Source organism: Pongo abelii, chromosome 18 (genome assembly GCF_028885655.2).
Source record: "Pongo abelii isolate AG06213 chromosome 18, NHGRI_mPonAbe1-v2.0_pri, whole genome shotgun sequence".
Taxonomy (NCBI): domain Eukaryota; kingdom Metazoa; phylum Chordata; class Mammalia; order Primates; family Hominidae; genus Pongo; species Pongo abelii.
The window spans coordinates 51,239,812-51,383,990 of record NC_072003.2 but is presented as its reverse complement, the minus strand read 5'-3'; the positions used below and the strand labels follow the sequence as shown (position 1 = coordinate 51,383,990).

The window sequence follows — 144,179 nt, the reverse complement described above, 5'->3', positions numbered from 1 at the left end:
TGTGGAAGTCGGTGTGGCGATTCCTCAGGGATCTGGAACTAGAAATACCATTTGACCCAGCCATCCCATTACTGGGTATATACCCAAAGGAATATAAATCATGCTGCTATAAAGACACATGCACAGGTAAGTTTACTGCGGCACTGCTCACAATAGCAAAGACTTGGAACCAACCCAAGTGTCCAACAATGATAGACTGGATTAAGAAAATGTGGCACATATACACCATGGAATACTATGCAGCCATAAAAAATGATGAGTTCATGTCCTTTGTAGGGACATGGATGAAGTTGGAAACCATCATTCTCAGCAAACTATCACAAGGACAAAAAACCAAACACTGCATGTTCTCACTCATAGGTGGGAATTGAACAATGAGAACACATGGACACAGGAAGGGGACATCACACACTGGGGCCTGTTGTGGGGTGGGGGTAGAGGGGAGGGGGGAGGGATAGCATTAGTAGATATATCTAATGTAAATGACAAGTTAATGAGTGCAGCACACCAACATGGCACATGTATTCATATGTAACAAACCTGCACGTTGTGCATATGTACCCTAGAACTTAAAATATAATGAAAAAATATATATATAAAATAAAAATAATAAAAAAAAGAAAGTGAATCAAAGACCTAAATGTAAAAACTAAAACTTTAAAACACTCAAAAACTATAGGGCTAAATCTTCTCAGCTTAAATTAGGCAATGGTTTCTTAGTTAGGACACCGATAGCACAAGCAGCAAAAGAAAAAACAGATAAATGGACTTCAATCAAAACTGTGATTTAAAGGACACTGTCAAGAAAGAAAAAACACAACCCACAAAATGGGAAGAAATACTTAAAATCTTATATGTGATACAGGATATGTACAGGACATGTTAGGTATATGAATTATATTTTAATAAAGCTGTTACCAAAAATAAATAAATAAATAAATGTAAAGAAAAAAATTATCTGGGTAGCTTTACCTCCTTATTGCTGGTTTCTGATACTGGTTTGAGGAGTTGCCAGTCTTCTTGAGTTTATTCTGATTATTTTCTTCCCTCCTAAAATATTATCTATTTCACATAAGTTTAAAAAATTGACATAAAGTGGATTATGTTTATTTATTTATTTTAAGATCTTGTTACTAAATCCATCTTCCAATAAAAGTAGCCAGGGCTTCATGAAGAAATGGCTGATTACCCAGTTGAGGTCAGCAAAGTATAACAAAACTTAAAGCATCTTGTGGTACCAGAAAGTTAAAAAGTGCTGAAACGCTGATAGAAGCATGTTTAAAATACACAGAAACTCATCCAGGAGTTCCCAATAGCCATATCTGGAGTAATTAAGGCAACTAAATAATGATAGTATTTTATGATAATTCACTGAATAAAACAAATATCCATAAGTCTATATAGGTATGAGCAAATGATGGATTGATTGATTAAATAAATAAGTGGAGAAGAAGGGACAGGTTTTCCTTAAGGAATACTTCAATTATTAAACTAATGCCTTTCAATTAATAAACTAATAGATAAAAATGAATGATGCAACAGAAAATCGCCATTTGAAAAATACCACAGCAATAATTCTTGCAGAGAGAAGTAATAGATGTTAAAATTATTGGGAGAAATTATGATAATCAGAATATTTGCGTCATCTCAGTGTATTTCCTCCTCAAGATATTCATTAATTATAAAGGAAGATAATTTTATAGCAGGGAAACCATCTGAACCAAATGATGATAGTTAACATCATCAGTAATGAGGCATATTGAATTTATGACATCACTTCTGCAGTATTGTTGCCAAAAATGCATAACTTGAATTTGATCATGAGGAAGCATTAGGTAAACTCTAATTAAGAAATATTCTACAAAGTAATTTGCCAGTACTCTTCTAAAGTATCAGTCATAAAAGACAAAGGACTGTGGAACTATTTCAGAATGGAAGAAACTAAGGAGACATGGCAACTAAATGCAATATGTGAACTTGGATTAGATCCTGAGCATGATAAAGGCCATTTGTAGAGCAACTGGTAAAATTCAGGTTAAGTCTATAGATTAGTTAATGATATTACACGAAGGTTTTGTTTTTGATCTTTGCACTATGTTAACATTTGACAAGATGTTAACAGTTAAGGAAATTTGGATGAGGGTTATACCAGAATCCTGCAAAAATTTTTAATTTTTTTTAATTTTGAAGTTCTTATAAAATGAAAAGTTAAAACATGTTTTAAAATTTAAAAAATCTATTGTAACTGTTGTTTGATAGTTTTTTATTTCTAATATTACTGTAAGTAGCCTTTCTCTTTCATTTACTCAATCTTATTATTATTTCTTTCTTTATTTACTTACTTAGAAACTGGGTCTCTCTCTGTTGTCCAGGCTGGAATGCAGTGGCTTGATACAGCTCACTGCTGCCGAGAATTCCTGGACTCACAGGATGCTCCTGCCTCAGTCTCCCAAGTAGCTGGGATTACAGGCACATGCCCAGATAATTTTTAAATTTTGTAGAGGTAGGGTCTTGCCATTTTGCCCAGGCTGGTCTCGACCTCCTGGGCTCAAGTGATCCTCCCACAGTATTAGGATTACAGGCACGAGCCACTGTGCCTGGCCGAGTTTTTTGTTTGTTTGTTTTTTGTTTTTTGTTTTTAATTTAAGCATTCTCCCCAACAGGTTCACCTTTTATTCTTATTATTGTTTCTATTACTTTTTACTGTTATTCTTTCATTAATTACAGTTCTTATTACTTATTAACTTTATTATTAACTTATTTATTTATTTTTATTGTTTTATTATTTTTAATCTATTTCCTTTGGATTTACTTTTAGTTTCTTTTGCAGCTTTGCTTAGTAAATTAATTACCGTTTAATTTTCTAGGGTTGCCATAATAAAGAACCACAAACTGGGTTGCTTAAAAAACAGAAATGCATTCGCTCCTGGTTCTGGGGGCTAGAAGTCCAAAATCAAGGAATTGGCAGGGCCACACTTCCTCTGAAACTTTTAGAGAAGGATCCTTCCTTGCTTCTTCCAGCTTCTAGTAGACCTAGGTGTTCCCTGGCTTTTGGCAGTATAACTATAATTTCTAGTTTTATTTTCACATGGCCTTCTTCTTATGCTTCTGTCTGTGTCTCTTATTTTCTTATAAGGACAGCAGTCATATTGGATTTAGGGCCCACCCTATTCCAGTACGACCTCGTCTTAACTTGATTACATCAGCAAAGGCTCTAATTCCAAATGAGGTCACATTCACAGGTACCAGGAATTAGGACTTGAACATATCTTCTTGGGATATGAGATTCAACTACTTGCTTTTGTTTTTCTTATTTTTTAATACATGCATTTAAAGGCTATACTTTTGTTTCTAAGTATTTAGCTGCACACCATAATTTTAAAATAAACTTTTACAAATATGTAATATAAATAAAGACAAAAGTATACAAGTATAATGCTCTATGCATTTTCAGTAATTGAACATACCTGTGTAGCAAGTACCCTGATTGCAACTCCCCTTTCAACACCCTTCCAGTCACTAGCCACCCAAGAATACTATATTGACTTCTAAAATTATTAATTTGTTTGGCCCATTTTTTTAACTTTAGATAAATGGGATCATAGATCATGTATCTTTTTCTATCTGGCTTCTCTTGTTAAACATTTTGTGAGACTCATTCGTATTGTTGCATGAGGTTGTAAATTATTCATTCTTATTGCAATCTAGGATTCTATTGTTAATCCATTCTCCTGTTGACAGGTGTTTGGTTAGTTTCCAGTTTTGGTATAATAGTTGCCATGAATATTCTTGTACATGTCTTTTAATGATCATATGTGTGCATTTCTGTTGCATATGACTTGGGAGAATTACTTGGTCACAGAGTATGCAAATGTTCATCTTCAGTCAATACTGTCATAGAGTTTTCCAAAATCGTTGCATCATTTAACTTTCCCACTGGCAGTTTATAAAAGTTCAAGTCAATTCTTGCCAACAGTTAGTACTTTCTTTTTTCTTTTAGGCATTCTGGATGTGTGGTGGTATCTATTTGTGGTTTTAATTTGCACTTCTCTGATGACTAATGAGGTAGAACTCATGCTTTCATAAGTTTATTGAATATTTAGATATTTATTCTATTTTGTGAAATGCCTAGTCAAATGTTTTGCTTCCTTTTCTATTGTTTTGTTTGTCTTTTTCTTTTGGATTTGTAGGAGCTAGTTATATGTTCTTTTTATTGCTGGAAATATGTATTATACATCCCATAAGTATTTTTTATATATAATGTTTATGTCTTTTTTTAAATATTCTATAATTACAGTGCAATTTCTTTAATCAATGGCTTACTTAGGGTGTGCATTTTAGTTGCATGTAGGTATGTTTAATATATATTTGTGTGGTTTAACATATATTTAATATGTATATATGTATTATATATCAATAACTTTAAATATATGCAAATACATATTTATCTGCATATAAAAACATACAAGTATATATTTATATGCATATAAAGTATATGTACATTTATGTTTATTTAAAGATAGGGAAAGAAATAAAGTTAGGTATCTAAGTATTGTATTATAAATTTAAGGGTAATCACCAAAAGGCCTGCTATGCAAACTCTATGTCATAGCATCCAAACCAGCAGAGGAAACCAAAATGAATAAGCATAATTATGTACATATATATTTATATATATAAATAAATAAATATATTTTTAAAAGTTAAATGTTCCAAGTGTACTTAAAAATGCATATTCTTATTTGTTGGGTAAAATTTCTTTCTATCTCCAGACGAATAGAAAGATAGATATGTCTATGAATTTATAAATCAAAGTGGCCTTCTACAGAGAGTCACTTCAAGTATGAACTAAGTCACTAATAATAAAGCTTATTGACTGTGTTATTCGTATCTTTGATATTTTTGTTTTTGTTTTGTTTTTGGCTATTTTGTAGATTAGTTTCTAAAGGAAGTTTGTTAATATCTCACACCCTATAACATTAAGCCATGTTTTGTTTTATATTTTTAAGATGCATATATTAGATGCATATGATTTTCACATCTTCTTGGTGGTTATTTCTCTTTCACTATGCAATGCCCCATTTTATTATTATTAGAATCTCTTGCTTTAAATGCTGTTTTATTTTGATAATAATATCACATACCAGTTTTAATGCTGTATATAACTGTTTTTCTTTTATCAGCTCTTCATTCTCAACTTTTCTGTATCATTTTCCTTTACTTCTGTCTCTCTAAGCAGAAAACAGTTGGATTTGGTTTGTTCAATTTGATATTTCCTTGAATCAATATACTGATTTTTTCCCTATTTCTGCTGTCTTTGGTTTTCAGTTTCTTACGGTCTTTCTTAGACTTTTCTTTTTTTATTTCTCATGACTCCTGTAGATTGACAGAATTCTGTTTATTCATTTTGGTTTTCTCTGCTGGTTTGGATGCTATGATTTACTGTTTGCATGTCAGGCCTTTTGGTGATTACCCTTAAATTTATAATACAATACTTAGATGCCTAACTTTCTTTCTTTCCTTCTGTCTTTCTCTTTCTGTCTTATCTTAGCTTCTGTTTAATCAAATAATTCAATGATGTAGTTTCAAAACTTAATAGGTTTATGAGGTTCATAATGAAAAGTAACACTCTCCTGACCTGGTCTTTTTAAAATTTTAAATTAATTGTTTTGGACACTCTGTAGGCCCTTTTAATAATCCATAGTTATTATCACTCTAAAAGAAGCAACAGTGCCCTTTCAATGTGTGCAAAGAGGAATTTAAAACATGGTAGGTGTGACCCTCAAGAAATTTTACTCTCATTAGCCAAATATTTGGTGCCCTAGGTCAGTTAAGGCGAAGTAACAACACTCAGAAACCTAGGATCGAAGTAAACTTAGTAGTACAGTCTGAAGAAAATGTTCCAAAGCTCAGGATGTAGTAAGGAAATACACAAGAGGAAAGGGAGGTTCTGAGTTTGACAACCAGGTAGAGGCCCTATCTTGGTGTCTGAATGTCTTTCTAAGTGAGTTACCCTTAGTGAGGCATTGTGCTATATGTCATAGCTCTGCCTAAAGTACGAGTGCCTTGATAGCTAGCTCTCTTAGTCCTTGAAACAAAAAGTGATGATGAAGACAAAATGGGTTGGGAAAATTTGTGAAAACTGAATGAGAAGCAGAAAAGTCAGACACAGTCACCTCATTTAAGAAATGAAATAGCTTTCTTAAATTAGAGAACTTCCTGAGCTGGCTAGTTAATGAATTTCACATAGAGTTAAGGGACATAAACTTAGTTTTATTCTCACTCAAACCTCTGCCACATTACATCTAAACTGATTGCATTTTCTCTAAATGGCTCTAGGTGGTAAACTATGGACAGTCAATAATTTCTGAGTGTTTTCATCTTTACAGTACACATCAAATGAGTTTATGTCTTCATTCTTAATTACTCCAGCAATATATATTACATGATCTCATGTGAAAAGACGGATTTAATTAATATTGCCTCTTAAAGCTTTGTGAGGAAACATTTCCTTGATTTGTCATATAAATTTATAGGTTCCATCATGGATATCACTCATGCAAAAAGTGCCTCGGGAAATGGTGCTAAACAAAGCCACTCAGCAATCTGGTAGCAAACAGGAAGCAAGGCAACAGCCTTATTTTCAATGTAAGGCCCTGGGTGGAACACAGACAATAGATGTAGATCATCTCAAGTGTTATCAGATTGATGAAGGGTCCTCTTAACCAGTGGAATGAAGGAGGGTAGGCAGGGTTGAGACTGGATTCTTCTAGTGCACCGAGGGAGAAAAAAAACTCTTAAGATTTTAGTTATCTATCTTTTAAAGTTTTAAAAGATACCTTTTAAGATTTTTTTTTTCTCATGGTGGAAAACTTGACAATTGGAGAATAGTTTAAAATGCAGAAAAAAACTAACATCCTGAGATAATCACTATTGTGTTATGTAATTTCCCTCTAGTCTTTTTTTTTCTTTTACTTTTAACATGGTTGATAATCATGTATATTGTCTCTCTATATTTGAAGGGGGGTTGTTCCAGGACTTCTGCAGATATAAAAAGCCAGGGATGCTCAAATCCCTTATAAAACATGGCATAGTACCATTGGCTCTCTGTATCCAAGGGTTCCACATCTGTTGGTTGAAACCACAAATAAGATCAAAAACCATAAAAACCCTAGAAGAAAACCTAGGCAATACCATTCAGGACATAGGCATGGGCAAGGACTTCATGTCTAAAACACCAAAAGCAATGGCAACAAAAGCCAAAACTGACAAATGGGATCTAATTAAACTAAAGAGCTTCTGCACAGCAAAAGAAACCACCATCAGAGTGAACAGGCAACCTGAAGAGTGGGAGAAAATTTTTGCAACCTACTCATCTGACAAAGGGCTAATACCAGAATCTACAATGTACTCCAACAAATTCACAAGAAAAAACAAACAACCCCATCAAAAAGTGGGTGAAGGATATGAACAGACACTCCTCAAAAGAAGACATTTACGCAGCCAAAAGACACATGAAAAAATGCTCATCATCACTGGCCATCAGAGAAATGCAAATCAAAACCACAATGAGATACCATCTCACACCAGTTAGAATGGCGATCATTAAAAAGTCAGGAAACAACAGGTGCTGGAGAGGATGTGGAGAAATAGGAACACTTTTACACTGTTGGTGGGAACGGAAACTAGTTCAACCATTGTGGAAGTTGGTGTGGCGATTCCTCAGGGATCTGGAACTAGAAATACCATTTGACCCAGCCATCCCATTACTGGGTATATACCCAAAGGATTATAAATCATGCTGCTATAAAGACACGAGCACACGTATGTTTATTGCGGCACTATTCACAATAGCAAAGACTTGGAACCAAGCCAAATGTCCAACAATGATAGACTGGATTAAGAAAATGTGGCACATATACACCATGGAATACTATGCAGCCATAAAAAAGGATGAGTTCATATCCTTTGTAGGGAGATGGATGAAGCTGGAAGCCATCATTCTCAGCAAACTATCGCAAAGACAAAAAACCAAACACTGTGTCTTCTCATAGGTGGGAATTGAACAGTGAGAACACATGGACACAGGAAGGGGAACATCACACACTGGGGACTGTTGTGGGGTGGGGGGAGGGGAGAGGGATAGCATTAGGAGATATACCTAATGCTAAATGATGAGTTGATGGGTGCAGCACACCAACATGGCACTTGTATACATATGTAACTAACCTGCACGTTGTGCACATGCACCTTAGAACTTAAAGTATAATAATAATAAAAGAAAAAAAACAAGAAAAAAAGGAACCTCAGAGAAGGGGGGCCAACTGTACATAAAATTTGTATAGGATCTTCAATTTCACTTCATAATATCATAACCTTCTCAAATATCACTTTTAATTTAAATGTTATTTAAATAGACCTTAAGTTAATTATTCATTTTCTTCACAACATCCATTTTTGTAGGAAAGAGATAATGATGGTTTTGTAAATGCTCATCAAATAATTATTAGCTGACCAATTTTTTCTGCATCTCCATCTCTAAAATGGGATTATGAAGCATAACCTCCCTTTTTCTTTCTAATGTGGAGCTGATACACATCTAAATATTAAAAAAAAAAAGTCACTGGCATTTTGTCATGGTGTAGGGCTTTTCATAAGGCAGATTTGGGATCCAGAAGGTGAGACTGGAGGTTAATAGTAGATTGAGCTTCATACATGTTAATTACTGACAAACCCAAATTAGATTATCAGATAAAATAACATCAGATTTTAACCAAGGCCAGGAGGTCAGAGGTGCCAGGGCCCTGCCAACTATACCAGCCATCAATGCTGTAATTGATTAAAGCATGGCAAGGTAATATTTTTCTAAGAGTGTCACAGAGTTTCTTCTCGTTAGGTGCTACATTTGCTTGCTGCTGTAAAACATGGTGAAATAATTGAATTACTGGTGATCACAGGGAAATTATCTTCTACCAGGGAGACAATGCCCCAGTATTTCAAAGGGAAAATATTCAAGATGCTTCTTTCATTGTCTGAAAATTCTCCTTCTTATTGTCATCCTTTGTTCACTCTCTAACTCATCTCCGCTTTCCTAACAGGCAGAAAGGAGTCAGATTTCTCTGGGGTGTGAACTGAGAAATATTTGAATGTCTGGGTAGAGCAGAAGCTGGTATATTTCCCTGGAGGTCTTTAGAGATGGAATATCTATATAGATATTTGTATGGAATCTTAGAGTGAGGTGATGAATTTATAGGTTTTCCAACATTATAGTGGGTGCTGTAGAGATAAAGAAGTCTCTAAATCAGAGACTGTTGGTTTTAGGGTCCTATTTCCTGGCTATGTCAGTGATATAACTCTACCAGGCTTCAGTTTCTTCATCTCTAAAATAAGGAAGCTGAATTATGAATTCAAGAGCCCCTTCTTGCTTCAGTTTGCTTTGAGAAGATATTCTATCTCCTCAAGTTGCCTACAGAGCCAGCGAAAGATCTCATACATGACATCCAAGAAATGGGATCACAGAATATGCACAATTGCCTACAGATACAGAGGAATCAGAAATCAAAGAAGTTTGAAAGTTGGTGGACGGTGAAGGGTTGGTGGTCAGTGACTGGTAGGAGTGGCTGAAAATTAATTGATTTGCTTGTTGCCTACTTCCCGCCCCACCTCCAGAATGATATATTCATGAGAGATTGTCTGTCTTGTTCCCAGCTATATCCTCAGTGCCTGGAATTGTTCCTGCAACACAAAGGTGTCATAATTATTTGTGTAGGAAATGCACCTATTGGAGAAATCAATAATAAATAAATAGGTTTGCTCAGTAGTAGAAATTTGCAGTGTGAGATCCAGCTCCATTGTTCATCCACTTGCTATACACCATAAGGCAAGGCATTCTTGGCAAAGTACCCTCACCTTTTTAAATTGCTTTCACGCTCAGGAACTGGGATGGGATTGGGTCTACAGAATGGGCTATTATTAACTAGAACCATTTTCTTTATTGATTGGATGGCCACTGGATTGACTGTCAAAGATGCCATGCAGGCACTAAAAAGACTGGGAAGACTAGATTTGTTTCTACTCTACATTTTGAGGGTGTTCACCTAAATAAGTACTAAATCTTATTACTCACACATCCATCTATGTAACATTAAAAAAAACACTTATTTTAAGTTCAGGGGTGCATATGCAGGTTTGCAGTATAGGTAAACTTGTGTCATGGGGGTTTGTTGTACGCGTAGTTCATCACTCAGGTATTAAGCCTAGTACCCATTAGTTATTTTTGCTGATCCTCTCCCTCCTCCCACCCTCCAATCTCTGATAGAAGCCAGTGTATGTTGTTCCCCTCTATGTGTCCATGTGTTCTCATCATTTAGCTCCCTTTTTATAAGTGAGAACATGTGCTATTTGGTTTCCTGTTCCTGCTGTTAGTTTGCTAAGGATGATAGCCTCCAGCTGCATCCATGTCCCTAAGCAGGACATGATCTCATTCTTTTTATGGCTGCATAGTACTCCTTGGTGTATATATACCACATTTTCTTTATCCAGTCTATTGTTGATGGACATTTAGTTTGATTCCATGTCTTTGCTATTGTGAATAATGGTGCAATGAATATACGTGTGCATGTGTCTTTATAATAGAATGATTCCTTTGGGTATATACCCAGTAATGGGATTGCTGGGTCAATGGTATTTTTATCTTTAGATTTTTAAGGAATCGCCACACTGTCTTCCACAATGGTTGAACTAATTTGCACTCCCACCAACAGTGTATAAGCATTAATTTTTCTCTACAACCTCAGCAGCATTTTTTGGGTTTTTATTAATAGCCATTCTGACTGACGTAAGATGGTATCTTATTGTGGTTTTGATTTGCATTTCTCTAACGGTCAGTGATATTGAGCTTTTTTTCATATGATTGCTGGCTGCATATATGTCTTCTTTAGAAAAATGTCTGTTCATATGCTTTGCCCACTTTCTAATGGGGTTATTTGTTTTTTTCTTATAAATTTGTTTTCTTATAAATTGTTTTCTTATAAATTGTTTTTTTCTTATAAATTTGTTTAAGTTCCTTATAGATGCTGGATATTAAACCATCACAAACTAGATGTATAGTTTGCAAAAATTATCTCCCATTCTGTAGGTTGTCTGTTTACTCTGTTGATAGTTTATTTTGCTGTGCAAAAGCTCTTTAATTAGATATAATTTGTCAATTTTTGCTTTTGTTGCAATTGCTTCTGGCATCTTCATCATGAAATCTTTGCTCATGCTATGTTCTGAATGGTATTGCCTAAGTTGTCTTCCAGGGTTTTTATAGTTGTGGGTTTTACTTTTAAGTCTTTAATCCATCTTGTGTTAATTTTTATATGATGTAAGGGAAGGGGTCCAGTTTCTATTTTCTGGATATGGCTAGCCATTTATCCTAGCACCATTTATTGAATAGTGAATCCTTTCCCCATTTATGCACCTTTTTTTAACTGACTTTATTTTTTAGAACAGTTTTAGATATACAGAAAAATTTAGAAGATAGTACAGACAGTTTCCATATAGCCAAACCCATTTTCCTTATTTTATTTTATTTTACTTTATTTTATTTTATTTTAATTTAATTTAACTTAATCTAATTTTATTTTATTTTATTTTATTTTATTTTATTTTTGAGACGGAGTTTCACTCTGTCACCAGGCTGGAGTGCAGTGGTGCCATCTCAGCTCACTGCAACCTCCGCCTCCGGGGTTCAAGCTAGTCTCCTGCCTTAGCCTCCCAAGTAACTGGGACTATAGGCACGTGCCACCACGCCGAGCTAATTTTTTTTTTTTTTTGTATGTTTAGTAGAGACGGGGTTTCACCATGTTGGCCAGGATGGCCTCCATCTCTTGACCTCGTGATCTGCCCGCCTTGGCCTCCCAAAGTGCTGGGATTACAGGCATGAGCCACCACAACTGGCCCATTTTCCTTATTATTAACATTTTATTAGTATCGTACATTTGTTATAATTAATGAACCAATGTTGACACAGTATTATTAATTAAAATTCATACTTTATTTAGATTTTCTTAGTTTTACCTTATGTCCTTTCTCTATTCCAGCATTTCCTGTAGAATATCATGTGATATTTAGTTGTCTTGTTTCTTTAGGCTGTGATACTTTCTCAGACTTTTTTGATGCTAGATGACCTGGACAATTTTGATGAGTATTGTTTGAGCATTTTGCAGGATGTGCCTCCATTGGAATTTGTCTGATGTTTTTCTCATTAGGGTGGGGTTATGGGTTTTGTGAAGGAAGACCGCATCTTCACCATATAGTAGCAAGGGTACATACTATGAACATGACTTATCATTATTGATGTTGTCCTTAATCAGCAGGCTAAAGTAGTATTGGTCAGATTTCACCACTGTAAAGTTATTCCTTTTTTCCCTTCCTTACTGCACTTTTGGAAGAAAGTTATTAAGCACCACCCACAGTTAACAAGTGGGAAGTTATGCTCTATCTTTTTGAAGGCAGAGTACCTACACAAATTATTTGGAATTCTTCTAAAGAGGAGACTTCTCTCTTCTCCCCCACTTATTTATGTGTTCAATCATTTATTTATATCAGTATAGACACATGGATATTTATTTTATGCTTTTGGTTATAACCCAATACTACTTAATTTTGTTGCCCAAATTACTCCAGCATTGGCTTTTGGTAGCCCTTTCAGTTGTCTGCTGTGATCCTTTGACATGCCCTCATCAATCTGTTTTGTTTTGTTTTTTTTTGGCACTTCCTTAATTTTTGCTACTGTAAGATGCTTCCAGGTTCATTTTGAATGTTTCCTGCTCCAGTCCTAGAAATCAATCACTTTTCCAAAGACATATATCGTTAAAAATCTACTATTTCTTTTTTGAGAATGTTTTGGTTCTTATTTTGAGTTTTAGCTGTGCTTGAAAACTTTTATTGTTAACTTCTTTATGTTTCAGTCCAGAGGTGCAAGTATTAGAAGAAAGTTTTCAGTTTCTATTACTAAATAAAGAGTTTAGAAACAGACTTGCAATTTCTCTTTTGAGGCTCCTATATCATCGGTGTCAAATGTGGTAGCTTGTTAACAAGAAAGCTACTACCCAGAGAGAGCTTAGAAATGCCAATTAGAGTCAGATCATTTATTTATAAATGTATAAATTCATTTCACGTTTTATCATGGGGCAGAGCATGCCTTGCTCCTTTAACTGTAGAGATTACTGAGCTTGGCGGAACGAATGGCATGCTCTCCAGGTGACATTTCTGACTTGCTCATCAACTTCCCTCCTCCCTGAGGACCCCAACCTCTCCTGAATTCACAGAGGGTGGGCTTTATATTGTTTTTAAGAATAATTTCCCATGGAAGGCAGAATACATGAGTTGTTCTTGGTTAAGTAATAGTTGTGGACATGCAGAGAACTTTAACCCTGGGCATGTTATCGAGCTGGTTTATGGAATGTTAAGAATATTTATTTATTTAAGATTTTTATTTTTAATAAAATTTTTATTTATTTATTTATTTTTAAAGAGTGGTAAAATATAACACAAACCCCTTTTTTAATCACTCTAGGTCTAGGGCTTGTGAAGAAAGTCTTTCTCTTGGTCATACATAGATATTGAAAGAGCAAAAATCATTTCCCAACGACCTTCCAGTGTGTCCTGTGTGGCTAGGGAGCAATTTCTTTTGGCCTAAGGGAAAATTATACATTTAAGTCCAGGGAAAAGAGAGCCCACCTCTGGCAGCTGCCTCTTGCTTCTGGAGACATAGATTATTAGTGTCCTTTTTTTGTATCTGGAGCTGCATCTCAATGGCATCACTAGAGGAAACACAAATGTCCCCCCACCCCCCAACCCCAAGGCAGCAAGTGAATTATTCAAGGTGAACTTAATTAACAATAATTCTACCTGTCACAGTATCCTAAACAAGAGTGCAATTTAAACAGTAGGAGCAGCAGTATTTTAGCTACTTCTTAAAAATGTGCAAGGTGAACTAGGAACAGGCAACAGGGAACACGGAAGTGTTATTTTTGGTTTCTGTTAAGATATCGGATTGACTTGTCAGTAACTGTCACAAGCATGTTTTTAGTTTCATAGATATCTTGAAAAATCTTTAAATGTGTGTGCATGTGTCGCTCTCAAGACTGAATCTCCCAGGGAAAAAAGAAAAGAATTTGTTTGCTTGTTTGTTTCGTTAGAGATAAATTATTTGAAATGCCAGAAGGGGCCAGGTGTGGTGGCTCATGTAATCCCAGCACTTTGGGAGGCTGAGACAAGCGGAGGATCACTTGAGTCCAAGAGTTAGAGACCAGCCTGGGCAACACAGTGAGACCCTGCCTTTATGAAAAAGAAAAATTGTTGGGCATGGTGGTGTGGGCCTGTAGTTCTAGCTACTCAGGAGGTTGAGGTGGGAGGATCACTTGAGCTTGGGAGGTTGAGAGTGCGGTGAGTCATGATCGCATCAGTGCTTGGATGACAAAGTCTTAAAAAACAAACAAACAATAAATGGAAAGCCATTGATGTGGGTTGGTTGAGTTTTGGGAGCTCCAAGTTCACCCTAATTACAGTACAGTAGTCCACACTTAATCTGCAGGGAATATTCATGGGAAACCCTCAGTGCATGCCTGAAACTGCCCTTGCTGAATGAACCCTATATATACTACATTTTTCTGATTTGATAACTGAGGCAGCTACTATGTGACTAACAGCTGGGTAGCAAATATATACAGTGTGAATAAGCTGGGCAAATGTATGCCTCACTTCTTGGGCACCACAGAGCTGGATGGTGTGACATTTCATTATACTACTCAAAAGGGTACACAATTTAAATTTATGAATTTTTTTTCTGGGATTTTCCATTTAATATTTTTGGAGTGTTGGTAACTGAAACTGGAAAGCAAACCCATGAATGGGGTGGGGGTAGAGAAACTGTTTTTTCTTATTTTTCCAAATAAGTTCTTCCATCTGTATCAGTCCTTTGACATAAACTCAAAAAATCCTCTCTAGCTACAAAGTGACATTCCATTACTATTAAAATTGCTAGCCACATTTTGATATATTAAACCTCACTTGTTCAATTCCATTCTATCCAAGCTGTGAAATAATTACTAGCTATAACTTTGGTTGAGGTGAGTTCAACATTTCCTTTGAATTTCTTCTTCTTTTCATAGAGTTTCCAAATTAACCATCAATCAAGAGAAATTCCTGTTGACACCCACTTTCTTGACTTTCTACTCTGGAGCCCAAGTTTACAGGTCTTTTTGGGCTTGGGTTTGGTTGGGTGGATCAGAGAAGATGAGAGGTAGAGGTCTCTCAGCATCCCCACTAAGTGACCGCACGGGTTGATACAGAATAGGGACTCTAATTGCAGGGCTATTAAACTGGAAGGCCTTCTTTGAACTTCCCATTTCCAGGTAGAGCTTGAAAGATATCCACATTAAAGTTTACTACGGATGAAATGTACATAATGGTGCAAGGCAAAATGTGTGACAGTCTCTTGGCAGGATTCATCAATCATTGCAGACCTTTTTCAGTGGGGATAAAGGGCTCAGTGTGATTCGAGTAAGGGTTTATATTCCAGGAATCTTGGTTTAGTAGAAATATATCCTCTGAGTTATTTTTTATTAATAGCTCTTTGGGGAGAATAGGTTGTAAGAAAATTCCCCCTTCTTGGACTATGGATTTATTACTAAAAGCCTATATCAAATCTCTTGATCCATTAAGTACTGTGAGTTACTATACATCATAGGTGACTATCTTTGGGGAAGCAATAACATAGTACATAAGACTGACAATACTTTGTAGGTGGAAGCCATTCAGTACACTTTACTTACCTCCTCTCCTCCTCTTCTTTTTTTAACCAAGAATGGTCAGGTACAAATATGTATAATGCAGTTAATTATTTGGCCAACTGATATGTATTAATATATTTGCTAATGTTTTAGTAATTTTCAAAGATTAAAGGACAATGAAATATTCATGCTTTTAAAATATTCAAAATTTTCACTACTCATTTTTATTAGCTAAAAATACTTAATATTGGCTGAGTTCTCAGTGTGTGCTAAACATCATATTAGCTGTTTTAGGTACATTTTTTTTTCATTCATTGTTCTCCACTTTTCTCTGAGGTAGGTGCCAGTATGGGCTTTGGTTTCATTAGTTGACAGCTGAGGCTCAGAGAGGTTAAGTAATTTAGCCCAAGATCACACAGATATTCAGTGATGGGGCCAGATTTGAACCAATGCAAGTTGCCTGTGTTTTCATCTGTTACTCTAAACTGACTGCCAAATAATATAAATTGCTCTGTAGTAATCTAAGCCAGTTTATTATTAATATTCCAGATGTGGGCTGGTTTTGGCTTCAATACACCATAATGGGAAACTCTCTGGGTCTCAAGATAGTCCTTTGTTATAGAAAATCATTTTCCTTTGTTATCTAAAATCTCTCTTCTTGTAGCTTTTATCCACTGCTTTTGGTTTTGTATCTAGATTTAGGTATATGAAAGCATATTAGGAAGTACACAGACCAATGTGGATATTATTTTTTAGAAAAGCATTATTCTATGAAAAGTGAACTTTGTTCTTATGTGGTAGACCTGCATGTATTAGTGGGTACAAATATATTATTTGATAGAAGAAATAAGACCTATTCTTCAGTAGATTAGTAGGGTGACTGTAGTCAACAATAATATATTATACATTTAAAAATACCTACAAGAGAAGAATTCAAATGCTTCTAGCATAAAGAAAAGGCAAATGTTTATGGTGATGGATGTCCCAAGTACACAGATTTGATCTTTACAAATTATGTGAGTGTATTAAATTGTTGCATATACCCGGAACTATGTAATCTATTATGTGCAATAAATTTTCTAAATGGAGAAATCACAATAAGAAAAAAAATAAAGACAACGATCATGATCCTTTATCCCCACCTACCACTTTTCTGGGATGAGCACTATCAGTCCCTACAAGTGTCTTCTGTAAAAAATAATAACAATAATAAATGGAATGCATAATAATTCCAGAGCAATATGCTAAGTACTTACATAAATACAAATTCACTGAGTCCTCATGTAAACCCTCTAATCTTGTTTCCACTTTACAGATGGGGCAACTGAGGCCCAAATCAGTTGGGTGACATGCTCAGGCCACACTGCTTATAGATGGCAGAGTTGAATTGCAAACCCGAATCTGTCTAACTCCAAAGCTTTTGCTCCTATGGGATTTCCTTGGTGGCAAGTCTCATTAGGCCTTTCTGTAGTTGAGCCCCAGAACCCATTGTCAGGGTCAGGCCCAGGTAGCTGTCTCATGCACTCCTTTTCCTCCTAGACTGTTGGTCCCAAGACTGGAAGAAGTCACCTGCCTTCTCGCATAGAAAACTATCCCTACTCACTCTTTCTTTTGTGGTTGCCTCTATCAAACTAGCTGCAGAATGGGGTCCAGTCTCCCTGCTTCTACTTCTTTTCTTTATCATTTTGAGTGTTTCCTACTGGGATACCAATAGAAAATCAAGACGATGTAAAAATATCTCTAAAATAGTAGCCTCTGGCTCTGGCCAGTCTTTCTTGACTTTCATCTGGGAGTATGGTGACCGATTCATCCAGTTTGCCTGGGACTTTTCCTGTTTTAGCACTGAAAATACCTGTGTCCTGGAGTCTCCTCACTCCTGGGCAACCAGGACAGTTAGTCACCTGAACTGGGAAGGTAAATGGACAAATTTTAGATAGGCTTGGGGAATGAGGAGATTATAAATGAGCCTCCTAAAATTGAACACAAATTGTATGTTGACTAGAGACAGGTAGCAGTCAGACTGCTAGTAAATGGCAGAACCAGGTTTCAAACACGTCAGGCTAAGTCCAAGCTAGACATACTGTGTCCTTTCCGTGACGGCTATGGAAAAATCTGTCCTAGGGCAAGGCATCAACAGATTATCAAAAAAAGAAAAAACACATGTCCTAGGAAATGGCAAGTATAATGGACCTAAATACCGTTGAGTTAGTAAAATTTTCCTGTGAAAAGATATTCTCAGAATGTAGCATTTCAGGCATAGTTTGACCAGCATAAACTAAGACTTCTAAACCTGTTATTCTATATATTGTATCTTTATCCATATAGCTTTAGGACATAGTCACAGCTTTTGTGGGGCCTGCCACATTATTCTTGACTCTAGGGTCTGAGATCAGTTAGTGCTCTTTTTTCTTTCATTTGAACTGATATTAATCTGGGTATCTGCCATTTGTATTTTTCCACCCCTCTATTATTTCTGGATGTCTGAAAACACTTTAATAAGTATTTCGATTTTCCGAGTGTTTGTATTCTAGACTGTCTTGTGGCTATCATTGTATCTATGCATGTAGGCCATGTCAAATAAAGTGACACCTCAAAATAATAGTGTTATGAGTAGTTGCATGTTCACTGAAATTAGAGATAATTTACATGGTTTGCAAGCTTCTTGTTTATTGGAATATGGCAAGTGCAAAAAAAATTTAATATGAATACCTTAGAAGTTCTGTTTTGCTATCAAAAACCATTGACTTCCTTCTTGGTACAATAATAGCAGTTAAACCATCCAGAAATACAACTATTTTAATGGGGAAAAGAATAAGGAAATAATATGAGCTTGGGTATGTGATGAGGCAGTCTCATGTGCGAGTGTTATTGAAAAAGGTTTCTCACTGGTAGTTTTTCATGCAAATGAGAACAAGCTAATCACTTTACATACATTACCTCATTTGGTCTTCATAGCAAACCTATAATAATCATTAACACTTATTATGTGTTTGCCATGAGTCAGGCACTATTTTAAGTACCTTATCTGTATTATCTCACTGAATTATCACTATATCTCTAGGAGGAGTATCAGGAATACTTTCTAAGCCTGGCTAAGGTAGCTTAAACTGACAAAAGTACTTATTGATTTATAGGAAATCCTGAGGCAGATTGTATTAGTCCACTGCTATGAAGAAATACTCAAGACTGGGTAATTTTTAAAGGAAAGTGGTTAATTGACTCACAGTTCCACATGGCTGGGGAGGCCTCAGGAAACTTACAATTATGGTGGAAGGTGAAGGAGAAAGAAGTACCTTCTTCACAAGGTGGCAGGAAAGAGAGAGCACAGGGGAAACTGCTACTTATAAAACCATCAGATCTCATGAGAACTCACTCACTGTCATGAGAACAGCATGGGGGAGAACACCTCATGATCTAGTCACCTCCTGCCAGGTCCTTCCCTTGACACATAGGGATTACAGATGGAGATGACATTTGGGTGGGGACATAGAGTCAAACCATGCCGCAGGTTTTACTGGAGCTCAATGATATCCTAAAGGATTCAGCCTCCTTTGATGCTTTCTTTCTGCCACCTTCATGGGATCATCAATGCATTGAAGGATGGCTTCAACAGGCTCTCCCCAGCATCACGTTTTCATACAACAGCACCCAAGCAAGAAATAAAAGGAGATGTAGCAAAGGGCCTTTTCTGTATACTCTTCTCTCATTTTCAGGAAGAAAAACCCTTTTTACACTTGATCTTATCCAAAAGGACTAGAAGCAGTAGTTGGAAAACCGTTTCTAGACGTTTCCAGCAAACTTCCTTTCTCAACTAATAAGTTAGAACTAGGTCATACCGTCATCCTCACCTTTCAGAGAAGTTAGGAAACTGAATACCTGAAAGAGGAAAGTTGGGTTGCCTTGATTGGCTTAACAGAGTGGTTCTTAGACTATTTTGTCTAAGGAGCTGTTTTCACCCTTAAAAATTTTTGAGAACTCCAGAGAGCTTTGTTTCTTTGTGTGAACTTTATTGATACTGAAATTAAAACATAAATTTTTTAAACATTCATTAATTTATTAAAATAATATAATGCCTGTTAGCATTAAAATATTTTTGCTGAAAAATAACTATTTTTCAAAAAAAATTAGCAAAAAGAGTGGTATTGCTTTATGTTCTGTACATCTCTTTAATGTCTGGCTTAATAGAAGACACCTGGATTCGCATATCTGCTTCTGTATTTAATTTGTTGTGATATTTTGATTTGGTTGAAGTATATGAAGAAAATTCAGCCTCAGGATATCTTAATAGCTTTTTCAGGTAATTTTAGATATTCTTCTTTGATACTATACCCAAACTCACCAAGTGGTAGTTTGTTAAAGGTTAACTGCAATGTGGAATTTGAAACCATAGCTATAAATGGTTTAGTACTTTGTTTCATTAGATTCCACTGGTCTCTTTTCCATTTGAAGGGGTCTTTTATCCACATATGATTTTGTAACATCATGTGTTAGTAATTTGGAAGCAATTGGTTTTTTGAGTTATGCATGTCTTCTAACTATTTTTATATTTTATTATGTGATATAAAAATCGTGTTCATCAATATCCCCACAGATGTCATCACAAAAGTCTTTACATGTCGAGAAGTTGTTAAGCTGTCAATGATGGGTACAAATTCTCTAAAATTTTAGTTTTCATTTGAAAGCCTATATCTTATTGTTGACAACAAATACTATCAGTTGTTTTCCTGTATGTCAAATACCTAAGTCGGAATTACCATGATTTGTCAGTTGCTCTTTTAAGTAAAAATGATGTTCCGTGATAAAAGTGACTCGTTCAGCTCATAATTCAAACAATTGCACAAGTTGCCTTTTCTTAAAACAACCATAGATTTTTTTTTCATGCCTAGAAGTGCTTCATGTGTACTTCTCATTTCATCACACATAAGACATTTAAAAGATGTGTGTTTAAGTGTCTGGATCTAATAGAAATAATTTATTGATACTTTTTCTTGCTTTTTTACCAAAGCAGCCTTTTTTTTTTTTTTTTTTTTTTTTGCAATAGTGATGAACATCACAACATGGCTATTGATGCAGTTTGGTGGCCCTGCCTTGATTTATTCTTAAGGCCCAAGCAGTTTCGCCCATCATTGTTTTTGCATCACAGTGAAAAGAATAAATAATGCATTAGCATTCTTAAGAAAATAGTTTATTTCTTGCAGACTTCCTGAAAGGATCTCAGGGACCCCCAAGGGTCCGTGGATCACACTTCGAAAACTGTTGTCTTAGACCATTAATAATTAATATCCTAAAGTTGGACAAACAGCTGCCCAAACCAAATCACGTTCTATTAGCAAGGAAAGGAGAATAATATATGTTTTATAGACATCTATTGCATGCAAGACAGTCTGAGTTCTGAGACAGCAGGCATGGGACTCAGCTCAAGGATTGCCTGGCTCTTTAGCAGTGACTTTTAATTACTCCCTGGTTTTGCCTCCAAAAATGATTGCTCCTTCTTAGTTCATAAACCTAGTCTCTGATCCTTCACTCCACACCCTTGTTCTGGAATTCGTGTCTTCACAATCTTTACAGGATACTGTCTTACCTTCTATCCATCCACTTAACTCATTCATTCTCCAGTTATTTGCCACCCCTTGCTGTTCAGTGTTTCCCACTCACAGAGTAAGACTGCTTCTCCATCCTTGTTTGCCGAAACCCTACCCAAATCAAATGCCACCATCTTCATGATGCCTTCCCAGTTCCTCTGTTAGTCTATCCATCCTTTGGGACCTCATATTATTAGAACATCAATTGAATCTTGCTTGTGTTACATATAGTTATGCCCAAACCTGTTTTTTTCTGCCAAATTTTAATTTCATTCAGGGTACGGCCCACAGCTTTCTTCACCTTTATGTGTTGTGCTGTTCCTAGCACAGGTCCTGGCCCCTCCTAGATGCTCACGACTGTTTGTTGGGTGAAGTTTAATCTACAAAGTTCTGATATACGGAAGATGGAAGACACAGCTGAATGCCTGAAATGGCCTATCATTTCATAGGCTAGACAAAAGAGAGGAAAATTAGGATTGGTTTTGATATATATTCATAACTAATTTGACATACATTTGTCTTCTGGGAGTTGCTGCATAATCAAATGTAAGCAGAGAACCATAAATGCAGCCTCTTTGATTTTATTTTTATTTTCTGTTTTCTTTAGTGTGGTATGTTTCTTTCCTTCGTACCAATGTGCATGATGAAATGAGAGATCATTTTTGGATATAATTCTTGCCTGACTCAGTCTTTGAGGTGGTTGATATGAAAATTTGGCACAGGTGTGCAATTCTTCTGCTAATTTAAACTACTTTATCAAACTCAATGCCTGATGCAAATGAAAAACCCTGAATTCAATTTTTTTTAAGTTACTAAAATGAAAGTGCATTAAAAATGAAGCTCTATCTAGATTATTTCTCCTAAAGTCTTGATGATGAACCTTTGCAAGTAACTTGAAAACCTCTAGCGACATAACTGCAAATTGGAGGTGGCAGAGTTTGCACCATCATGACTCTAAAGAGCATTTATCAATACAACTGCAAGGAGGGCTCCTTGCTCTGGGCTGTTATACAGAGACTCTGTGGAAGGAAGGAACAACTGAGATCGAGGGAGTGCTAAACTTGTTTTTAGTTGAGTTTACTGGGGTATAATTTACATATGGTAGAAGCCATCCCTTTCAAGGTCCATTTCTATTAGCTTTGAAGAACGCTTACAGCTTCGTACCACCAAAATTAAGAAATAAAATGGTCTCATCACCCCCAAATGCCTTCTCTTATTTCTTTATAATTAACCCCTCTCCAAACCCCAGCCCTGGGTACCCATTGATATGTTTTCTGTCCCTGCAATTTTGCCTTTTCCTGAGTGTCGTACAGATGAGAACATAAAGTGTATAGCTTTGTGTGTCTGGCTTCTTTCACTTGGTATAGTGCATTTGAATTTTATCTATGTGAAAACAGGAATTACGAGTTTATTCCTTTTTATTGCTACGTGGCAATTCCATTGTAGGGATATACCACAGTTTGTTTCCATTAATCAGTTGAAGGACATTTATTTTCAGTTTGGGGTTACTGTGAATAATGCCACTATAAACATTTGTGTACAGGTCTGTGTGTGAATGTTGAGTTTTCATTTCACTTAGGTGAATACCCAGGAATGAGATTATTGGGTCATATGGTGATATGGTTTGGCTGTGTCCCCACCCAAATCTCATCTTGAATTGTAGCTCCCAGAATTCCCACATGTTGTGGGAGAAAACCCGTGAGTGATAATTGAATCTTGGGGGCGGTTTCCCCCATACTGTTCTTGTGGTAGTGAATAAGTCTCATGAGATCTGATGGTTTTTTAAGAGGAAACTCCTTTCACCTGGCTCTCATTCCCTCTCTTGCCTGCTGTGATGTAAGATGTGCCTTTCGCCTTCCACCATGATTGTGAGGCCTCCCCAGCCATGTGAAACTGTGAGTCCAGTAAACCTCTTTCTCTTTATACATTACCCAGTCTTGGGTATGTCTTTATTAGCAGCATGAAAATGAACTAATACATATGGTATGTTTAGGTTATGATATTTTAAAATATGTATGGAAAATTACTTATTCTTATAAAAATGTTATTTCTTACAAAAAATTATGTCTATTTATGGTTTTTGAGGTGAACAGAGTCATGGATGACCTAAAACAATAGATGATAGTATTATTGTTGTTCAATTTGAGTAGATTTTATGTGGTAGTTTTGCAACAGACTTATCTTCCTAATTATATTTTGCCCCAAGCTGATGTTTAAATTAGTTGGAATTTTCTGGAAACCACCCATGTAGCAGCCAAGCAGAAGGCCACAGGCCAGGGAGAGGGCAACTAACTGAGGATATCAGTGTGGCTACAAATAATTTGCAAAGTGGTCAGCAAACAGGCAGAAAGCCCATTGATGCCTACTGTGCTCTTATAGCTAGAATGGGAATTGCCCTATTTTACTTGCACAAAACATTGATTTTTTTCTTCTCAGAGTGCAATATGAGTCAGAGCTGTCCCCATTCCTTAAAGTGAAAATATGAAATTCAATGATTTCCAAAATTCCTATTCAAACTTCTACCTCATACTTCTCACACTTTGCTGGTTGCTAGGGGAGAGTTAGGCATCTGAAAAATGATGTTTGTCCAGAGACTAACATCAGATAATATGTCATTGTGAGCTAAAGGCAGTGGGCAACAGCATGATTGTTTTAGGAACATGAGAATGAAAAGCTCATATAGGATAGGACAGTCAGGAAAAGTGCCATAGAAAGGATGGGAAATTGAAGGTGAGTGACATCAAAGTGGTCCCCACCAGTGTTGGGACCTCCTTGCCTCTGTTGTGTTCCACAGCACCTAACATGATCCCTGACCTTAGCATATGTTTACCAAAACATGATGAACCAGAAGAGTCAATGCTGTAATTTTCAGTCCAAAAGCTGGCAGGCTTGAGACACAAGAAGAGCTGATATTTCAGTCTGGGTCAAGTTGACACGTAAAATTAACCATCACACCGGCCATTTATATTCTCCTAAGTATGACTCCTAGAAAAACTTTTGCACATGTGCACATGTGCAAGAATGTTCAGAGCAGTATAATCCATAGTATTAAAAATCCAGAAATGAAACATATGTTCATCATCAGTAGAAAGGATGAATAAATTGTGCTGCAGTTGTTCAATGAAAATGAAATTAACTAAACCGTATACATACATTTCAGCATGGTGAATATCTAAAATATCATGTTTAGTGTAAAAAAAAAGCAAGACAGAAGAATACATGCTATTTTTATGAAGTTCATTTATAGGAGGTTCAAAGTGAGACATAATTAAACTATATATTTTTAGGATGAAAAACATATATGGAAAAACTTTAAGAAGAGCAATGGATAAATCCAAAATTCAGGATATCAGTTGCCTTTGGGAGAGAGAAAGGAGATATGATTAAAAGGAGCATATAAGAAGCCTCTAAGGCACTGGCAACATTTTATTTCTTCAGCAGGGTAGTTGGTACATGATGGTTCTTTTATTACCTGTCTTTAAACTATACATATGTATACTCGCATTTTATAATAAAAATTTAACAATTTTCTGAAATAGGTAATAAAACTTCTGAGTTGCCTATTGCCTTATTGTCTAACATACTGAGCTAGAGTCTCTTATTTCACAGACCTTCCAAGTCTTGGCTGGAAACTTCTAGCACTAGAAATGGTATCTAGCCCCAGCTTCATGGAGCCAGTAGCATTTCTTATAAGCCTGCCCTTTCTCGAGTCCTTTATATGTTGAATTGAAAACTGTCTCTTGGCAACTTTGCCCACTGGTAGTAGTGCTACCCAATAGGTCATGTGTCATTTCTAACCTCTCTTTCAGTTGAACCTATCCTTGAGTATTTGAAAATATCTATGTGTGTCTTTACCTTGCACTCAAGCATTCCTTACCAAGTCTCCTTGGTAAGCAGCCACAGTTCCTCGACCTCGAGACCACATAAGGAATGGCTCATGTCTTCTTTATCCTGGTCCTCTCTTCCAAGGCCTCTAGGTATTTTTCCAAACGTTTATAGTCAAGCTGGGGGAAGTGATCTAAAGACAAGAAACAAATTTAAATGCCAAAGTCTGACACAAACAAGACATGCTGGAGGGATCTGGAAGGAGATGAATCAGTTTTGCTTAAAAGAATGAATAACTATTCTATTATTTGGTTATTTGTGTCAACACAAATAAGTTTAAAATTTTAATTTGAGTTTTTATCTGCTGAGTAATAAGGCTGCAAACCAAAGAGAGGTAAACATTTATAATAAAATTTAGCTTTGATATTGCAAAATAAGGCCTGCTGTTAGAATTCATGAAAATGGTTAACATTATCTAAACATTAATATTAGTAACATGATAGACAAGAGATTGCTTATGCAAACTTTTAAAGATAGTAGGTCTCTCTCTTTCTCCTTTCCTTCCTTTCTCCACTTCCTGAAGTACTGGTATCTGCTCAGTATTTATTCATTGTTTATGAAATGACATTTTTGGAACTCTGATATGTTTCAATTAGACCCCATTGGAAAGGATGCCTAGGCCCTTTCCTCACTTACTAGCTATCATTCTGCTCCTCAATTTCCTCATCTGTAACACTGTAATGATTCTGTACCTACTCCATAAGGTGGTAGTTAGGATGGGATATAATGATGATTCCATGACAGCAAATGAGCTTTGCTATTATCTCCCTCCTATCCTCAAGGGCTTCATGGCCCAGGATTCCACAATGCTACAGTTCCAGGTATCTTCTTGATCATTCTTTGGGGTCTTCCGCTTTTTTTCAAGTACTTCCTTCTTTGTAAACTAAGCTCAGATGCTTAAGGTGGTTACAGTCTTTTTCCAACCTGAAAGTTGAAATGGATAGCTCAGGAACCCCATTTAGCTTGGCTAGCAAAGAAATAATCATAATTATTTTGAAAGTTGGGATTTCACATAAAATCCAGAATTCTAGTATCTCTTTAAAAACATTTCCTTAGGGCGTCAATTGGCTGGAGCTGAGCAATGGCTGCCCATTTTCTCTGGGGTGTGCAGTCTTCCCTTCTCCACCATCTTCAGGCTAATCATTTCACTGACAACTGCACACTCAGCCCAGGTGTCAAATGAATCTGAAATCCTTCCCCTTCCTAATTGAAAAGACCTTTATTGAAAACATGAGCTTGGGTTTTGCTATCACAGATTTTCACTTTGGATTTTTGCAGAAGCTTTTGAATCTCTTCTCACTTGTTAGAGAAACTTTTTTTTTCCTGCAGCAGGTTTCTCTTTGTACTCTCCAAGAACAGCTTGCTGGCTTGCAAAAAAGAAGAAGCCGATATCTTTGGGGAGCCGTCAGAAAGAGCAGATGCAGCCCCAGCATGGCGCTCCTGATCCCTGCAAGTGGCACCGTAACATTTTATTTGTGAAGGGGAGGACAGAGAACGTCTCTTCTCCCCACATCTCTATTTGCATTTTATTAGGCACCCAGTAGGATGGTTTGTAAATCGCCATCTTCACTCACAGATCTCTCTATCAGCCCCCAACTTACCAGAGGGCAAAATACAAGGATGCTAAAAACAGGATGGTGTTAAAAGGAATCAGAAAATGAGGCTCACAGCTGTGACTTTTTCTTCTGCTTCAAAAAGTGCCTTTTGTTTATAAGACTTCTGGGGAAATAAATGGCTTCTGTCGAGATACACAGATGTAGTACAAGGCTCAGTTGAGGAAGGCTGTTTCAGGGGAGTGAGGCAGAGAGATTAGGGTTCTACATTTACCACCTCCATTTGCTGGCCACTTGTTCTGGCATGACTTCATGCTTAACCTCAGTCTCCTTATATCCTTTTTCACAGAGTTGGCTTGGATGCAATAGAGCAAAGCATGGAACTTCCCTGGCCATCTCCATATCCCCATCCCCTCTCCTTCATCTTTGCAACTTCCCTTGTCCAGGGTTCCTATATTTAATTTTGAATCAGTGAGCAGTAGGAAGACTGTACCTTCCAAAGAGCTTTGATTTACTTGTTAAGCTCAGTTGATACTATTATTTTAATCATTCTAGAGGAAACTTGCTCTTAAAATAAGGAAAAGAGAAATGTAGTTTTCCCCCAGAATTTTATTAACTGAAAGAGGGGAAACTAATGTATGGAATCATGATTATCTTCAATCTGGGATATGTCCTGGGGAACCTTTTGAAATATGAAAGAAAAAACAAGTTGTGTTTGGTTGAGTTTGTCTTAAATATAAAGTGGGTGTGCTATGTATGGTATATGTGACACCTTGCTTGGTGTCAAAACAGTCCAGTACCTGGCCATTCTGTAGTTAGTTCAGGCTGCCTTCAATACAATTTGGATTTCAAAAGGAGAGCTGTCAGCTCAGCACTAAGGAGATAGAGAGGTAGAATTGAAGTTTGAAGTCAAAGTTAAATAATTTATTGTCTTTTTCTTAAATATAAAACTTCATTACAAAGCCAAACCATCTTTGTCTTAATTTCCCAGGTACACTGGAGCTAAATTTGCTCTAGCTCTTTCTCTTTCTTTTCAGGATATTGAGAAGAAGTGAGAATGGTGAATTTCTTATCCTCTGTCCCATGCTGGGTGCTGAAATTAGATCTTCCAGATCCCTGGAAGGTTGAACTCAGTGATCTCTGAGAGTGTCTCCTAGGCCTATGGCTCAGTGAAGCTCCACAGGCTTCACTATGTGGCTAGTGAGCTTCGTATCTCTTGTCTCTGTGGGTTTCTTATGATGCCTGTTACCATGGAGAAAGACCACCTCCACTGCAGTTACTTACTTCCTCTATTGGAGTTCCTTAACACCAAATAAAGAGCTTCATTTCAGCACTTAATACAGTTCAGTGTAATTACTTATACATCTGTTGATGTATCTCTTGCCTGTGACTTTCCTGAAGAGAAAGATCAGGTCTCACCAATCTTTTTATTCCTGATACTTAGCATCATGGCAAGTACATATTAGGGGGCAAGTCCAATACAGTGTTAAATGGAATAGAATAAATAAATGTGGTGCCCAATGCAGGCAAAGGTATGGAATACAGTGAGGTGTGGTGGCTCATGCCTGTAATCCCAGCACCTCTGGAGAGTGAGGCAGGCAGATCACATGAGCTCAGGAGTTCGAGACCGGCCTGGGGAACATGGTGAAACCCTGTCTTTACCAAAAAATACAAAAATTAGCTGGGTGTGGTGGTGCACACCTGTAGTCCTAGCTACTTGGGAGCCTGAGGTGGGAGGATAGCTTGAGCTTGGGAGGTCAAGGCTGCAGTGAGCCATGATCATTCCACTGCACTTCAGCTTGGGTGACAGAGGAAGACTCTGTCCCCTGTCTCCCTAAAAAAAAAGAAGGTATAGAATATCTTCTTATTCACACTTTCATATCTCCACCATAGGAAAAATTTGGGCTAAATAGAGAAAGGCTATTGGGAGGAAAAATACCCAATCTTATATCAACTGTTTGGCCCAGTTTTGCCATTGGGGAGGGGATAGTGAGAGAGGAAGTTTAATGAAACAGGGTCCAATGCATAAGGGAACTTGCAAACAACAGCAGCAAATATGATGACAACACATTAGATTTTGTTGGTTTGTTTTGGTTGAACCATGGCACTGGGAAAAACTGCCATCCTCCCTCATTTACCCCATTATTTTCCAAGGTAAATGTTATGGGGCCAGGGGGCTTTACCTTTGCCATCAATATCACCCCTCAGATGCCTAGATTTCACCCTGTTTACCTTTGACACTATAAGGAGGGCTGTCCTCATGGAGTTGTGTACATGGGGAAAGAGACTCAACGAAATCTTAGATCTGGGAAGTCCCTCAGGCAGAAACAACTGGCGACTGGCAAGGGTAAGTCCTCCCCAGAAGCTGGGGTGAGCAAGACAGGAAGAGCTTCGGAGGCAGAAGTTCTGGACTGAGCAGCGATGACTGGGCTGACACTGGGGATCATCTGAGCTGCACACTTAACTCCCACAGTGGATGTTCCTGGCAGGGTCCGCTGCTGAAATGTTCCATGTTTCTATGGCCCTATATGTTGACCTTCTTCCTCTAGACCCTGCTGATCTCTCTCCTCTCATCTTTTCCCTTTCTGTCTAAGCTCTGTCTTTCACCCAAGGAAATCTTTGACTATTGAAGGTGGAAAAAAAAAATCCTTGCTATCCTTCATAATGTTTCTTCCAGATATTTTTAAATGCCTTTTAGTACATTCTAAAATTTTCTAAGGATTATGCCTTTGGAAAACAAAACAAGGAATACTGCCTTTCTTGCCTCTGTTCTCTTCCTAGTGTCACTTCCCTTTCCTAGCACAATGTATGGAAGTGTCTTAGCTGCCTTAATGAGAGTGGGGATAGATGATGGGGAGAGGAACATGAAAAACCAGCGAAACAAATAGAGTTACGCTTTCAAAAATACTGTCTTGCCAAATTTCCTATGCTGTGGATCATAGAGTTTATCCTACAGACAACGAGAAGCTGTAGAATTTTGAGCAATGTGGCAACATGATCAAAGTTGACCTTGATGACTGATATGTCTGTTTGGAAGGCTTTGTTTGTCAACTCATATTTTTTTGTGAGTCTACTTATTCTCAATATTTTACTAGGATTTATGGTGGTTACAGAAAGTAAAATATAAGACCTATGTCTTCAAAGTGCCTCAAAAACGTAGGGGAATAAAATATTGTATCCATAAATAACAGAAACTCAGTTAAGTATGTGTATAAACTAGTCCTCTGGATGGTACAGCATGGACCATAAGTATGATAAGGGTGTATGGAGGAAAAGAGCCAGAAGCATGGGGAAAGGCTTTGTGAAGAGGTGGTATATGAGTTGAGCCTCAAAGGATGGATGAATAGAAATTTGACTGTCAAGAGGAGTGGAGGGAAAGTACAAAGTGGAGGAGAATGCTGTTATGACAGGCTTATGCCATTTTCCCTCCACAACGTTTCCCCTTATGCCTTCCCAACAGACCCCAGCGTTTGTTTGCAGACCCACATGGCTTTGGGAAACTTGATTCCACCCCTAGTTCTGGAAGTAGATCCTTTGGTCTAGGCTAAGTCGTTCCATCCCCCGGGTCTTGGTGATTAATTTGGGCTAGGGCTTTTACTTAAATGGTAGGATAAAAGTCTTTCTCTGATCAGTTTCATGTGCAGATGTGGGGCCAAGAAACTGCTGCATGACAGAAGCCATCTTTATACTGGTGCCAATGCACAGAGTAGGATATAGTCAAGAGATTTAGAGAAAATAGTTTCAGAGATCACTGGATCAAGCCATATTGGAAATTGTCACTTATATGATACAACTAAGGCCTTTCTGAGTTGGGTTTTCTGTTCCCAGCATTAAAACATAATAACAAAGAGAGCTGTTCGAAGTATGTTGGCCTGTGATTGGAGGTAATGAGTAGATTCTTTGGAATGGAGGTTTGAAATTGTGGAAAGAAGGAATGATAAGAAGCTGAGATTGGTTAGTCAGGGTGAGACTAAATTCTGAAGGGTTTTGAATGCTAGACTGTTGCAGGTATATGTGGATAGGCATCGATGCCATTGCTTGATGATAGGAAAAAGTTACTAAACCTTTTATAAAGATGTAAGAATGAGACTGGCCACTAATACTCAGAATCGGAAACCATGTAATGAGCCTGGGGAAGACTCTTGTCTTAGTTCCCAGTTTCTCTTTTCCCCAGAAGAAGGACCCATAGGGGCCAATTAATACCTCCCCAAGCCTTTACTTTGCCAGATATCATCTTTACACTAGGCTTCTGGAACTGCTCCCATAAAGTTTAAAAGTTGGTGTGTATAAGTTTATGTGTTTCCTTGTAAAATGCATTTGTTATATTGCTTCTGCTTGAAATAAAATGTGTTTCCCAAGTTATAAATATGAAGTTTAGAAAACAGCATATTTCTTGGTAGGAATTTTTTCCTTGTGACACATTTTGAAGTTTGTTTTCCATTTTTCTTTATCTCTGTTCCTTCAGAGCGGTATTTGTTTTTGCCATTATGCAAGATTTGCAGCCAAACACTCTATCATATTTGTATATTCTTTCTTAATCAGATAAGAAAATCACTCTAAGCTTTATCTAGAAATTTCCATAGTAAAAATAGTTTTAAATAAATTCAAATAACACTATAAAGGTGACTAAACCTCAGTAGGTGTGAACACAATTGTCCACAGAAAACACACACTACAAGCAAGTAATGGATGGCACAATTTCACATAAAATTCCAAGCTCAAAGACTATGTAAGATTTACATTTTTTCAGGCTACATTACTTAATAAGCACTTTGTGATTTATTTCACAACAGTCAATTTTTTTTTTCTGCCTCACGTTGCTGATGTTTATGGGGAACTGTGTGGTTTCCAAGCACCTGCCACCACAGACTGCTTAATACTACACCTCCATTGGGCAGCACTGTAGCCACGTAAAGGTGCCAGTGATCTCTGGGGAATTTGGGCTGATGATCTGAGCATTCAATTTAGCTGTCCAGTTGCAGTTTAGTTTCCAGGGGCAAAATCAAGGATCAAAGTTGAGTTTTCTGAGTCTTTTTGTTTTCTTCTCAATAGAATTCCTTAACGCACTACTTGTGTAAGAAAACACCAGTGATTTTTCTTTTAAAAATGGAGAAGAGTGAGAGACTAGTTAAACTCAATAAACAAGATTGTTACCTAAAAAGTCTGATCAGGATATGCATGTGGAAAGCTATTGCACAATCCACGAATCATTTAGTCACTGATAATAACACATATTGAGGGCTTAGTTTGTTCCAGGAACTGAGCTGTCAGTGCTGTTTCTAGCAGAGCCTGAGAATCCTAAATTGGCTAGCAATCAAATTCTCAGACCAGAGTATGTGGATCTTCTCAAAGGGAGAAACACTGGAGCAGAAATCAACAGAGATGTTATCAGATAAAATAATTCCATGAGGGATAGCTGTAGTCTACTACAGTATTTTCCAGCTGGTATATCATGCAATACAAGTGTGTTTAAAAAAAAAATAAACTTTAATGGTAGATGAGAGCCTCTTTCCTGTCCTTCCATATTCTGTTAACTTAACCCAATAAGCTTGTTTTACATTGGTAAGTTTTTATTTAACTAATACAGCATTCTTCAAAGTATGTGTCATAGAATGCTACTCCTACAAGATAGCCCAATTAAAATATTGTTGTGGGATCAGTTAATTGTGGGACACCCTACAAATTATATGCCCTTCTTGGAGTCGTTATTTTCATACTAAAGACTCTGAGAGGTCCTGCAATACAGAAATTTTACTGTCCCAGATTCTTTTTAACTTGATCATAGAACAATTTTATGTCATCTGCGCCTGTCTTTTCCCTTCTCCCTGTCTAGAAAAGTCAACACTAGTGAGCACTGAAAAAGACAGGCAGCTGGCAGCCTCAGTGGCCCTGATGCAAAGGCAGTTTACACAGGGCACCAGGAGAGCAAGAGTCTATTTTTTGCCAGCCCGTGTCTTCTCTTCAGCATGGATACCAGTCAAAGAATCAAGGCAACGTGGACATAAAGCTACATGATTTATGATCAACAATGACCCAAATAGAGATGGCAGGAAAGGCAATGGGTACAAGAGAATGTCTCTACCATATGAGATTTACAAATTCATAAAACACAAGACAACGTTTCTGGCTTCGTTCCATTCCTCTATTCTACCAACCTTCTTGACCAGTATCTCTTTGAGGTCCATCTATAATGCTAGCTAGCCTGGTGCCACATTAGATTTCCAGCAAGGAGTCACCTTTCTTTGATTACACATACACACACACACACACACACACACAACATATACACACAGACTTTTGATTCCTTATCATCTTTTAACCTGTTACTAACAATAGCAGTCTTGCTATGAAATGTTGTTTTAGTAACAGGATTATCATCTACAAGCATTTATTACATACTTTTGTATAAAAGGCTTGAAAGGCACAGGTAAGGGCAAATGTGGTTCCTGCCCTCATAGAATTAGTTAGGAAAAATTTCTTCCTCTTCAGTTTTTAGAAATAGTTGAGAAGAATTGCTAAATTCTATATAGCACATTGAATATATCATCCCATTTTGCAGTGAAGCTATCCAGTTCTGGTTTTTTCTTTGTTGGGAGACTTTTTATTACGAATTAAATCTGGTTATTCATTATTGGTATGTTAAGGTTTTCTATTTCTTACTGGCTCAGTATTGCTAGGTTGTATGTGTCAAGAAAATCATCAATTTCCTTTAGAATTTCTAATTTGTTTGTGTATAGTTGTTCATAACAATATCTAAGATCCTTTGTAGTTCTTTGGCATCAGGCTCAATGTCTTCTTTCCGGTTTCTGATTTTATTTATTTGAGCCATCTTTTTATTTTCTTAGTCTAGCTAATGATTTGTTAATTATGTTTATCTTTTCAAAAAAACAGTTTTTTGTTTTCTTGCTCTTTTATATTTTATAGTTTTGTTTAGTTCTGCTCTGATCTCTATTTTTTTTTCTTCTGCTAATTTGGGGTTTGGTTTGTTCTTGATTTTCTAGTTTCTCAAGGTGCATTGTTAGGTTTTTTATTTGAAATCTTACTATTTTTCTGACGTAGGCATTTATTGCTATTAACTTCTCTTTTATTACTGCTTTTTTGTATCCCATGGGTTTTGGTGTATTGTGTTTCCATTTTCATTTATTTCAAGTAATTTTTTAAACTTTGCCTTAATTTCTTCATTGACTGAAGTGTTCAGAAGTATGCTATTTAATTTCTACAGCTTTAATTTGTACAGCTTCCAGAGTTTCTCTCATCATTGATTTCTAGTTTTTTTCTATAGTGGTCTGAGAGGAAACTTGACATAATTTTAATTTTTTAATACTTTTAATATTTTTTGAGGTTTGTTTTCTGGCTTAACATATGGTCTATCCTGGAGAATATTCCACATGTTGAGGGGAATAATGTGTATTCTATAGCTTTGGATGAAATGTTCTATAAATGTTATGTTCATTTGGTCTATAGTGCAGTTTAAATCTGATATTTCTTTGTTATTTCTGTTTGGATGATATTTTCAGTGCTGAAAGTGATATGTTAAAGTCTCCTACTATTATTGTCTTGGAATTAATTTTTCTCTTTAGCTCTAACAATATTCGTTTTATATATCCAGGTGCTCCACTGTTGAGTGCACATATATGTATAATTGTTATGTTTTCTTGCTGAACTGAATTCTTTATCATTATATAATGGCCTTCTTTGCCCCTTTTTATGTTTTTGTCTTAAAGTCTATTTTGTCAGATAAAAGTATAGCTATTCCTATACACTTTTTTTTCCTTTGCATGAAATACCTTTTTCTATCTCTTCACTTTTCAGTCTATATATATCTTTACAGGTGAAGTGAGTTTTTTTCTAGGCAGCTTATATTTGGGTATTTTTTTTGTAAAATTGACTAAACCAATCTGTATTTTTCAATTGGAGAATTTAAACTGTTTACATTCAAGGTTGTTTTTGATAGGTGAAGATGTACTCTTATTATCTTGTTGATTTCTGATTGTTTCATATGTCCTTTGTTCTTTTCTTCCTCTCTTACTGTTTATCTTCTTGATTTGGATCTCTATAGTGATTATATTTCATTCCTCTCTCTTTGTTATTTGTGTTTCTACTCTGCCAGTGAGTTTTACATGTTCATATGTTTTTATGACATTAAATATTATCTTTTTACTTCCAGATCTAGGACTGTGTTAAGCAGCTCTTGTACGACTGGTCTAGTGATGACAAATCCTTCAGTTTTTGCTTGTCTGGGAAATATTTTCTTTCTCCTTCACTTTTGAAGGATAGTTTTACTAGGTATGTACTCTTGGCTGCCTTTTTTTTTTTCTTCAGCACTTTGAATATATCATTTCACTCTCTCCTGGCATCTCAAGTTTCTGCTGAGATATCTGCTATTAGTCTGATGGGAATTTTCTTATATATGACCTGATGCTTTTCTCTTGCTGTTTTTAGAATTCTTTTTTTTTTTTTTTTTTGACTTTTGACAGTTTGACTACAATGTGCCTCAGAGAGAACCTTTTTCAGGGAAATGTATTTAGAATAGTTGAGCTTCCTGTATCTAAATGTTTACTTCTCTTCCAAGACATGGGAAGTTTTTAGCTATCATTTTATTAAATAATTTTTCTAGGTCTTTTCCAATATTTTCCCCTTCTGAAATTCTCAACATTTCAACATATGTTTTCTTGATGGTGGCCCATATGTTATGTAGGCTTTCTTCATTCTTTTTCATTCTTTCTTTTTCTTTCCTCTTTTTTATCTGACTAGGTTATTTCAAAAGATCATCTTTAAGCTTAGAAATTCTTTCTTCTGCTTGCTCTAGTCTATTGTTTAAGCTCTTGATTTTATTATTTATTTTATTGACTGAATTCTTTATTGTCAGTATTTCTATTTTATTCTTTTTTATATCTATCTCTTTGTTGAATTTCTCGTTCAGATTATGAATTGTTTTCTTATTTCTTTGTATTGTTTACTGTGTTCTCTTGTATCTCACTGAGTTTCTTTAAGATCATCATTTTGAATTTGTTTTCAGGCATTTAATAGATTTTTCTCTTCTTTGAAGTCTTTTACTGGAGAGTTATTATGTTTCATTGCTTTTCCATATTTCTTTTGGTCTTGCATTAATATCTACATCTTTGGTGTAAAGGTTATTTCTTCCAATTTTATGGAGTAGCTTTTGTTGGGAAAGACATTTTACTATAGATATATCATAGTATCTCTTGGGTAGGGTACTTTGGCTTTAGTTCTGGGTGAGCATTGTAGTGCAGTCTCCATATAATTTCTTTGGCTGTAATCAGTGTTGGTGATGTCTATGAATTCTTCAGTAGCTTAGGCTGTGGTCATTTGTGGAGGCTATGGTGAGGTTCTGCGGAGGACTGGGACCCCAGATGGGCTGGTCCTCTAACCCCTAGGTGGTACATGAGGGCACCAGCTGTGGTGGTAGTCTTCCCTGGGTGGGCTGCTTCTCAGACCCTTTGGTGGCATGCACAGGACTCAGTGGTGGTGGCAACAGCCCTTCAAGAGCCTCCAGAAGGCACACTCAGACTGTGGTAGCCATAGTGGCTGAAGCAAGCTAGGGTTTGGGTCTTGGGCAGCACACCTGAGTGCATGGTGGTCCCACAATTGGAGAGGAGAGGGTCACTGTCAGTGGCAACATCCCTGGCAGACTTCTTTCAGGCTTCAGGGAGTGCCCACTTTGGCTCCATTTATCCTGGGAGCAGCCTCTTTAATGTGCAGAACTGCCTGTTCCCTGGGTGGAGGGTGCTGTGTGGGCTCAAGTGTCAGGGATGTAGCTGCTTCCCTGGGTTCAGCTGGTGTCACCTGGGGAGATGTTGATGAGGCCCCAGTGATTTGGTGATACAGGGATTATTGGGCCCCAGGGCAGGATGTAGTCTGGTGTTGGTTCTTCTCTCAAAATGATGTCATGCTGCAGCAGCATGGGCCCCAGGGAGTGAGGGGAACCCATTGAGAACTTCCTCTAAGGGGCAAAGTAGTTGTGTGGACACCAGGCAGCTTCCTGTACTAGGGGCCTCAGAGTCTCAGGGCCTTTGGAGGTTGAAGGGCTCTCCTGTTGCTAGGAATGCAGGTGTCTATAGTAGGAATATGAACTTTTAGGGATATCTCACCTTTTGTTTGCAAAGGGGAGTCCTTACTGCCTCTGAGCCAAAACTGGCTCACTTCTTCACTTCTCTTTCTATGCTGTTATTTCAACTTTCTGTACATCTAGGTTCTCAGTCACTTCTCTGCTGAATTTCAGTCTTCTCAAGGATGGGATTAATAATGACATAATGTCAAAGCTGAGAACTCCTGGGGAATCATTTTCCTGATTATGCCTTTTCCCCTCTTCCCTCTCTAGGAGGGCCTGGGTGGGTACCTAGACCCACAATGCAAAGGACTTTGGCAACAAATCTCTTAATTTAACAGGTGTACAGAAATGTATTTTCTTTTTTCTAGGTGGTCACAGTCTAGTGGGAGAGAGGACAAAGCAAATGATAAAGGCTATGACAAAGGGAGGTACTGGTTATTCTGAGAACACAAAGGAGGGTATTCAGCTTGGGCTGGAAGTTGGGAAGATCAAAGGAAGGGGTCAGACTTGAATGATAAAAAGAGCTCTATTGACCTTCTTTACAAAGCACAGGGAAATTCTGTGCAAAGGTATAGAGAAATGAGAGTTGCTGCAGTACCAGAGGACCCAAACTTGAGCATGGGATGCGTTGTGGGAGGTCAGCACTGGAAGGCAGGTAGGAGCCGGATGCCAAAGCCCTTTGCGTGACATGTTAAGGGGATGGATATTCATTTGTCAGGGGATCAGAAGATCTATGTTCCACTTTTAGGCTGCCAAGCACTGGTTATGTAATTCTTGTCACCACTTTCTTTGGGCCTTAGTTTTCTCATTTCTAACCAGGTAGGACTAACCCCTTTGAGATGTCGTCAAGTTTTAAGCTGTCTATGATCTTTGTGTAAGAATTTTTAATGAATTGTGATTCTTTTTTGTATTGTTCCTGTTCCTGGTCTGCTTTTGTCAGAGACTGACCAGGTCAGTTCTCACTGTATTCACAAACAGGAGTATTTTTTTACCTCAACATGTTAGGAAAAGTCTACTTCTCTTTTAAGCCTTTGGCCTTTGTCTTAGAGTGAAACAAAGAGCTGTTTCAATGTCAGACTGGAGTAATTATTATTCAAACCTTTTCCCTCTTCCATGCTGTGTGGTCTTTTTCATATTCATATGACTTTTCTGTTTTCATTGGACCAAATACAATGAATTTAATGCACTTTTTATTAAATTTTGTTTCTTACAACTAGAAAGACTTTTTCCTTCTCTCCATGTTGTGAGTTTGAACATGTTACTAAATGTTCAAGCTTCTAAAATACATTTAGTGGCCTTTTTTCTTTCTATTTTGTTATGCCTTAACATGGTATAAATATTTTTGAGAAATCAAAAGATTAACAAACTAGAAAAATATAATGAATACCAGTGCTTTCACCATCCAGAATTAGATGCCATTTTTATTTTAGATTTGCTTCTGATTGAATTTAAACATTTTAATAAAATCATTTCAGATGAATGTAGAATTTTATTTGATTAGTATCAATATAAAAAGCCTGTTCTCCAGACCCCCTACCATGTGCTTTATCTTCTAATGTGAAATACATCCATTTAAGAAATCTATCCAAATTACAGACATCCAATATACATGTACAATAAATAAACACACAAATTAGATTTGTATTTTTTTGATGTTTTAAACTTTTTATAATGCATACCAAGAAATACAATTGAAAATTAAACTTCTATTGGGAAAAATTAGATAAACAAGGATTAAGGAAATGAACAAAGGCCAATGAAGGAAAGGGAAACAGTGGGGAAATGGTCAAGTGGCCATTGTATTTTTCTGTTGGCGAGGATTACTTTTAACTGACTTCTATTCTAAAGTCAATTTTGCCTTGTACCTGTCAACATGGGCTATAGAGACATTTGTCTTTTCTTTATCTTCAATTCGGTGCCCAAATAGTCTATTAGAGGGACACTGCTCAGTGGGTGAGATACAGCTTTGCTTTCCCTATGAAAACAAAGATAAAAGAGTTTCCTTGTTTCCATCCTCTGAGGACTAGGGAAGGATGGATTCAAATGATCTTGTTCATAGTTTGAATCTTAAGACAGCAAGGCAGACTCAGGGACAGTTGATAAATCATTCATGAGTTGGTTTGCAAGAATAATAAAGGTTCCTGATTTCTCCAATTTATTTTCAACACTACGTGTTTGTTGTAAGTACTTTTATAAATATTACCTCTCTTAATCCTCATAGCTTTATGCATTGAGTACTCCTATGTTATCTACTTTACATATGAGGAAACTAGTGAGATTTTAAGCAATTTGTTCAAATTTATTAGTAAAACTTGTTTCCGGATGAAACCCCAGGCATCTTGGCTTTATTACCATGCTTTGCACCTTGGTCTTCCCCATCAAAAGTCCAGAACAATCATACAGACCAAACTGTTCCTATTGTGTAAACTAAGTCATGCCTCCTTATGGTCAGCCTTTCTTGATTGCTGCCCAAAGTTATAGCTGAACCCTCTAGCCTCCCACTGCTTAATTAAATTGATTAACTAATTAACAAGAAATTAACAAATTTCTTGTTTTCCTTAAATTAGCTCAAGCTTGATTCTATTACTTGCAACCAAAAACCCTGACTGGTACATAGCCTTTGCTTCCAGTTTCTTAATGATATAATATTAATCCTTATTCATTTCCAATAAACTGCTTCAAATATAATACTAAGTACTAAACTTGATATTACAGGTTAGATTTTTATTCTTTTTTTCAAGTTATGACTTCTAGATATCCTCTTTCTGAATTAAGGCTTAATTTTAAAAAGGAAGTCAATCTTATTTCCCTCTTATTTTGGCAAACAACTTAATTAGTTGATGTGGATGGGCAAATAATGGTCTGTTAAGATATTTAGGACCTAATCCCTGGAACCCATGAATGTTAATTTATATGGCAAAAGGGACTTCACAAGCATGATTAAGTTATGGATCTTGAGGTGGGAATATCTATTCTGGATTACTTAGGTGGGCCCTAAAAGTAACTAAACTATCTATACAAAAAAGAGGCAGAGGGAGATTTGACTTCAGAAGAAAAGCGAGCAACGCGATGGGAGAAATAGGGATTAGAATCGTATGCTGTGAAAACAGAGGAAATAATCACAGACTAAGGAATATAGGAGGCCACCAGAAGCTGAAAAAGGCAAGGACTTGGATTCTCCCCTCAGAGCCTCCAGGAAGAACCAGCCCTGTTAATAATTTGGTTTTATTCCTGTCAGACACATGATCTCCAGAACTATAATAGAATAAATTCATGTTTTTTAAAGCCACTAGGCTTGTAGTAATTTGTTACAGTGGCATCAGAAAGCTAATTGTTGATGGAACAAGATCATCATTTTGTAGACTTATGCCTGGTATAGAAAACTGAGCATATTTTGACTCTATTATGTTTTTAGCCTAGGAAGGATTGATGACAACTCACACACATGCTTTGTAAGATGTTCAGACAGTTACTGGGAAAATTGTGTCATGATTTCTGTTGTAAAGAAGGCAGAGCACTTTTATTTTATGGTCAATGGATTTTTTTTTTTAAGGTAAACGATAGGAAAGCGCCAATTCACATAAGCTTGATTAATTGTCAAAATTCACACCTCAAATTGTCTTACGGGTTTTTTTTTTTTCATGAAGTGTCATTAACAACATTCCTGCCACCAGTTTTTCTAGTGTTGAGAGTTATTCAATATTGATGGGAGTGGCAGCAGGAAGTAAGTTTGGCTGGAGTGCCAATGTAATGTGACCTACATCTAAAAAAAAATCCTGGGGAAACTGTCTGCCAAAAATAAAGCTCCTTTTTTGTTCTAAGTGCTATTTGTCCTTTAGAGAAGGGAAGAGTCAATTAATCACTGAGGCCGAGTCCTTTGAAAGATTACAAGGCTTGCAGAATATGTTGCTGTGAAAGCGATGCCTCTTGAAGATACTATACACTAGAAGGTTTTATAAATTTAATTTAAAAAGTTATACATATTTTAAATGACATGAGGCTTTTTGCTGGTAGGGAAAAATAATGAGCCCTGTGATTCTTGTCAAAAGTGTGTGTGTCTGTGTGCATGTGCACATGTGTTGGGGATGGGGGAGTGGGTGGAGTGAATGAATACCTGTTAGAATTCCTTTGAATTATGTCTCAATATATTGCTATTGTTAATAAAATTATGGTTGGTGCACCAAGCAGAATACATTTGAAATAAATAGCTTCTAAACTGATATTACAGAGATTTCCAATATCAACTTGTTTCTATTTCACCGTGTGCAGATAATAGGAGGGAGACATGTCTAAAGGTCATTGCTTATGCTGTAGTTATATGTCTTACGATGCCTGACTGATGTTTTTAAAAGAGTGGCTGAATACTTATACCATCCAGGATGGATATTCTCTCAGATGCTGACAAACACACATCTATCTAGATAATGGAACTGATTCTTTCTTTTTTTTTTATGTGTGTTTGTTCACATAAATACAACTCATAGAGCATTCAGCTGTGACTCATGAATAAATCTTGAAGATGCATGAGAAGACACAGCATTCAAATGTGATTTTCGATTAAGGGCAGAAAGAGAGAAAGAGACAGAGAGAGAGATAATATCATCCATGGGGAAGAATGCTATTTCATTAAATTCCTTTGGTCTTACTGGGGAGGTAAGGTTATATATCATGATATAGAAGTGACATGTCTTAGATTCAACCACTGTCCACAGATGCCAAACATATTGTGTTTTTTGTTGTTATGGCTTCTGTTGTTACCATTATAGCATCGTGATCTCTGCCATTTAGCTAAAGGGAAGGCTATTTTGCTAGGTCAATTTTATGAATGACCTACCATCGAGCACCTAAGGTGTGCTTAAGTTTGACTCTGGTGGATTGAAGAAAAATGTCAGTTTCTTTCCACAAGTTACTGGGGAGTTAGAAGAATAGAGTCAAAAAAGTTTAATTCTCAATTAATGTCAGAAAAGTGTGGCACACCTACTTGCCACTTCCTTGTTTGGTGTTCATGGTAGACATTGCTAATTGCTCAGGCTTGTCCTTTCCTCTGACCTTGGATGTGACTTCTCTTCTCAGCATCAGTTGCTAGGAAAACACTAGCAATGAACTGAAGATGGCATTCTCAGTAAAGCTTGCATGCTCTCTTGTCCTCAGGTAAACAGGTAACTCAACCTTACTAGATGAGTGTATTGATTTACTTGCAAAATACCTGCCCTCAAAGGAGTTAGTGAAATAATGCAGATGAAAGTCCTGTGGTGCTGATGGGGCGAGACAACAGTAGCGAGTGTTCCTCTCCAGGTGGCTGGATGAGACTTCTACACATGAGACAACTTGTGAATAATATTGTGATCAGTAACAACTTCTGGTAGCTCAAAAGTTAGCTTTAAAACCAAAACCCCACCAAAAATGTGCAATACCCTCTTTAGTTGTTAAGTTACCCATGAATTAATTCATTAATTTGAGAATTCAACAAAGAACACACCTACTATAAATCAATATCTGTGCTTCTGGAGGAAGATTCAAGCCAGTAGGAGGAAAAATGTTCATGATACATGCTATTTTATATCTTGGAATTGTTTGCATCTTTGGATCAATTAGCATTTAATTTCAATAAATAAAGAAAAAGCTCTCCCTGCCAAGCCAGTTTGTTACAGTTCTAAACTCAACTGTCTCACAAATCTTCCTAGAAAAAAGAAAAAAAGGCAGGAAACACCATCGTGCACGCGTTTGGTGCTCAGATGAAGTATATGTGACTTTTCGACACAGAAAAATCAACATCTTTTTGTTAAGCCATTGTAGCCTTCATGGCAGACAAGAATTGTCATTGAAATATCTCTCTGTAGCATCCCCTTGGCACCTGGTAATTAGGCAGTTCTCCTGATAAATGAATATTTTGGAAATGACACATGCAGAACAATAGTGTATACGAAGCATCATAAGTACTTTCTGGTTTAGATGCTAAGTGCTTATACAATCTTGACTACAGACTCAAAATGGCATTGGAACTTTTTCTGCAAAGGTAAGTATGCTCATATGGTTAGCCCTCATGACATAAGCATGGCAGTCACATTTAAAGTGATCCTGTGAAGCCAGGCACAGTGTTGCATGCCTGTAGCCGCAACTACTTGGGAGAATGAGGCAGGAGGATTGCCGGAGCCCAGGAGTTCCAAGCTGTAATGAACTATAATCATGCCTAAGAATAACCACTGTACTCAATCCTGGGCAACATAGTGAGACTCCATTTCTTCAAAAATATAAAAAGAATTCTGAGAAATCAAAATGTCATGTGATTTTTTTCTGGTGGAGTTGGAGATAAAGAACAGGAGATTAAGAAAGGGAGAGAGAAGAAAAGTACGTTCATTTAAAATGACAAAAGCTAATATTTTTCAATATATACTCCCTATCAAATAGAGATAATAAGACCAGGTAAAAATTGAGGAAGAGATTTAAAATTCATTGAAGAGTAAGAAGTAATTTTTTTTGTTGTTGTTGGAGTCTTGTTGCCCATGCTGGAGGCTGGAGTGCAGTGGAACAAACATAGCTCACTTGCATCCTCAATCCTCCTGCCTCAGCCCCACAAGTAGCTGGGACTACAGGTGTGTGCCACCATGCCCAGGTAATTTATCTTAATGTTTTGTAGAGACAGGGTCTCCCTTTGCTGCCCAGGCTGGTCTCAAACTCTTGGCTTCAAGTGATACTCCCATCTTGGCCTCCCAAATGGTTGGGATTACAGGCAGGAGCCACTGTGCCCAGCCAGAAGTAGGTTCTGATATTCCCTTCAGTTCTAACTTAAAATAACATAGGTAATGTGTTTGTAGTAACAGAAAGTGGAATGGACTTCAAGTTAATAGGAACAATGTTTCTCAAACTTTTTCTCAGTATTCCACTCAACAAAAGTAACGCATGGAGCTAAATGGTGTAAATAGACCCATGAATGAATGAAACAACAAGTCCAGGGGCTCTGCTCACCTCAAGTCAGCCAGGTCTCCTTGAGGGATCAGCTTCTTGGTATGCCTGTCTCCCAGAGTTGGCTTGACTGAGGTGCTGATGAAGTTCATACTGCAGGAGGACTTACTCTCATGGGTTCCCTCTAAGGTCCTGCATGTAATTTTGCATCTATAGTTTTTTATTCATTTTCTTTTAAAAGATTCCCCAGGCCAGGCATGGTGACTGACGCCTATAATCCCAGCACTTTGGGAGGCCGAGGCAGGCAGATCATGAGGTCAGGAGTTTGAGACCAGACTGACCAACATGGTGAAACGCCGTCTCTACTAAAAATACAAAAATTAGTCAGGTGTGGTGGTGCACACCTGTAATCCCAGCTACTCAGGAGGCTGAGGCAGGAGAATTGCTTGAACCCAGGAGGTAGAGGTTGCAGTGAGCCAAGATCATGCCACTGCACTCCAGCCTGGGTATCAGAGTGAAACTCCATCTCAACAAAAAAACAAAAGAAAACAAAACATTCCTCAAATTGCACACGCTTCTGATGCCACATTGCTGGTTTCCACCTCTGCTTAAAACTCACGTGTGGTATACTTGCTGGGAAGTTCTCACATGTGGTGTGTTCATGCTGGGCCCTATACTAGCAACTCATTCAATAGCCATGAGGGGCATCTAGAATATAAGGTGGCTGAGCTTCTCTACACATGAAAGTTTAACCCTTGGCTGTTTAAAATAAACAAATAAATTCCTTAATTCATTAATATGTGTGTGCTGCACTGAGCACTAACAATATCTGCAGCTTTCTGAAACACTAAAATCATACCCTTTGGAGCAAGGGTTTGAGAAATAGCAATAGTCATTAGTTTTCAATCTCTTCTTACAAGTGTTCTTACTACATTCTACCAAGTGTTAGTGCAATAAACTCCTCCTTACAGAGATGATAGCAATTGAATGCAGGCTTCCAATCTATGATGCCTCTGTTAGATCTTCCAAGCCTAGTAGTGTCTTTGATATCATAGGAATCTGGACCTATCACAGGGCTTCATTTCCAGATGCCACTTGATATGACATGATAAAGGACTCTGGTCTCCTCTCTTTCTATTCAGTTATTCCAAAAGCAATTTTACTTTACACAAAAAATACATAGTGGTAGAATTTGTCTTTGGGGTTGTTCTACTTTTCTTCTCAATGCCCCCTTACCTCTCTAACATCAACTTTGTCCAATTTGCTTTCAAAGAGTCATGGAATTTCAGAGTTAGAGAGAAACTTAGAATTCTTAGAGTTCAACACTTAGCTGATTCTCCAATGATATATACAGCATCCTCGAAAAGTGAGAGCCATTAGCTACCTAAATAGACCCAGGGATGGAGAGTCTACTGCCTCCATTCATTTGACTTTGCTCTAATTGGAGGACTGTTCTTCCTTATGTTTGGCTGAAACCATTTTCCTTCCTCATGGGTTTAAACATCCTACTTCTCTGTTCACTGGTTTCATGAGTATTCTCTTTGTACTTTGGCAGGATTTCTACCAAAATGCCAACTGATGGTTTAAGCTCTTATTTCTACAAGGCCTATTCTCCATGAACAGTAAACTTTAGAAAAAAAATATATAAAAATATAAATCACTATAAGAACCCCAAAGAATAATTAATACCAATGAAGTTCCAAGCACAAGCTAGAAAAAGCAGCCTGTTCTTTGCCTGTTAATTGCTACCCCATGCCTTTCTGGTCTCACAGTAGCACCATAGACAGCATCAGATGGACAGCCTCAGCATCAATTCAGGATCAATTCCTGAACTAGAATTTACAAACTTTTCTATGAGTGGGACCTGAACAAGACACAACTTCTCTGGAAGTCTCCTATTTTCTCATCTTCAAAATGAAGGGCTTCATCTCAGTTTCAAAATGTTCTCCAGCAGCCAAGTACCATGGTTTGGAGTGCCTCAATTATTACCTGACAGAGCAGTTACTGAGGTTTCCAGGTTCCAGAATTCAAGCCATCATGAACCCAATACATGTAGAACACTGATTTTGTATACTTGAGTAAATTTAACCTTAAAAAACCATTTGCTAGAATACAGTAAGTTGGAAAGTTTTGTTTCTTTAAAATGACATCACTGGGTAGATAGTAATTTTTATTTCTGGGAAGTACTTATTAAGCCATTTCAGTCTCTGTTGATATTGGATTATTACTTATCACAAGAGAGCCATCAGAGAGTTATGTGTGAACAAAATCATATGAATTACAATAGTTTACCTCTAAACAGTCTGTTAATATATTCAGATAGCACTTAGAGATCTTTCTTTGTGCCTCAACTGTGTTAATGCAGTAAAGATTAAAAACTATGCACATGTGGTCAGCACCAATATTTGTAATTAATTTTGATTTACAGTACACTAAAAAATAAATCAGGTTAAAATTGTAGCAGTTTATGTGAATAGTCATTAATGTGTTCCTCTTCTATTGCCTTATTCAGTTTTAGAAGTATATTAAAAGAATTTTGATGTTCTAAAAAGCAGATTAAAGGCATGTGGAGCCCAGACAAAGCCTAGTGAATGTGATTATTTAGCAGCAACGCAGATTGTTCTTATAGCCGTCTCCCTCGGTCCATTGTGATACTCTATATTTCAAGAGATGAAAAGAACTCTGGAAACAATTAATTTCTGTGAATAGAATTCATCCATTAGGACAGAGACAGACCTTGGGAACCATGAATTATGGTGGAAAGGGAGATTGGTGAAGGTACATCTTGGGTTGCATTCTTTCCAAAGTGATAGAAAACAAGGATGATGTGTAACTTCATATGTGAGAGGAGAGAGCTGAACATGAGATAATATTTTCAATGATATATCAATATACAGTACTACTGACACTATGTGACATTATAGAGATAGATTTTACTCCATTTCTAGAATGTAAACATTCTCCCTATCACCAGTAACTGATCATGGCACGTCCATAATTAGTGATTTGTTTTTTGGTGTATGGAGAGGTGCAGGTTGTATATACATCATGATAGTTAGCCAGGTGCTGGATACATTTTAGGTGCAATTAATTGTTGTATGAGTTGAGTGAATAAGCATTAAGTAATTATGTGGTGCTCTGAATCTGATATTTTACATCAAACCAGAATCACAGGTCTTCACTCTATTGCCCTTTTTTCCATTACTTTGTCTTAATTCATGCTTGTTCTTTTACAAACATATTTTGTTTCTGCTTAACCAAGACATAGTCATTCATTGTAGTTCTTTCATTCATTTTGGTTCATTTCAGAGGCTTCCTTCTGTTCTAGGTGTTTTGGTTGGTTCAGGGTTAATACCTCCCTTTTTCCTCAACTCTCTTGAAGCCCTTTGCAGAAATTTGGCATGTGTAATGACGTGGCACATAGCTGACCATAATCAGTATTTTCATTACTGAATTTAGCAATCTGAACCAAAACTGGCTTGTTAAGGATAGCAAACAGGATATAATGGAAATGAAATTTCTGGTTCTTGCGAAGATTCTATAACAAAAATACAATACAGTTAGCATAAATTTTGAAGAAAATCAGTTGGTATAGGACTATCACCAAGGAAGGCTTCTCAAATGCTAAACAAGATTGTCCAAGAGGCCAAAACATGTTCCATAATATGAGGACATGGCTCCATGCTGCTACGTTTTCACTCCAGCAAACTGGGCTCACTGGGCTTCACTATGGAACCCACAGGAATAGTGTGGTGAAATATCACCCTATGGGGCCTACAAATAGGCCAAAGAAAATCTAGGTAGAACTTAAAATGGAAAACAGAAGACAGAGAGTTTGGCTTCATAAGGACTATGAAGATTTCAGTGAGTGTTTGAAAATGTCTCGGATACCATCTTCTTCATGACCCTGTGAGCTGTTTCATGTTGCTTGGCCCTCTCCCTCTCTCCCCCTCTGCATCTCTGTGAGATATTTCTGAGAATGCAAAATGCAAGTGCTTATGAGCTGAACAGAGATTGTAGACAGAGACAAACTGTTCTCCTGTTCCTTGGAGTCACCAATGAAAAGGCAGACCCAGGGAGTGGGGGAATAGAGAGGATATTGTCAATACTATCTTATATGATTTATTAAGTGTGTGCGTATAATGAAAACAAATGGTATAATAACTGCTCCTTGTTGCATGTTTACTGTGTTTCAGAAAGACTTCCAAAAGGTAAAATCCTACATACCTTACTTGAAGAAAAATCTTTATTTTAGGCATGAGAAGACTGAGGCTCTCATAGTTAATGCATGGCAGAGTCAGGATCTATCCTTAGATCAGTACTGGATTTGTCTTACATCTGTTCTTAAATCTGCCTTAAATCTGTCCTTAGATCTGTCCCACTCCAAGGCCTCTTTGCCTCCATCCTACGTTGCCTTACCAAACATGGAGTTCTTGGGGACAAGGGCCTATTTTGTGTCTTGATGTCTGAACACCAAGACATTCTATAGTTGATTAAAACAGTAGCAAAAGGAATGTTCTTCTCTTCAACCCTCTGCCCTTGTATTATAAAGTATTTCAAAAAAGAGACAAGTATATGGAAAAAAAAAAACATGAGAAATGCCAATCTACAAAATCAGTGGTTCTTAACTAAGGTGATTCTGTCCACCTCCGCCTCCAGAGGACATTTTGGCAGTGTCTAGAGATAGTTTCAATGGTCATGACATGGGGAGGTGCTGCTTGGCATCCAGTGGGTAGAGGCTGGGGATGTTGCTAAGTATCCTGCCATGCACAGGGCTTTCCTCCATGACAAAAATTATTTGGTCCAAAATGTCAGTGGTACAAAGGTTGAGAAACTAAATAAAGAGTTTAGCAAACCAGACATTTTTAAAGCCCTTTTATATTCATCCTTGATTTTTCTCTTCTCCTTAAAGCAGGCAACCTTGGGCATGCTTTATGTGTATACTACTAATGTATTTACCATTAACATAAATATCTATAAATAATACAATGGATCATTTTAATATCATCTGTACATATCGTTCCCTGACTCATTTTTTAATTAAAATTAGGTTTTTAAGAGTTATGTTTTAAAAACATTTGTTTTAAAAATATCAATTTTTATAAATTTAAGCCTAGTTTACTCGTTTAAATATCAGAAGAATATTTATTATATGAATACACCACAATTTATTTATCCACTCATTTTTTGATAAACATTTAAATCATATCTGGTTTTTTCTTTACTATAGTGATTCAATAAACATTCTTGTACAAGTGTGTATACACTGGACTTTCTCTAGGGCTTACAGAGAAAAGTCAAATCTCTGGGTTATACCAACATACATTACCAACAGTGAATATGAGTTTTTATAACCTTACATCTTCTCCAGGGAATGATATTGCCAAATGTAATTTTTGTGAGAAATTCCTTCTTTTATATTGCAGAGTCTTCTGGTAGTCCTTAACACTTAATCTTAAAAGATTATCAGATTCCTTTAAAATGTTATGTGGATAGTCATTAATATGTCTCGTTTCTATTGCCTTCTATTCATGTTTAGAAGAAAATTAAATGAATTAAAGTCAGTGCCTTTTTCAACAAACTGTATTACCTCTTAATCCAACTGCCATCTAAGTGTTCATTCCTGAGGTTGAACTTTTAAGCTCATGTCAAAAATTCAGAGGTCACCATAACTCTTCTTCTGCCTTTGGCCACACTTAGACACCACAGCATTACCCTTTTGGTTCCATCCACTTCTCTTTACCTCCACTGCTAAACCCTTGGTTTGAGTCCATAATTTCTCATGGAATTTTAGCAACAACATGCTAACTGATTTTCTTGTCCTCAGTACTACCTGTCTCTCTTCTGTTTTCCACGCATAGTCCAGATTAGTCTTTCTAAAACACAAAAAAGGGCCGGGCGTAGTGGCTCACGCCTGTATTCCCAGCACTTTGAGAGGCTTAGGCAGGTGGATTACTTGAGGCCAGGAGTTTGAGACCAGCAGTTTGAGACAACATAGTGAAATCCAGTCTCTACTAAACATACAAAAATTAGCTGGGTGTGGTGACATGTGCCTGTAATCCCAGCTACTTGAGAGGCTGAGGCATGAGAATCACTTGAACCTGGGAGGTGGAGGTTGCAGTGAGCCGAGATCACGCCATTGCACTCCAGCCTGGGCAACAGAGCACGACCTCATCTCAAAAATAATAAATAAATAAATTAATTAATTAATTTAAAAAACTCAAAAAAGTTATTTTTAAAACCATTTAATGTCTCTTCCCAATGGAGTTCAAACACTTTAACCTAACCTGGCTTGCCTCTTTAGCCTTCTTGCTAACTATTCTTCCCTCCACAGTCCATCTTCCATTGTAATCAAATGGAACTACAGAAGTTCCCCCTAACCCGGAGGGGTTCCCCAGTGGATGCCTGAAACCACCAATAGTCCAGAATCCTATCTAGAGCACTACATTTTCCCTTATACAATAATGGGCAGGTTGAGTATATAAAGTGGATATGCTGAACAAAGGAATGATTCATGTTCTGAATGGGAACAAAATGGGATGGTGTGAGATTTCATCATGCTACCCAGAATGGTGCACAATTTAAAATTTACGAATTGCTTATTTCTGGATTTTTCCGTTTAGCATTTTCGGACCACAGTTGACCCCAGGTAACTGAGATCACTGAGGGTAAACTCATAGATGAGGAGGACAGCTGTACCAGCATTCCCTGCAGCGCCAAGCTTCCCATGCCTCTGCTCTGTGCATGCTAGTCTCTATGCTGCAATTTCCTTGACAAACTCTGCTCATCTACTCCTACTTATCCTCCAGGTCTCCTTCTTCAGGACATCTTCCCTCATGACGCCTGCAAGCGTGAATTCCCCTGTTTGTACTGTCCTGACACTATGTTATACTTCACTAATCACATTTCATTGTTGTTTGTCTCTTTCCATATCTGGTATCCTTACTAGGAATTCAAGGTCTTGAAAACAAGGTTTGTCTTTCACTTGTCTTCACATCTCTAATTTTCAGCACAGAATAGGTGTTCATTAAATGGGTGAGGAATAATTGTAAAAGCTTCCTTAACTATGGAATGTCTCCCAGCCCCTCAAATCATAGGCCTACACTGGGGTGAAACCTGGATCAAGAGACCTGACACCCCCATCTTTGAAATCTCATGTGAGAGCACCAAAGATCTCCTCCTGTTTTATCTGCAGGACTTATGCAAGACCCAACCTGCATGTTGACCTGCTCCAAATTTCCTACATATCTTACACTTACCATATTGTGGAATGTGTTCTTTCTAAAGTATTTTCATTAGGTTTTAAAGCCCACATGCATCTTAAAGAAAATGTAAACCACATGTTTGACATTCATTTACACTTAACTACTTTTTTCCCCATAAAAAAGAAAAATGTAAATTGATGTTCAAATGCCTTTGGGCTTTTTAATAAATGCGGCTTTCAAGTCATTTTTCTTTCCATGGAATTATTACAAAGGAAAATGCCTTTGAACAATAGAAGGTCATGGATCTATCCCAACTCTAAATAAGTGGTATTTTAGTGGGTTTTAAACATGGTTAAAGTTCTTATCCCAGAGCTCTAAACCACAAAGCCCAGTTATATTTGTTCTCTTCATCTGTCAGAGGTAAAAACAGAGGGTATTGACCTTTTATTTATCTTTGAAGCTTTAAAGTATAATTTGTTCAAGGAAAGGGTTCTGTACTTAGAACATCTCGGTTCTAGCCTTGACTTATGCTAGAAACAAGGATTATATCCGTATTAGTCTGTTCATACACTGTTATAAAGAATTACCTGAGACTGGATAATTTATAAAGAAAAGAGGTTTAATTGGCTTATGGTTCCACACGCTGTACAGGAAGCATGCCTGGGGAGGCCTTAGGAAACTTACAATCATGGCAGAATGTGAAGAGGAAGGAAGCATGTTTTCTCATGGCCAGAGCAAGAGGAAGAGAGAGAAGGGGGAGGTGCTACTCACTTTTAAACAACCAGGTCTCATGAGAACTCACTCATTGTCACAAAAATGGCAAGGGGGAATTCCACCCTCATGATCCAATCACCTCCCACCAGGCCCCTCCTCTAATATTGGGGATTACAATTTGGCATGAGATCTGGGTGAGGACACAAATCCAAACCATGTCAACATCCCTACTCTACTTACTTTATAAACTTGGTGGGAGAATAAAGTGGAATGGGGATGACAGTAAATGGATACAATAAAGAGGACTACTCACGGTCTGAAAGTGGGAGAGTGAATTAACACAATGCCTTTAGAGGGAATATCCACAGAAGTTTAAAAATAATGTATGTTCCTTCACCAAACTATATATATAAGAGTGTTTATTGTACTTGAGATTTTAAATGCCAAAAAGATGTAATTTAAATGAACATATGTGAGAACTAGTTAAATAAATTAATGAAATATTAAATGATTGTTAAAAATCATATATATAGATGTATATATGAGAAACAGAATACTTTTTCTTGGTAGGATATATAAGAAATATACAGGTGGTTACCTCTGGTGACAGAGCTTGGGGAAAGTTTTTAATTTTCAACTTATACTAATCTACTCTTGGATTTTCATGCCATGTACATGCATGGGCAATGGGCTAATGGTACGTTTTCCTTTTTTCTTTATATTCTTCTCTACACACACATTCAACACACACACACAGCCCTACACACAAATATTTAAATAATGTTTAAAGAAAGACAGAAGTATATGGTCCAATAGAAGATACTGGAAGAGCTTGTGCCCTTAGCCTAGTAATAAAGGGTTCAAGCTTCAGAGCACACAAATTTGGGTTTGCATCCTGGCCACGCCACCATTCTAGTTCTATCACCTGGGGAAAATTACTTGAATTCTCCAAACTTCAGTTTCCCTATATAAAATTGAGGGCAATAACCTACCTTTTAAGCCTATTATGAGAGATAAATTATGTAATAAATAATGAATAACAATAATGCGTAATAAATAATGCATAAAGCTGCATACAGCTTGCAAAATGGCAGACCCTCATTAAGTTATGTTTATAGTTATTGTTTTTGTTATTATTATCATCATTATTATTACAGTAAGCTAGCTAACACCTTTAAAGCTCTTTCTTCATTAAGAAGACTATTCCAAGGGGATTGAGTCCCTCAGCCTTGTTCGGGGCTAGTTTTAGGGAAAAAAAAATGTGAGAGTGTGCTCCAAGTATGGCTTAGCTGTTATAGCCAAAAGGCTCAGGTGGTTGAGGAATAACCAAGTACACATACTGAAGCAGCAGATTTCATGTGAAACATTCCCCATCTACTTTCTATGGTGCCGAGTGTCAGCCCATGTTGTGTGGAACTCTCAGCTGAGACAGGGCTTCTTAAGCAGCTCACAGCATTTAGCTTTTCAATTTTTTTTTTTTTTTTTTTTGAGGCGTAGTCTCACTCTGTCGCCCAGGCTGGAGTGCAGTGGCGCGATCTTGGCTCACTGCAAGCTCCGCCTCCTGGGTTCAGGCCATTCTCCTGCCTCAGCCTCCCGAGTAGCTGGGACTACGGGAGCCTGCCACCACGCCCGGCTAATTTTTGTATTTTTAGTAGAGACGGGGTTTCACCGTGTTAGCCAAGGTGGTCTCTATCTCCTGACCTCGTGATCCGCCCGCCTTGGCCTCCCAAAGTGCTGGGATTACAGGCGTGATGCACCGCGCTCAGCCCAGCTTTTCCATTTTTATAATAAGCTCCAGTGCCAGGTTCGGACTCCAGAATCCCTACTCTCCAGATGAGCATCCTTCAGTGGACCCATGGTTTAGTGTCTCCCCAGAATAGAGTTTTCTAGAGTTTGAAAAAGTTAAAGTGCACTCCTGACCCAAAACCATTTCTTGACTCTGAAAAGAAATTGTTCCTGGAAGTGCTTCAGGGGAAAGCTTTGGAGGAGCAGCTTTCCATTTTGCCTTGAATTGCAAACTCACATTAAAAAACATTAAGGATAATAAACTGGAAATTCAATTACCAGGCTTGAATCCAGAACACCACACACTCGATTTGGATTTGCATCTTAACTTATAGCTTGTTCTTGCCAATATTACTTACAATTCAGACTTTTGCTCATGGTATAAAAAGCACTTAGTGCACAGATGATTTCTCCTCAAGTGCTTTTTGATGGACCTGCCCAAATGTCGATTTGGGTATGAGTTTAAATTAGGAAGAAATTTAAAATATTTCTCCCTTTTATTTATCTGTTTTTATTTTTGCACTTTGGGAATCCAGAGAACTACATGACAAGAGTTTCAAATTTCTAACCGTGTTGAATGTCTCTTCTTGGATACCAAATCAGGGTTTCTATTGAATCTACATCCTAATTTACTTACATACTCTCATGTGGAGATGTTAGTCACCTGCCCTAATGAAGATGATTCCTAATATGAGGGCTTGATAAAGAATAAGTGGATACGTGATAGCCCTGCCAAAGAAACCAACTTTGAGTATAAATTTTTGTTAAAACAAATGTTAATTGAACCCATGGAGATAGAGGGTAGAATGATGGTTACCAGAGGCTGGGAAGGGGAGCAGGGAGAGGAGGAAAAAGTAGGAATGGCTAGTGGGTGTAGAAACATAGATAGAATCAGTAAGACCTAGTATTTGATAGCACAACAGGGTGACTACAGTCAACAATAATTTATTGTATATTTTAACATAACAGAAAGATTATAACTTGAAAAATTTTAACCCAAACAAATGATAAATGGTTGAGGTGATGGATATGCCATTTACCCTGATATGATCATTACACATTGTATACCTGTATCAAAATATGTCATGTACTCCATAAATATATACATCTACTATGTATCCATAAAAATGAAAAATTTAAAAATCTAAGTTAAAAAAAGACAAAGAAGAGTATGCATTTTTGGCTGGCTTTGATTGTTTTAGTAATTCAGGTATCCAGTTGTAGGTGTCTATGAATCTGGATAAATAACTCTAAAGGTAGATCTCCTTAATCCCTGAAGTACGGTATGTCTTAGCCCTGAAGGGCACAGGCAGTACTTCCTAGGTGTGAACTCAAGCTCTGTCACTTAGCAACAGTGTCAATATAGACAAGTGGCTTAAACTTTTGTGCCTCAGTTCTCTCATCTATGAAATTGGTATGCAGATGAGAGAACCTCTCTTATAGGGTTGTGTAATGATTAATAGATTTAATCATGGGTGTAAAGCTCTTAGAATAGCGTGCTTGGCACTAGTAAGCACTCAGTAAATATTAATTTTTATTGTTATCAGGTAGGACTCGTAAAAGTTTTCAAGAATAATTATATGATTCTGCTTGGGATAGAGAAAACAGTGGTTTCTCTTCGGATGCCTTCCAGGATTTTGGCTGCTCTCTAGAGCAGTGAATCTCAATCTTGGATGCACATTGGTATCACCTGGTGTCAAAGTATAATTTTCAAATGTTGAAAGCTTGAATCTCATACAAATGTACAATGACTACTTGCCAAAAAGTTATTTAATTCATTTAAGGAGGGAGCCAGCAGGATAACTTTCAATTGGTTCAAAGAGAACTAGAAAGACCAAGTAGACATAGGTCCTGAAAGAATGCTGAAGTAAGATTGCTAGGTGAGATACAAAACTGGTTAATGTTCTATGGAGCAAAAAATCCTGTAATCTTGGAATTAGACAGAAATTATTTGCAGCTCTACTAGTGAAAAAAGTATTTGCATTATTATTGTACCAGAATCTATTGCATTGCTACCAGACTTTTCCAATAGTTGTCAAACTTCAGCACGTGTCAGAATCATCCGAGAACTTGTTAGAATTACAGAAACACAAGCTCTATTCTATTTGAATAAGCTTGGGCCTCTGTTTGTTCTGCAAGGCAACATCTGCTTTTACAGAGTTGTGTAATATCCTAAGTAAATATCCTACTAAATAGTAAAATAAATGAAGGTACATTCCCCTAAAGAATTAGATAGTCTTTGGGTAGGCTTGTTAGACAATCTTCCATCATGACAGTGAATGGCTATGTAGTCATCTCTTATCTCCATGTTTTTTTTTCCCAATACTGAGTTGCAATTAAAAACAACAACAACAACAACAAAACAAAACAAAACAAAACAATAAGCTGCTTGTGGCTAGGTACCACCCCTAGCTTCTGACTAATTGACCTTAAGTGTGATTTAGCAATCAAGGTCATAAAATTTCTCCAGGTGATTCTAATATGCTGTCAAGGTGACAGCCTCTGGTCTTTAAGGTTGCCTCATTTCCTGACTGCATTCTCTATTGTACTCAGTGTCAATAACATAATATGTGTTCAATATTATGTATTAAAGATTTAATAAATTAAATGAGTACAGACCAATTTGAAATGGCTTGAGTTGCAGTAGGCACAGATTTATTTAGCCAATCTTCAATAAAAGTGGACGCTTCCACAAGGATGGTTACACCCTCCTCAGTTTCAGGAAGACAGCAGAGACTTCTCCAGTTAACATTCTCTTATGACTGGTACACCATTCACATCACTGTACCCAATTTACAGGTCTCTTGGATGTGGCTAAACTATCTCTTCCTTCCCACCTGTTCTAAACAAAATTTTTTTTTTGTCAAACAAAAATCCTATTTTTTTCCTGGAACAAAATTGAAATCTTAATCATTTGCAAAAGTCTTAAGAGGGAACAATCTTTAAAAGATAAAAATAACACTTTTTTTGCTTCTGTTTTACTCTCAAGACCTCGAAGGCTGTCATCATTACCCAATTTTTTTCCACTCCAGGATTCTTGTGTCTTCCCCTGAAGGTGCAACTTTCTGTATGGTGTTGCTCTAGGGAGTCTGTAAGGTGGGTGGTTTAGGAGATGGACACCTCAGCCACCATTCCTTTACCAAGATCATTCTTAAGGAGCCATCAGTCTTTTCCTTTGGTTGTCTTTACTTCATTCTTCTCCTCTTTGCTTTTGCTTGGTCATTCTGTAAGCAAGAGTGAAAATTATCTTCACTACTGTCACCAGAATTCTTTTGCTGGGAGGAAGCTGTTTGATGTGGAAAAATAGCATCCCTAAGTGCCTGGATTCAAAATGAGACTCTGAGGGCATGGGAGTGCCTAGGACTTCGACAAAGTCAAGATAATGGCTGAACTCCTCGACCTGCAACAAAGAAAGGAATTTGTTTCTCTTCCTGAGAGAAAGGAGAAAAGACAAAGAGGAACAGAGAAGAGACACTGTGATGGTGGAAATCTGGGTGCAGCACAAGGCTGAAGAGCTAGATAAAGCCTCTGGTGGCAGAGAGGCTGGGAGATGTGTGAGAACAGGCTGGCTTTGCTCATTGCTCTTGGCACTGCTGTGGCATGAGTCCCACATCTTTGCAACCCTACTCCCCACCTCTTCAGTAAAGTTTATTTTGCACATACATGTCTAAGGTGAATATATGTGCCTGTGCAAATTATAAAAAGTAGCATAGAATTTTATGACTGGATGAAAGTAACAGAGTCAACATACATGGAAATTATAGCCAAAGCCAGGAGGAAACTGTGCTTGTGGAAACCCTGGAGAAGACTTTGGATGTATTGAGGTACTAGAATGAAGTTCAAGGCAGTTCTACGTAGGGTTACACTGAATTCACCCTTTCCACAGTGATTTAATGGGAGGATAAAGAGTAAACAGATCTCTACTAGATACTGTGCAGGATTCCAAGACCACCCAGAGACACCTTATCAAGGACTGGCAAGCTAGTGGAGGTAAGAGACACATACAAAGAGCTAAATCTTAACACCAGGAAGACTGTATCTTAGAAATGCAAAGAATAAGTTCAAAGTAAGAGATCTCTTCCAATTACAGAGACTGTGAAAGCTACAGGAAAAAAAAAAATGGTTCCTGAGCTAAACATTGAAAAATAAATAGCATTCAGATATGGAGATGGGAGAATAATAATAATAACCACCATCATCATCATCACACCTATATATTAGATGGGGAAAATATACCTATGTAACCACCACCCCCATTAAGATACAAGATATTTATTGCTTTAGTTTCCTTATGTCCCTAACCAAGTGAAACCCCATGACCTTTCACTCCAGAAAAACACTCTGATTTCTGTCACCATGAATCAGATTTGTACATTGTGCTGAGTGTTTACTTGCATTATGTCATTTGATCCTTATAAAAGCCCTTCGATGTAAATAAAATGAATGTCTCCATTGTACAGATGAGAGGCCAGGCTTGGTTTAGTAAGTAATTTGCTCCAAATCGCATAGCTAGAATTTGGCAAAGCTGAAACTTGAACCCAAAGCTAATTTTAAAGACCAGACTCTTATCTAATTCACAGAGAAAATAACATAAGCAAGATGAAGAAAACTATATAATATATATGGACAATAGTAAGTAATTTGGTTACAGTATAAGGCATATGAGGAAAGTAAAGTTTAGCTAAAATGTTCTGGTCTTCTATGGGTCTCTCTTCCATCCAGAAGAAGTACTGTGTGTGCCTGTAATGCTCCCACTTATAATAACTCTGACCCTTAAACCTGCTGGCTTCAATCACCTTGTAGAAGATTTTTACATGTCAAATAGTGTTCTATTTATGAGGCACAGGATAACTCCCAGGTGGCCCTGTTAAATAATAAGTGTTGACTTCATAGTATTTGCTGTTATTTATACATATGCATGTACACATTTGTACAGAAATAAATACACATTGCACACATGGGCATCTGTGCTGAAGTATGCAGCCAAGTGTCAGCACATTATCAGATTTAAATTAGCTGCCTGACTCTATTAATAGCCCTGGTTTTCCAGTTTTTGAAATAAAAGATCCCAGAACAGCTGGGCTAAAATCTGAAACAGAATGGAAGAATACAACCCTGTAAGCAGTAGTAGTCTGTCGATAACTGCTAAATAAAGTTTGTTGCTTCATAGGTTTGTGCAGATGCCTATAAAACAACCCTTGAAATGCTAAGTGCTTTTTAAAAACAGCATAATCTTCAACCAATGAAAGGGGTTGATTATGCTTTATCAATCATTTTGGAAACCTCACTGACATCCCATTAAAATTTGAAAGCAGGGCTAAATCCAGGAGCAGATAGTGTCCATGCAGGCCACATGGTTTCATGAAAGGGCAGCAAGAAGATTTCTACCCACTTATCAAAGTTTCTTTCCTGCCAGTTTATTATTTCTGGAATTCCACCATTAAACATTTGGACTTTTAAAATGCAATGCTGTCTTAGGTCATTTTGTGTTGCTATCAAGGAATACCTGAGGCTGGGTAATTTATAAAGAAAAATGTTTCTGTGTGGCTGTATTAGAAGCAAGGCACCAGCATCTGCTTCTGGTGAGGACTTTGGGAAGCTTCCAATCATGGTAGAGGAGGAAGAGGAGCCGGTGTGTAGCATGGTGAGACAGGGAGCAAGAGAGAGAGGAAAGGGATGCCATGCTCTTATAAACACTCAGCTCTCTCACGAACTAAGGAAGTAAGTATTCCGTCATTACCACAGGGACCACACCAAGTCATTAATGAGGGATCCACCCCCAAGGCCCCAACACCTCCCATTATGTCCCATCTCTAACACTGGGGTTCAAATTTCAATGTGATATTTGGAGGGGACAAATATCCAAACCATAACACAATTCAGTTCAATGTCTCTTCTACAATTTATCTCTTGACTCCCTAAGTACTATGTGCTCCTACCTCACTGCTTCCTGAACGTGTAGTACACGGTACTTTGCTCTGCCACTTAGTTCATGCTGTTGACTAACCTGTATGTCCTTCCTTCCTCTGCCTGGCAAAATGCCACTCTTTGAAGCTCATCTCAAAGCACCCCTCCCATGACATTTACAAGATACTCCTCCACTGTCTCCCTACCTGCCCAGGCAGAATAAATCATGTCTGCCCTGGTCTTCCCATAGAACTGTAATTTTTTTTCTTTTTTCAGATGGAATCTCACTGTGTTGCCAGGCTGGAGTGCAGTGGCACTATCTTGGCTCACTGCAACCTCTGCCTCCTGGGTTCAAGCGATTCCCCTGCCTCAGCCTCCGGAGTAGCTGGGACTACAGGCACATGCCACCATGCCTGGCTCATTTTTTTTTTTTTTTTTTTTTTGTATTTTAGTAGAGATGGGGTTTCACTATGTTGGCCAGGATGGTCTCAATCTCCTGACCTCGTGATCCACCCATCTCGGCCTCCCAAAGTGCTGGGATTGCAGGCGTGAGCCACCCTGCCTGGCCAGAACTGTTCTTGAACTATGGTGACAAGTGTCACATCTTTTCATAGCATACATCTCTTGCTAGAGTGAGAGCTCATATCTACTGTGGCCTTAAAGAGTGACCCTGGGGCTGGGAATATTGGTTTTACCTGGGAGACAGAATATCAGAATTTCAGGCGCTTTCTAGATCTTCTGCATCAGAAACTCATTTTTACTAATATCCCAAGGTGGATTCATACAGATACTAACATTTGAGAGAGCCATCCTGGAGGACAAAGAACATGGCTTAGTGATCCTGTTCTCCATCACAGCACCAAGCAGGCTATGTATTCATTCAACAAATAGATGCAAGGGACCACAAGCTAGACATTGTATTAAGAGCCAATGATTAAAAGATGACCAGGACATGAAGCACGTAAAATTATAGTTACACTTTCAGTTACAGATTAGAATTCCATAGATGAAGTAAGAAAAGGCCAAGTCAATTGAAAGCCTTGAAAAGGCTTTATGAGTCTGAGAAACACAAAACTGGACATTATTCAATGGGTTCCTTTACTGTGGGACATCTCAGAGCACTTGAATGCATTTGTGTCTTGTGACTCTAAAATGTGTGTTCTGTCTCAAACTTATTTAATCATATGCATGGCCAATCTTGTGGGATTGTTTTTCAAAACATACATTGAAAATCACTAGTCTACTCCCACATGTTTGGATTTCATTTTATTTGGCCTGGTGACAGTATTTGTAATGTCTCCCATAGTGAGTGAAGTATTGAACACCTAACATTTTTCTCAACCAAGCTGTAAGCTCTTTAAGAAGGGAGAATATCTTTTACTTATTAGTTTTTCTACTCCAGCTTTCACACTGCTACTCAATCAGAATTTGCTGAAGGTTGTCCTGTGTCTGCCTTGCAATCAAACAAAGCATGAAGCCATGGTAGATTCTTGATTGAGAACAAACTCTACGGGGTTTAACATAGTAAAGAAGACACTCAAATGGGGGTTGTAATCCTGGCTCAGGTCCTAGCTGTGTTGATTTTGAGCTGGTCACTTACCCTCTCTAGGCCCTAACATTTACTTCATGTGCCAAGCATGGCTACTGTGTGACCATGTTCTATGGTGTCAGGATCTGCAAGTTTACGAGTCTTCAATAGACATGAGGCCAGGTGCAGTGGTTCACGCCTGTGCGGATCACCCAAGGTCAGGAGTTCGAGACCAGCCGGGCCAACATGGCGAAACCCCGTCTCTAGTAAAAATACAAACATTAGCTGGGTGTGGTTGTGGGTGCTTGTAATCTCAGCTACTCAGAAGGCTGAGGCAGGGAGAATCACTTGAATCTGGGAGATGGAGGTTGCAGTGAGCTGAGATCGTACCATTGCACTCCAGCCTCGACAACAGAGTGAGACTCAGTCTCAGCCTGGGCAACAGAGTGAGACTCAGTCTCAAAAAAAAAAAAGATATGGATACAGGTAGAGAGGTTAGAATTGAATTTTACGGAAAATTCTGTACTCTGCTTTTCTGAAAATAGTGTTTGAAAATTAGAACCAGTATTTTAGGATGATTGATATGAGAGCCATTCCAGAGGCTATAAGATGCATACAACATCTTCTAGAGAGAGATTTTTCAGTCCTGACATTATTTTATCTGTAAAATGGGAATTATAACATTGGTTTCCCTTTATCATTATTCATTTGGAACTTCAATAAATCTGAGAAGATTTAGCCTTACTAATTTTAAAAGTAGCTACTAAAATATAAAATTAGACTATAACCACAACAACAAAATGTTGAACATGCATTGAATTCTAAAGTATTATTAACACAAGACTAAAAAATAATACCATATGCTTGTTTAGCATTGGTCTTCCAAGCTGCTCAAACCACTTCACCCTGGTTACCTGAAATATTAATATCCTCATTTTATGGATGGAGGAACAGAAGTGCAGATGTGAGCTAGCTCACTGAAATACCACCGATGTCCTATTCAGAGCTGGGCATTGTCCCTGGGTCTCATGCTCCCCAGTCTGGCCTTTTACCCACCAAGAGATATGCAAAAGAATTTTCATTTTGACCTTCAGCCTGGATGATAAAAGCTGTCTTCCCCCCTGAAATATGTGTACATGCACTGTGAGTTGTGTATTTATATGATTTCCTGAAACCTGCAGATAAACAATGATAATTGGAAATGGCTGGTGTGCTTTGGCAGATTTGAAATACTGTAGCACTTAACTAAGTCCGAATGCTTCTCATGATAAGCAACCTTCACTTACCCGAAATCGAGGGCCATGATTAACTGGAAATTGGCTGGTATTAATTATGAAGCATGCCCTATAAATCTCTCTGCTGATGGGACCCTGGGCAGGTCTGAAATCAGACTAGGTCTTCAGGGGGTTGAGTTGGGAACACGCAGGAGAGCCTGGTACTCTCCTTCTCAGTCCATATCTGCCTCCTAGTTCCTAGCAGCCCCGATTGCATGTATTTCAACCTCCATTTCCATCTCAGTGAGGTTATGTCCAATGTGATTGTACCTTACCCTGGCAGGGCCCACCCACCAACCTTGCTCGTTTATCTCCCCTTTGGCCTCCAACATCAGAGTACTTGTAGAGCCTTATAATGTGCTAAACATTAATATTCACTAACTTCCTCCAGGGAGCTACGCTTCGCCGAGTGCATTTTCACCTGAAAGGAGTTGTTTAATATAAACATTTGGTTAATATTCTGTACATTTGAAAGTATTTTATCAGCATTGGTGTAGGACCAAAAGTTGTTTAAATTCAATGGGAACTGATTATGCGCCAAGAACTGGTCCTTTCCGAAAGAGTGTGTTTCCCCCCTAATATAATGTATAAATTATCAAACTCACTTACAAGGTTGATGGGAACACTTTGTGGACAAACCTGCAGGCCTGCATTTCTTCTGACTGAGTATTCATCAGCTCTGATGCTGGTGTTAAATGGGGAAAAATATTATACAACATTGCTTTAAAAACCGTCTAAATATAATTATCAACATCTCTGGAGTGATAATAATTATCATAACAGGAGTTCATCAGAGGAAACACACGGTTTGACGAGGATCCTCTACTCTCGAGTTACTGCCACCTCACAGAAGAAGGATGCAACAACATTTCTTTTCTTCTTTACCTCTCTAAAGAACCCTAGCTCTCTGAACTGTCTTTTGGTCAATTTTTCTTTACATGTGTCTCTGTGACACTCATTACCCCAAAGAATTGTTAGGTACACAAACAAGCAGATCCAATAAGGGTTGGAATAGATAAATGAAAACTACATTCCTATGTGTCTACTGAGATTTATTTGAATTACAGTCCAAATTTTTAGTTAAAGTTTTCACAAGAAGGGTTGCTCCATCCTCCCCCAAAAGAATGTGTTTCTCCTTGACTACAAATCTTTAAAAAATCGCTTCATAGGCCCTGTTTTAACTTACAGAGGACTATATCTGAGTTAGATGCTGATTGGGATACTGGAATAGTGACTTCCATGTAAAAATCCTTTGCAAATATGTTGCATAAAGGACATGGCGATGGCATGTATTCACTATCAGGTCCATAACAGAGGCCCATATGACAATTTGGTGCTAACACGACCCTTGGAATAGGTAGGGCTGCACAGCAACTTCTGCTCTCTTCTCTTTTTGCGATGGAATCAGTTGACTTGAAGCTGAACATATGGTCCCTGTTGGATACTGATTTTTCTTTCAACTTTTTATTTTAAACTGGAAAATATAACTTACTGGAGAGTAAATTGAAATATATATGTGTATATATATATATACACATATATACATACATACATACACACACACACATATATATATATTTCTTCTTCAAGAGCTTACAATCTGGTTGATAAGAACAGTTAGATGTCCAATACTTCATTCATTATGGCAGACAATACAAATACTGTCGCCAGGCCAAACAAAATGAAATCCAGACATAAATTTATATGTACGCATAACAAGTAAAAATCTATCTATGTGGCCACCAACTGCCTACTCTTCTTGATAGCAACTCTCTCCCTACCCTATCAAGTTTACTATGTCCTTAAGTGTAACTGGAGTTTGTTCATTTTCAATGATGATAAATGGATTTTTGGACCAATTGTCAATAATACTGATAGGCATTTGGGAAATTTCTGTTTGGGGCTATTACAAGCTATGGTGCTGGGAGCATCCTCATTGGTGTAAATAGACAGTTGTACACACACCTTAGAGTATAATTGTTAGGTAAGAATTTTTGCATTTCTTTAATTTTATTGGATAATGCCCAACTGTTTTCCAAAGTGTTGGCAGCAACTTTTATTCCTACCAGCAGCATATAAGAGCTCTGAATGCCCTACATCTTTAGTAATACTTGATGTTGCTGAACTTTTAAATTTGAGCCAAACTGGTGGGTGCATAGTGGCATCCTTCTATAGTTTTAATTTGCATTTCTCTGGATATGGATAAGATTAAACACATTTTTGATTTATTAAGATATGGATATGGATATTGAGATATGTTGAGATATGTATGTGGATAAGATTAAACACATTTTGACTGTTGGGAATTCTTTGGTAATGTGTCCCTTCAAGCCATTTGCCCATATGTGGAGTGGGCTGTCTGGTTGATTTGGTGACCTGATAAAAGAATGACAGCCCTGTTATTGTGTATATGTACAAAGTGCTCAGCGTTGCCATCACTTTTAAACAATTTAACTATGGTAAAAACAAAACCATGATTAGTGTAGATTGCCTAGCTTAAGTCTGCTAGTTTGGATATTCTTACGAGTTTCCATAGTAAAGAAAATAGGGATTACTGAAGAGCGCCATTGGGGCCATATCTCAACATCAAAAGTCCTTTGCTTGCAGTTGGAAGGGCTCTGACTCCTTCAAGGATCATTTAGATTGCTGTAGCAAGGATTTAATAATGCATACCATAAAGTTCCAGAAAAAATAAATTTCTCTATCAGTGAATAGCCAACTTACTCACAGGACCTTGGAAGAATACCAAAAAGTAATCTCTTGGATACTAAAAACACTCATTAGTGCTCTGACAGTGGGAATATTGGCATCCTAATTGGCAACATAGCCACATACATGATAGTCACAATGAGTCAGACCATGAAACACTCAGCCCGGAATTATTTATGGAGAGAGAGAATTGGGCAAGAATATGCCCAACTCACCCTCTGAGATGCTGCTTCAAATGGTCCAGACACTTTCAAAATCTGGAATTCTTCCAGGATTTATCCCCTACAGGTAAACACTTATTGATTCTATTGGTGATCCTACAATTCACACATTCCCTCTGTGTGTCTCAAGTTCCAGCTCTCTAAGGTCATTGGCAACTCCAGTTGCCTCATCCTCCCCAAAGAAGGTGTCTCTTCTTGACTACAAATCTTTTAAAAAATCGCTTCATAGGCCATGTTTTAACTTATAGAAGACTGTATCTGAGTTAGATGCTGATTGGGATACTGGAGTAGTGGCTTCCATGTAAAAATCCTTTGCAAATATGTTGCATAAAGGACATGGCTATGGCATGTATTCACTGTCAGGCCCGGAACAGAGGCTCATATGACAACTTGGTCCTAATAGGACCCTTGGAATAGGTGAGGCTGCACAGCTCCTTTTTCTCTCTTTTCTTTTTGTGATGGAATCAGTTGGCTTGAAGCTGAACATATGGCAACTGCTGTCATATCACAGAAACCATTCCCTCTGCCATGGCAACCAAAGAATCAATGCACACTAAGATCTTGGGCTTACTCAATAAACACACAATGTCACAATGCGTAGACATTTTGTTTGTTTGTTTTTAGAAGCATTTAGAATAGCTATAGATAATTAATATGTTTCTTTAAACACATTTCTCAAGTCTTTCTGTTAAGAGAGATACTTGGAATTTATGTATCTTGTTCTACTTCATTTCTGAAGCAATTTCTTAATGGAAACACATTTCATTTCCAAATTCAGGGATATTATTCATCCCTGAGTTCACTGGATTCAATTCTGTTTTCTCCCAAAGATCTTTGAAATTAATTCACCAATATGTTGTTGCTAAATTCGATACCCAAGGAATAGCACAGGGATCAGAAGAACTGTCCTGATGCATCTAATAGCTATAAACTAAATAATTTGGCTCAGGACTGATGAGAATATCAGAGGCATGCATTCTGCTTAGTATTTTAAGGGTATGTGTTTAGTTTTGCACCCGTGCCCATCTTGGTGCATTCTTTCCTTGCTCGGTTCCGAAGGATAATTGCAACCTATTGTCTATACCAAAGTAGTTCCATTACATAAAGGGTTGGAGGGGGAAGAAATATAAGGGAGGGAATTTCTGTGAGAAAGCATTGCCAGGGGCTGTTTCTTCAGGGTTTACATAGCCTCATTCCAAGAAAAAACAAACCAAGGTGTTGAAAGGAGCAATAACTGGGACTAGGAGGCATAAAAGTTTGGTTTCCACTTCTGTCTTACTTTCATTGTCTCCAGCCCCTCAGACACAGCTGGGTAGTAGAGACTGTGGTACAAAGGGCCTTTCTGGATGAAATCCATGTTTCTTTAACCCTCAGCAGTGTGCTGTTTTCTCTGTGTCATGTTCACCCATTAGCATTTTAATCTAGCTTCATATGGCACTATTCTGCAGATGGATTTGCTTTCTTGCCTTTGTTTGTTGTATGAGTGACAAACATGAGGGCATTTTCATGATTGGGAAAATGCCATGAAGTTGTGAAAATCAGGTGACTTCTTCTTGCCAAGCCCCAAGGAATGGGAAAGCAGAAATGGCTCCAAGGAGGACTGCAAATGTTCTCAATATTAAAATGCTCAGGAGACTTTATCTGATCAAATGAGAAGGTCTAGTGGAGGCCTGAAGACTCAGACATGACCCTGAATTTCTCTATCTGCTAAATGGGATGTGGCTCATCCGACTCTTCAGGAAGTCCTTCAATCAATCCTTTCTTTAATATGGGCACCTCCTTCTTTCTGTGGCTTCTAAGCAGCACTGGGAAATAAGATACACGTTTACATATTGCTTTGGTGGCATAGTGATGAGTCGATAGACTGTTCACTCTTATAAAACTATTTTCAAACATTGAAGTGTTTCTGTTTTATGACTTCATCACTCTTTGAGGTCTGTACATTTTTACATTTACCTGGTATTTCCCAAGAAATCATGTATGGGTTGGGTCTATAAGTAAACAACCTCCCAATAGGCGACTTTAAGTAGAAAAAATGACAGTTTGGGGGATGAGAAGCAAAGAAAGAGTTGATGAAAAGAGTCAAACTCTGTCAAATATTTTTAGAGATTTATTCTGAGCCAAATATGAGCCAAATATGCCCATGGCCCATGACACAGCCCTCAGGAGGTCCTGAGAACATGTGCCCAAGGTGGTCGTTGTAAAGCTTGGTTTTATTTTATATATTTTAGGGAGGCATGAGACATCAAATACATTTAAGAAATACATTGGTTTTGTTCAGAAAGGTGGGAAAAAAAGTGGAGGCTTCTGGGCTATAGGTAAATTTAAACATTTTCTGGTTGACAATTGGTTGAGTTTATCTGAAGATCTGGAATCAAAGGAAATGTTCAGGTTAAGATAAAGGACTGTGGAAACCAAGTTTTATTGTGCAGAGGAAGCTCTCAGATAGCAGACTTCAGAGAGGGCAGGTTGTAAAATGTTTCTTATCAGACCTAAAAGGATGCCTGGCTCTTAGTTGATTGTCTCCTGGATCTGGAAAGGAAGGGGAAAAAAAAACAAAGGGGAAAGGGGATTCTCTAGAGAATGTGGATTTTTCCCACAAGAGACTTGCAGGACAATTTCAAGGTATGGCAAGGAAATATATTTTGGGATAAAACATTTTGATTTTCTTCCTTGTTATGCTGGAGTCAGATTGGAAAGTAAATTACAATATACAGGGTTAAATAAAACCCATCTGATGAGAGTTCATGGTTTGTAGGCCATGACTCCCGAGACCCCTTAGATAGGAATTTGGGCAAGATAAAAAAAAATCAGAGCTTAGTCCTCAAAACAATCTTATAAAGGCCGTCTCTTTTCTATACAGTGTATATTTCTAAGCACTTTGTATTTTGTTTTAATATTTGCTGACATGTCTTCGGGTAATGTGTACAGTCTAAGTCATGAATAGCCAGTACTTGTTCAACATACTTCCATTCGCCTTCCAGAGTTCAAGAAAGACATAGCTAATCAAACACAACACTCTTTCCTGCTGAACCACAACACAGTCTCAGAATATTTCTCAAGGTGACACTGCATGCAGACTCTATCAGTTGATCAGAGTTGCAATGCAAGATAAGATAACCTGCCCTCCTAGGTCTGGGCTCAGCCAGTGATGTGGTTCCTCTTCTTAGGATGAGTGGCCAGATATAGAAGACAACCTTAGTCTGAAAGGTATAAATATTCAACTTTTCCTGCAGCTCCCTCCTCCTTCAGCCTCTAGTGAAGCATTCCAGTTACAGCAGGGACAACTTTGGCAGGCAAACACAGTTTCGTCTGTCTCATTCCAGGCCACAGCCTCCCTTATGTCCTTACGCCTTCTCTCTGCATTCCTCAAGGATTTGAGTTGCTTTCTCCTGGTGCATCCTCTAATCCCTAATAAAGTTCTGGGTCCACAGGCATGGTAAGCAGAATTTTGAGATGGCTCTCACAATTCTTGCCCCCCTAGTGTTTGCGCTGTTTACTCTCATGATTAGGTTGCATACTATGATAAAGGTGAAGGGATTCTGTCGACATAATTAAGGTCCCAGAGAAGTTGATTCTGAGTTAATCACAAGAAAGATTATCATGGGTGGGTCTGATCTAATCAAATGAGTTCTTCAAAGGCCGGGACATTTATAAAGAAAGAAATAGAAATTCTGCTTGTCTTGAAGGATTAAACAGTCACATGCTAAACTACCTGTGTGAAGGGCCAAGTGACAAGAGCCTGAGAGCAACCTCTAGCTGCTGAGAGAAGTCCCTGGCCAACAACTAGCAAGAAAATGGAAACCTCACTCATACAGTCACAAGAAAATAAATTCTTCCAACAATCTGGAGGAGCTTGGTGGTGGACATTTATCTGGTTGGTCTCCAGATGATTATGTAAATGACCAACATCTTGTTTTCAGCCTCGTGTGTACCCAGCTAAAACATGTCAGGCTCCTGACCCACAAAACCTGTGAGATAATGAATTTATGGTGTTAAACCACTAAGTTTGTAGTCATTCATTATGTAGTAATAGAAAATGGAGGCACTAGATACAGAATTATCTACTTGACCCTTTCTATTGCCTCTCAAAACCAGCAAATGGTTTCTTTTGAGTGTCTTACTGTTTTTTCCCATAGGAAAATTAGCATAGTATAAGAACATCAACCAAACAGTGATAATATTGGGGGAATTAAAGAAATTTCACAAGCTCTTATGTCACAACAGTTATTTCTAGTCCATGTGAAGACTAGAGATGGGATCATCCCTCCCACTCTTCTTCATTCCCCTGAGACGGATATTGCTAGTCCAAAGATGGAATGGGTGAAATCCCTGCCTTAGAAAATACCCAGTGGTGATGTAAGGTGAGACTTGTCTTAGAGGAAATCTTAACAGCCTCCAAGCCCTCCTTGGTGAATTCTCTTATTTGCAAGTGTTAAAGTGATTTACCCGGCCTTTTATTCCACTCTCTGCTACGTTCTATGTATACCTTATCTCCCTCATGAAGGGGCACTGCTTTCTTCAAGGCATTTAGTAAGAAATGAACATTATTAATCATTTACAGTTTGAAAAGCTCCAGACAAGAGTCTGTTTTATCACTGTGTCATTCATTGCTTGGGGTAGCCAAGTTTACCATAAATAACTATCACAGAATTTCTTACAATGGATCAAATGGATCCTCTCCCTTTTTTTTGGAAAAGCCTTTTTGAGTTATTTTTATTTGGGACTTTCATTAACTTATACTCTAAATCGGGGAATGACAATATAATAATTTTACCTACTTCATAAGGTTTTTGTGACGATTCAGTGAGTAAATACATGAGAAGTTCTTAGCACTATAAAGCACATAACAGATGCTTAATAAATCTTAGCCATTATCATGGTGATTACATTAAATATCTAGTAGGCTTCCAGCAGTGTTCAAGACCTTCAAGAGGGCAAGCAAACATTCTTTTGTACCAGCTACATATGTCACAATAGAGACCTTTAGGTTCAACATCACACTGCCCCTGGTCATTCAGCAGTGGGTGGGGCTTGGAGCCAGACTATAAATTGGGGCACCTGAGCTTGCAGCATCCAGACAACCAAACTCCATCAATCAAGAGGAACTTAATCCAGGGAGGTAGGGTAGGGGGTTGAGATCAGGAGCAATAGTTTAGAAAAGTCTCTATTTTGGGCTTTTACTAGACTATTGGGGAAACAAGGGAATAGAGTAGATGGTTATAAAATTTCAGAATCAAGAAAGTTTAATCTGAGAGTCCCGGTTGATGATGAATACCATGGGATATTGGTATTGGGTACTTAAAAGAATGCCAAATTGGAAAGAATCATGGGCTTTGTCAGAGTTTCTTCTCTTTCTAGGCATGTAGAAGAGCCTATTTACATCATTAACTTGTCAGCTTTGTGTACATACATGTGCAGACACGCATGCATAATATACCATAAGGCAACATAGCTGATAGTGGACCTTAAGGTATGTTTCTGTGTCCTTTCTATCAGTTCACAAATTACAAGTAGGCAAGAAGCACTGCCTTAGACCTTGGATTTTCAGTTTTCTGCTGTTTGGTCTGTATGTTTTATATTTTTAGCCCTTTGAAAAAAATGTCATCCTTTTCCCAGGGTTCTTCTGCTCACTGGGTCAGAAGCATCCAATTTCCTGTCATCGGTTGCGGTTCAGCCATGTTAATACTAAAAGTATAAGAATGTCATAATCCCAGAGTGATATAAAGACCTTTCCAAGGAAGATGAGATACCTAGAGGCTGTGAAGGAGAAGTCTGAAGGATTTGACCACGTTCAAATGAAAAGCTTTGGTTCAGCAAAACACCAGAAACAAATTCAAAAGATAAAATACACTCCGGAGAAGCCCATTCTCTCAACACATCTGACAGTTCACAAAGAGCAACTGCAGTCCAACTTAAAAAATAAAGAAAATGGTAGGAAAATGGGCAACGTGCACTGAGGCAATATATAAGAAGAAGGAATGCGCAATTAACCAACAAAAGCCTGCTCTTTCCTAACGCGTTGAAGATAAAAGCTTAGTGAAGATTAAAATTTATTGAAGATAAAAATGGACGCTTCTGGCCATACATAAAAGCATTGTTGGTAAGAGAATGGGGTAATTGACATGCTCCTGGGAAATAATGCGCATTCAGACAACCTCTAATGAGTGAATCCACTGGGGGTACCACTAGGAATAGAAAACGACCTCCAATGCTCAAGTTTGTGGTCCAGAATTTGAGCAGCGATCTAACAAAGTAGAGGCTCCCCCTGCGTCATGGGCCCCACCTCTTAAGCAAAGAAGAATGCCTCATTTTGGTAACTCACCCAAATAACAGAATTTTTTTTTGATAATCTTATTGCATTTATTTGGTTAAGTCTGAGGCAGAATTTTTTTCTCCTTTGTATCTTTGTTTTGTTTTGTTTTAATCCTTAAAGTTTATTACCAAACTACACCTTGGTGTTTCTTCAGGATGTGAACAGGGCTTTCTATTCCCAATTAAGTGTTTCTTTCCTTTAATTCAGGAATCTTCTAATCATGTATTTTAATTTCTTTTTCTGTCATCCCTCCCCACGCCATAAGCTACCAGTCACTATATATGTTGGAGCTTGCTTTATTGTGCCATAGATTTCTAATGTCATGTCTTCAGTCATTATTTTGTGTCAGAAATTTTTGTTCTTCCAGGGACATCTGGCAATGTCTGGAGACTTGATACTGGCACCTATAGAAATGCTAGTGACTTATTATGGGTAGAGGCTAAAGATGCCGCTAAATATCCTACAATGCCCAGGACAGCCACTGCCACAACAAAGAATTATCCAGTCCACAATGTCCATAGTGCTAAGGAGGAGAAACCCTGTCCTAGGGTCAAGGTTGGATGCTGACAAGACTAATTTCAAGTGATTTCAAATGATTGTGGGGAAAATACCCAGAAGTTGACAGGAGCAATATGTAGATATTTCCTTCTGTAAATTATATTTCCCTAATGCTAATGCTGGAGCATTTGGAAGCATGTGTATAAATATTTGAAGCACAAAACCAGAGAGATGCTCTTATGTATTTAGCTTCTAGTTTTAAATAATAGATACTACAATAAACCTTGATTAAACCTTGATTATCTGATATGCTCTGGGTTTGTGCTTTTTGTGTGGGTTACATTTTCTAGTTAATGAATGTTTAACCACAAAATATTTTTGTTTCAAGCTTTGCTTTGCAAAAATATAGCATTTCTAACTGAGGTGCTTGTAATGTCCCTGGATTATGAAGTAAGTTGAAAACCCTGAAATTCTGTATAAATAAAGGAGGGAAGAGTATTACAGTTAAGAACACAATTTCTTCTAGGTATGAGACTGGACTAAAATGATAACTGAACACAATGTTAGAATTTCTGAAAGTGATTTTAAAGTAAAAGTCAACATCTAGCAATTAATAAACATCTATCTAAAATTTTATTTAGCACTTTAGTCGCATGTACAACACTCTTACCATGATGAAGAAACTCCATGAGACTAATGAACTGATCTGTATTCACTTTATATCTTTTTTTCCATAAATACACATATTTGAGTAGTTCCTGTTATAATTGTTTGCAAATTCATTTGCATGATTTCCTTCAATATTTCACAGAACCTACAAAATTAATTACTTGATCTCTGTAAGAATAAGCACCCTGTCTCCTCCCTTTCTGTATTAAGGCTAATTTAAAGGGAGGAATATAATTTAATACAATCTCATTGTTTACTCACATTACACGTGCATAATGAGATCTCGGTAGGAAAGGATGCTGAATGCTACCTTTGAGACTCAATTAGTAACTTGGGGCAAAAATATGATAGTCTAGCCACGTAGTCATTAAAACTTCCCGGATGATAACCTTTGAATGGTCAAATCTGTAGTTTCTAGAGTTCCTCTCAATTCTTCTAAAATGCTAAAAAGCAGGTTCAGAGGAGGGTGGGCAAAGACTACAGGAGCCAGAAATCTCCATCGTCATCACTGCACTGGTTTGTCTGGGTGGCATAATTTCCAAAACTCACTGATACCCTACGCTTGATACAATGATGTAATAAAGTAAAACAGAACAAGAAAAATTATTCTTGAGCCATTTATTGATATTCCCCCCATATCCTCTCCATAAAGAGTTGAAATAAAACAGCATGACGAACCCTGAAAACTGACACAGAGGTTGTTTGTCTGAAGAAAGGTTTGGATGCCATTTTCTTTTCAGTTTCATTCTTTTCCTCAGTTGTTCTTTACATTAGCCAGAACAATCTTAAGTATAATACACACATTCAGTCAGATTTTTTTTAAGTTTAACAATGACCATCTTCATTCATAAGGGCAGTTAATTTAGAGGTTACTCAACCCATTGTGTCTTTGGATGTTGCAGCACTACTTATTCAAAGTTAGTTGGACCACATCATTTTGCTTACATGTACTCATGTTCCAAAGAGAATTTAAGTTTGCTTACAAAGATACCACATCAAAATGATGTTGTGTTCATTTTTTACCACTGCCTGAAATCTTGAGGGCAATCAAAATAGCAGGTGATGCAAATACTTTATTGGTCATTATTGGACACTTTTTGCAGTTGAGGACACTGTAGTCACCAAGTAACTTGTTCAGTGTCTGCTGTGCACTTGTTCAGTGTCTGCTGTGCCCTCGGCACTGAGTTGGATACTGTAAAAACATTACCTGATGAATTTTATCTCCAGAAACATTTCCCCTATTCAGAGCTCAGCTATTCAGGAAATTTCTCCAACTGAAAATAGTCAAGAGACGTGAATCTTTGATCAAATCTTTGATCATCCCAAATAATAGAAATTGTTCCTCTGGCCCTGACTGGAGACCTGTTTACTCATACTTTGCCCATGTGTTTAACAATCATGACTTTCTGATTTCCCAGTTTGTGGTGCTTTAGGAGCAGTGAGTTGGAAGGTGAGAGAAGGTTCCCATTAGAGGCTGGGCACAAAGGCTCACACTTGTAATCCCAAAACTTTGGAAGGCCTAGGAAGGTGGATCACTCGGGCTTAGGCATTTGAGACCAGCTGGCCAACATGGTGAAACCCCATTTCTACTAAAAATACAAAATTAGCCCGGCATAGTGGCATGCGCCAGTAATCCCATCTATTCAGGAGGCTGAGGCAGGAGAGTCACTTGAATACAGGAGGCAGAGGTTGCAGTGAGCTGAGATCATGTCAGAATGAAGGAAAAAAGATTCCTATTGGAGGCACAGTAATGTCTGAAAGCCTCCACAATAAGAGGAGATTTGAAAAACAGATAAAAGACAATACACTTCAGACTATCAGGGCATTAAGTACAGGGATACCCAGTAATAAGGCACAGTGAAATAATGGATGGCAAAAACATGCATAACATAACATGTTTAAAAAGACAGAGACGTATAAGATATACCATAAATGTGCTTCTTGCCAAAATATTTGCACTTTTAAAAATGCTTCGGCCTAAGAAAGAAAACCATCAGTTATCTGGAAGACTCAACCACTCTGGTGGATTTATTTTTCTGTATAGCAGAGGTTTTAGCATTGTTGATGAAGCACAGCTAACAGTAAACAGCAAGTGGCAGGATGTCATTAAATGCTGGATTGTCTGCCATGTCTTTCCATAGGTTCTAAGGAAAAGTAAGTGACTGAAAGCTCTAATAGTGAAAGAAGGTTTACGAGTCTGTGCTAGGTCTTGAAGCTAAACTAGAATTTGAATAGGTAGTGGGGTTTCACACTGATTAAATAAGAAGTCAATTTTTTTTGTCTCTTTATTCTCATCTTATCTCTGGATAGTAGTCCAAGAAAATGGACCACTTGAGAGTAGAGATTCTGAAAGAGCCCAAAACAAAGTCTTCCATCTTCACTGTTTTTCTCGGCCTTCTTCCACCTCTCTTCCTCCAACCATCTTGAGTCAAGTTATTCTGCTCCAGTGTGATGTGAAGAGCAGAGTAAGGCAGTAGAATCCATGTCCTAAGTTTAAATTCTGGAGCTTACCAACTGGTACCCTTGAACAAGATGTTGAGCCTCTGTTCCTGCAGATGAACCAGCACTCACAAATTATGATCCCACTGATTATAAATCATTAGGACAATGCAGGTGATGAGTATTTTCCAAACCACAAAATCCTATAAGAAACATTTTAAATGTTAGTTTTCCACTGAGTGATGAGATTCTTCAGGATTCTTCTTTTCTCTCTCCACACACCTAGGACCTCAGGGGCCTGATTATGGCAACAAACTGCCCTTTGGGACTTTGAATTACTCAGCAGCAATACCAATGCTGTGATTATTATTGTATGTAGTTTAAATCTCAGCATGAAGAGCAGGCAGGTGAAAACACCTCTTTTTCTTTCCAGCATTTGCTATAGGAAAGTATGTAAAAAAAAATGGCTATTTGGCTGATCAAGTGAAATGTACCAGGAAATTATAAATGTGTAGATGGCAAGAATGAGAGAGGGAATAGTTATCACTCCAAGTCAGTCTGTCTGGAAGTTTGGGGAGATATAGTGATTGATGAATGCCTGTTCAAGCCATCATGGTTTATTAGGTTCAAGTCCACAGGCTGGAAATTCTTATTAATCAAATGAGGTGGGGCAGAGTGGCCACTCATACAAGATGAGCTTATTCTCATCCAAACCAGCCTGGCTATCCTTCTATTTACCAGGAGCAAGGCCTGCTGCGTCTCACTCAGACTTGTACTCTGCTTAGGTTTTCCTCCTAATGAGAAAGAACTCATTGTTGTCATTGATTTGAGAGTGAATCCTACTTTGTGTCCCTGGGGAAATCTGCAAATGCCCAGGGCTCATCTTGTCCTCTCTCGTCACCATCCAGCCTCATTCCCTTGAACCCCTCCTTCCATTGGAGCCAGAATGATCTATTTAAAATGCAAATCTAACCACTACTTCTGTTATTCTCTAAGTCTTCCAGAATAAATTCCAAATTTCCTAGCATGGACTACAAAACCCTCTATGACTGGTTCCCTGCTCTGCAATATAGCCTTCTGCTAGTCTCCAACTAGAAATTTATGGTCTACCAATGCCAGAGTACTTACTATTCATGAGGCCCTCCCCTTCTTACCAAGACACTGTTTACACCTCCATGCCTTTGTGCTGTTCTCTTTATTAGAACTTCCTTCTATACTCTCTTTTCCTTGCTATTCTTCCTCATTCTTCAAGATGTAACTCATACATTTTTTTTTTTTTTTACAATAAACCTTTTCTTGTAATTCCAGAGTGGTATCTGAGGGAGGTCATGCTTTGCACTCACATCAATCTTTGTGCGTAGCTCTCTGCTTATAGAACATTGAAATGATCTGATTATGTGTTCTTTTTCCATTAGAAATGTGTGCTTTACAAAGACAAGGACTGTATTTTATCTCCAAGCACTTAGCACTAGACTTGGCAGCCTACTCAGTAAGTGTGTGTCAAACTGAACCATTGTGTTTCTGGAACCTTCTGACCATGTGATCCATTCATTGGTTCATGAGTGGAGGTCTACTTTGATTACCAGACAAAGGGGAGAACTGGAGTACTTACCAAGCCAATAGAGATTAGCTGGTGGTTGTCTACATATTCAACTGAATAAAAATCTCTATATTTCAAAAGTTATTTTAACATCTCCTGTGTTGCTTGCATCATAATAGGCATTATGAGCATCCACTAATGACCAGGCAGACCTCCTGCCCTCAAAAGATTTGTTTTCTAGAGAAACAAAGCTAAATCTAGGTGCTGCAAGAAAAGTCACAGCCTTGGGGTGTCAGTGAAGAGACAGACCAAATGCTCTTGAAGTAGTCAGAAAAGTCTATAGGGTAAGAGACACTCCAAATGCCATTGGAAAATGGCTAACATTTTGAAAAATAGAGATAGGAAGTGGGAGATGATGCTTTCCAGCCAAAGGAATATCACAGGCAAAGAGATAGGAAAGCCCTGAGTATAGTCAGGTAACATGAGCACTCCTGATAGTTCACAATCTGACCCTAATGTGACTCATCTTCCATCCATTACCCCCACTTCCAGGCTCCAGCCACTTTAATTCCTTTCTCTAATCTAATGGTTCACAAAAGAGCCATCAACAGAATGATTGCTGGGCCACCGATTGCTGGGCCCCATCCCCAGATTTCAGATTTAGTAGTTTAAGTGATGCTGTGATCTGGGGCCATGTTTAAGAACTGCTGCAAAACTTCTCTTTTAACACCATCATGGCAAAGACCAGAAGGCATTCTCCCCACTCCCACCCTAGACACCTCAGGAGATGAATTTCAGAGCTCACCCAGAGCCTTGGGCACTTTGCTTCTGGAGGAACAACTGTCCCTGGAAATCACAGCCAACCGTCCATTGGCAAAGCGGCCACCACCATTTCAGTTGCAGAGCAAGGCAGTGCTTTCCCATCATCCTGGCAAATGAAAGACTAACTTAGACCATCTGGTTCTGTAACACCCTCCTACACCACTGCTTAAAAGCAGCCGAACATATTTTCTCTTACATTTTGTCAATAAAATATTGCTCCCCCAGGCTGTCGGCTTGCCACATATGCAGTCCTTAAGCAAAGTGGGAGCAGTTAGTGGTGGCACCAAGAGGACAGCCATGGGCAGAGCCCCTCAGCCTTTTGCTGTTGACTCTCCACAACCCCTCTTCTTGGAGGCAGACCCTTAAACTGATGCCTCAAAATATTTTTTAAAAGTGCAACCAAATATATATGAAGACCTTTCCTGGCTGCTGTGCCTTTTCTGTCCTGTTAATTTTGCTTTGCTTTAAAAGAGTGAAGAATCAATGTCTAGCATTTCCAATGACCAGGTAGAGTGTGTACACATTTATTAAGATTAATTAAAAAGTAACAAATTGTAAAGTAATAACATTAACAACCAGTAGAAAAAGTGTAGACATTTTGACAGTCTTTTTGAATTTCATTAAAAGATGGTAGTGACAAAAACCCCAGAGACTATTTCTACTTTACTAAAGAAATAGGTCACAGATTCAATTACAGTCACTGAAGCATGGACTCAATCTATCATGGCAAATTAAGTACATTTTAGCAACCTACTTTCCTTTAAAAATTTTATAGACACTTTCAGTGGAAGAAGAAAGACTATAGAAAAAAAAAAAGAAATTGCAAAACCAAGTCCCACCCTACTCCCCCCCTAGGCTTTGAGTAAGCATTTGGCTTATTTGCTTTGGGTATAAGACAGAAAATCATTAAGAAATACTCAGCATGCTCACAATTATTACTCTTCACTCTTTCATGGTTTAATGATGCAGATTTGGAATTGGGAGTGGGAAATGGCTCCAAATTAGAATCACTAAGTCTTCAAAGTAGGGCTTTGTTCTCCAGGCGGGCCCCACCCCCCTGCTTTTAAAACAGGACTATTTGTACTCTATAGCTTTTATAAATTTTTTTTTTTTTTTTGGCCTTTGAGTCTCAGCAGACCCATTGAGTTCATTTCTGGAAAGATAAACAAATAAATAAATAAGACTTGTGTGGCCTGTGGACATATGGTTTAGCAAAGTGCTGGTACTGGGAGAAGAAAACACCATTTTGCCCATAACAAAACTGGTTTCATGTTGACAACTGACGTTTGGGAAGGGCCTCTTGCCCAGCAGCAAGCAGGATCTTTGAGACACAACAGCCACAGTAACCGCCAAGTGTGAAGGACTGAGATCCTTATGTGTGCCCTTTGACAAGTAAGAACCTGGGGCTGGCTGGGGCCTTCAAAACCCAGGGCAGGAGTCTTAGGAATCTTCCTGGCCAGGAAGCTTCAGGAGCCCAAGTGTAGGTCTTGCTCCTTAATGACAGGGCCAGCAAAGCCCCTAGTCAGGTCGGTGCTGGTAGTGCTTAATCTGCTGCAGCTTCACCTTTTCTCTTAAACTCCGACCAGTCTTTTCCGAATGCCTCTGTGTAATGGGCACAAAGAAGTAAGCAATCACACGTGCTCCCCAGAGAAGCATTATAGTGCTTCATGCATCTCTAAATTATCTTGCTATTGCCCAATTAAATCAGAACCTCTAGTTGGCCAGGCTGAAGGCTAAATTTACTGATAGAATCTCAGTAGAACTAACTGGCAGAATTAAATTTTTAATTTTAATTGCAAAATTGCAGCTCCCTTAGAGATTAGTTTCACAGCAGCTAGTACTCTTCAAAATATTGCAAATACAGAGGTATTCACAGCCTACTTGCTTGGTATTATCTCTCTTCATAGATAGTTAAATGATAGAGATAGATAGATAGATAGATAGATGACAGATTTAGAGATAAATAGAGATAGCGATAGATAAAAATAGAGATAGAGATAGAACTGAGTCAAGAGCTACCAGGTCTTCTTACAGTACCAGCTCTTTGAAACTACAGAGTTGGTATGTCTACCTGTGTGCTGTTTAACTCCCATCTGTGACACTATTCCTGGAATGGGATAATGAGTTTGGGGATGACTCATGAGACCAGAAAGGCTAAAGACTGGCAGCAAACTGAGGCTGCAGGTTCTCCATATAAAGATGGTGAACTGACATTGGTACTCATGTGCAGTAGCTATACTTGTCCTGAATAGATGAGGGGACAAAAAAAGATGTGTATTTAGGTGGTTGCCTAGCCTCCCACTTAGTTTAAGATGGTGTGCTAGGTACATTTCCTCTATTTGTCCTTCAGCTAAATTGATACAGTAGCAAAGCCTATTGCATCTTCTGAGTTTAAGCCTGTACTCACTGATGTCCCAGTGCAAAAAAAACAAATCAAAACAAAACAAAAAACTAAATATACCTAAACAGATTTATGAATGTATAATATATTCAGTAATGTTTAGCATATAATAATTTAATATGCTAAATACAATTTTATACTGTATTATGAATTACACTCAGTGAAGCGAGATGGTCATACTGTGAAAGGCCCCTGGGAACTGAGACCAAAGGGAGCGTTATTCCCATCTCAAGTTTACCAGCCAAGTGTAGAAAATGCCTGCAGGATTTAAAGCAAGGTGCTGTCCTCAAGCATCCTGGTTTAGCTGTTCCAGAGTGGGCCAAGTTTTGGTAGTTGTTTTTTAAGCTTTGTCAGGTGATTCTAATGTATAGCACGGTTTAGCATCATTGATTTAAATTTTCTTTCTCTTTCTGTATTCGCTGAATTTGTGTAATTTAAAATCACTTTCAGTGTGACTCTCTGATGCTGCTCTCTCCTGCCATTTGGGCAACAGCCAACTTCCAATACCAACCTTGTTTCTGGAGAAGCATTCTTCCCACATGGGAAAGGCAAGGATGGTGCTGAGCCTGGTGAGTCTCTGTTTGGGGCCTTTGACTGTGCCTGAACACACATTTGCTAAAACTGACAAAGCAAGACAGGAGGTGGGGCTGTCCAGAAGGACAAGTGCTTCACTTTGTCACCTTCAAAATGATTTTAAACCCCTGAGATCAATGCTGATAAGACGGATATTTGAGATCAATGCTGGACGGTATGAAGCCAGAAACTGGTGGGAAAACCTCTGGAAATACATGAGATACAGCTCAAAACTCTGGATAAAATCCATCTTTCTCTTGTTTGAGTTTTTAAAAGGTAGAATCAGATGGTGCACTAGGCTTGGTGTCCTTGGGAGACGGCCTAGCATAATGGTTAGGATTACAGACACAGAAGCCAATTTGTCTGTGTTGAATACTCACTCTGCCACTCACTAAGTGACTTGGGGCAGGATACTTAATTCCCATGTGCCTCACCTTCCTCATCTGCAAGATGGGGACACTAATCTTACCTACCTTATAGGCTAATTCTGAGGATTAAATGATTTAATGCATGTAAATTGCTTAGTCTGGTGCTTGGGACAGATTGTGTGCTGAAGAAATACAGCCATTGTTCCATGTATTATCAGTGGCATTATGTAGGGTAGCTAATTGCTGGATGACTCATTCTATGTCTTCAGTTACATTTTCTTTTCCTAGCTTACATAATAGAATAAAAGATATATTTTCAGAGGAAGGATATTGATGTCCACCCCTGGTGGATCATCGGTGAGGCAGTATAGGAAAGAGGGCTTGGAACTGGAAGCGTTATACCTTTCAGCTACCTGTGGGTGACTTCAGGTCAAGTTCTTGGCATCGTTTGAATTCAAGTTTTATTAAGTTCAAACATAGGATTTCTTTATTTTCATTGCGTCCTTTGCTGAGATTTTCACTAGGCCTTATGAAAAACTCTTCATGTTTATGTCACACTTTACAGATAACTTATAAATCATTGCATTCAAGCCTCATGCTAACATGTTGAAAAATATACTCTTATCCCCAATTTACAAATGAAGAAATGGAAGTCAAGACTTTTCCCAAGGCCACAAAACTGGTTAAATGGCAAGTACTTAAGGCTCCCAAGTTCAGCAATGTTTCTAGTAGACTGTAAGTGCATCATTTTAGATAAATGGCATATGGGAACATGCCTAGGAAATTATAGTGTGTAATATAAGTGGTGTGTTTTGTCATTATTTGGGGACTTTCCCTTTGATATTATGTAAAGGGAAAGGTAGCACAGAAATAACAAGCCTTAGGTATTATAGTCAGTCACTTATCATTCATTAGCAGTGAAGTTGGTGCCCAGTGACTGAATCCCTATTCCCAGTGTTGACTTAGGACAGACATCATACTATCTATGTCTTTTATTATTTACCCTTCTTTCCTTTGCTGATTTTCACTTCAAGGTGATACACTGCTGACCTATTAAACAGTGATCTTTGTCCGCATGGAAATTAATTAGCTGATAATTGTCTGGAAGATAGAACAGTGACTAAGAGTTTGGAAAGTAGAAGGAAGTTCTCTAGGAAGCAGACTAACCAGAGGTTTTTTGGTTGGGTTATTTCCTTCCATCTGAGTCTCATTCTGTCTTTCCCTACTCCTGCTCCCTGAGAAGCTCAAATATCTCTTGATGAACTTGGCATAATAACCACACACAGCTGGACGGCAATATGGCTTGAGAAGGAGTGTACTCACAGCCTGTGATGTTAGATGAGCTTCAATTTGTTCAAACTACTTGCTGTGTCATTCTGACTCCAGGCATCAGTGTGAAAAATGGGAAATTTAGTTACCTATATAGATAGTAATAGCAACAGTCATACCTTGAAATTTTGTAATATTTTTGAAGTTACTACGCACACACGTTTCAGGCGATTGTTGCCACAGTTTGGTGAAATAGGCAGGTTTATTCTTCTTATTATAGAGTAAACAAATCTCGGACCTGGGGAAATGTTTGACTGGTAATGTTTTACAGGGGCAGGCTCATGTCTGTACTAACTCTGCCTTTTTATGTGGACACTAATCTTTTGCCTACCCAGGACAACCACTACCAGGACAAACTATTCATTTATTTTGTAAAAATAGGCCCTCTTTTTGGTAGGGAGCTCTTACACTCCCAACTACAAATATTTGTTTGTATTTACAATGCATTTATCAGACCTTATACCCTCGACATGATTGATTGATAAAGGGTTGGACATCCAACCCAATTAGGCCAATCTCTTCCTGGAATTTTTCAAATTGGAAATAGGAGATAGAAGTTTACAGCCATGGAAGCTTAGACAGTCATGTTTTTCACTATGTTGAGAAAGCTGATTTGCATGGAAAGAATGAAGCCAGCAAACAGAGAAGCAGAGTTGGGAAAAAGAGAGAATCTTGGTGGCATTGGAGTCCCTGGTCCCAAGTATTCCTAAGACTGTGTCCACTGGGAGAATTATCCTTCAATAAGGGTTTGTAAGAGTTTTTTCTCTCAAATTCAGCTCTTTTATAAAGTGATGCTAGGCATTGTATTTCAGAACCTTTAGCTCTTTAACAAAGTGTGACAACATTTTCGACTTTTATTAGAGAGTTCTTAATAGTTTATTGTGCAAATGAGGCCAATTAGCCAATCTTGAAAACAGGCATATGGATTCATGTATACCATTTGGGTCATGCAAAAAGTTCAGAGTATACTATGTGGAGTGCATTAGGCGAAGATCTGAGAGAGTTGAGATTGATGAAGTGGGAAAATGGGAGGTTGGTGCAAGCAAGCTATATGTAACTGACATCCACTTATTTTGTTAAGGTCAATGTAGAACCTGTTTTTTGGTAGGTATGTCTTTTTTTTTCCTACAGCATCTTAAAAACTATACATAAAATTCTCAGCAATATAATTCTTACATTTGTGAGCATTTACATTAACAAAGCCTTTTATGCACATTCTTGCCTTTATTTGTCACAAAACCCTGTGAGATAGGGAGGTCCTATCACTCCAAACGCTTGTAGTAATGAGGACAGAAGTGCTTGAAAAATTAGTGGTTGAGGAGACAGAGTGCCCTCGGAGGTTTTATTGGATAGTACTTCTTGAAGATGTTTATATAAAGGACCTAGCAAGTTTTCAACCTAAGTGGATGTTTTTGTTCTTGGTACTTTTTCCCACCTCTTAACACTTGCCTGCTCTAAATGTCTGAATTCTCCAGGGTTACTGAGCAATCCTCTGCTTTTTAGGCATCAGGTGTTGCTCGTGTAATATCTATAAATTTAGTTTTTAAGTTTTCTAAAGCTAATGCTTAAGGCCTTCTTCAGAACATTTTACAATGGTTTATTGCTTTTTAAAAATAATTGTGTATCAACCAAGATTGTCCTAGGACTATTATAAATTTTTATATATTAAAAGAGACAATGTTTTCTAATTTGTTAAACTACAAAAAATATAGGTATATTTTATGATTTCCCCATTTTCTCCTTCTCCTGGCTTTCTTTTTGTATAATGTACAGCTCTCCCACTGTTAGCAAGGAGGGTATGAGTGCAATTGGCTTCAGCATAGGAATTCTGATTGGGTTAAGACAATAAGTCATGCCTATCTTCCCAGCTGAGATTGGTTCAGGGATGGACCTTTAACCCCGTTTGAGCCAATGAGAGGGCGAGTCACAGGTGAAAGAACTTCAGGAAGAGGCACTCTTTTCTCCAGAACAATGTGGTTCAGTGGGACCCTCTGAGACATGAACCTGCTTAGATTATTTTGTTACCACAAGGAAATAACCTAGATGAACTGAAAATATCAGGTGAAACTAGCTGTCCTAAAGGACTAGATCCATGATGACATCTTTTGGAACTAGAACTTCTGGACTTTTCTATTATGGGAGCCAATCCATTATTTTTGAGGTTTAAGCCACTTTGGCTGAGTTTCCTACCTTATACAATGTGTATTTAGCCCTCATAAACGCATGTGCTAGTTCCCTTCTCTAATTTCTCTCTTTTCTCCACTCTCTTCCATGACCTGTCAGAACTGGAACCTGAAGGTCATGTTCATGGCTATCTCCAGGTTTTACCTGCTGTGCCTACTTAAGTAAATAAATATCCCATATTGACACTTGAATAAGTAAATATCCCATGTTGTATATTTGTGAAAGAGTGATGATGAAAGTAATATTTAGCCTACAGGTTGTTGGGAAAATCAAATGAGACAATGATAAAAAAAGTACCACACCAATATTAATTATCTTTCTGAACAGTGCTAATTTAATCTAGAAATTGTTGTCAAGCCCATTTCCCCTAATTTCTTTCCAGAGAAAAATTTATAATGATCTAGTAATAGACCTATAACCAGGAAGAAGCAAGAAGGGTTATGTGCAAATAGGTCACAGGTAGAATAATAAAACTCTAGTGTCATAATTATTTTATGTATGGCCTGATTTAATGCATGGTGGAATATTCCACTGAATGAAATCATCTTGCAGACTGTAAGCAGCAGACTAAGATATTAAGAACTAGAATTTGTACACTGTGATTGATTATATTACAATAATTTAGTTCAAAGTAGACATCATTATATCTCATCCAGAATTTCCTTCTAATGTGAGAAAATGTTTCTGCATGGTAAATTTGCTCAATTTTGCAGCAGCTGTTTCTGAGCCAGAGACCCTTGCAACTCCCTGGGGCTGGAATGCTGGGGGTTCTGGAATCTGAGCAGCACCCCTTTGACTCCAATATAGAGTGGGCATGTGCCCTAGGCTTTCCCCTCCAGCCTAACTGTTGTCTACCCCAGGCCTACTGTTTTCAGGAAATGCTATGCAGTTGCATAAACAAGTTCAAAACCAGCTGCATTTTTTCTGGTTTGACCGAATAGGGCTGTTTAACATGGAAAAGACATTTACTGGTGAGGCCTCCTTTGTAGTTAAATTCATTCCGATTGCCCCATCTTGTGGAAGAAAGAAAAATAGCCAGATTATTCTCCCCTTTAGGTGAATACCCTAGAAGAAAAAAATCAACCCATTTATCTCTCTCTATCTTTGTCTATAAGCTCTTCTCTGTCACATGATACATCCCAAATACACAAGTCTGAAGAAAGGCCTGTATTCCTCACATATTTGCAACCTGGTCCCCTTTCTTTACTGATAGGAGACCAGTATGTGATGGTTGCATTCAGAAGCGCTAGACAGAAATTCATTGCTGCAGGGGAGAACTCAAGCTCTGCCACCAGAATGCAGGCCCAAGTCAGAATCCATTTGTGCGGGTCAGTTTCTCAACCTGCTGAGTTATTCTCAGAATCCTGGAACAACAGTGATCACTCTATTTCCAGGTATTTGAGATACTCCTCTCTTCTCAAGCCAGCCTACCTTGCATTCACTCACTGGTACATGGGTGTCTATTCAGAGGAAGAGTAGATGGAATCAATTCATGTATTTGTTCATTCACCAATTTACTTATTTATCCATTAATTCACCCTTTTAACATTTTTTTTTTACTTAACATTTGTATGTTGAGAATCTTCCATATGCCGTGTACCATGCTATGTACTAGGGAAACAGTAATGGGCAAAACAGCCACATAATCTACCTTTATGGAATTGGCACTTTTATTGGAGCTGGGTACACAGATACTAATTAAAGAATCAGACACATATATAATTGAAAATTGTGATAAGTCTATGGAAGGGCATTAAAGAGTACTATGAGACCATAAAAGAAAGACCTGATGTATGGAGCCTGACCTTTCAGGATAAAGTGACATTTGAGCTGAGATCTGAAGAGTAGACACTAAAGGAGAGACAGGGGCGTGTGGCAAGGCATTACAAGCAGAGCCTGTGAGGTGGGAAGAATGCAGTGGCTGCAGCAGAGAAAAAGGAGAAAGAGTGGCTCCTAAGAAAGCTGTAGAAGCAGTCAGAAACCAGATTATGTTGGGCTTTGAGGACATATTAGGAGTTTGGCCATCTGACCACATGGGTTGCAAATAGAAAGCACTGTTCTTTCATCAAACAAGGCCGATTTAGTCTGATCTTCCTTTGCTCCGGCTCACAGCAGTTGTGACAAAGGAGCCAAACCAGTGCTTTCTGGGTGTCCCTGTCTCCTTCTCGGCCAGCAAAACTGTGTAATTTCTCAAATTACAGTTGCTTTGTAGGGGACCTCTACGATTTACCTAGCACCTAAGGGTGTTTGTTTGTGGGTACAAATGACTGTTGATTCTGTCTCTAAGCGACAAAGAATAGCTTGCCTCTGCAAGCAGTCAGCCTGAAAGTTGCACAACACTGACATCTGCTGCTTGTATGCAGTTTGAGATTGTACCAGGTCAGAAAGAGTAAATGTAGTAAAACTAAAGGTTTGAAAATGTTGGGCAAAAGTATACACACACACACACACACACACATACACACACACACAGAGGTGGGTGCACACAGCTCCTCTACAGCCTTTGGTCTTGTAATTCTGATTTTTCAATAATATACAAGAATAGAAGGCGAATTTCAACATGATGTTTTCTTACTGTCAATATTTGCCAATTGGACAAGGTGTTCACATGATGGAAGATGAAGTTTCTGCTTGGCTTTAGAGGAAAAACAATTGACAAAAACCTAGATCAGTGTTTTCACTTGGCAAATATTAATACAAGGCATAGAAATAAATGAAAAAAGGTATCAACTTTCATCATAAAAGCAGCTTAATAATAGTGATTTTGTGGATGATGTATAATATTTGCATAGTAATTTATCATTTCTAAAGCATTTTAAGATGTCTTTTCACATTTCCTCAGTCATTCAACCATTTATTCACTATATAATGAGTGCCTACTTTATGAGAGTCATTAGTCCAGGCTGCAAGGATTCTCTTGGTCCTGGCAGGGTAATTAAGGAAGAGTACAGCGTAACACTTAACCAAGTATGCACTGGATTCAGACTTTGCTGCTCTAAGTGTCCATGCCCTTGTGTGTTAAATGGCCAGTGATAATAACAATGCCTATTGCATCGAAATGTTGTGAAGATTAAGTGAAGATAATACATGTAGAACATTCACTACAATGCCTAGTACATCACAAGGTACTTGTGGAACCATGAGTTTAGGTATCCTAATTTTTAATGTAGGAAACAAAAGATTTTCAGCTTGACAATGTTTCATGATGACAAAGTAAAAAATGGGTATGCAGTTCATGAGTTTATGACTGGGATGTCATGAGGGTTAATGGAAAGGGGTAGGTTGAAAAGGCTGGAAAGGAGGGCTGGTCCTATTCTCAAGGAAATCTGGTGTCTAAGAAGTTTTGGCTTCATTGTACAGGAGGATTTTAAGGGAACGCTGTTCTCAGAGTAGTGCTTTAGGAATATAGGTTATTGGGGTTAAATGACAGGAAGGAACAGAGACAGAAAGCAGAACCATCAGTTAGGAAGTTCTTACATGGGCCCTGGTCTGAATTAATTAGGCCTTGAGACAGACCAGAGATGATGGTGGGATGCAGAGTAGTAGGTTGATGAGGATATTACAGAGAACGAATCTAGATGAGATGTTGGCTGTTGAGTGTTTATTGGCTGTTTCATGGGATGGCTACATTGTCGTCTTTGAGATCTCATTCCTTGGAAACACAGAAGAAAATAATTTTTTCCCTTTTTTCTGCTTTGCTGTTTATATTGTGTGGAGATCAAATTCTACCCCAGAAAATTCAGTGTGTCCCAGCAACTCATTTATACAGTAAACAATCAGTCTGTGTTCCCTTGGCAGGAAACTGCCAGTGGCCATCAGAACAATCACACATTCTTCCATCTGAGAAAGGCAGCTAGGACAAACTTTGAAAATCTAATATGATTGGTCATATGTCTGGATCCTCTGGGTTTAGACTTCTGAAGTAAAAAATCTCTAAAAGGTGTTTCTAGAAAGTGAAGAGAATTAGATCTTTAAATGTAGTGAAAGTGAAGAGAAAGCAGACTAAGAAATGGAAACTATTAACCAGCACATGTAATAAATATATGCAAAACGGAATAATCTATAGCAAATTCATGTTCTTTTTTATTATGGAAACATTTGTCAATATTTATCATATTACCATTAAGAAAATCTTAAGAAATCCTTTAACATACAAACCTTAGAGCAACTCAAACCCAAGGTTACAAATCATTTACAAAAGTATGTAGCCTCATTGTGGATATTTTGGTTATTAAACAAGAAAGATATAAAAAATTGAAATAAATTAAATATTTAACTTATGAAACTAAAGATAACACCAAAACAATCCAAGTAAAATTATTACATAACTAATGATAATAACAGCTATATTTAATAAATTAGAAAACAAAATGCAATTAATAACCAAAAACTTCTTCAGAGCATTAAAATTACCGCCTCTTCCTTGAAAGTCTTTAAAAGAAGAGACGAGAAGAAAGAGAACTACAACTTTTAAAATAAAACAGAAGCTGGAAATATAAATGTTAAGAGATTAGATGAGCTAGAAGAAATATTTTGTGCAACATTATGCCAATACATTTAAAAATATAGATCAAAATAATAACTTCCTAAGGAGATAAATTGTTAAAATTGGCTCAACAAAGATAAATCAAGGAAGCATCCATACTATTTCAATAACCAGAAAATAAATGTAAATATTTGTCAAAGATCTACTATTTAAAAAGATACCAGGATTATGAATAACTCTGTATGTAAATTTGATAACCTAGAGAAAATGAACCAACTTTGTGAATGACGTAACCAAAACTCACACAAAGACAAATAGACTATCTAAATAGGCCCATATCTATAACCAAATTGAATCAATAATTAATAACCTTCCAAAACAGATAGCACCAGACCTGCATGTATTCACTAGTGAATTCAAACAGTTAAGGAAGAAATGCTACTACGTTTTTACAGTTTCTTCCAGAAAATAGAAGGGATATTTCCTAACTCATTCTATGACACCAACATTAACATAATACCAAAACTAGACAAAAACATTATGAAAAGAGGAAACTAAAGACCAATATCTCTCATAAACATCGATGCAAAAATCTTCAACAAGATATTAGCCAATCATATTTAACAATATAAAGAATTATACATATAGTCAAGTGGGATTTATTCTAGGTATAAAAGTCTAGTTCAACATTCAAAAGTCATTGAATATAATCTATCATATCAATAGGCTAAAGAAGAAAAATTGTATAATCAGTTAAATCAAATAAGTAGTTGCAGAAAAAAAATCATTTAACAAAATCCAACACTCATTCATCATGAAAACTCGCAGTAAACTAGGAATAAAGGGGAACTTCCTCAACTTCATAAAGAGTTGTACAAAAAAAAATAGCTAACATCATAATGGTGAGAAAATAGATGGCATCCTTCTAAGATCAGGAACAAGGTAATAATATCTGCTTTCACCACTCTTATTCAGCATTATATTGGAACCCCTAGCTAATGCAATTAGACAAGAAAAGGAAATAAAATATATAAAGGTTTGGAGAAAGAAATAAAGCCTTCTTTGTTCATAGACATGATTGTCTATGTAGAAAATTTCAAAGAATAAATAAATAAGTAAATAAATAAATAAATAACTCCTGGAGCTATTAAGCAATTATAGAAATGTTGCAGGATACAAGGCTACTATACAAAAGTCAACTGATTTCCTATATACCGGCAAGGAACAGTTGGGATTTGAATTAAAAACACAATGCCATTTACATTAGCACTATAAAAGAAAATGAAACACTTAGGTATAAATCTAATAAAATATATACAAGATCTATATGAAGAAAATGACAAAACTTTGATGAAAAAATTAATGAATATTTAAATAAATGAACATATATTGCATGTACATGAACAGAAAGACTTAACATCATCAAGATGTCAGTTCTTCCCAAATTAATCAATATATTCAGTACAGTACCAACCAAAGTATCAGCAAATCATTTTATGGTTGTCAACAAGCAGATTATTAAAAAAAGACCCAGAATAGCCAAAAAATATTGAGGAAGAACAAAATTTGAGGTCTGACACTACCCAACTTCAAGGCATACTATAAAGCTAGAGTAGTCAAGACACTGTGGTATTGGTGAAAACAGAGACAAATATATTAGTATAACGAAATAGAGTACCCAGAAATAGATCGACACAAAGGTAGTCAACTGATCTTTGACAAAAGAGCAAAGGCAATTCAATGAAAAAATAATAGTCTTTTCAACAAATGATGTTGGAACAACTGAACATCACATGCAAAAAAATGAATCTAGATACAGATCTTACAGTTTTTGCAGAAATTAGTTTCAAATAAATTATAGACCTAAATGTGAACTACAGTACTATAAAACTCCTAGAAGACAACAAAAAATCTAGGTGACCTTGGGTTTGGCACTGATTTCTTAGTGATCCATAAAACAACATTGTGATCCATCAGTTGTGATCCATCAGTTGTGATCCATCAAAAAAATTGGTAAGTTGGACTTACTTCATTAAAATTAAAAATTGCTCTACAAACACTGTCAAGGGAAAGAAAAGACAAACTACAGAATGGGAGGAAATCATTGCAAAAAACATATCTAATAAAGGACTGGTATCCAAAATATAAAGAGTTCTTAAGATTCAACAATAAGAAAACAGCCAAATTTAAAAATGAGCAAAAGACCTGAAGAGATATCTCACCAAAAAAGATATGCAGGTAGCAAATGAGCATACAAACAGTTGCTTACCATTATAGTTTACTATGGACTTGCAAATTAAAACAATAGTGAGATACCACTACTCATATATAAATTAGAATGGCTAGAATCTAAAACACTGACAAATGATAAGGAGGCTGTGGAGCCACAAAAGCTCTCATTCATTCCTTGTGGGAATGCAAAATGCTGCAGCCACTTTAGAAAACAGTTTGGCAGTTTTTTCAAAACTCAACATGTTCTTACAATACAATCAGCAACTGCTGTTTTGGATATTTAGCCAAATGAATAGATAGTTTATGTCCACACAAAAACCTGTACATTAGTGTCTATATAGCTTTATTTGTAACTGTCAAAACACAGAAATGATCAAGATGTCCTTCAATAAATGAATGAATGAATAAACAAATGAAGACAAGTCCATACAAAGCAATATTACTTTGCAATAAAACGAAATAAGCTACCAAGCCACAAAAAAATGTGCAGGAACATTAATGCGTATTGTTAAGTGGAATAAGCCAATCTGAAAAGGCTGTGTACTGTATGATATAACTATGTGACAACCTGGAAAAGGCACAACTATGAGGACAGTCAAAATATCAGCATTTGCCAGGGGCTTGTGCAGAGGGAGGGGAGGGGAGAATGAAGAGGTAGAGCCCTGAATTTTTAGGGCAGTGAAACTATTCTGTATGATACTCTAATGGTGGGTACATATCATTAATACATTTGACAAAACCAGTAGAATGTACAACACCAAGAATGAATCCTAATATGAACTACAAACTTTAGTTAATGATAATATATCAATATTGGCTCATGAGTTGAAACAAACATACCACAGTAATGCAAGATGTTAATAATAGGGAAAATTGTATTGGGGAGTGAAGGGGCCTATGGGAACTCAATGTACTTTCTCCTCAATTTTTTCCTAAACCTAAAATTGCTCTAAAATGAAGTCTAATAATTTTAATATGTATAAATTATATGTTGTTATATATATATATATAATTAATGAATAAAAATTTTAAAATGATACCATGGCTGAATGGTTTTATAGGGCACTCTTTTTGAACGTTTAAGGGTAGCTAACGCCTAAATTATCCAGATAATGCAAGAATATTTTCAAGAAGCCAAATCTTCCAAATTCCTTTGAAAAAAATACCAAAACCAAATAGAAATTACACCCTAAAAGAAACCCATAACCTAACCTTACTTAAAAATGAAAATGCAAACATCTAATACAACTTTAGCAAAGAAAATACAGCCATGTATTAAAAGAAAAAAATTTATATGTTTAACATTTTATTCTAAAATTTTTAGAAAGGGCCAATATTTAGAAATTTATTAAGGGGAATTCCACGTCAAATATTTTCAGAAAATATACGCTTGGCGATTCACCATGCACATTAACATATCAACAATTTTGCAGTCCTATAGTAAAGCAACCTGGTTTTGGTTTAAACCAGTTTCCCCAAACATACTTGACAAGGGAACACACTGTTACTTTTAGGTATTATCCACTAACATCCCATAAAATACATGGCTCAATGCAGACATGCTTCTCTCCTTCAAGTTGCATAAGGGGCTGTAGCAGCCTGACTCATGGTCCCAAGATGCCCATGTGCTAATCCCTGCAACCTATGAGTATGTTATCTTACATGGCAAAGGGGAATTAAGGTTGTTAATCAGTTGACTTCAGATAAGGCAATTATCCTGAATTAACTAGAAGGGCTCAATGTCGTCACAAGGGTTTAAAAACGGAAAAGGGAGGCTGAAGAGAGAATCAGAGAAAGGGATACAGAAATAGAAACAGGTCAGAATGATGTGAGAATAACTTGACCTGCCCTTGCTGGCAATGTAGATGGAAGAAGGGACCATGAACAAAGCAATGTGAGCAGACTCTAGAAGATGAAAAAGACAAGAAAGGGATTTCTTGAGAGCCCTTTAGAGCCTCTTCTAAAGACTCCAGGAAGAAATGCACCCCTGCTGACACCTTGATTTCAACCTGTTGAGATCTATGTTGGACTTCAGAAGTGTAAGATTGGTGTTGCTTTAGCCACTGAGGTTGGGGTATTTGTTACAGCAGCAACAGGAAACTAACACACAGACTGTCTGCTTTAATACTTCCTTTAAAAAACCCCTTGCTTATTTTTGGTCTTCTACAATTACCTGTGAAATAAACATACTGGAGGGAAAGTGAGTTGGAATTAGTACCAAGTCAAAATTTTATAATATTTTTACAGTATAATTGTCATGTTCATTATTGTGGCTGTGGTGTAGTAGGAAGAAAACAATATTTGCAGTTTTAATGTTTGTGTAATCTTGAGAAGACCTTTTTTTCAGGTTCTGTTTGTTCTTTTATGCTATCTCATGGAATTATTGTGAGAACTCAGAGTCACTATTCGACAGTACTTGAAAGCAGGGCTTTAGGGTGACCTGCAGGGTTTGAAACCTGGCTGTGGTCCTTGCTGGCTGTGTCATTTTGGGGAATTTCTCTCCTGCTTACCCTGCCTATCTTTCCCCATCCCATTTCTTATTTCTTTTCCTTTTTCATGCAAATTTTGCCAGGGAATACACTCATATGTTTTAAAACCCAATAATTTATTAAAAAATTTCAAACAGTGACACTTCTTCATCTTAACTTTATCATATATCTGCCTAGTTCCCCCTGCCACCCCCTCCCTGTGACATGCACCCATAGGTACCCACTGTTCTTAGTTTCTTATGTATATTCCAGACTTACGAAATTGAAGACAAAACATAGAAATTCATATTTTACATAAAAGATGGCATTTTATATACATCATATTGCACTTTTCTTTTTTTGCTTAAAAATTTATCCTGAAGACCATTCTCTATGTGCACATAGAAGGCTCCTTTATTGGTTTTATTTTTTCCAGTTGTGAGATATGTCTATATGGATATATTATAATTTATCTAACCTATTTATGAACACAGTACTGTTTCCAGTCTCTTCTATTACAAACAGCATGGAGGTAGATGGTCCTATACATAAGTAATTTTACATATTTGCAAGTATTGGTAGGAAAATATCCCAGAAGTGGGACTGTTGAATTAAAGAGTTTATACATTTGTAATTGGCTGATGTGAGTAAGTTTCTCACCTTCTCTTAGCTGTAATTTCCTCATTTATAATTTAGAGATAATGATAAACATAGTTCATGAAGTGCTGTTGAGGATCTAATGATGTATCATGTAAAGCACTTAGCATTAAACAAATTTTAACTTCTATTAATATCACTATTAGATTACATCATGTTATAAATTGCAAAGTGCTAAGCATAGCACTTTAAAGGTAGAATATTAATGTTATCAAATTCTGTAAGTGCTAACTTGGGGATAGCACATGCAATAATATTTTAATAACTCACCTAATAAGCAAGTAGGAGTTCTTTGCAGTTAGCATATTTATATGTTAGTTTTGCTACTAATTTGTTTAAAATGTTCTTTTCCTTTAAAATATGTTAAACTCTTTCCCAATTATCCAAATTATGACAAATTGAGTAACAGTAAACTGCTCCAATGGCAAGTTACCCTTCTCTATTAAAATAACTTAAGCTGCATTTTAGCTAAAACAGCCCAAGTTGAAAGTTGTCCAAAGGTTTTATAAGAAAGAATGTAACCCAATATGTTATTGGATGATTTTTATAAACATTAGAGGGGTTGGAAGACGTGCACCCTATTCTAAAAAAGATAAATAGACCAACTGGAAAAAAATCTCAACTCAAATAGTTTAACTCTCTCATTATTAAGATTTCCATGAAATAATTGAAAAGTTGTTAGAATTCATATGAGCTGTACACCTTATACATTTCAACATATTTATTATGTAGCAGATGTCTATTATATATTCATTATTGTTATATGTACTCAAAGATTAATATCTGCCCTTTGGTATCCATATGCAGGATAATTTTATGGGCCACAAGTTAGATAAAATCATACAAACAAAATAATAAATGTCTAGCTGTAATTAGCACCTTACAAAACTTTTAATTTAGAGATTTAATTTGAATGTCATAAAAAGAAACTATGGCATTTTGAAATATACTAGGTCAGGATTTAAGAGACCTCTTTGATTTCAGCTCTGATTCCAAAGAAAGGGAATAAACAGTATTGGTAGGATATTAGGGCATCTTTTGGAGCTCAACGGCAAGAATTACAGTTGGTTTTCACGAGGGTCTGTAAACAGTTTAGTTCATAGCTCCATTCTGCAGATTTGATGGATCCTGCTCTCTGCTTCCTTGACCAGCTTTTTTTCAATCTAATGGGTTTTAACTGGATTGTACTTTGATATAATTGCTACTCCAAAAGGGTAGCTTCCTAGCTACCTTGAGCTTCTTCTAAAATTTCCAGGAAAAAGAACTTTTAAAAATTCAGGACAAAAGAGAATTGTACAGTGAAAAGAATATCGGACCAGAGAGGAGTCAGCAATCCAGGATTCCAGCCTACCTCAACCATGATCTTGCTATGTGAGTAGGAAAAAACCATGTAAGTACTCTAAGTCTTCTTTGTTCTGCCCATTTGCAGGAACATTTATTCCCCAAATCTATCTCAAATATGCCTGCCCTCTCTTTTCCAAGTACTGGAATTGCAGCTCATTTCCTCCCTCTAGCCTGAACTCACTGCTGGAACATATAGTCAATACAGGGGAGAATGAAAATTCAAGCATGTATGCATTTTTTAATCCAAATAATAAGCTTTATGATGATACCTTGGATAGAAATGTGTAATATAGCAGAAGGAAGACAGTAGGTGGTGAGTTGGAACATTCACTTTTACACATATTGAAGTCAAGTTTCTTATGTAAAACCTAGTTGACTTGTCTAAGACTCAGCAAGGAGGTCTTGGCTACAGCTATATATTTGGAAATCAACAGAATGCAGGTGGTGGTAAATCCACAGGAGAGAATGAAATACCCAGGGAGAGTATATACTGAGAGGAGAAAATTCAAGCAAATAATTTCATAAGTGTGATATATATCCCATCCCCTTCCCCCCCATAGTGCACCCCACAAAAAAAAAAGCCTCAATCAAACAAATAAAAACAGAGTCTGGCACAGTTGTTTCCATGCAGTTGATTTATTTTGGGAAGTGTTCTCAAAGAACAAGAGTGGGGCATTGTTGGAGTGGAAGGAAAGGAGGAAAAGCTAAGTAAAGGTGATTATCAAGCTGTTCACTATTGTGAACAACTGGAGTGGATCCCTTAGAGATTCACACAGGAGCCATGAGGAATGTACCTCAGAGGGGAGGTTTATCTTCCCATCAGCTTCTGTCCCTCATTGGATAAGGGTGGCCTTGTGGGGTGTCAACTCCCTCATACTTTCAGGTTTTCTAAAGTCAGAATGACTCTGAAAGTTTCCTGCAGGCATCCTATACAATGATAGCAGAGAGCCCTGGACTTCTCTTTTGTTTGTCCATTCATTCATTTCATTGTTTTTCATTGAATATACACTTATTTTAAATGTGTACCAGGCACTAGGAAGTGGTAAAAAGTTAGAGCTCTTTCTTTGATATCCAATAAGGATGGGTCAACACAGGCATGGAGAAATCAAGACAAGGTGGAAGAAGCAGAGAGCTTCACATCTGGTGGCTATTAACTCAACTTTTATAGCCACATATACCCTAAATCTCCTTTCCATTTTACCATCCACTCTTAATTACTTGCAGTTATTCCTGTTGAGGTCTGGGGAGGAGGTTGGAGGGGTGAATTTTAAAAGGGGTTTGGCTATTACCAGCTCTTTTCTTGGAGTGATTAACGAGTCTCTTCCATCTTTGTTGTAGTCTGCCTCTGTGTTCCCTGGACACCTCCATTCCAGTGCAAGAGTCTCATGGTTGAATTCATGTAAGTAAAATAAATATTTGGTGCAACTTGACTGGAGTAATTATTTATTGACCTTTTGCTATGTCTCAGGCTATTGTTACTCTTGTTGTAAGTGCCTTAATTGGAACATTTCATTTACTTTTTTCAATAAACCCATGAAGAAGGTCAATTTGCTGAACCTGCCTGCAGCCTCTGTAAGGACATGCAGGATAAACCTCATGCTCAACCCTTCACCATGAAAAATTTGGCGAAGGTCCAGGTTATCTGTCCCAGTAATTGAACTAGGATAATTAGAGGCAATTGTCATAGAAGGACAGCCTGGGCAGCAGAGCCTCTAGATTCAGGTCAGTGGCTGGTGGCCAGGTCAGGCCATTTTTAAGCAGTAGCTGGTGGGTGAGAGATGGAGGAGACCAAGAAGCAGAAATGGGAGAGGCCACCCTGAGAGATGGAGGGAGATTCTTCTATTACTGAGAATTTTCATGTCTATAAAACCTGCATGCCGCTATGGCTTTTGTGCTCCAAATGGTTCTTTTACATACATTTCATCTTTCGTTTGAGCTAGCTTGAGAGACTTTCTGTTCTTTCCAGCCTTGATTAGAACCCAAGCCTGTATTATTGGAACTCCAGCAGCGTTCATAAATGTTTAATTTATATTGTCAGGAGAGAGATAGCTTTGTCTAATAGGAATGGCTAGTAGTTAGAGATCAGGTGATGTGTTTTAGTTACAGTACTACCATTTACTTACCTTGTGTCCTTGGGCAAAAACACACTTTTGGATCTCTGTTTCCTGATCTATAAAGCGCGGATAATATTGCTTACCATATCTCTTTTATACAAGGAGGATATATAAAAATAATACAAATTAAAGTGACTTAAAAGTTTACAAAGCAATATATAAATGCAAATCATCATTATTATATTTGGCCAAAATAAAAATGTATTCATCATACAGCCTTTCACACTAGTAACATTTCTAAGAGCTGATCTAGCACTTGAGTTTCAGCAAAAGTTCTCAGAAGTGCTCTGACTGGCATGGGACAAAGAAGCCATATGCAGGTTTGAAAATTGTTGCAACCTTATGCCTTGTCTCTCCAACTAGATGTTAAGGTTACACAATAATATGTATGTGTATTTGTTTCTTTCTCAGAATCAAACACAATGTAGATGCTTATAAATATATGTTGGGGGACTATTTGGATAAAAAGAAAGATGGGTAGGTGGTGTTGTAGGAAACTTTACCATCTGTGGAAATTCAAGGTAAATTTAATTTCTCTGGTTATTATTCTTATTCTAAGGAAACAATAGAAGAAATAGTCTGAGTAGGCATACCTGCCATATGCATGCATATGTATTTCATACATGCTTTTTCACTGGAGCAACGCAAATAAAATCAGTGTTACTAATCCTTCCAGCTGGGTGAGAGTTTTTTTTAAAGTCTGAACATTCATGTGTTCACTGGTATGAATATTTTTAGGATACCCCACACAAGCCTGCTCAGTAGAAAAAATTTTCAAGTGCCTTCTTGGATAGAAGGTGTTCCATTTATTAAGATTTCAATATTTAGAAAGTTATAAATTTAGTGTTATATGTCAAACAAACAGAAATCTTAATACAAAAGTGCTCCAAATCTTCATCTGTCCCTTAATGAAAATGAGTAAATTGTGCAGGCATGAGTTTTCTTTTACTAGAGATGTTTGAGCTGTGGCTGAACAATCATCTAGCAGAGCTAGTTAATGCTTGGGGGAGGAGCAGAAGATGGTCTTGTTTCCTATTGAAGGTCATGACCAACTTACATTCTGGAATCAGATTGCATTTACTAGAGATTGCATTTATACCTGTTGGAAATAATGCTGAGCCTGGAAGGAGTCTATTATCTAGAACACGGTCAGCAAACTATGGCTATGGGTCCCATCTGGCCTCTCGCCTGATTTTGCAAATGAAGTTTTATTAGAATGCAGCCATGCCCATTCATTTAGTTATTGTCTAGGGTTCCTTTTGCCCTACAGCAACAGAGTTGATTAATTATGACAGCGACTATTTGATCCACAAAGCCTAAAATATTTACTATCTGACCCTTTATAGAAAAAGTTTGCCAATTTTTATAAGAAGTAGATGGCAAAATTTACTGCATACTTCTCAGAAAGTGCATCTTTACTTACTGGGGTTATAAGGTGTATTTGAACTTCTGTATATACTTATTTTTATTACGTTTATTTTTAATTTTAGCCTATTTTATGCACTAATTTCTTCATCTCTAGGGTAGTGATATTACGCCACTTGATCTTAGCCAAAAAGCACAGAAACAGTGATAGAGTGGTGATATTATTAATACTCACTTCACTAAGTGGTTGTGAAGATTAAAAGTGAATATTTTGCATAGCGTGAACCTGATCACTACACTGTACTGTGCTAGAACAATATAGAGGGAGATGGGGGTGGATGAGGGTCAGGGATGTCAAGGAAGTTTTGTTGTGGAGGATGTGACTAGAATTGTATTTTTGAAGAGAGGGTGAGGACTCAGATGGTAGTGGAGATACTGTTATCGCAGTTACAGGGAGGCCGGCTAAGCTGACCTCTAATCTTCCCAGCAAGGAAGTCCTCACCCGCTTACCTAACACTTCTGCCGTGTTTTAAAAGGCCAGAGAGATTTTTCCCTGCTAATTATTCACTTGACCCAGAGAAGTAAGTGCTTCTCTACTTTCAACCTGTGCTTTCTATCACTAAGGTAAACTAGTAATGATTTGCCAATAAGATGCAATTAAAGTGCCTGCTGAGGTCAATATTCAATCAGTGGTTCCATTCTGAGTGCTGCTTTGATCAGTTGGTCAAAAATTTCCTTTCTTTAGATGCTTTGTAAACTATGATTGATTGAGAGGTTTAGGGGTTTAAGATTGGAATGTGGTTTCATTTTTAATCCAACTTGTGAGCCACACTTCAAACTCTGGCCAAATGTGATAGTCTCCCTTGGGAAGCTCCTGCCCACCCTGAGACCAGAGTGGGTACTTCTTCCTATTTCTCCCGCCGTCTCCTGCCCTTCTTCCAATACAGGGCAGACTCTAAAGAATAGCAAGTAAAGTAGACTATTCTGAAGGTTTTGTGGAAAACTCAGCAAGTCATGTTGATCACTCTCCAGCAAAAACAGCATTTTTGTTTGTTTTTCTATTCTTTTCTAGTTTCTCATCTGCCTGGTCACCTTTTTCTCCTTTCTGTTTTCCCCATACAGGCTTTTAGACTTTTCTCTATAAGTTAGAATGACTCAGATTCTCCCTCACTTTGGAAATCTTACTCTGAATAACAAAGTCCTTGTAGATAACTGAACAAGGCCATTGACTGTTCCTCAGACACACTTTTTGGGACCACCAGACCAGATCACCACACCAGATCTGCTGATTTATAGGAATATAGCAAAATTTGAATGAGAATAAATGTCAGTTTTTTGGTACTTCATCCCAGAAACCTAAAATGATGGTACTTCATTGCATCTTGGTGTTCTACTGCGTCATAATTAAAGTAGAATGCCTGAGGTTTTGTGGGCTCCTTTTTCTCTCTCTCCCTCCCCCGATCTCCCTAACTCATCTGAAAGTCTAATTTTAGTTCAAGGATAGAATTTCATCTTTGTTTTCATATGGATTCACATTTACTTAGGATTTATAATCAGTGGCTTCAAGTAGCTGGTGGTAGCCCTTCTGTGTAGCTAAGATTTTATTACTTTATGTATAAAATTTAAATCTTTAATCCTCTTGGGTTTATTTTGGTAATGTGGCAATGTATCTTAAATTTAAGATATATCCATAGCTTTTGTCGCAGAAATCTCTCTTAAAGGAATCTATCCTAATGAAACAACAGCTGGACTTTAATAAACAAGGATGTTTATCACATTATTTGTCAAGGCAAGTACAAAAAAAACACACACATGGATGTACATTAATGAGGGAGATACTGAATAAAGTCTGGTATAATCCTCTTATGGAAAATTAAATGTTTCCTAAAATGGATAAGCCTCTCTCTGTTGACCCGGAGGACTGTTGATAATGCATTGTCATGTGAGAAAAGCATCAAATGGCAATAACAACTCCAAATCCCTTATAGCAATTTTTTTTTAATGTAAAAAGATGTGGCTGGGAGTGGTGGCTCACGCCTGTAATCCCAGCACTTTGGGATTTACTTGAGGTCAGGAGTTCGAGGTCAGCCTGGCCATCATGGTGAAACCCCGTCTGCACTAAAAACACAAAAATTTTCTGGGTACAGTGGTGGGCGCCTGTAATCCCAGCTACTCAGGAGGCTGAGGCAGGAGAATTGCTTGAAACCAGGGGGCAGAAGTTGCAGTGAGCCGAGATCCTGCCACTGCAGTCCAGCCTGGGAGACAGAGTGAAACTCTGCCTCAATAAAACAAAACAAAACAAAACAAAAAACAAAAAGTTTAAGTAGAAAGACACCAGACTGCTATATTATTTACTCTTGTTGGGGGTAGAAGTATGATTAACATTTTCTTTACATGGTTTTATATTATTTTACTGGTTTTAAGGATTGTGGTAGACACATGTCAATTTTGTAACTTGACAAAAGATTTCATCTGACAAAAAGATTTTTAAAAATAAAACAAGTAGACAAGTAAAACTGTTATTTCTCTATTTGAAAACTGTGGTGTCAGATATTTTGGGAGCTGCACACATGTACAGAGAACAGTCTGTTGTAGTGTTCGGCTCATAGTCAATTTGGGCGAGAGCTGGGACAATTCAGGAAAGCGAGAGGCTGTTAGGTTCAAATTGAAAGAGGAGAATCCTAGAGCTATTAGTCTTGGATTGTGGTGACTTTACCTTTATTTCTCCTGAGATAGATTCTCCCTTGCACCCATTTCCCTGGTGACTCACCTGTCACTTAACCCACTGAGGGTTAAGATGGCTCTAACCCAACAGTTTCAGAGCAAATTTTTAACCTCTCTTCTTTCTGCTGCCTTCTGAATTTGAGTTATTGCTATACTTTTTAGAGATTAATAAAAGGGCTAGACTTGGTGGGTCCATGACACAGGTTTGAGTTGAGTGTTCTGGTACCATCTGTGTGACCTTGGATAAATAACTAGTAATCTTAGATTTGTCAGCTATGGAGTGGACACAGAGATGCCTTTTTATCGGATCCCACCCAGGACAGTAGTAGGAGGTTTATGTAATGCATAGGGGTTGTAAAATTATTTTATAGTTTTTACAAATTTGGAATTTAACTACTAGTCTCAATTCTCTATGATAATTTATCATAGAAATTATTGATTTGTATGATTACCTTCTTTTTGAAAAAAAAATAAAAAGTTACTGCTTTCCTAGATGAGGGTCCCATTGGGAAATAATGTTCGCTTTTTGGTCTTTCTGCCTCTGGTGTTTGTGTAACAGAAGGCAAAGTTCAGGATGGTTGCTGTCAGACAAAACTCTACAGACCTATAGAAGAAAATTTCAGGCCTCTTGCCTATTAGGTGAAGATTAAGTGTTCCCATGGTCTCCTCTATTACAGCAGTCAACAAGCCCATGATAAAAACAAAACCACTAACTCATCAGCTCTGACTTCATTTTTGCTGTATCTGTTGTCCACTGGGTAACAACAAGAAAATAATCCCTCTCTGTAATATTTTCAGTTTTTACTTAGATGTGCAATCGTTTTTTGTTTCTTTGTCCCATCTTTGGTTAAGCATCCTAGCTTACACAATTGCTCCGTCCTTAAAGATAGAAGCATTGCCTTAATAACAGGAATATTCTACATATTAAAATAGCGTCTTTGAAAGCACAAGTTCATTTGTAAAATTAATAATCAATGTTAATCTACTATCTTCAGGTGAATAATCACTTATACACATATTCTCTTATTTAATCCTCAAAACGGAGGCTCAGAGCGAGTACCTAACTTGCCCGAGGTCACATTGTTAGTGAGTGACAGAATTAGGGCCTCAGTCATTCTTTTTAGGTGAGCAACCTAAACTATGTTAACAGAGAGTTAATGAGATGATCACTGACTGAATTAATAATTCTATCAACTAGACCCAAGGGACAACTAGCTTAACCAGTATCTACCCCATGTAAGCCAAGAAGACTTCTTCTCAGATAAACTAATAGCGATTCCAACCGTTAGTTGAACCTAGTCAATCATGGAACCCTGTTGAAGACCATTTCAGAGGAATAAGTTCTAAAGCACATGCTTTGGGAAAAGCTGCTCCAGCTAGAGTCAGACTCTTTTACCAGCTACCCTCTTCCTCCCTCTCTCCTTCAACACTAGAGACCCTTGCTTAGCTCTTGTTACATGCAGCACTTAAATATAGCTTCTTGTTCTCTTTTGGGTGCACAAGTTATTAATTAATTTCAGTTGTAAAGAAATGAGCATTGCCAACTGTCCATTGTGCTTATGATCTGGTGTTCTTTTGTCAAAAAACACTGAGGCCTATTGTTCTAACCCTTCCCATGTTCACACTGAATTTCTGATGACAAAGCATATTTATTGTCTTCCATCCAGATTTTAAGTTCTGTTTGTGGGGTTTGGGCAGTTGCCATTCTGAGGAGGAGCATAGGAGCATGGCTTTGCCAAAGGTATGCTTGAACAAGGCAGCTAAAAATGACCAGACCTGTCTCCCCTTAGCCTTCTGTGTTTCATGTGGATTTTTCAGCAAACATGCAAATCATGGTTGTTGTAGAAATTGTTCACTGCCTGGATATTAATTTTCTCCCCATAGAAAAATAAGCTGGGAGATGAATCACTGAGTGGTTACCCAGCACAGAGAATGTTGTCTGCATTCATCTATCTTCCATTCAATCTCCCTTCAGAAAGACATTATGGGTGAGCCCCACTCTTCCGACTGCAAGTATCACCAGTGACAGCTTTGCAAGTGGCCTTAACAGCTTGTCAGGAAACTAATCAATGTAGCTTTTCACAAAGGAATCTACTTGATCAATATCACCAAGGAAGCCCAGACCTAACAAACAGATCACATAAGAGTTTTCATGATCAATAGAAGTTACACAGAAAGTAAATTATTGGGTATATTTCAATGAACGTATTATAAATGCTTCCTGATGATAGCTCTTTCTCTGGGAGCTACAGTAATATACCAAAAGTGATAGAGGAGACAGTGTGTGCCCTGTCAGACAGACCCCTAGGGACATGTTCTCAACATGAAACATACATACACAATTAGTTGAGAAGGTGTAACTCTGGTTTTGAAGGAAAACTGGTTTTAATATTTGTCACCCTACCAGCAAGTAGATTATAAATTTTTGATGAATGGGATTATTTTGGCATCCCAGTACCATGGACATGGGCATATAATAGGCATATCAGTTATATTCTTGCTGAGTTGACCATTATTCCCTACACTTCTCAGAAACTATTGCTACTTCTATGTCATCCCTGCCATTTCCACCCTCTGCCTTTTTCCCCTCTGTCCTTGGGGAAACCCCAATTCTAAATGTTGTAAACTTTCCTAACATATAGTCCATAAGTGTGACATTAGAAAATGCTAAAATCTCTGGAAGTAAAACTTAAGGCATAGCTGTACTGTAATAATACATTGAGACATTACCCAACTTTTTCTTCCTGGTGTTTATGTCTCTATCAAGTATCTTGCCTCATAAAAAACTGTGCAACAGCTTAGTGGCCTAAATAACTGTAATTTTGTTTACTCATAATCCTGTGGGTAAGCCTTATAGGCTGGGCTCAGCAATGGGTTTTTCTGCTGGTCTTGCCTGAGGTGAGCTCATGCGTCTTCAGTGATTTTGTGGCTTCATTGGGCTGAAGTCCAAGATGACCTCACCCCGTGTCAGGCGGTTGGTGCTGGCCATCAGCTGAGTTTCTCTCTTCACTCATTCTCTCTTCTTCAGGGAGACTAGCTTGGCTTATTTCACATCATGCCACTGCATGCCAAGAGAATGAAAGTGAAAGCTGAAAGGACTTTTGAGGTCTATCCTTGAGAATCACACAATATCAATTCCTCTACATTTTGTTGGTCAAAGTAAAACAAAGGGTCAGCCCAGATCCAAGAGGGGTTGGGAAATAGATTCTACCTCTTGTTGGGGGAGCAGCAGTCACATTGCAGACGGACAGGGCAAAGGGATGGAAAGGTTTACTGTGGCCATCTTCTCAAAAAAATATCTACCACAATTTCCCTCTATTTTCCCCCTACCCACCCTAAACACATCACCCCACCTCATTCGAGAAGCTAGGTTTTCTCTGCTCCAAAAGCAGCCATAGAAGGGAGGAAATGAAAGAGTGGAAAGCAGAGAAGAAAAGTGAATGTCTTCCAGGTTTTTGTTTTAAGGGACTAAGCCTTTAGGATGTGGGAGAAACAAGGCGAAGACAAAATGTTATAAAAAAAAATGTATTGAGTCAGCTTCTCCTTAGATTAGATAAAATTTCCTTGGGCTGGGAATGGAAGTGAGGGTCAAGGAGGACACAGAGAGGAGGATTTGGATAACTCAAAGAAGGGCCTGAAACAGGCTTTCAGAGATAACCATGCCCCAGTGTCATGGAAGAAGCAAAATAAATCTCACAATATTAAGCATGTCTCAAGTAGCCGGAGAGCCACCCAACCTGAAGGAGGCATGAGCGAAAGAGAAAATCGAGACCTATGTGGAACAATGGCCAAAAAGCAGAAGGTGGCTTGTATCTAAGAGGATTCCTGCATGGACAGAAAATAATAGAACCAGATGCCTCTCTTCCCTCTCCTTTCCATGCTATCAATAGCTTCAAATTACTTACTCCCAGTCAACTCCTCAAACCTTCCCTAGGTTAGGGAGAAGAGGAAGAGTCAAGATGGTGGAAATTACGTTTCCACTGCCTGAGTGAGTCAGGGGCTTAATATCTGCATATTTTGGAGGATTTTATGGTCAGATCTCTTGAAGCCATGTTGTCAGAGAGTCTTATCAAGCGCGATATCAGTGGAATTCTCAGTAAACACTACTAAGGAGAGCTCCTTTTTGAAGGGACCTCTTGGTCTTCTAAGAACTAGGAATGAGTAGTATGCTTTCTTGCCATTTAATTGAAGAAGAATAAGACTGTCCCAGAACCCAAACATAAATTTCCCCTGCACATGACGATGAAGCAGATAGTTTATCTTGTGACATCTGATCCAGCAGTTCAGTTCAATATGATTTGTCCATACTCAGCAGTCTTAAATTGAAAAAAATATTTTTGAGCACCTATTTTGGGCCAGGTGCTGTAGAAGATGCAATGGTGAGCAAAAAGAGACTTTGTCCTTGACCTTTTGGAGCTTAGAAGGTCCAAGAAGTACCCCTCAATGGAATCTCCTTGTAGATTACATAGTCTCGGAGAAAACTATATGGCCCTAAGTGGTTCTGCACACCTCCTGGGAGGGAAGCAACATGGCATCACTGTAAGGGCATCTTTAGAACCCTCCTGACAATTATCTTCCCTGGGACAAGCCAGATCAAACCGGCTCAGCTCTGGCAAATATTTTCTATGTATAGCCAAAAAGAAAACAATTAATTACCATGACCTACCACAGTTAAGCACTGTGCTATAGGATTTACCTCTGTTATATCCCTTAGTCTCTTCAATATGTCTGACTTTCCAGTGTCTCCCAATTATGAGCACCATCTTCAAGAGTCCACTTGGAAAATACTCAAGGTAATGAACATTTCTTTTCTTCTTTTCATCTTAGAATAAGCAAACACAATTTTCCTAGTCTTGTTAACATTTCTTACTTTATTATCTCCTAGGTGTGATAAGAGCTAATCTGATAAACTAAGGCAATGTGACAATAGATAATTATGACCCCGTGATAAAAACAATTATGCTTTTATACTCCATAGGAAATTAAGGCATGCATACCATTAATGATAATTCAAGAACATAAACAAGAATATCACAGATATTTGGAAATTTGGTATTAATTTATCAGTATATTTTTATGGCCCCTGTTTAGCCATGCTCCAAGTAAGATGAGAACTTATAACTTTCCTTTCTTCTTTAACTTTGAGAGAAACCTGGCAGTCAGCTGGAGAAAAAGTATGCACCGGCATTTGTGAATGAGCACACAGCTCTTTCTGATCATTTATGCTCTAGCATCCTCTGAGAGACATACATACATACTTCTGGGGGCAAAAATCTTTCCTCTGACAATGAACTGTCTGTAGTTATATCCTGGATAAGCCTAGTCAAACTCAAAGATTGGTTAGATGTCAGATAAGAGCTTGGAGGGCAACTTGGAATTTCTCAGGGATGTAAAATATCCTTTAGATCTCAAACAACAACAACAAAAAAGTAAAAAAAAATACATTAATCTCTGTGCTTGTCATCAGAAAAGCAACCTTTGAAAGTTTACAATATTTTGATTTTTCAAATAGCAAATCAAGAAGAAAAGTCCTTGAAAAATGCCAGTTTAAAAATTTGTTTTCCATTAACCTGAGGGTAGGCACCTGGGGAAGAGGGAGGTTTCTGTTGCTGAAATTTTTCTGAGCTTTTATGTCTATTGGCACCGGACAGCTAAATTCAGTTAAGGGCTAACACTGAGGTTGGCAATGAGAAAGTAATGCTCTTATGAGGTTTTAGTTCCGCACTGAAACATGCTTAAACACATTTCAAGATGTCAACAACATTTGAATATTTCTAGGACATTAAGTACCTTGAAATATTGATAGGCCGAACTCCTCTACCTGTATATCATATGGAAGAACTCTGTTCTGAAAGAAATCAAGCCTAAGTCTATTGATCGGCTGAATGGCCAGAATCAAGGCTATTGCTGAATCTCAAGCTGCACAGGGCTTGTAGTGACACATGCATAGGTTCTAATTCCAGCTTCAGCTCTTTCTGGGTATTTGATATTTAACAAATAACTTACCATGTCTGAACCAGTTTTCTTGTCTGGAAAATGAGAAAAACAATGGTGCTTACCTCATAAGACCGTTGTGAGGATAAAATTGGCTTCTTTAAGTGGAGGAATGTCAGCAAAATGGCGAAATATAAGTTTTCTCTGTTATCTTCATATAGAAAGATTTTTGACAACCATTCATGAAAAAGAGCACATTTGTGGGAGTACAGGAGTCCAATGGAGATGTTTAGCACACTATTAAAGCAAAAAACTCCAAGAATAGATACATTAAAGAGCATAAGAAAAACAGTTTTACTTTATTTGTATCACCTCTCCCAAGGCTGCACAGATCAGTGTTAAGGGACACCCCCTTGGCCTGCAGTTTTTCCTGGGGAGGAAAGTTAGAGTGCAGTGAGTAAGCATCTAGCTTCCTCAGCTCTGCAGGACACTGTGCCCAAAGACCCATTTATTTCTTTCCCCACCCAGAATACTGAGGAGATTGGCATGGCTGAGTGATTGAGAGAGGTTAGCAATAGGGAAGAAAGGCAGGTTCTCAATGCAACCAGGGCTCAGAAGTCAACAAAGGGCAGTGGATCCCAGACTCCATCAGGGAGCTTGCTCACCAGTCTCTTGGAATGTCCAGCCGACCAACCCCACCAACTGAGCCACAAAGACTCCCAATGCTCCATATGTCTCACACACGCCTTCCCCCTGTGGCCAGCCCCCTGCATGCACTCCTGCAGATGGCAAATGTGAGCTTTTTCAGATATATTGTGGACACATACAGGCAGCCAGATTGACTCTGTGGGATTTGGAGAATGCATACAAAATTGAGCATTTCAGGACACTTCTTTAGGAAAAACAAACAGGAGACTCTTAGACCCTGGCATGATCTTTTAGCATCAAGAGAAGGAATACAATCTTAAGAACTACCATCTAAAAGAGGAGAAGTGTGAAGCATGTGCATCCATAGAAAATATCTTAGAGAACCTAAGAATTCCTAGCCAGGTTGGCTGATGAAGTTGTTTCTCTTCTAAAACCTAGTCAGTAGAGACTGGAGGAGATGACTGCCTCTTTAAATGAGAATACAGCAATACAAGACTTTAAGAAATATGAAAAAAAGTGGCCGGGTGCAGTGGCTCACACCTGTAATCCCAGCACTTTGGGAGACTGACGTGAGTGGATCACCTGAGGTCAGGAGTTCAAGACCAGCCTGCCCAACATGGTGAAATCCCGTCTCTACTAAAAGTACAAAAATTAGCTGGGCATGGTGGTGGGCACCTGTAATTGCAGCTACTTGGGAGGCTGAGGCAGGAGAAGCTCTTGAACCCAGGAAGTGGAGGTTGTGGTGAGCCAAGATTGTGATACTGCACTCTAGTCTGGGTGACAAGAGTGAGACTCCATCAAAAAAAAAAAAGAAACATGAAAAAAATCAAGGAACCATGGCATCACAAAAGGAACACAATAATCAGTGGCTGACCCCAAAGAAATGGAGATCTGCAAATAGTCTAACAAAGACTTAAAAATAATAGTTTTTATAAAAAACTGAAGGAAATAAGGAAACTACATGAACAAAATTATAAGTTCAACAAAGACAGAATTTATAAAACAAAAAACTTAACAGAAATACTGGAGCTGAAGAATACAATGAATAAAATAAAAAATGCAATAAATAGCATAAAGAGCAGGCTTGATCGAGCTACAAAAAAAGAATCTGTGAGGTTGAAGACAGTTCACTTAAAATTATTCAGTCAGAGGAGAAAAAAATAAAAAAGAACAAAGAAGAATTAAAAAATAGTCTATAGGATAATGGAATACCATAAAAAGAACTAATATATATTATGTGAGTTCTAGATGGAAAAGAGAAAGAGAAAGAAGCAGACATTTATTTGAAACAATGATGACAAAACTTTTCTAATTTGGGGATAAAATATATACATTTAGTTATATGAAGCTTAAAGATTTCTAAACAGGTTAAATGTAAAGAGAACACATTATGACCACACTATCAAAAAACAAAAAACAATTAATTTTGAAAATAGTAAGAGGAAAGAGGCTCGTCACATGCAAGGGACCCTCCAACAGGCTAGCATCAGATTTGTCAGTAGAAACCTTGCAGGCCAAGAGAGAGTTGGATGATATATTCAAAGTGCTGAAAGAGAAAAAAAAAAACCAGTCAAGGATGAATGCTTTACCCAGAAAAGATGTCCTTCAGAAATGGAGGAGAGATTAAAACTTTCACAGATAATATCTCAGAGGGTTTATCACCACTAGACCTGAAACACTAAAAGGGAGTTCTTCAAGCTGAACTGAAAATATACCAATTAGTAACATGAATACATAAGAAAATATAAAACTCACTGGTAAAGGTATGTATGTAGTCAAAATCAGAATACTCTAATATTCTAATACCGGTATGTAAATTGCTTTTAACCTAGTATAAAAGTTAAAGGATGGGTGGCTGAGCACAGGAGTTTGAGGCTGCAATGAGCTATGATTGTGCCACTGCACTCCAGCCCAGGAGACAGACTGAGACCTTGTCTCAAAAAATAAAAAGTGAAAGGACAATATTATTTAAAAAACCTATAGTTACGATAATTTGTTAATGAATACACAATTTAGAAATGTGAAATTTGTGACATCAAAAGCATAAAATGTGGAAAGGGAAGTAAAAGTGTAGAGTTTTTGTATATGATCAAAGTTAGCTTGTTTTAAGCATAAAATAGACTGTTACAACTGTTAGATGTTTTATGTAAGCCTTATGATAGCCATAAATCATAAACCTATAGTAGATACATAAAACATAATGGAATAAAAGCATACTGTGACATGAAAATCATCAAATTACAAAAAAAATAGTAAAAGAAGAAGAAAGAAATGAAGAAACTACAAAATAGCCAGAAAACAATGAATAAAATTAGAATAGTAAGTCTTTAACTATCAACAGCTACTTTAAATATAAATGGATTAAATTCTCTAATCAAAAGATATAAAAAGGCTAAGTAGATAAGAAAAACAAGACCCAACTATAAATTGCCTCAGCAACTTACTGCAGCTTTAAGGACACAAAAGGCTGAAAGTGAAGGGATAGAAAATTATATCTATGCAAATGGAAACAGAGAGCAGGATACCTATATCAGACAAAACAGTATTTAAGTAAAAACTGTAAAAGGAGACAAAAGAAGGTCATTATATAATAATAATAAAGAGGTCAATTTATCAAGATGATATAATAATTACGCATATATGTGTACCAAACATGGGAACATATAACTACATAAAGCAAATATTAACGGATATAAAGGGATAAATAAGTAGCAATACAATAACAGTAGGAGACTTCAATATCCCAGTTGCAATGATGGGTAGATCATCCAGACAGCAAATCAGTAAGGAAGTATTAGACTTGAATGGCACTTTAGGCCAAATGGCCCTAGCAGACATACACACATGACAACCACCAGAAACAGAATATACATTTTTCTCAAGTATACTGGGAACATTCTCCAGGATCTATCACATGTAGGCCACAAGATAAGTCTCAAAAAAATTTAAGAATATTGAAATCCTGTCAAGTATCTTTTCTGACCACAGTAGTATGAAGCTATATAAATCAATAACAGAAGGAAAACTGAAAAATTAACAAATATGTGGATATCAAACAACATGCTGTCAAACAACCAATTGGTCAAAGAAGAAACCAAAAGGGAAATAAAAAATATCTTGAGAGAAACAAAACTGGAAACACAACTTACCAAAACATAAGAGGCAGAAAAAGCAGTTCAAAAAAGGAGGTTTGTAGCAACAAATGCATACATTAAGAATAAAGGAATTTTTTTTTAAATCTAACTTTAAACCCCAAAGAACTAGATAAGAATGAAGTAAATAACAAGATCAGAGCAGAAATAAATGGAATAGAAAATAGAAAAACAATAGAAAAGATCAATGAAACTAAGAGTTGCATTTTTGAAAATATAAACAAAACCAACAAGATTTTATTTAGCTTACCAAGTAAAAAGAAAGACTCAAATAAATAAAATTATAAAGAAAAGAGGAGATATTACAACTGATACCACAGAAATGCAATGGATAATAAGAGACTACTATGAACAGTTATATTCCATCAAATCGAATAAGCTAGAAGAAATGAATAAATTTCTAGAAACATAAACCTACAGAGACAGAAGCATGAAGAAACAGAATATTTGAACAGATCAATAATGAGTAAAAATATTGAATCACTAATAAAAAATCTCCCAACAAAGAAAATCTCAGGACCAGATGTCTTCACTGATAAATTCAACCAAACATTTGAACAAGAACTACTACCAATTCTTCTCAAATTCTTCCAAAAAAAATTGAAGAGGAGGGAATATTTTCGAATTTATGTTATCAGGCTAGCATTATTACCCTAATACCAAATTCAGAGAGGGGTACTGCAAAAAAAATTATAGGCCAATATCCCTGATGAGCATAGATGCAAAATATCCTAATCAAAATAGTAGCAAACCATATTCAACAGCATATTAAAAGGATCACATTCCATGCTCAAGTGGGATCTATTCCTGGGATATAAGGATGGTTCAACCTACATACGTAAAAACTCCCAATAATTTAGGTATAGAAGGAGTGAACCCCAACACAATAAAGCCCATATGTGACAAGGCCACAGCCAACATCGTAGTCAACAGTGAAAACCTGAAAACTTTTCTCTAAGATCAGGAACAAGACAAAGATCTGAAAAAGAAATTAAGAAAACAATCCCATTTATGATAGCCTCAAAAAGAATAAAATGCTTATAATAAATTTAACAAGTGAAAAATCTATGCACTGGACACTATAAAACATTGATGCAGAAGTTGAAGAAGACACAAATAAATAGAAAGATATTCTGTGTTCATGGATTTGAAGAATTGATATTGTCAAAATGCCCATGCTACCTGAAGTGGTCTATGGATTCAATGCAATCCCTGTTCGCAGAAATAGAAAAAATACAAAAAGATTCTAAAACTTGTATGGAACCACAAAGACCCTGAATAGCTGAAGCAATCTTGTGCATAAAGAACAAAGCTGGAGTCATCACTCATAATGATTTCAAATTATATTACAAACCTATAGTAATCAAGACAGTATGATACTGGCATAAAAATGGACACATAGATCAATAGAACAAAATAGAGAACGTAAAAATAAACCCAGGCATATATAGTCAATTAATCTTTGAGAAAGCACCAAGAACACACAGTGGGAAAGGGATAGTCTGTTCAATAAATGTTGTTGGGAAAACTAGACACCCACATGCAGAAGAATGAAATTGGACCATTATCTGACATCATAAACAAAACTCAACTCAAAATAAATTAAAGACTTAAATGTAAGACTCTTAGAAGAAAACACAGGGGAAATCTCCTTGATATCCGTCTTGGCAATGATATTTTTTGGATATGACACAAAAATCACAGGAAACAGAAACAAGAGGGACTACATGAAATTAAAAAGTTTCTGCACAGCCAAGAAAACAATAAACAAAATGAAAAGGTAACCTATGTAATGGATGAAAATGGATTACAAACTGTATATCCAATAAGAGTTAATATCCAAAATATATAAGAGATTCAAGCAATTCAACAGCAAAATTCCAGATAATTCAATTTAAAAATGAGAAAGAACATGGAGAGACATTTTTCCTAAGAAGACATACAAATGACTAGCAGGTATATGAAAAGGTGCTCAACATCACTAATGATCAGGGAAGTGCAAATTAAAATCTCACTGAGATATCATCTCATATCTGTTAGGATGACTATTATCAGAAAGTCAAAAGGTAATGTGTTGGTTACAATGAAAAGAAAAAGGAGCCCTTATGTACTGTTGGTGGGAATGTAAATTAGTACAGCCATCATGGAAAACAGGATGGAGGATTCTCAGAAAACTAAAAATAGAATACCATATGATCCAGCAATAATTTATTTGTCCAAAGGAACAATAAATTTATCCAAAGGAACTGAAATCAGTATGTCAAAGAGGCATTTGCACTTCCATGTTCACTGCAGTTTTATTCACAATAACTACGATATGGAAGCAACCTAGGTATCTCTCGTTGGAAAAACAGATAAAGAAAATGTGGTATATTACTCAGACTTAAAAAGGAAGGAAACCTTGCCATTTACAACATGATGAAGCTGGAGGACATTATGGTAAATGAAATAAGCCAGACACAGAAAGACACTGCATGATCTCACTTATATGTTGAATTTTTTTAAATGAGCTCATAGGAAGAGAGTAGAATGGTAGTTATCAAGGGCAAAGGAGTGGGAGAAAAGAGGAAATGCTGTTCAAAGGGTACAAATTTTCAGTTACAAGATGAAAAAGTTCTAGATACCTAATTTACACCACGATGACTATAATTAATAATATATACCTATTGCATACTGGAGATTTGCTAAGAGAGTAGATCTTAAGTGTTCTTACTATAAAAAAGATAACCATGTGAGATTGTGGGATGGTGGGTATGCTAATTAGCTTGATTTTTGTATTCATTACATAATTTATACATATATCAAAATATTGTATTGTATACCTTAAATACATACCATTTTATTTGTCAATCAAACCTCAATAAAGCTAGAAAAAAACAAAGTCTTAAATAAAGAAGTAAACCTTTACATTTATAGTCAATTGAATTTTGATCAGAGTACCAAGATAACTTAATTGGGAAAAACAGTATTTTCAATGAAAGGTGCTGGGAAAACTGGATATTCACAGATAAAAGAATAAAGTTTGACCCTTACTCATACTGTATACCCAAAGTAACTCAATATCTAAACATAAGAGTGAAAATTATAAAACTGCTAGAAGAAAATATAGCAGTAAATCTTCATGATCTGTGATTAGGCAAAGCTTTCTTAGCTATGGTATTAAAAGCACAAGGAAAAAAATAATAGAAAATAGATAAATTAGACCTCATCAAAATTAAATCCTGCTCTTCAAAGCACACTATCAAAAATGAAAAGACATCCACAGAATGGGAGAATAGTTGAAAATCAAATATCTGATAAAAAAATTATGTTAGAATATATAAAGAACATACACAAGTCCATAATAAAAAGACAATCCAATTTAAGAATGGGCAAATAACTTGAATATATACTTCTCCAAAGAAGACAAACAAATGGCCAATAAGTGCATAAAAAGATGTGCAGCATCATTAGCTATCAGAGAAATGCTCTTCAAAACCATAATAAGATACCACTTCACACCCACTAAGACGGCTATAATAAAAAGATAGGTAAAACAAGTGTCGGATTAGTTGTGGAGAATTGAAGCTCTAATATACTCCTGGTGGAAATGTAAAATGGTACAGTCACTTTATTTGAATATTTGAATAACTAATGGTACAGTCACTTCAAATATTTGAATGACTATTCAAAAGTTAAACATGGAGTTACCACATGATCCAGAAATCCCACTCTTAGATACAGACCCAAGAGAAACTTATGTCCACACAAAAACTTGTACACCAATATTTATAACAGCATTATTCATAACAGCCAAAACCAGAAACATCTCAGATGTCTAGCAACTGACGAATGAATAAACCACATTGTTGTATTTATATAACAGAATATTATTCAGCAAAAAAAGAGAAATGAAGTACTCATATATGCTACAACATGAATGAAGCCTGAAAACACGCTATGTGTAAAAAGCCAGTTATAGAAGACCACATATTGTATAATTTTTTTTTTTTTTTGAGATGGTGTCTCACTGTCACCCAGGCTGGAGTGCAATGGCATGATCTTAGCTCCACCTCGCAGGTTCAAGTGATTCTCCTGCCTCAGCCTCCCAAGTAGCTGGGATTACAGGTGCCTGCCACCACGCCTGGCTAATTTTTGTATTTTAGTAGAGACAGGGTTTTGCCATGTTGGCCAGGCTGGTCTCGAACTCCTGACCACCAGCGATTTGCCCACCTCAGCCTCCCAAAGTGCTGTAATTACAGGTGTGAGCCACCGTGCCCGGCCTGTATGATTTTATTTATATAAAATGTCCAGAATAGCAAAATTGTAGAGTAGATTAGTTGTTGCCTCGGTCTGGGTGAAAGTGGGGAGGAAGTGACTGCTACAGGTATGGGGTTTCATTTGGGGATGATAAAGCTGTTCTAAAATCGTGGCGACAGTTGCACACCTCTCTGAAAGGCACTAAAACCTCTGAGTTATATACTTTAAATGGATGAATTGTGTGGTATGTTAATTACACCTGAATAAAAGTATTACATTAAAAAAATAGGCCGGGCGCAGTGGCTCACGCCTGTAATACCAGCACTTTGGGAGGCTGAGGCGGGTGAATCATGAGGTCAAGAGTTCAAGACCAGCCTGACCAACATGGTGAAACCCCGTCTCAACTAAAAATACAAAAAATTAGCTGGGCGTAGTGGTGGGTGCCTGTAATCCCAGCTACTCCGGAGGCTGAGGCAGGAGAATCCCTTGAACCCGGGAGGCGGAGGCTGCAGTGAGCTGAGATGGCACCACCGCACTACAGCCTGGGTGATGGAGTTAGACTCTGTCTCAAAAAAAAAAAAAAAAAAAAAAAAAAAAGGCTTCTGCAGGCACCGAACACTGTGGTGGGATGAGGAAGAGGGTAGGTACCTGGGTAGAATCCCAGTAGGGTACGGGAATAAACTTCGATGAGGAAAAAAATACCTATGCTAACTTCTACCTATTAGAATTGTAATCTTCTATTATGAATGTACATAACAAACTGCAATGGTACTAATGGTACCTGTGATTGTATTCACCAGTAGAAATCCCTGATATTTTCATTTTATATTACAGTTACCTCAGGAATTTGAGAAAAATTATTTATGCTCAATGGCATTTCAAAATCATAGTAGCTATTAGATTAACCAGTAGATCTTATTAATGTTACTGGCCTGTGTTACTGATAACAGACTCACTTAGGTAAGAGATCAAAGGGAAATACAACCTTCCACTTGCGTACTCTGTCTGCACAAGGCAGGAACATCTGGAAAGAGCCAGCCTCCCAATCAGGACTGGCCACCCTCTCTCTCTTTCTATTCCTCTCTGCTGTCTGTGACTACTAGCCACCTCAGATTCAAAGCAAAAGCAGAAAGCCAGAGCCCAACTTTAGTTTTTTGGCTTAAGCAATGTTGTTTAACCCAGCTTTAACCTCTATATGAAGGAATTGAAGCAGGAGTCATAGTCTCAATTAGCTACAGTATCTTCTATTTAGAATTCTTTGAACAAGATCTTCATAGGGAAAGAGAAATGAATAGTCTTATCCAGGTCTCACACCTCTATTACAAACCCCCTGTTAATATCTCTATCAGATAATCCCCCCAGTAAGAGGTTAACATTTAATGAGCCCCTCTGTATCCTAAGGACATAGATACTCAGCAAGTCATATATACTATCCTATCTGATAAAATCAGCTGAGATAAGGACATTAATTCTCTGTATTAGTAGTACAGTTGAGTGAATTGGGATGTATAGAAATGTCATAATTGACCCAAGTTCACCCAGCTAATAAGTGGAAAATCTTGGGTTCAAACACAGGCTCCTCTGACTCAAAGTTTTGTGTTGCTTCTACTACTTTCAATAAAGTCAAATATAACAAACAAATTTTACTTTCCTTTTTGGACTCTTAATAGGCATGATAGCATGATATATTTATCATAATATATCATGAGGAAAAATCCACCCCCCTACAAAAATGACAAGAATAATATTTTTTCTGGATGTTTTCCTTTGCGTGGTGGGGGGAGAAATTCTTTTTCTGAAGCACATTCTTTGCTTGCGTGATAGAGTACTTGGAATTATTTTTAGAAATACCTTCACTGTCAGTTAGAGTTAACTTTTTTCTTGCTGATGAATTAATGTTGGTATAAGCCTTCTGCTAGAAACTGTTCTTGGACACAAGAAAGTTTTGCTAATTGAAACCCTGCTTTTGGCTCCTCTTTAATTATGAGCCATTTCAGTAAGTGGCCCCATCATTTGTCCAGTTGGACAAGCCAGCAATATGGAAGCCCCCTCTTGTTTCACTGCTCATAGTCGGTCCATCACCAAAGTCCCATCAATTCCAACCTCCCAAATAGATCTCAAAGATATCCACTACTTTCTGTCTGCTACCACCACTGTAGCAAAACTATCATGGTCTCTTGCCTGGGCCATGCAGTTGACTCCCTGGGTCTATTTATTCCTGCTTCCTTACTCTTTGCCCTTTTTCCCATCATTTCTCCACATTTCAGATCCTTCAGTAACTTGCCTTTGCTCTTAGGATGGCATCACCTCTCCTTAACTTGACAAAGCTCTTACTATTTACCCTAAACACTGCCCTATCTTACCTTACCCCTTCATCCTCTTTACTCTCTTATTGCCAGTTTTATTGACCTTCTCTATGAATCACGATATGATAGGTTAGGCTGCAGCAACAAGCAACCCCCAAATCACAGCATCTTAAAAGCACAAAGGCTCATTTATTGCTCAAAGTACATATCCAGTATGTATTAGCAGTGGCACCCTGCAGGGGTGTGCGTGCACTAGAAGAAAGCATAGCCAATTGCACGCTAGCTCTTGAGGCTTCCATGCAGCCATGGTGTGCATACACACACATGTATGTTCCCATTCCATTGGGCAGAAAAAGTCACATGTGCACATCCGCGTTCAGAGGCAGGGACATGCAATCCCAGCATGTACCTAGGTACCCAGGAGGACAGAGAATACACATCAGGACATTGCACCTGCTTCCTTCTTCCACAGGCCTTTAAACAAGCTGATTCCTCTGCCTTAAATGCCTTTCCTTTTACTCTTTTATTTTTTTCAATATTGCCCATATTTAAAATACACCATCCATTCCTTGAAGTAACTCCTGTATTATTCTTTGCATCTAAGCTCAAGCTTAGGGAAACCTTCCCTTACTGGGTCAAAATATCCATATTATAAGCTCTTATAGCAACATATACATGTATAAAACTTGCCATAATTGCAATTTTAACTTTGTTTGAATGAATGTTTGATAAATATCTGTCTCCCATATAAGACTGTAAGCTCTATGAAGAGAGTGACTGCATTGGCTTTTGCTCACCAGTGTTATAACAACAAAAAAAAACAACACCTATTGCAGGCCAGGCATAGTTCTAAGTAGTTTGACACATGACTCTTTCATATTTACAATAAACGAGCCAACTCATTCATATTTACAATAACCCTAGGAGGCAGCTATGATGATTACTGTATTTTGTAGATAAGAAAATTGAGGCACAGAACTTGTCCAGGTTCGTGCAGCTAGTAAGTGATGTGAAGCCAGGGCTCAGACATAAACCTCTGACACCAGAATCATGCTCTTGGCCATTGCAGTTTACAAGTGTTTAGACACCCCATGGTGCCAAAAGAGGTGTTCAGTAAATACCTTTTGAATGGCCCAATGAAGGACTAAACCAGTATTCTGTGATGCACACTCAGGAGAAGGCTACCATGGGGTGATTTTTCTGTAATGTCCAAGCAGGAAATTTCCTTAGAGATCACCTGGTTCAACTTTCTTCTCTTATGGACTGGTAAGCCACAGCTCAGAGTTAAGCTTGCTGCAGAGTTGGCTCTTCTATCTTGCTTTGCAGGAATGGCACATTGGCTGGCATCTCTCAGAGCCACACCTTTCCTATTTCATTAGGCAACAGAGTAGAAAATGGCACCAGTGGAGATTTCTTCCAGTAGACCAATGGAAACTTTTGTGTATATGAAAGATTTGAGTGCAGGAGGTGGAAGTGACTTTTACCTTCTCCTCTCTTTTCTGAAATTAGATTTTCTAGGACAGAAAAAAAAAGAATGCCAAAGGTAATGAAATCTCCACGGTTACACACACAGTTTAAATTAACAGTGTGAGTCAGTGTTTCAGAATAGAAATAGCAACAAAAGCTGACATCCTGGGAAAAAATGACTCAATTAACCGTATGTGCACTGCCACTGGTTCAGATTTCTTTGATGATTTGTAACCAGAGACCCGTGAAAATTAAACCCCAAAGGGACTGTGGCAGAATTTGTATCCAGTTACCAGGGTAGCTGGTTCACTGGGGTATGTGGTGGTGATGGTTAAAAACCTTTGATTTCCTAACCCACTGTGGAGATCTAGATGCCTGTTACCCATCACTTGGAGGCACAGATTGCCTCCTGGATGAGGAAACATGCTAATCGTCACCTCCATAATTCTCTCTCCTGGCATCCACGTCGTTAGCAAAGTCCATTTATCCAGCTCCCTGAGAAAGGAGCAGACATATAATAGGTTTTGGTTAAATACTTCCAGAGAAAGGAGTAGATCGGGTGTTTAGAAGGCAAATATCTTTATGAGATTTACTTATTTTCTCTCCAAGCAGAAAAGAGCACCAATAGTTAGCTTATTAAAGATTGCTTTGAATCCTGAGAATTACACAGATAAAAAGAGGGAACATTGCGCCTTGTGGTACTCAAGCATCCTTTGCTGCAAATGGGAATTGACTGAGCCAAAGCCTGGTGAGAATAGTGGAAAGAGGAAGTGGGTCCTGGGGCTCCTTGGAGGTACAGCTGGAACAGGGAAGTCATGTGGAGGCTACAATTCTTCTCATCCTCTGTACGTTCTCCCTTCAAAGCCCCCATTTATTATTTCAATTTTCTATCTTTGTGACAGAGTGGGCTTCTATGACTTCTGCCTTGCCCTGGAGGTCCAGTATAGGTGAGTCACTTGCGCAGCAGTAAGGACAGGAGGGCAGAAGAGAAGGAGCCTGGTGCTTGGGGCTGGAAAGTGATAGTCAGCAATGCATCCTGTGCCCCTCATCCTACTCCCAACATTTCATTCTGCCTCAGATTCTTGGCACATAGATGGACCAGAGGGGGCATGGCAGCATTTATATCCTGGTTGCTGGAGCTTCTATAGAATTGGTCCTCTTGTGAAGCCAAATACTGCAGGGTTCCTTGCAGTTAGCTTAGTACATGATCTGCAATCCAGGAGCACTGCCTCTAGACTACATTCCCAGACATTTCAGTATATTCTCTTTTTATTTTTGTTGCTTTCTGCCTAGGAGTCATCAATCCATTCATCCTTTCTGCCATACTCATCCCCCACCAGTACATGAATTTATTTCTTCAACCAACAAACATTTGTTTTATGCATATGTGCCACATACTGTGCTCTGTTTTAGGGGACACAGAGATAAGTGACTCAGTCTCAAGGTAGACCTAGAAAACATCAGAGAAGGATGGAAATTTCTTAGTTGCTGAGAGCATCTAGCAAATAGCCAACCTCCTGTGTCCCACGACATGCTCAACAGCCAGGGGCATTCAGGCTCTGTCTGCACAGTGATTGTGAAAAGTCTATGCTGGGGCTTACTTAGCCCTCCTGGAGAAGACATTACATTATTCTGTCACCCACACTGTTAAGCTTGGTGACTGAATCTAAGCTGCTTTATAATCAGCCTAACCTGGAAGGAAGGGCACAGTAACACTGGGAACATCACCACCTTCCTCTCCTACCCCATCCCAGCAGAAAGCTGACCATTTCCCAGGATGCCTCTATTTCTGCTTTACTGTTCCCAAGGTCTAGCTGAAGATTCTTCCCTCTGGAGAGGACTGGGTCTCTTGTTTCAGAAAATTGCAGCAAAATGGAAGAATAGAGAGATATGAACTTGTCATGAGGGCAGAAGATGATCGGTTTCCATAACTTGGGCAATGACCTCAAATAGGGCACAGTTAAATGAAATCACATATGTGTGTTCTTTCGTTATTGTAATTGGTGAGTGCTAATTTGAAGCATGATCTTTTAAGTGGTCATCCAGAATCTGCTGCAGAAACAGTAAGAATATCAATCATTATCTGAGGCTGCAGATGATTTCATCCTATGAAGAGCTAGCCTATGAAGAGTTTCTCTGGAGGCCTCTGAGGTAGGCAGAGCAAGAGATGACCGTCCTATTATACAAATGAGGAAACAAGACTCGGGCAATAATGGCTATGAACACTTCCTATGAGTCTGCTGCTGTCCAGAGCGCTCTCCATATACCAGGCATTTTGAACTTTTACGGATGAGGAAACTGAGGCCAAGAAAAGATAGGCCTTTTTCCCTAAGACTCACAGATAAGGATGTAGTAAAGCCGAATTTCTAGACCAGGACTTTTAGACGCCAGGTACACACTCTTTAGAGACCCTGGTTATCTTATTTTATCCTAAGGTCACATAGCCATGTGTGGTGGGTCTGGGAGGGTAACCCAAGTGTTTGACTCCCACCCTCTAGTATTTCTCCATTGCCTCATTTTCTCAGTACGGTCTTCATCCTCCTGAATTCCTACTTAGCAAAATGACATCTGGAGAAGTTGTGCTGGCTGCCACTTCAAGGAGGCTGAGTGGTGGGCATGGGCTCTCAGCCACTGCTTATCAACCTAGAAGGAAACTGTTCCCAGTAAAAGCCTTAAATCTGTAGTGATGAGGATTTTCTAGCTTACTTGAATGCCATGATCTCATCTAGGCTGGGATACCTGGGATCACAGATTCACTGGGCAAAGACAAACCATTTAAAAATGCAGGTCCTCCCATAAGCAGAGCCAGCAGAGTCTGTAGAAATTGTGCTCATTTACCGTATGCTGGGCAGGGAATAGCCACTCACACTGAGCACTTATGAGGCACCGGTCACCACACTAAGCATGTGGTCTGCATTAGCTTAGGTTGGTATTCTTATCTCCACCTAAAAGATAAAGAAACTGAGATTCAGAGAGACTAACTATTGTGCTCCAAGTCACACAGCTGGAAAGGCCAGCTAAGATTTGCACTCTAATTTCTGTGGCTCCCAGAATCCAGTCACCAAGAGGCACCCTCTGCTGTCTGCTAAACCAGGCTGCCTGCCAGAATCAGAAGAGGAAACTCCATCTGGGGTTCACATTGTGAACAAGCAGTAAGAGAAGAAAGGCAGGGCAGATGGGGACAGAATGCAAGTCAACTCCAGAAGGCTGATGTTAATGGCCATGGGGGTCTCTGAAATTTCATTGCAATCCAGAAATACAAATTGACAGTGGCACAGCCCTCTCTCTGGCAGGATAGTGCAGTATCTGGAGTTTCTTCTTCTAAGGGAGATATTCACCCTCAGAAAAGGCATTTCACATTCCACATTTTTCTTGAAATGTACAGGTTGAACATTTACATTTTCTTGAAATGTGCCCTACTTATTGATTTAAACGTTTGTAAGCATTTACATATTTACATAATTTTTATTGCTGCTATATAGAATCTTCAGTTCTGTTTGATTTTGCTAATTGCCCAAGTGCCTCCTTTGTACTGAAGTATCAATAATAATAATGATCAAAGGCCTAAAAGCGCATAGGCATTTTCTGTTTCCAGCTTCTATTTTACGAATAAAACATTGATGCTCTTTTTAAGTTGGCCATCACTCATCTGGGAGGTTTTGCAGACAATAACAGTTCATTAGTAATATCTGGTGGGGGAAGATGTATGATGCTGTAAATATTTAAAATCAAATTTGAAAAAGACGACAGAGATGAATGCATGGGATGGGGGTGGGGGGACGAACATGGTGCCCAGGGCTATAGTTTTCACAGCAACTTCCATTGGGGCCCTGCCATTGTTTTCCCTTGTAAGTTCCATGAAACAGGACTTAGCAATATAGCTGCATCCAGCAGGAGCCAAAATGGCCTTTGTGGAGTTTAATGGGCATCTATCCTGTGGTCCTTCTAAAAGTAGCCCCCTTGATGGGGACTTGCGAACAGGTAATTTATTTGGAAGCTGATTCCAGGGAACACTGTTAGTGAGTCTCACATGATAGGGAAGGAAAAGGGCCAATGAAGAGTGTCACACATGAGGTATTGCTGTTGATAGGTAGGCCCAATCCCACTTGGAACCCTTTAAGAAACCACTACAAGGGGACCTAAGGGGCCAGGAAATCTTGGTCCATCCTCCAGCAGCTCTTTTCCTAAATTGGTAGAGTGCTGCTCATGGAAGGGTACTGGCTCCCATTTCCAGCTAGCCCTGAGCTCAGGCCCAGGTAGACCCATCAGGATCTGCAGGTGGGAGCTATGGACATGTTAGCTCCTGGGTAAGTCCCTGAGAATGGGCAGGACCCATTCAGCTCAGCTACAGGGGGTGGGTGTGAAGTCTAGTGTTTCTTTGTTGAGGTGGATGGTAGAGAGAATCCAGCTCACCATTTATCTTTTGGAACTCCAAACTCTAGGTTTGCCTTCCCCATCACATCCAAGAGTTGTAGAGAGTAGAAATTGGTCACGAGTGACAGTCTAGTCCAGCTAGGGAAACTGAAACAGTGTCAGCAACAGAGACATCACACAATGGCACTCAGCCAGAGGAGGAAGGGTTATCAGAGAAGGCTTCCTGCTGTGGTTAAGAGGCAGCCCAGAAATGGCTTTGGAATGCCGCTTCTTCTATTCACTTCCTTTGGGTTATGTTTGGTGGACTCCGATCCTTGCTGGGACTGACTGGGAAATGTTCTCCCTCCAAGCCCCCCTCCCATTCCCAAATCCTTTGTTCCTCAAAGAGCTCATATCCTTCTTTCCAAGCCCCTGATCCATCTTTCCCATCTTGCTTTGTAAAACTTCCCTGAGGCAGAGTGTGGTGGCTCATGCCTGTAATCGCAACACTTTTGGAGGCTGAGGTGGGCAGAACACTTGAGCTCTGGAGCTCAACCACCAGCCTGGGCAATATGACAAAATCCCATCTCCAAAAAGAAAAAAAATTACAAAAATTAGCCAGGCATGGTGGCCCAAGCCTGTAGTCACAGCTACTTTGGAGGCTGAGGTGGGAGGATCACTTGAGCCCAGAAAGTTGAGGCTACAGTAAGCTGTGATGGCACCACTGCACTCCAGCCTGGGCAAGAGAGTGAGACCCTGTCTCAAAAAACAAACCAAAAAAATAAAAATAAAATAAAATAAAACTTCCTGAATATGTTTTATTTCCTTGAATCCCTGTTTACCACCAAAAAAACCCTAATCTGTACTCTGATGCTTTGAACTGAGAATGGATGAAAATGGTACATTTTTCAGTGGAAGATTCCTAAAGCTAAACTGTTTTAGCTAAAGTAAGTGGGTTTCTAAGCTCTTCTCCTGCTCTGCTTCATGCATGTCTATAAAATCACGAAATGTCAGAACAGGAGAGAATCTTAGGCTCATCTAATTCAATGTCTTCAGTTCACAGAGTTGTAAATCAGGGCTCAGAGACAAGATGGGACTTCCTTGAGGTCATGACTAGGTGACCTCATGACAAGCTGGTAGAAGTCTATAATATATTTGTTAAAAGACCTCAGAGCTGGGACAGAACCTTGGAGAAAGTTCCTTTGATCCAGGGCACACAGGAAGTGGGGGAACCAAGTACACATTTCCCACCCTGCCAGAACAGGGCCTGGGTGAACATTTTTGGCACATCTGCCTTTGCTAGAGGAGCTGCAAAGAGTTTTACATTAGGTACATTGCTAGTGGCCTTGGTTCCATCTTTACCTTATGATTAAATCTACTTTCAAATGTAGAGGCAAAGGAGTTGTTTAAATATCCTTCATGATGAGATGTTTACGAATGTGAGAGGCCATATCTTCTTTTTTTTATGCCTCTGACCATATCTTCCTGTATGCAGTCAGAAGCTGTCTGTCTGTAACATCCACCCACTGACTTTGTACTTAGAACTGAGATCGGAAGGCAGCTCCCTTGACAGCCTTACAAATGTCCACATTGTACCAGATCTAATGCTCCTTGTGCAACCGCCTTTTGATTGCCCTCATTTTCCTCTTTATACTTTGGCAATTGTCACTTGGCTTCTTAGAATATAGGACTCATAACTGATTACAGAACTCTGCGTCAGTGATCTGACCAGCATAGAGTGGGCAGTCCCTCCTCTTGCTTGGTACCTGAGTGATCTGCAAAAGTACTTTAACTTCTACATATAAACATGTTAATTTAGCCTCAAATCATCATCTGTATTTGTTTTTAGCAATATCATAGTGGCACAAATTTACCTTAAACTCAGTGGAGAACTGTAGGCTTTTACTGTTTTGCTGTCAACTCCTAATCACCCCTTTTCCCCCTTCTATCTTGGGCAGCTGGTTCTGAGAGCAGGAGTTACATTTTTGGCAGGCCTAAACACGTTTTATATGCCAACTGGATGGATTATTGTATAATAACTTCATATTAACATATTTACTACACATAAATATCATCATGACAATTGAGAAATAGGATTTGCTATGCTATCAAAAAATCAGTCTACAAAGCCACCCACGGTGGCACATGCCTGTAGTCCCAGCTACTTGGGAAGCTCAGGTGGGAGGATTGCTCTAGCCCAGGTGTTTGAAGCTGCAGTGAGCTATGATCATGCTACTGCACTTCAGCCTGGGTGACAGAGTAAGACCATGTCTGTTTAAAAAAAAAAAAAGAAGAAGAAAGAAAAAATATTAATTTGGAAAATAGACAGGCTTAGTAAAAGAAATACTTTAGCTAAACAAAGGTCTCCTAAACACACTGTCATTATTACAGAAGAGGATTCTACAAAGGTAGGGGATGGAGATGGGGTGGATGGGAACTAGCATTACTCGTGTCTTGATGGAAATCAGGGCACCCTTGTGCTTAGTCAAAAGGCGTCCATGGAGGGCTCTGTACCAAGTGAGTGACAGATGAGTGAGCAGAGGTAAAAACAAATGACTCGTAAAATAATAGACCCATAGACACTCCACGGAGAAGGATAAGGTGAAGAGGATTTCACTAAGTTTGGGAAGTGCTTTCCTTCTTAGAAGTTATTAGCATATTAAAAGTACTGCGAAATTTTGTGATGAAGAAACACAAATAACTTTGTTTAATCATGATTTCTCAAGCCTTCTGTGACCATCAAAACCTTTTCTTTTACAAATAACTCCAACTAAATTTGGTAAATACTGCTTTGGGCAGAGCTTTTCTCTCTTTGTCTGAAGTTATCTAAAGTTTGCCAGAATCTGAGTTTGCTTTTTTCAAAGGGTTCTGTTTAGAGACCATAGAAAAACTCGTAAATGTTTACTAACCTATCTCATTTCAAGTCATGGGTCATAAGAACTGTCACAAATCCACTGACACACCAAATAAAGAATATCCTTTTCTCAAACTGACATGGCAAGATTAAGATTCCTATGTAAAAATATTTTCCCAAGGATTTCATTATTGGGTTAAGAAAGAAAAAGAAAAAAATGGGCATTTTTTTTTTACAAGTAGGGATTTTTGTTGTTCTTATTGACTTGAGATTAGAACCCAAAAATATTTACTGAGTCCAGTGTATACACTCGAGATGATTCTAGGTCATGTAATGGATGTCGAAAGAAAATCATAAACCGTCACTGTTTTTGCTGCACTTACAGTCCAGCAAAACTAATATTAATAGAGAGAGGGTAAATGCTCCAACAATGTTGCCTAGAATATGGCACTTGTGAGAATTAATCAAAAGAAGAAATCCGTGGATTGGAGAAGATGTGGGAAGATTTCATGGAGTTAGCGGGACTTAAATATGGCTGGGAAAATTGGGAAGAATTTTTAGAAGATAAGAGGATAAATCGAGCCCCAGGCAATTAAAAAACTAACTCTTGACAAGGGGCCTCTGGGAAATTTTTTTTTCCCAGACCTGAGCTATTCCAGGAAAATGTTCCTGTATATGAAGAGTATCTTTGTTCACCAGACTTTCATCAGAAGTAGAAGAAGCTTGGAAACTTTAAATATAAAGCTGACTGCTGCAACTAAACTATATGTCAGGAGTTTGAATTTCGATATTAACAGGTATTTGATATTAAGATAGTAATTATTATGATTACTATATATTAATTAATATATAGTTACTGTATTTTAATATATATTAATTAATTATACTACCTAATACTAGGATTAGTATATAAGAAATTGGTATTATAAATAATTACTATAACTATATATAACGATATTTTTATTTCTTATATTATAATAAATAACTATTATTAGTAGTATATAATAATATATACTGTGTAGTATAGTACTAATATTACTATATGATTAACTATTAATTAATATATAGTGATCATAATAGTACTAAGTATAATATTAAGTATAATACTAAATAATAATGCTATGTTTTAACATAAAAATTCAAAATATTCATATAAATAATATAATATCTAAATTCAATATCTAATATTTAAAAAATAAGAGGGTAATTGTTTTTTGTCTATGTCTATTTTTTATAAGGACCAGCAAGTTATTTGTGTGTGGACAGCCCAGTCCCAGAAGGTAAAACCATTCTTAACTATAGTCAGGACCATCACACTCAGCTGACCTAAGAGCCTAACAACCTGCTCTTTGGGGGCAGTAGGACAATAGGGTAGGAACTCCATCCTCACTGCCGAGACTTCATGGTATGGTAGATGCGCTTTTTCTTTTCCTTGCTAGACAGGGCCGCCTTGGGACCCTGTGGGCTATTGGATGGTGATTGCTCCAACTTCTTTGCATTCAACATGAGCAGCTTCCTGGAAAGAGTACTGGGGAGCTATAGCCTGAACTTTCCTCTTAACAGGGACCCTTCATTTTTTCCACACGGGAGCTTGGGAATACAGCAGTAGGCTTTAAAGCTTGCCTGTCTTTTGCCTACGCTTCTGGGTAAGATCTCACTCATTTAATAAGAAAAGACCCTGCTTCTCAGCTTCCCCCTTGAAACTAGAAGGCAAACTAGAGAAAGAAAAAAGTGATCTCTTATCTTTCTCTGAAACACATCTTCAGGAGGTCCTGACCCCACCGTTTCCCCATTGAGTATCTCTTCACTCACATTTCTCAAATTCCCGTTCATTGGCCATCTTTCCAACACCCTCTCCTCTCCACTCCTTGGACCAGGACCAAAACTCCACACACACACACACACACACACACACACACAAAGCAAACTAAGACCGATGGGTTCCACTGAGGACTGGTTCATGGCCCAGTGAAAGGCTGTTGGATGGTGGAATTCTCCAAGTGCCAGAAGCATCCACCAGCTTGCAGGCAGGAGACAGGGCTCTTCACCTTTGAGATCATTTCCACGGAGGCAGAACAGTGTGGTGCGGGCCAGAAATGAGACATATAAAGTCACCAACACAATACTTGGAACACAGTTGAAATTCATTAAATGATTCATCTTCTCCTTTTTATCATTATTTTTAGAATCCTCAAGTTGTGTTGACCTACCTGGGAACACTGCTGGCTCCAGAATGCCAAGTTCCAGTAATTGTATAAAATAAAATTAAAATACCAGAAGGATGTATTTGCAAACAAACTATAGAGCTTTAAGATTATACAGCAGTTAAGAAAGTATGAGGTGGGCGTACATGTGCCAGTAAGGAGGAGTTTAAAAAGCAGGATGGAGAACAACATGAATAATGTGATCACATTTTTGCTTTTAAAAACCAAATTTCCATATAATACACAGCTACCATTTGATAAGTTATTAGTGTTTGCCTGGCACTGTGCAAAGTGCTTTTAAAACTCTTATCTTAGCTGGGTATGATGGCTCATGCCTGTAATCCCAGTACTTGGGGAGTCTGAGGCAGATGGATCACTGGAAGTCAGGAGTTTGAGACCAGCCTGGCCAACATGGTGAAAGCTTGTCTCTGCTAAAAATAAAAATACAAAAAAATTAGCCAGTGTAGTGGCATGTGCCTGTAGTTCCACCTGCTCAGGAGGCTGGGGCAGGAGAATCGCTTGAACCTGGGAGACAGAGGTTGCAGTGAGCCGAGATTGCACCACAGCACTCCAACCTGGATGATAGAGCAAGACTCCGTCTCACAAAAAAACACAACAAAAAAATGTTAAAAAAAAAAAAACCCTTATCTCCTTTCATGCTCACAATGCTGAGAGAGTGGTATTGTTGTCCATGCCATTTTATAAATGCAAAAATTGAGTTTTAAAGAGGTTAAATAACTTTCCCAGCATCATACATTCAGGTAGTCTGATTCCAGAGCCTGTTCTAGAATTCATGATACAACTCAGGTGTCCAAACCTAGAAAAACACAGGGAAGAGCACACACCACTGTTGTCAGAGGTTACATCTGAAGATAAGGGATGGGCTGGAAAGATAAGTTTGAGACATTTATTTCTTACTCTAAATTAATATATTGCTTCATGTATTTGCAACAAATTTATATCAGTTTAATAGTTTAAAAGACAGTCCTTTTCACAAAAGAGCGAATATATAATCTCACCTATATGAAATATATAAAATAGGCAGATTCATAGAGACAGAAAATAGATTCAAGGTTCTCAGGGACTTGGGAGAGGGGAAAATTAGGAGTTAATGCTTAATAGGTGCAGAATTTCTGCTTGGCATGATGAAAAGTTTTGAAAATAGTGACAATGGTTGCACAGCACTGAAAATGTAATTAATGTCACTGAATTCTTAAAAAATGGTTAAAATAGTGAATTTTATATTATGTATATTGTACCATAGAAAAGAAGGAGAAGGAGCAGGAGGAGGAGGAAAAGAAGGAGGAGAAGAACAGCAAGAAGAAAGAAAGAAGAAAGAAGAGGAGGAGGAAGGAGGAGGAGGAGGAGGAGAAGAAGAAGAAGAAGAAGAAGAAGAGGAAGAAGAAGAGGAAGAAGAAGAGGAAGAGGAAGAAGAGGAAGAAGAAGAAGAAGAAGAAGAAGGAGAAGAAGGAGAAGAAGGAGAAGAAGGAGAAGGAGAAGAAGGAGAAGAAGTAGTGGAGGAGGAGGATGAATTCATTTGGTTTTTGGGAAACTCTCTCTATTTCCCTTCTTTTTCTCATTTTGCCTGTACGTTGTTGTGTCACAGAGGTGTGGCATCCCCAGTGCCTCACAGGGCCAGTGAGATGTAACTGCAGCTTTACCTATTTCAACATGTGGTTGTGTCACTATCCCTGAGTAGTGGAAGGTGCCTCTGAGCACCAGCTCCTTTGCTTCCCTGTGTGGCGTGAAGCCATATACTTGTGATCAGCTCAGTGTTGGGCAAAGAGATTCTTTTTTAGAATACCTTGGAGTGCTCTACAAGACCTGAGAGCTCATGGGCATCATCTCTGTGGAAAATATCTTACATTCTATATTTTTAAAAGGTGGGATTGGGTTAGGCTCTGGAGGTTTTATTTACATGAACGAGACCTTCATATGCTGGATTAGAGAAGTAGGCAATTATCCATTCATCCATCCATCCACCCACCCATCCATCCATCTATCTATCCATCCATTCCCATCCATCTACTTATCCATCCATCCATCTATCCATCCATTTGTATGTCCACTTTATTAAAAAATCTTTAAGGATTACCAACTACAAGCCAGACTTTTAGCCAAAAACTGAGTAATGAGCATCACATTTTTATAAGACTCCGAAAATCAGCATGGTGCTATAGCAAATAAGTTAGAATAGGCTTCCAAGATCATGGCTTCTTCTTCAATCATTTTTATTTACTCACTGTGTGACTTCGGGCAAGTTCCTTCCCTTCTCTCAGCCTTTCAGGTGATCTCAAAGTTGCCCTCCAGCTCCCAAATGTGCTGATTCTATTCTTATAGCTAGTCTCAGGTGGTCCAGAAATATTTTCAAATATGTCTACAAGGCTGTGGGTGTGAGCAAGACACACATAAATTGAAAGGTTGTGTCTTTATGTTCATGCCAGTAAAAATTGATAAGAATTATTCCTGTCCCAGTCAGCATTTGAGTGCTTAATGTTGGTAGTGATGAAAATAACAGAAAAAATATGAGCACTTGCACATATAGAAGAAATATGTGATTATGATTTATAGAATTGAACTAAAGAATAGTTGTCCATCTGTGAAAAGATTTTATAAACACCAAATAGAAAAGCATGTTCAGCTCCCCTATAGATGGCATGAAAGAGTGCTTAATAATGGGTAAATATGCTTTTTTGCCGCATGTGTGTGCCTTTAACAAATATTGACCTGTCCTTTACTGTTATATTTCAAAACGTGAGTAAATCAAAATAAGATGTGTTTTATGGAACTCTCTTGTTTTATTATCTGTCATTTAATTTTTAATACCTAAGTGACACCTGATATATTACCTAATCAAAAGAAGAGAATTATACATTGCACATAATCAGTTATTTTTGCCATATCACCGAAATTAGACTAACAGATGAGGAAAATAAATAAGATGAACTTTAAAAATGAAAATGCTTAGCCTTTGGAATTTTAGTTGACAGCTTTTGAAAATTAAATTATAAGTCAAGTCCTGATAGGTTTGATATCTTCTTTGCAGTTTTGCTGATGATGTATTGCAGCTTTAATGGAATATCATTTATCATCTGATAATAACAAATGTAGTATTTCTGAGCTTGTCATCTCTTCTGTGATGACAAATAGTCCAACTTGTAGCGGCGATAATGGAATTTTATAATGATGTGTCCTAAACTGACTCAACTGCAGCTGAGCTATTTTTCTTAAATTTCATAATGCCTATTACATGTAGATTACAACAGTCAGTGCCTCCCATCTAAGTGTGAGCATGGATCAATGAATCCAGATTTTAGGCAAACAGCCCAAAAGGATCTAACCATATTTACTTGTTTATCAAGATTTTTCCTGTTAGGCTAATAAGAGAGCTTGTCAGAGGTTGTCGGAAATGGTAAACTATAACATTTAGAGGATAAAATAGGTGATGAAAACTCTGTTTATCTCTTCAACAGTAGGCAGTGTATCCAGTTTGCAATTCTACTCATCCAATCCATCACTTCATAGGGATTTATTTAATGAAGGCCTTGTGCCGAAAAACATGAGTTAGAGAGCCCAGCCAGTCTTCCACTTTATCTTGAAGCAGGATTTATTTTATGTCTTAACTCTTGGCTTGTCTGATAGCATCGCCTTGTTGCACCTGTACATTCTATAGTCCAAATCACTCGCCTTCTTGACACTTCTCTGAAACTTCCAAACAGCCTGCAGTGTCACAGAAAACCTAGATTTGGAGGCTGTGAGCATCTTGAAATATTGCATTGTATGTGTGGACATGGCTATGGTAGCCATGATGCTCTGAAGGTCACCTCCTTAGAAGGAAAGATACCGACATAATTGGATAAGCCACCTGAGTGGATAGTGGAGGGGAAAATATTTCCATTGCAGATTTGATTTTTACCCTCATCTAAGCAGATCTGATTTTCTGGCTGTTGTCACAGCAGGCCAGCATGTGGACAAAGTGAAAGGCCTGGTGTGAAGGTGTTAGTTTTGACAGCGAGTGTTATGTACAGGAATGAAAGACAGAGCATACTGCTAATGGCAGGTACTTATATGCAAATTGATGCCTGACATGCCTGAAGCCTTCACAGGTGGAGACAGACAAAGGTAATGGGAAGTGTGTATTTCAGATAGGCTCTGATTTCATAGACTCTCAGTCTTTGACCATGTGTTTCAATGTCATCTTGGATGTGATCATTCTTTTTCTTTTTTGGTGGAATTTTACTCCTGGCCTAGCTTAAGCATCTGATTCTTTCCTTCAGACTCTGAGCTTTGCAGTAAAGCCTGTACACCCCACTTTTCTTGGGTTTCTTCACTTCTTTCTGTGCTTCTCCATTCCCATTTTCTCCTTTTCTCTCTCTTCCTTCTCCTTTTTCTTTGACTTCTCTTTCCACCTTTCTTCTCTCTGCTACTTCTTTTACACAAAGGGTCACAGATTCCAAGTAGAGAAGATGAAGGGGAAAGGAGACTTCGTGTGAACTCAATGATCATGGATTTCACTTCAAATACAAACCATGTCTAGCTAATTGTGGCCAGGTGAGGGGACTGGCCGCAGGTGACCAGATCTAAAACCCTTTCAAACGAAGTTGGAAATGAGTTTTTTATATAAAAGACCATGTTTGAAAATATTACCAACTACTTCAATGTTTCTTTTTAAAATTATCTGGGGGGCCTAATAAAAATTGAACTCAGAACAAAGGCCACCTCTTTGTGAGCTGTGGCTTAGATACTTGACCTGGGTGACCTCATCTACTCCAATGACCCCAAGTACTCACCACTCAGAATAGAGCCAGCTCCTACTCTCTCTGGTCTTACATCTATTTTTCCAACTATCTGTCAGATGCTTCATAAATATTTCAAGGTCAGAGGCAGGATAAGAGTATTGAGAGGATGATTCTTGATTTAGATAGAAGGCTTACTTCAGGAGGAGTGGGAAGTAAGATCAAGTAGGTCAGGAAGAGGTTTTTAGGGAGTTTGGGTGATAAGAAGACAATGTCAACTGGTTGGTAAGCTATAGGGAGCCATTGTGAGTCCATGAGTAGGAGAGTGACATAGCAGAGGAAGATTTTAGGAAGATGAGTCTGGAAAGGAGAGGAAATGAAGGCAGAAATGGAGGGAGGGTGGGAAGTAAGATCTCATATGAGAATTCAGAAGTAAGAATGGAGATGTGGATGTGAAATGAGAGAAGTTCTCAAGATACAGGTGACTGGATTTGATATATTTAACATGGATAATTAAAAAGACAACATCTAGAAGAGGTTGATGATAACTCTTGTAAGAAATGTAGCAGCCAGACGGTGGAATCCTCTGGTAGGAGAGGCGAGATGAAGACCAAACTGGATGATAGCTTTTCCCTTCTTTTCAGTTTTCACGTAGTGTTTCACTTTAATCTCCATTAATTATACTGTAGCCCTTAAAAAGAAAAACCATTATCCCCAATATTTTAACAGTGTGTTTCTTTCAACAGACATGTGGACACATTTGTAGAGACCCTCCTCAGACCCTGGAGCTGTCCCAGGGCAGGGATACAGAGATAAATAATAAAATTCCTGCCCAAGAAGAACCCAGAGCCCCAAAGAAAGATTAATAGTGTGGAATTCAGTAGAGAAAGAACAGGACCATAGTAAAAAGACATATTCTGTGACTTTGGGGAAGTGATATAACACAACCTTACTTCATTTTTTTTCTTTTTTTTATTATTATTATTATACTTTAATTTTAGGGTACATGTGCACAACATGCAGGTTTGTTACATATGTATACATGTGCCATGTTGGTGTGCTGCACCTGTTAACTCGCCATTTAGCATTAGGTATATCTCCTAATGCTGTCCCTCCCCCCTCCCCCCATCCCACAACAGGCCCCGGTGTGTGATGTTCCCCTTCCTGTGTCTATATGTTCTCATTGTTCAGTTCCCACCTATGAGTGAGAACATGCAGTGATTGGTTTCTTGTCCTTGCGATAGTTTGCTGAGAATGATGGCTTCCAGCTTCATCCATGTCCCTACAAAGGACATGAACTTATCATTTTTATGGCTACATAGTATTCCATGGTGTATATATGCCACATTTTCTTAATCCAGTCTATCATTGTTGGACATTTGTGTTGGTTCCAAGTCTTTGCTATTGTGAATAGTGCTGCAATAAACATACGTGTGCTTGTGTCTTTATAGCAGCATGATTTATAATCCTTTGGGTATATACCCAGTAATGAGATGGCTGGGTCAAATGGTATTTCTAGTTCTAGATCCCTGAGGAATCGCCACACCGACTTCCACAACGGTTGAACTAGTTTACAGACCCAACAACAGTGTAAAAGTGTTCCTATTTCTCCACATCCTCTCCAGCACCTGTTGTTTCCTGAATTTTTAGTGATCGCCATTCTAACTGGTGTGAGATGGTATCTCATTGTGGTTTTGATTTGCATTTCTCTCATGGCCAGTGATGATAAACATTTCTTCATGTGTGTTTTGGCTGCATAAATGTCTTCTTTTGAGAAGTGTCTTTCATATCCTTCGCCCACTTTTTGATGGGGTTGTTTGTTTTTTTCTTGTAAATTTGTTTGAGTTCATTGTAGATTCTGGATATTAGCCCTTTGTCAGATGAGTAGGTTGCAAAAATTTTCTCCCATTCTGTAGGTTGCCTGTTCACTCTGATGGTGGTTTCTTTAGCTGTGCAGAAGCTCTTTAGTTTAATTAGATCCCATTTGTCAGTTTTGGCTTTTGTTACCATTGCTTTTGGTGTTTTAGACATGAAGTCCTTGCCCATGCCTGTGTCCTGAATGGTATTGCCTAAGTTTTCTTCTAGGGTTTTTAGGGTTTTAGGGCTAATATGTAAGTCTTTAATCCATCTTGAATTAATTTTTGTATAAGGTGTCAGGAAGGGATCCAGTTTCAGCTTTCTACATATGGCTAGCCAGTTTTCCCAGCACCATTTATTAAATAGGGAATCCTTTCCCCATTTCTTGTTTTTGTCAGGTTTGTCAAAGATCAGATAGTTGTAGATATGCGGCATTATTTTTGAGGGCTCTATTCTGTTCCATTTGTCTATATCTCTGTTTTGGTTCCAGTAAGATACTGTTTTGCTTACTGTAGCCTTGTAGTATAGTTTGAAGTCAGGTAGCGTGATGCCTCCAGCTTTGTTCTTTTGGCTTAGGATTGACTTGGCAATGTGGGCTCTTTTTTGGTTCCATATGAACTTTAAAGAAGTTTTTTCCAATTCTTTGAAGAAAGTCATTTGTAGCTTGATGGGGATGGCATTGAATCTATAAATTACTGTGGGCAGTATGGCCATTTTCACGATATTGATTCTTCCTACCCATGAGCATGGAATGTTCTTCCATTTGTTCATATCCTCTTTTATTTCATTGAGCAGTGATTTGTAGTTCTCCTTGAAGAGGTCCTTCACATCCCTTGTAAGTTGGATTCCTAGGTATTTTATTCTCTTTGAAGCAATTGTGAATGGGAGTTCACTCATGATTTGGCTCTCTGTCTGTTATTGGTGTATAAGAATGCTTGTGATTTTTGCACATTGATTTTGTATTCTGAGACTTTGCTGAAGTTGCCTATCAGCTTAAGGAGATTTTGGGCTGAGACGATGGGGTTTTCTAGATATACAATCATGTCATCTGCAAACAGAGACAATTTGACTTCCTCTTTTCCTAATTGAATGACCTTTATTTCCTTTGCCTGCCTGATTGTCCTGGCCAGAACTTCCAACACTATGTTGAATAAGAGTGGTGAGAGAGGGCATCCCTGTCTTGTGTCAGTTTTCAAAGGAAATGCTTCCAGTTTTTGTCCATTCAGTATGATATTGGCTGTGGGTTTGTCATAGATAGCTTTTATTATTTTGAGATATGTCCTATCAATACCTAATTTATTGAGAGTTTTTAGCATGAAGAGTTGTTGAATTTTGTCAAAGGCCTTTTCTGCTTCTATTGAGATAATCATGTGGCTTTTGTCCTTGGTTCTGTTTATATGCTGGATTACATTTATTGATTTTTGTATGTTGAACCAGCCTTGCATCCCAGGGATGAAGCCCACTTGATCATAGTGGATAAGCTTTTTGATGTGTTGCTGGATTCGGTTTGCCAGGATTTTATTGAGGATTTTTGCATCAATGTTCATCAAGGATATTGGCTTAAAATTCTCTTTTTTTGTTGTGTCTCCACCAGGCTTTGGTATCAGGATGATGCTGGCCTCACAAAATGAGTTAGGGAGGATTCCCTCTTTCTCTATTGATTGGAATAGTTTCAGAAGGAATGGTACCATCTCCTCCTTGTACCTCTGGTAGAATTCGGCTGTGAATCCATCTGGTCCTGGACTTTTTTTTGGTTGGTAAGCTATTAATTATTGCCTCAATTTCAGAGCCTGTTATTGGTCTATTCAGACATTCAACTTCTTCCTGGTTTAGTCTTGGGAGAGTGTATATGTGGAGGAATTTATCCATTTCTTCTAGATTTTCTAGTTTATTTGCGTAGCGGTGTTTATAGTATTCTCTGATGGTAGTTTGTATTTCTGTGGGATCAGTGGTGATATCCCGTTTGTCATTTTTTATTGCATCTATTTGATTCTTCTCTCTTTTCTTCTTTATTAGTCTTGCTAGTGATCTAAAATGGGCATAAACTCTTCCCTCTGTAGCTCATGAGGCAGCTGTGCTACAGTAAAAACTATCCCAATTTGCCCAGGACTGAAGGGTTTCCTGGATCACAAGAATTTCAGTGCTAAAACCAGGACAGTCCTGGAAGAACTGGTACCTTGGTCAGCCTGTGTGTCACCTAAACATTATAATACATGTGGAAGTCCTTTAGAAAATACAAAGACTCAGAAAAATGTGAGGCAGTGCAGCTTGCTAGGAATACTTTCTGGGTCTTCAGAACTGGGATGGGAAAACTGAAGTCTCTAAACAGGTGATTAAAATTCAGTCACCAAGAGCAGCTTTTCCAAAAATGTTGCCCAGAAATGTATGTACTTTATCCTTTTTTCCAAATTTCAGATAATGGAGTGCTTGGTATTTCATTAATGCTTCTGAATTTTGCCTGAAAGGTATTTATGAAGAACTAGGTCAACTATAAAACCTTGCAACTTTTCTAAAAAATGTACAGGTAAGTAAAGACAATGCCCTAAGTCAAAGATGAAAAAAAATATTTTCTGTTGCCTGGAAAACAATCAGTTTTCTAAATAAACCAAAGTAAGATTAGAAAAAAAAAAAAAAAAAGCCAAGCACAGCATGGCTCACACCTGTAATCCCAGCACTTTGGAAAGCTGAGGTGGGAAGATCGATTTACCCCAGGAGTTCGAGACTAGCCTGGGAAACATAGTGGAACCCCATCTCTGCAAATTTTTTTTTTTTAAATAGGCAGGCATGGTGGCACATGACTGTAACCCCCAGTTACTCAGGAGGCTGAGGAGGCAGGATGGCTTGAGCCCAGAAGTCCAAGGCTGCAGTGAGTCATGATTATGCCACTGCACTCCAGCCTGGGTGACAGAGTGAGACACTGTCTCAAAACAAACAAACAAACAAAAACAATCTGGCAGTATGTGTGTATTTTAAATGTATTTTTTTTATCATGATCTTAAAGTCCTTATTGCTACGGCCTCTGTGTTTAAGAAATTACAAACCCCTGAGCAAAATTTCCAGAAGCAGCAAAAGAAAAAAGAAAACAAGAAACTTAGAAATCCTAAGAGGTGATGTGATAGTTTCATTGAAAAGACAGTTATGGTCTTAAGAATTGAGGACTGAACAATTTCTGTATTCTTATTGATGATGAAACCAAGATGTCCCAATCAACAGGGAGTTTGGAACTAGTAGCATTGCTTTTTATACCCAGCTGTGTTGACACAGTCTAGAAGAATAATATGGCATCCCTGGACAACATGAAATATTTGGGGAGCTTCCTAATTAGGTCCACAGCCACAATCACTGACAGTATCTTATCAGAGAGGTGATAGCACTTCAATAATTAGCTGGAAAGAAAAGGAGGATGCTTATGGCTCATCAACATTGAGATCTCTTCAAAGAATCCCAGGGTGAATTCTAATCTCCCACAGCTTTATAATCACCCAGCATGGTTGGCTTACATATGGCAGATTCTACTATCCAGTAATTCAGATGTGGGGGATTAATGTGTCAGAAAAGCTAATAAAAGCAAAAATGTTATTGTGTTAATTCAGAGGAAGGGATGCTGGAAGCTGCAAGACTTGAAAGTTTCATAGGATCTAAAAAGGGTGGTCCTGGGTGTTGTCCTTGCTAGAGAGAAGACTCGTGATTGCCTTTTCTTCTCTAAGAGCAAAGGAGCGACAGCTCAGACCTCACCATCTGTCTCAGGTGCAGCCCCAGTCAGGAGTCGAGATGTTAATTCAGATTGTTCTATCAATGCATTGTTTCATAACAGGCTGGGGATGACATCTGTCACTTGGTAACTCACGAACCATCATCATGATTTTGACATCTTTATATTCTTGTACTATAATTTGCTCAAACTTTTTTTTAAAAAAAGATAAGTTGAGACATATCTTTTTACTCTGTCTCTTGATATCATTAATATAATGATTATTTTAAGCTGAAGACATCTGAGATTTGAAGACAGATGCAGAAAGAAGCCTTCTTGGAGTTTCCCTTGTTTGACTAAAAGCAGCAACTTTTGGAAAATGAAGCTTTTATAAATTCCCACTTCAGACTGAATCCACTCTCAGAATGAAAAATGCAAATAAAACTTACCCCAGTTCTCTTCGTGGCGCAGTTTTATGGCCCTAAAGTGGATAGAAAGACCAATGGTATCTGCATAGGCAAACATTATCACAAACTTTCTTATCTCTCATTTGTTCTTTTAAAAACACATTTGTCTTTCCTAAAGAAATCCACATATCCTTCCCATTGGAGCCTTTTCCCCCTCCTTCCTTTTCCCTACTAAGTTAGGTGTATCCACCCCAAATTTTAACCACCCCTTTGACTTACTAATCACTGAGCACCTCATGTGTATGTATATAGCATGCATCAATAAATTTTTATCCTGCTAATCTGCCTGTTTTCAATTTAATTCGCTGACCTCCAGATACTGAACGTGGGAAGATAGAGGAAAAGATATTTTTCCTCTCTGATATAGTAGTTGTAGGCATCTTTCCAAATACAAATTGAAGTATGGAACTCTTAAAGCACAATGGAGAAAAGTGTGCTGAGGGGTCATCACATAGGAGAAAAGAATAATCAATATCCTTTCCTGGTGGGAGCATTTGGTAGCATAATGTCACCTGACCTTTACAACAGCCTAGCATGATAACCATGTGACAGGGATAAAACACATTGACATGTATATATTCACTATCTCCTCCATGCTTGGTCTTTTGAAAAGAGGTCTCCATTAGCTTGTTCAGTGCCTGACCCTTTTCTTATGATGTCTGTGATTATAGGTGAGGCAGAGAACTGGAGAAATCTGGCAGCCTAGGTTGTTTTAGTAGACAACGTGTGTAAGGTGGGAGTAGAGAAGTGTAGGATGGAGGGAATGAGGGAGGAAGGAAAGAAGGATAACCAGAGAAGGGGACAGGAGCGGGGACAGGAGAGGAAAGAAGAGGAGAGAAGAGAAGCAGGGGGGAGGAGAGGAGGGGAGAGGAGGTTGTTTTGAGAGAGCGTTGGAATTTTGAAGGAGGAAAGACTAGAGATTGAAGGCAGCTGTTCTTTGGTGGGGATAATAAAAGAGAAATTGGGAAAGAAGTTTATAAGTTTTATAAGGTATGAGTGGGATTCTTTATCTTTTAATGAGACTTCAGTAAAGAACAAAGTTGCCTTTCAGTATATTTAGGCTGTTAGATTGACTTTTTTTTTTTTTTTTTTGAGACAGAGTTGCACTGTGTCACCCAGGCTGGAGTGCAGCACCACAATCTCGGCTCACTGCAACCTCTGCCTCCCGGGCACAAGCAATTATCCTGCCTCAGCCTCCCAAGTAGCTGAGACTACAGGTGTGTGCCACCACACCTGGCTAATTTTGTATTTTTAGTAGAGACGGGGTTTCACCATGTTGGCCAGGCTGTTCTCTAACTCCTGACCTTGGGATTCGCCCACCTCCATCTCCTAAAGTGCTGGGATTACAGGTGTGAGCCACCACGCCTGGCCAGATTGACACTTAAATAATGTGATGTTATGTCCCATGAGGCAACTTAACTCTATGTAAGTTACACAGATAATTTTTATTCTCATTTTGTAAATGAATGGAGGTAAAGTGACTTCCCCAAAGTAGGAGGGCTGGGCTTTCTGACTTTATGTCCACTCTTCTTTTGTATTTTGCCACATGTGGTCCATGTTTCATAGACCTCTAATAATCTAAACTGATGAAGCAATGCAAATCCTCTTTTTCTTTGCAAAAGAAACTACCCATTAAAAAACAAACAGGTTGACAAACATTTTATTTTTGTTCTTATAAATATTCCCCAATATTTTCTCTCCAAAACCCCAACCTTCTCTCACAGCTCAACTTCCCTGTCTTCTGGATGTGTTTCTATTTTTCTTCCTCTTTTTTCTTCCTACCTTATACATATAATCTCCACTAACATTGCATTCCAAATATATGTTTCTGGTGGGCCAGGTATAGTAAGGGAGGGAATGGAGCATGGAAAAAACAAAACAAAACAAAACCAAATAAGAAAAGTAAACACAGGGGTAGAACCAAGATGGCCGAATAGGAACAGCTCCAGTCTACAGCTCTTAGCATTAGTGACACAGAAGTTGGGTGATTTCTGCATTTCCAACTGAGGTACCAGGTTCATCTCACTGGGGAGTGTTGGACAGTGGGTGCAGTGCACTGAGTATGAGCCAAAGCAGGGCGAGGCATCGCCTCACCCAAGAAGCGCAAGGGGTCAGGGAATTCCCTTTCCTAGTCAAAGAAAGCTGTGACAGACGGCACCTGGAAAATCGGGTCACTCCCACCCTAATACTGTGCTTTCCCAATGGTCTTAGCAAACGGCACACCAGGAGATTATATCCCACGCCTGGCTTGAAGGGTCCTACACCCACGAAGCCTCGCTTATTGCTAGCACAGCAGTCTGAGATCAAACTGCAAGATGGCAGCGAGGCTGGGGGACGGGCGCCTGCCATTGCTGAGGCTTGAGTAGGTAAACAAAGCGGCTGGGAAGCTCAAACTGGGTGGAGTGCACCACAGCTAAAGGAGGCCTGCCTGCCTCTGTAGACTCCAACTCTGGGGGCAGGGCATAGCCAAACAAAAGGCAGCAGAAACCTCTGCAGACTTAAATGTCCCTGTCTGACAGCTTTGAAGAGAGTAGTGGTTCTCCCAGCACACAGCTTGAGATCTGAGAATGGACAGACTGTCTCCTTAAGTGGGTCCCTGACCCCCGAGTAGCCTAACTAGGAGGCACCCCCCAGTAGGGGCAGACTGACACTTCACACTGCCGGGTACTCCTCTGAGACAAAACTTCTAGAAGAATGATCAGGCAGCAACATTTGCTGTTCACCAATATCCTCTGTTCTGCAGCTTCCTCTGCTGATACCCAGGCAAACAGGGTCTGGAGTGGACCTCCGGCAAACTCCAACAGACCTGCAGCTGAAGGTCCTGACTGTTAGAAGGAAAACTAGCAAACAGAAAGGACATCTACACCAAAACCCCATCTGTACGTCACCATCATCAAAGACGAAAGGTAGATAAAACCACAAAGATAGGGAGAAAACAGAGCAGAAAAACTGGAAACTCTAAAAATCAGAGCACCTCTCCTCCTCCAAAGGAATGCAGCTCCTCACCAGCAATGGAACAAAGCTGGATGAAGAATGACTTTGACGAATTGAGAGAAGAAGACTTCAGATGATCAAACTACTCTGAGCTTAAGGAGGAAGTTCACACCCATGGCAAAGAAGTTAAAAACCTTGAAAAAAAATTAGATGAATGGCTAACTAGAATAATCAATGCAGAGAAGTCCTTGAAGGACCTGATGGAGCTAAAAACCATGGCATGAGAACTACATGACAAATGCACAAGCCTCAGTAGCTGACTCAATCAACTGGAAGAAAGGGTATCAGTGATGGAAGATCAAATGAATGAAATGAAGGGAGAAGAGAAGTTTAGAGAAAAAAAAATAGAAACAAACAAACAAAGCCTCCAAGAAACATGGGACTATGTGAAAAGACCAAATCTATGTCTGATTGGTGTACCTGAAAGTGATGGGAAGAATGGAAAACACTCTGCAGGATATTATCCAGGAGAACATCCCCAATGTAGCAAGGCAGGCCAACATTCAAATTCAGGAAATATAGAGAACGCCACAAAGGTACTCCTTGAGAAGAGCAACTCCAAGACACATAATTGTCAGATTCACCAAAGTTGAAACGAAGGAAAAAATGTTAAGGGCAACCAGAGAGAAAGGTCGGGTTACCCACAAAGGGAAGCCCATCAGACTAACAGCTCATCTCTCGGCAGAAACTCTCATTTGTTCTTTTAACAAATGTCACCATCAGGCCTGCCCTAAAAGAGCTCCTGAAGGAAGCACTAAACATGGAAAGGAACAACCAGTACCAGCCGCTGCAAAAACATGCCAAATTGCAAAGACCATCAAGGTTAGGCAGAAACTGCATCAACTAACGAGCAAAATAACCAGCTAACATCATAATGACAGGATCAAATTGACACATAACAATATTAACCTTAAATGTAAATGGGCTAAATGATCCAATTAAAAGACTCAGACTGGCAAATTGGATAAAGAGTCAAGACCCATCAGTGTGCTGTATTCAGGAAAGCCATCTCACATGCAGAGACACACATAGGCTCAAAATAAAGGGATAGAGGAAGATCTACGAAGCAAATGGAAAACAAAAAAAGGCAGGGATTGCAATCCTAGTCTCTGATATAACAGAATTTAAACCAACAAAGATCAAAAGAGACAAAGAAGGCCATTACATAATGGTAAAGGGATCAATTCAACAAGAAGAGCTAACTATCTTAAATAAATATGCACCCAATACAGGAGCACCCAGATTCACAAAGCAAGTCCTTAGAGACCTACAAAGAGACTTAGACTCCCACACAATAATAATGGGAGACTTTAACACCCCACTGTCAACATTAGACAGATCAACGAGACAGAAAGTTAACAAGGATATACAGGAATTGAACTCAGCTCTGCACCAAGCGGACCTAATAGACATCTACAGAACTCTCCATCCCAAATCAACAGAATATACATTCTTTTCAGCACCACATCACACCTATTCCAAAACTGGCCACATAGTCAGAAGTAAATGTAAAATTATAACAAACTGTCTCTCAGACCACAGTGCAATCAAACTAGAACTCAGGATTAAGAAACTCACTCAAAACCACTCAACTACATGGAAACTAAACAACCTGCTCCAGAATGTCTACT

General features: G+C 38.1%; 3 long non-coding RNA genes across 10 annotated transcripts; 1 reads left to right on the top strand and 2 right to left on the bottom strand.

Annotated features, from left to right (window-relative positions):
* Positions 1-56,111: 56,111 nt before the first annotated feature.
* Positions 56,112-70,025, bottom strand: LOC103892674 (uncharacterized). Its single transcript, XR_656893.4, has 3 exons — positions 69,899-70,025; positions 60,081-60,196; positions 56,112-56,878 (listed from the first exon to the last, which is right to left on the bottom strand). It is a non-coding gene; the product is annotated as an uncharacterized LOC103892674 (long non-coding RNA).
* Positions 70,026-70,132: 107 nt separating this feature from the next.
* On the top strand, positions 70,133-128,880 carry LINC02911 (long intergenic non-protein coding RNA 2911). Of its 8 annotated transcripts, XR_008514571.1 has the most exons (9): positions 70,133-70,239; positions 70,737-71,220; positions 80,253-80,371; positions 95,355-95,470; positions 96,782-96,842; positions 106,387-106,439; positions 127,838-127,970; positions 128,163-128,245; positions 128,786-128,855. It is a non-coding gene; the product is annotated as a long intergenic non-protein coding RNA 2911 (long non-coding RNA). The 8 variants fall into 8 exon arrangements; XR_008514567.1 differs by lacking the exons at positions 70,133-70,239; positions 70,737-71,220 and adding an exon at positions 76,827-76,923 and having other exon boundaries at positions 106,361-106,439; positions 127,838-127,879; positions 128,786-128,880; XR_008514568.1 differs by lacking the exons at positions 70,133-70,239; positions 70,737-71,220; positions 95,355-95,470 and adding an exon at positions 76,819-76,923 and having other exon boundaries at positions 106,361-106,439; positions 127,838-127,879; positions 128,786-128,880.
* LOC129050788 (uncharacterized) lies at positions 74,868-76,718 on the bottom strand. Its single transcript, XR_008514575.1, has 2 exons — positions 76,652-76,718; positions 74,868-75,242 (listed from the first exon to the last, which is right to left on the bottom strand). It is a non-coding gene; the product is annotated as an uncharacterized LOC129050788 (long non-coding RNA).
* Positions 128,881-144,179: the final 15,299 nt, after the last annotated feature.